The sequence below is a fragment of the Urocampus carinirostris genome, chromosome 5, assembly GCF_059441175.1.
Source record: "Urocampus carinirostris isolate Australia breed hairy pipefish chromosome 5, RoL_Ucar_1.0, whole genome shotgun sequence".
Lineage (NCBI taxonomy): Eukaryota > Metazoa > Chordata > Actinopteri > Syngnathiformes > Syngnathidae > Urocampus > Urocampus carinirostris.
In genome coordinates, this window is record NC_142353.1 from 8,071,637 (window position 1) to 8,215,815 (window position 144,179).

General features: G+C 39.7%; 2 protein-coding genes across 7 annotated transcripts; one reads left to right on the forward strand and one right to left on the reverse strand.

The window, feature by feature from the left end:
* Positions 1-497: 497 nt before the first annotated feature.
* piwil2 (piwi-like RNA-mediated gene silencing 2) lies at positions 498-30,744 on the reverse strand. Of its 6 annotated transcripts, none has more exons than XM_088335565.1 (24): positions 30,621-30,744; positions 22,262-22,577; positions 22,087-22,192; positions 20,611-20,728; positions 18,773-18,951; positions 18,393-18,468; positions 17,445-17,555; positions 16,284-16,401; positions 15,279-15,403; positions 14,404-14,484; positions 13,331-13,444; positions 12,988-13,176; positions 7,803-7,887; positions 6,604-6,693; positions 6,216-6,356; positions 5,967-6,080; positions 5,069-5,257; positions 4,617-4,718; positions 3,633-3,749; positions 3,350-3,438; positions 2,871-2,976; positions 1,358-1,611; positions 1,149-1,256; positions 498-980 (listed from the first exon to the last, which is right to left on the reverse strand). In XM_088335565.1, the coding sequence occupies exons 2-24, from the start codon at positions 22,568-22,570 to the stop codon at positions 824-826; spliced, it is 3,078 nt and encodes a 1,025-aa protein (XP_088191691.1). In that variant the 5' UTR covers positions 22,571-22,577; positions 30,621-30,744; the 3' UTR covers positions 498-823. The 6 variants fall into 6 exon arrangements, with proteins under 6 accessions (XP_088191691.1, XP_088191693.1, XP_088191688.1 ...); XM_088335567.1 differs by having other exon boundaries at positions 1,358-1,414; positions 6,604-6,696; XM_088335562.1 differs by having other exon boundaries at positions 6,604-6,696.
* Positions 30,745-42,227: 11,483 nt separating this feature from the next.
* Positions 42,228-117,177, forward strand: htr7c (5-hydroxytryptamine (serotonin) receptor 7c). The gene is made up of 2 exons (XM_088335568.1): positions 42,228-42,914; positions 112,547-117,177. Exons 1-2 carry the CDS (start codon positions 42,448-42,450, stop codon positions 113,283-113,285), a joined length of 1,206 nt encoding a protein of 401 aa, XP_088191694.1. The 5' UTR covers positions 42,228-42,447; the 3' UTR covers positions 113,286-117,177.
* Positions 117,178-144,179: the final 27,002 nt, after the last annotated feature.

Genomic DNA, 144,179 nt, shown 5'->3' on the forward strand with positions numbered 1-144,179 from the left:
CCCTCCATGAAAAATATGAAGCCTACAGTTTGGAAACATTTCTGTGTTTAAAATGCGACAAGGCTGAGTTTGTGTTCTAGTTTCACTGCACAAATATGTTAACAAATTTAAGGATCCCAAAGAACCTTTTTACCCAATGTTACCATCGTTTTTAATGTTCACAAAGCAAATATGTGCATGAGACTGGGCAAGAACACAGAATCCAAATTTATTCATTTGATTTTCACACACTTAACTGTTAATGTTGATTTTTAGTTGCACTTCTTCCATTAATATCAAAACCTAAATTTTATTTTTTGAACTTACTATTGAAAGTTATCAGACCCGAGTTTTGACCCCCACTCCACAAGGTGACGCAAGGCTGGTTTGTCTATGTATGTATATATCCCCGCTAATGTTATTCACTACATAACAAAAGTTTAATAGACCGTAGTTACTTCACCCCAAATCACACTTCAAACACATGATTTGCAATGACTGTACTGTTGCAACTAAACTCCGAGGTGACCAGTGAGTCTTTATTTGAGGTTTCCCCGTCACCAACATTTTAGTTTAAAACGCGAACAAAATTTAAAAGATCATAAGTTGAACAACAACAGAAAAACCTCACACACATAACGGCTCAAAAACTAGCAACATTTATGGCTCAGAATTAAATGAATGGCTGAAAAGCAAGTAGGCCAATTTTTGTGCATATTTGAAAGGTGCAGGTATATTAACATTGACTGTTAAATTCAAACTTCAAACTAGCTGCTTAAAAAACTAAAAACATTACGTTTTAACTTATATGGTCACTGTTTTTAGAAGACAACCTGAAGGAGAATCAAAGGAAAAAAAGCTTGTCAGCCAGCTGAATGGATGGCTCAGTATGAAGGTACTGGCCTGCAAGGTAAGCCAGTTTGTGTGCATATTTGCATGGTGCTGGTACGCGAATTGTGCCAGGCCAGTTCCAGTACAAATGGCACATCTTGAAGGTCAACCTGTTAGGAATTTAATAGTAAATGTAAAATAAAAATTTTTTTTGGACTGATATAGTGTGTCTGGCAATTGATCCCAGTACAAAATATTCACGTTTTGATCTTAAGATCTTTAACATATCAGGAAACAGAAATTGTATCCAAATAGGCTGAGACTAAACCCATACAAACCTTTGAAGATGGTCCGGAGTGAGGTTGGAGGTATTGTACAAGACAATGTAGTGTGTAGGAAGTCCACATCCTTGGCGAATATGATGTGCCATTAGAAAGAAGTCCACCCTATGGAAGACATATGTAAACTTTTGATCTTTTAGGTGGCAAAAATCACAAAAGCAGCCTATGATTTGTTATTTTAGGAAAGAGAAAAAAAATGCACTGACCATTGTCTGTGGGTAACTGTGTGATCCAACACAGTTCCAGGTGAAGGTGCGACAAAGCTGCTTTCAGAAAATGAATATAGTGTCGTGTTGATTCTCTTTACGACCACAATGAAGACAAGCTTTGGCTCGTAGTTAGGAAACGCCTCGAAACATTTGATCAGCTGTGGGATCTCGTACTGCTCAACTACCTTGAGCTGACCATCTGACACACCATCTCGATATACCACAATCTTATCTGGAAAGTCATGGTTGACCTGGGTACAACATTTGTACACAGGTTGGTTAAGGATATTTAGCTGTACACTATTGTCATAAGAATGAAAATATCGCATGGATATTTCAAAAAAAAATCTATGTTTTTCTACCCCCCCGAAGCAAAAATATTTTACATCCTTGGGTAGTAGTGCCAACTAATTTTTGCAGTAACATATACCAATTTGTTTTTATCATGATAGACCAGGAAAATAAATCCCTCAAAATGAACAGGGTCATGGCTTGTGCAATTGAATAAAAATGCATTATTTTTATTCACTGCTAGTATCTCTTACATCAGCCCATCAGAAGGCACTTTTACAATTTGATGTTCTAATGTCATAGTTGTATAGTAGCATTACATATCGTCCATTGAGGTTCCTAAATTTCATATTAATGTATCCTGAGGTGCATGGATCCATTTGAACGAGCTACACCAACGTATGGACCTATGGCTCTATTAAGTCAGTTGGTTTAAGCAAGTAATTTTGTGCTCACATGAGCCTCGAACAGATTCAAAGATCAGTAATAACGGATTACATTTATCCCACTGAAGTTCTAATGAAACTTAAAAAATGTGGGAATGCTTTGGTGTCCTCAGTGTTGACTTAGTTATGTTCAAAATGAGAATGTGGGTGTGCAACTTGCATTTTTTACAAGTAAAATCTTTCAGAGTAATATACAACTCTAAATTGAACAAAAATAAAAAGCCTAATGAATCCACCCAAAAAATGGATGACTGTAAGAAACTAAACTCAATAAAGTACAAATTTAGCAAGCTTTCGTTTATTTTTAGATAATGATCTAATTGAAAGTCCTTAATAACAATCCAATATAGTCTTTCATTCATTCATTATTTGCACCGCATATCCTTAGTAGGGTCGTGGGGGTGCTGGACCCCATCCCAGCTATCTTTGGGCTGTGGGCAGAGGACACCCTGAACAGGTTGCCAGCCAGTCGCAGGGCACACAGAGACAGACAATTCACTCACTCATTCACACCAAGGGACAATTTGGACCGGCGAATTAACCTGGCATATATGTTTTTGGAATGTGGGAGGAAACCGGAGAACCCGGAGGAAACCCACGCAAGCACGGGGAGAACATGCAAACTCCACACAGGAAGGTTCGATCTCAAGACCTCAGAACTGTGCCGCACATGCGCTGCCGTGCTGCCCCCAATATAGTCATATCGCCCCTAATATGTATGTAATTACTCAACATAAAATTAATTTACGGCACAGATGTGTCAAAGCATATACCTCATGATACTTGTGAAGTGCGTCCAAAAAGCAAACTGTGAAACCATTGATGATCTCCTCATTGGGTGCTTGAAAAATCACCCTGGAATACCAGCGAGTAATCGTGCTGTGAAAAAAGTAAACTACTTTTCAAAGATGGCATGCATACATACTCAATCTAGGGCAAGAATCTCCAACCTTTTCTAGGCTGAGAGCTTCTTTTTGTCCCAGTTAGCGCAAAGGGCACACAGTTTGATATGTATTTGTAAAATAACAACATATCATGTCATTTTGATGTTGTTGCTAGGTTAATGATTGGAAGTAGGAATCAATAGACTCAACCACTAAAAATTGTTTGACTAGAAAATCAAAATGACCCAGCACTGGGGAGCTATTTTCAGAAAAGGTCCGCAAGTACCTCAGGTGTCGTCAGGGGGCACCCTTACCTAGGGAGTGTGGGCTGTTTTGTAAAGTTTAACATGCATTCCAAAAAAGGGTACCTGTTCATGCTCGCGACAAGGCCCATGACTGATTGGTGAAACTTGCTGGTGTCATGGTGGACATCGACTCCCACCACCATCAAACTTTTCTAATGTAAGAGGTATGCAAGTTCAAATTTAGTTTCCAAACACAACCAAGCAAGTTTGACTAGTTCAAACGACTGGTGAGAAAGAGTTTCAATGTAACATTTGTGTTTAAATTTTCATGCGACACAAGCATTCATGAGTGTTTTTGTGTGTGTATATTTTTTAACGGTTATATGTGTGTGGAACTGGTGCTCACCAGAGGCACCTTGACAGTCCAAAGTTCTCCTCCCAATTTGCTGTTCACCTGGACGAGTATCTTCTGGGCTATACTCATTAATTTTTGTGGCTGGGAAATTGTCCGGATATTGATAACCTAGAGGGCAAACCATTCTATTTAGTATTTCACAATGACAAAGGCTAAACTGCTTTGATACATTGAACAATGCAGAGTGCATCCAGGCAGTAGGACTTTATTTTCAGACATAAATCACATCTGGAATGACATGGAGATGGGAATTCAGGCTCTATTTAGGGTACTGGCTCTTTCAGGCTCAGCTTATGGCTGCCAACGGCTCTTTTGATGTATTAGTTTTTTAGTGGTATATTAGGTATATTACACCACTTACATTGAAACATTATGCACCAAATAAATCATTAATTATTAAAAAAAATATATTATGCCAAAGTAAAACGATTCACTTTTCAGTGCAACAACAAATCCAGTATGAAATTAATCTAAATCTGGCTACTTTTCTTGTGCTCACTCAATTTTTATAATGTACTTGTATTTTTCCCCCTATCCAGAGCACCACGTTGGAGAACCCTGGTGTAGTGCAACTGAAATTTGAATGCAAGAATACAAACTTTGCAGACAGTTACCAAAATGCACAATTTGACTTCCCATTTTCTCGCCCAGCCTTTTTGAGGTTTTTAGGTAAGTAGTAAGATGGCCAACAATTGGTTCATGAAAAATAAAGCAAATTTCTCAACCAAAGAGTACAAAAAATCACAGTCATATCATAATTTGTGTATTTTGGACTTTTTTTTTAATGAATAGTTTTTTAAACGTATTATTTTTTTCTACTGCTCTAAATCATCCCACTGTCCCTTTAAACTTTCATAATAAGGTGGGGCCTCAAACTATCATGCCACGGGCCGCAAGTGAGACCCCTGCCCGAGATTGTCGACCCACCGGGGTCTCACAAAATTGTGTGGGAAAACACTGAATTTTGGATGATACCTGGGATGGGATGGAACTTTTAACACAGCAGAGCTTCTTGATGGCACAGTAAAGATCTTCTTTGTTCCCAGTGATGATGCACACTACAAGCTGTAGACCAGGCTGGAAATAAGAATAAAACATGACCAACTGTTTGTTATTGCCACGATCCAAACACTTCAATAGTATGTTCAGAGTTATTGTACTCTGCTATAGCTCACGAGTGGATCTTTTTTTATCAAGAGTACCTGTGTGTTTATGTCAACTGAAATCAATTAGGAGGGAGGCAGTTGTACAGTAAATACATGTAAAATAACACACAGTGCATATGATTGTTTCATAATTAAAACTAAGTACTGGCAGACAGACCGGTAATTTGGTCCAGAAAAAAAGAATGTCCTGTATATATATATATATATATATATATATATATATATATATATATATATCTTCTAATAAAGTGTTTTTTTTACCTCACTAGTAAATTGAGAGTGAATGCTCCGCACATATGACTCTGTGCGATCATCCCTCAGCGCCACAAAAACAGGACGACTAAGGTTCATCCCAAGGGGTCCAGCCACCTTGTTAAAGGTTGAAATGAATTCCTCGGCCCTGTCTGCAAAGCGTAGAGGGTAGAAAATTGCCCATGTTTTCAGATGCACCTAAAAGATTGCAAACAATTTGTTCAGTTAAAACAAAAGCAAAAATGTACTAACATATAAATGGCTCAACTATGGTTTGGTGGAAGCAGCTGCCTTGAAATCTTGAATGTATAAAAAAACACTGAAATGTATGTATGGGTGGTGTAGGACAATCAATGTTGGGTGAGCATTGTTTTGCAATGTTAAAAAAAAATATGAAAAAATATCAAACATATACATTGAATCCCACAATATTCTCTAATTCAGTTATTTACCGTTATTTAATTATCTGGTAGCAACTGTGCTTGACATTTATCCCACATTTGTTTAACTAAGGAAATTCCAGGTTGTCTTGAAACAACTTTTGTTATGTGTTCTATTCAAGTATTCTCTCTAGATTATTAGTAAGGAAAACTCATTAAATCAGAAAGTATGTCTTGATTAAAGTATGCTGAAACTGTCAAAAACGGTGAAAAATGTTTTGTTTAAAATTTCTGTGTAGCCAATCATTTGTATCAACTAAAAAGGTTTTTTCATATTTTTTCCTGATATTATTATCCCAAAATATATGTGGTTTTCCAAAAAGGCAAGACAAGTTTAGAAAAAGAATTAAATTGCCTCTTCAGGTTAATCTGTCAATATGTTCAAATAATTTATTGACAGACCAAATTTGCAACAGTGAAATCCTAATTCTTCAAGATGCATTTAACAAGATTCAACAGTTACATACTGAACTAATTGAAGCCAGCCTGAAGACATCTCTGGACCAAGATCCATCAGCACCGGAGGTAAATGATGCTGTTTTGACACAGATTGTTTCAGGAGGCAGAGTTCTACCTTTCATCTGAAACAGTACAGGGTAGATTCAACAACATTTGGACTGATTGCCGAACAAGTTTTAATGTTAGAGTTGTGAGGTAAAATTAAAAAAATGTCAATTCACATTAGAGATGAATTGATTCCATGTCTGTCCACTTACTAGCATTATTTCTGATCCAATATCCAGGCCCCATTGTGTGACCTCTTTTTGGCTGTTGGGGTTAGTGCTTATGTTCTTCAGAAGTTGCTTAATTGCATGCGTGTGCTGCTCACCACTCATGTTAATGTGCATGGTCAGGTCCTAAAATATTCAATATGAAAGAAAAATGCAATAGTGACCATCAAATGACTATTTCAATTACCTTTCTGTTTTGTCCCTACCGACAGCCAGGGGCAGTGCTTCAATGCGTGAAGGTAACATTCAGTGCTTGATGCAACACCCTAGCAGTCATATATGACTCATAGAACCGTAGTTACATGCGTAACTTTCGTTTTAAATTAATGTAAAATTAGATACCCAACAATGGCTAAATGTCTATCAAATGTACCTTCATTGATCTGAAATCCTTCTTCATATTTTCTGGGATCCCAGTCATAAAAGAAAGCTCGGGGACTATCAGGATCTCACCAGTAATGATCTGCTGCAATTAAAAATATTATATTATTGTCTTTTCAACATCTTCAAGATTTCATTTCAACATGTGAAGCCAATTTTGTGACATTGAATGCACCCTGAAAAAATTAACATTTGCTACACGGGCAGACGGTACCCCATCACAGGAATACAGGCTTGAGCAGCAGCAGCAACAGCTTCTCTCTTGTTTTCTATGCTCTGCGGATATGCTATACTTGCCTGGATTGCTAAAAAGAACCCGCCTTCTTTAGCTAGGAATAACTAGCCAATAGTGACGATTGGAATGATGATTGACACATTGCTTAGGCAATGAAATTATGAATAATTAAAAATGAAGATGTCCCTATTGTTTACAAATTATACCCTGAAATAAGTGGTGCGTAAAAATGAATCACTAGTGGCATTACGCACATTTTTTAAGCGCAAGTGTGCACAATAGTGATAGAAACGCAGAAAGGGAATTTAAAGGTTAACAACTCTTTTACGATGTCTAAAAAAAAATGACCAAAGTAAAATTTAAAAAAAAAACTGTTTCTGCGTGTTAGTAGCACTTGTAGTGACAATTCAGTTTGGGACAAAACTTTTGAATCTTTCTTTCAAAAAAGACCAAATACCATTCATATTATCCAAATGGTTCAGCGTTCAATTTACTTTGGGTGTGTTTTGAATTGGAATTTTATGTGAATTTAACAAGAACATTAAGGGGTTAAATCAGATTCTCCCCAGCATTTTCATTCTACTTGTCCTTTTGTCTAAAATGCACCTACTCTAAATCCCCCATCCAACCCCCCTAGATTAACATAAGCCTGGATCCAGATTTTAAAACAATTGATCATGACTCCATTGGCTTTTATGATGGATTAATTTGTAGACAATAGTCAAATTGGCCTATACTGTTGAGAAGGCATGGATGACATGTTAAAATATAATAAAACGAGAGGAAAAAAAAAAATCACAAATTTGATTCGATAAAATGACACATTGTCATATAAATAACGAAAGGAGCAAATAATATATATATATAACTTTTATAAAATGTGCTTCAAGAACAAAAATAATGGCCAAATTTAATGTATTCAAGTGCACATTTTCTTATCATTGAACAAGTTTTACCTTTCTGCCCGGCCTGGATCGCTCCTTTGGTCTATGCATGAGAAGAGGTTGGTCCATTTGCTTGATAATGATTCCATAATTCTTGCTGTAATTTTTGAAAACAAAACAAAAGTATCGTATTTTCCGCACTATAAGGCGCACCCAAAAGTCTTAATGTTTTTCAAAAGCTGACCATGCGCCTTATAATACAGTGCGCCTTATATATGGCTCAATATTAAATCGCAAGGTCTCGCAACTTACGCAACAGCCGCCGACTCGATTTCCCCCCGAACGTGGAGTAGTCCGCGGTGTATGCTGGGATTTATATACCGGCGTTTCATTGGCTAACCAATGTTTCAATCATCATTTGAATCGATCGCTATTGGCTTAAGTTATTCGGAGCCTCGGATAGGCTAGAGGGCCGAAACAAACCCTGCAATTGGCCGAAAAAGATGAGTCAATCATCCGTTAAATCGATCGCTATTGGCTGAAGTTATTCAGAGCCTCGGATAGGCTAGAGGGCCAAAACAAACCGTGCAATTGGCCGAAAAAGATGAGTGAATAGCAAGCTTGCTAAACTACGCCATAAAAATACATGTTTCATTAGTCTTTATTTGTAAACAGTTTACTCTCCTGGATTTACTACACTCACGGTTGTAAGAAGACCATGATTGCGTATCATTATTGAACGTGAGAACTTAGGTGAGCTATGCGGCTTTATAGTTTCCCGGTATCTTGTTTTAGAACGATCTTGATGTTGCTGTGATGAGTTGAGTGAATTAAACTCAATTCCAAGTGTTTATTCTCATATGCACAGTAAAGTTGCGAGCGAAAAAGAAAATAGAAACTAAGGAATGGTTGGCATTTCTTGAATCCCAAGACTTTAACCTTCCGAATGATATTTGAAATGATGCATTTGAGTGACATCGTACGGACACCGCATTCGCACGTGTCTAAGACAAGTATTTGCTTCTTTGCAAGCTTTGGGAATGTTAAGGGGGTAATCAGTTTGACTGAATCATCTGACTGTTTTGTCAACGTTCCCATTGTAGCGCCTTATAATCCGGTGCACCTTATCTATGGAAGATATAGGACCAAAAACTATTTTTTGGGGGTGCGCCCTATAACCCGGTGCGCCCCATAGTGCGGAAAATACGGTATATGTTAGAGTCATTAATTCAATGTCTGGGTAACATTTTAAAAACAATTTAAATATTGTGAGATCAAAACCCTAATATATATTTTAATTCTTCAAGCCTACATGATTTTATTTTTGAGGCATCTAATAATGCCTAGGGCTGTCACCTGTTTAGATATATTGCCAGCAACACTTATTCGTGACCTTAAAAGACCAATACAAGCAAAAGAAAAATCATTACAGATAGAGCTTGTTTTCCATTTAAGTTCTGCGTTATGGCAAATCCCCCTCGGATGGGTCTGGCCTTGATGCGGCGAGGGGGCTTGCGTGTTCCAGTGACCCTGGAGAGCGATACCGTCGGGAGCTTGCTCCTGGTAGGGTCACCCATGGCGGGCCGGTCTCCGGGGTAGGTCCCAGACAAACAAAGACCCCAGCGTGTCGGTACGCTGTGAGGTGGCAGCCCCACCAACCGACTATCCTGCGGAGGGCTAACAACTCACCCAGGAGAAACACACTTTGTTACGAAACTGACCAGAGAAAGAAGCCGGACTGACCAACACGGTAACGGACCCCAGCCTGCCCCCGACCAACGAGTACGGATCGATCTTCGTCATAAGACCCGTGTCGCCACCTGGAATGTCCAGACACTCCTTCGCCCCGGAGCTGCCACCCTGCTGTCCCGAGAGCTCTGTCGCTATAACATCACCATGGCAGGGCTCTGTGAAGTACGATGGCAAGGCAATGGTGAAACAACAGCTGGCAACCATTGCTACATCTGGAGTGGCCCCGAGAGTCGGACCGGCCTTTACGGTGTGGCTCTTGCCATTCCAAAAGCCCTCCGGAGGTCCCTCATCAGCTGGACACCAATAAGTGACAGACTACTGTCTGCTCGATTCCTCCACCATCACGGCAAGATGACAGTGATCGTCGCCTACGCCCCCACCGATGTCGCTGATGAGGATGCGAAGGACGCGTTCTTTGACCAACTCCACCAGGCTGTCAACCAAGCCCCACCACACGACGTCACCATCATCCTCACTGATGCCAACGCCACTCTATCCAGCATTGATCGGTCCCCCGGCTCACCTGTCGGCACCACCTTCGTTGACAGCACAACAAACGACAATGGCAACCGCCTCCTCCTCCTCTGCCACCAAAACAACCTTTGTGTTGCTGACACCTGGTTTCCCCGGAAATGCATCCATCACTGGACGTGGTACAGCCCAGATGGCAGAACCAGGAAGGGATTGGACCACATCCTGATATCACGACGCTGGAAGTCGTTTGTAACCAACTGCCGGGTGTTCAGAGGAGCACAGCTTGGCAACACAGACCATCGTCTGCTGGTGGCCCAGCTCAAGCTAAAGCTCCGAGCCAACCAGCACAAGACTCTGCCTCGCCCCGACTCCTCCCGACTCAGCGACCCAAACATCGCCAGAGACTTCAGTTGCTCCATCCGCCGCTCTCTTGATACCCTGGCTCCTGACAAGCTGACAGACTGGGCGGCCTTCAAGGAAAGTGTCCTCCAGTCTGCTCACAATGTCCTCGGACGCCCGCGATCCTCCCCGAGAAAGCCCTGGATATCAGAGAGGACACTAAACATCATAGACCAGCGGCGTGAGGCCCGACTCCGAGGCGACCTCACAGAGTATCGGAGACTGAATCGCCTGCGCAATGTGGCCATTGCTGAAGATAGGGAGAGGTTTTGGCAGGCAGAAGCCCAACAGCTTGAGTCCGCGGCCAACAACAACAACATGAGCCGCGTATTCAGTCTACTACGCCAAGCCCGTAGCGGCCCACACATAAAGACAGCCCTGTTAAAGGACTCAGACGGCAACCTCATCATGACAGAAGCCAACTGCCTCGAGCGCTGGAAGGAGCACTTTAGCCTCCTCTTGCAGCACAGCACCATCCCGGCTGATCCCACCCTCCTACGGGCTGCGAGCACAGCACCTCCTAACGACACCTGCTGCACAGACCCCGTAACACCCGAGGAAGTGAGAGCTGCTCTGAAGAAGCTGAACACCAAGAAAGCCCCCGGCATCTGTGCCATTACCGGCGAGATGCTCAAGGCCGGCGGTGATGGCATGGTGGAGTGGCTAACCCGCCTATTCAACCAGGTGTGGGAATCGGAGCAGCTGCCCACCGACTGGACCAGAGGAGTCATCTTGCCCTTCTGGAAATGCAAGGGCGACAGGCTTGTCTGTGGAAACCACAGAGGCATAACCTTACTCTCCATCCCGGGCAAGGTCTTTACCAGGATCTTGCTCAGCCGTGCCCTTCCAGCAATCAGAAGCTGCCGCCGTCCCCAGCAGGCTGGCTTTATGCCCAACCGCTCCACAACGGACCACATCTCTGCCGTCCGTTTGCTGATAGAAAAGACCCGTGAATTCCGTAAAGATCGCCATCTATATATCGGATTCATTGATCTGAAGGCCGCCTTTGACACCGTCTGCCACTCTTCACTGTGGAACATCCTCCAAGCTCTCAGAGCACCACCCAAGATCATAGCCCTGTTCAAGCTGCTCTACAGCAACACAGAGAGCTGTGTCCGTATCAACGGCATTGACTCCGACTGGTTTGCTATCTCCAGCGGCGTTCGCCAAGGCTGTGTGGCTGCTCCCGACCTTTTTAATTGCATCATCGACCATCTGATGTTCAGGGTTAGTGAGCGCATCCCCGGAGTGTCTTTCGGCAACTACCACCTGACTGACCTGGAGTATGCTGACGACACCATCATTCTCAGCACTTCCTACAGCCAGCTGAGAGACGCTCTGGGCATTTACAGCGAAGAGGCAGCGCGGCTTGGCCTGCAAGTGAGTTGGACGAAAACCAAGTTCATGTATGTCGGTGATGGACCAGATCCACCTCCCATCCAAATTGGTAGCGACATCGTAGAGCCTGTCAAGAGCTTTGTATATCTGGGGTCCATGGTGACAGACAATGGGGACCTAAAACCAGAGATTCTCCGCAGAAGAGCCCTGGCAGCATCTGCTCTGCAGTCTCTCTGGAAACCACTCTGGCGGCACCAGACCATCGCACGCAAGACGAAGCTCCGCATTTACAACCTCGCCGTACTCCCTATCCTGCTTTATGGCTCAGAAACATGGCCCCTGAACGACACCCTGGCCACAAGAATCGATGGTTTTGATAGCAGGGCTCTCAGAACCATCGAGAACATCAGGTGGCCCCAGCGAGTCTCCAATAAAGAGCTCAGAGCCCGCACGTGCCAGCCCCAAGCATCTTCCTTGGTCGCACAACGCCGCACCCGCTGGTTTGGCCATGTCCTTCGTCTACCACCAGACCATCCGACACGAGCCATTCTCCAGTTTGACCCAAAGGCCGCAGGCTGGAGACGACCACGAGGGAAACCCCGCACTCGATGGCTCGACGTCGTTGCGGGCGACCTCCAACAACACGGAGTTGCCGTAGAGGATGCAGAACAGCTGGCACAAGACCGCCAGCATTGGAAAAACCTGGTTCATCTGGTCGGCTCAACGCACAGGGACGGGACCCCCCGACCTTCGCTGGAGCAATAAGTAAGTAAGTAAGTTATGGCAAATAAGGTAATTAGGTCAAACAAAATAACCCTAACTGAAGTAAGATAAAACATTGGAGTGTCACAAAAAAATGATCAGTAATGAATTTCAAATTTAAAAGGATTAAATGAATTAATGTGAAAGAATGTCAGTTATTTTATTGAGGCATACATCAATATTGAGACTGATGTTGAGTCAAGGGCCAAAATTTAGAAAAATTTTTTTCACTTATGTATTTAATTTTGAAGTTATAAAATATATCTCAATAGAAAACATTGGATAGTTGCAGGTATATCAGTAAGAGGAAATATAGCAGCTACTGTTATTGCGTGGCAGCAATATTTGAAAATACAAAAACTCGACTGTTCATGTATTTACATTTGACATTCATATTGAAAATTGTCTCAGTTACTCCCCCTGCCACACAAAAAAAGTGTAAACTGCAAATTATTTATCGGCACAACAACATGACATCACATCTCATCAGGGTATCTCTTCCTTAGTCTGCTAGGACTCCCAGCTGTCATACCTGTAATAGTCCACAAATGTGGTTTTTGTGCCATCCATCAAAGTAAAGGTGTCTCTGGGTGATTTGTCCCATTCTATTGCATCGATCCGGTAAGTCCTGTTATTGTAACGGGTGATGACAATGTTCCCAACAAGTTCTTTGGTACATTCATCTCTAAACTTCTCTTTGCCTTGTTGGTAAAGAATGTTCCTGGAAAGAAGAAAGTCAAATGTGTAGGGACTTATTTTTTAGGGTTTTGTTTGACTCCTATTTTGAAAAGCTCACTTTTAATTTTAATAAAGCTGATTTAACATGAGACCTCTAAAAATGACATTGTTTACCACCGTTGTTTTGCATTACTCACATGACATCCAGCACAGAGTCATTCCTCAAGACTTTGTGAGACACATCAACACAGAGGTACAGACCTCCATCTGTGTGTTTGATACATGCTGAGTAGCCTGGCCATACCTGAAGTCTACCAAATATTCCATTAGTTGACATCTTACAAAGTGCCTAATACATTAGGTTTGCACGATTAAATGAAATCTAATAGATATCGTGTTGTGACGTAGTGCAATCGTAAGACACTGCTTTTTATTTCAAGGATTTAGTTTGTTATTTGATTAAAAGGAGTGTTTGGACCAGCGCTATACAATAGAGCAAACGCGCTACCGTTCTGCTAGCGCTTTTTTCCGTCCTCTTACTACTCTTAATAATCGCGCCATTTGGGTTAATTGGTTTATTGGTCAATATACAGGGTTTTGGATTCCCCGTCCATGCTCCTGTGTTAAATGATGATATCTGCACGGCGTTATCTTTCAATCTACAGTAAACTTTTACCCATGGACGTAACCTGTTACCTGTTATTGGGGGTGCTCTAGCACCTCTAAATTCAATTCCAGCACCCCCAAAATTAAAACATTTTTAAAATTCTCTTTTCCTTAATAAAGTAGAGGACAGGCTTAAATATGATGAAAAACGCAGTGTCAGAAACACTCCACTGCCTTCAAATGGTTCAATCCTTGCATTGCATTGGGCCAAATAAAGTTTTCCACAAGAAAAGCTCCTATCAAAAATATTCCGCTGTTCACAAATATATATTTTTAATATGTTACACAAAATCAGATCCAAAGAAAAAAACATTAAGAAGGAATGTGAATGTATAAATGAATTAATGTGAAAAAGTCCCGCAATAAAGCCCCCGGACCGCGTGTTTAAGACCCCTGCGCAGGACAGTTCACCCACCGGGGTTTTACAGAATTCCATAGAAAGCACTGGTCACTCTAAGTACTCGCAAAAAAACAAAAAACCTTAGCACACAAAAAGCACCTTTCTCATGAAATAGAAATTCTGACCCGAAAAATTGCAATTCGGTTTTTATTTCGAAAATCGTGCACCCCTACTATATGTCAGTAATTCCAAGATCTTACTTACCGATGTTTGCCAAGAACTATCGCACTTTCTGGATCGTAATGATTTCTCCCTACCAGCTTTAACCCAATTATTTTCATGACCCTTGAAACAGGAAAAAATATTAATATTTGGAGAAACAAAAAATGTTTTACAGTGGAACCCCGGTCTCGACCATAATCCGTTCCTGAACCCTGTTCGAAAACCGATTTGGTCGATCACCGAAAATCGTTTTTGCCATTAAAAGAAATGTAAAATCGTTTTTATCCATTCCAACACCCTGAATGTTTAACATGAACGTAAACATGAAGCTAACCCAGGCTAATCGTACGTTCGCGTTAGCGTAATCTTCCGTACAAAAGTTTACGCTAACATGAACGTGTAAAAATAAAAAAAAGATTATGAATAGGATTTCTTACCTTTGTGGTGGATGGTGGGGAGAGAAAAATCCTCAAGTTTTTCAACCTCTTCCAAAACTTGCGGCAGTTGCTTGCTTATAGCGCTAACTTCCATAGCCGCATCACTCGATTTCACAGCCTCCTTATTCTTTACTATCATACTGATAGTAGATTTAGCCATGCTGTATTCACTAGCAAGACCGGACATTCGTACACCCCTTTCATATTTAGCCATTATGTCTTTCTTAAAGGCAATAGTTGGACGAACAACTTGTCTTTTTTCACCTGTCCTGCTTGCACCGACCTTCTACGGAGGCATAATTAGGGGCTAAAACACCCGTACGCCGCTCAGCATCGCACCCTAGCTTACCGGCGTTCAAACTCAGATTTTTTGACCTAACAGCGAAGCAAGAATTTCTCTAAATTTTTGGTTGAACACCGATTTGTCCTAACTGAGAGGCGTTCGAAAGCCGAGGTTCCACTGTATATTTAAAAACGCACCTCCTGAGAACAACGTTGTAGAGTGGTATGCATAGATCACTGCTGGGTGGCAACAGCTTTGTCATCTGTATGTGAATTTCGATTTCTTCATTGTCCGTTCGTCTCAAACTTTTGAGAACCACCTTCTGTGTATACACCAGGTGTTTTACTTTTAACACATCGAAACAAATTTATTGTGCATCATACTCCTGGATGGATCCAAAACTAGAGAGGACTTAAAAAAATCTTCAACTTTCACAGCCATGAAACAAATAAAAATCTGAACATTTCGAAATACTGTACACTTGAACTACCGATAAATAGGTTAAAAAAATTACACAAGCCAGTCAGGAAGTTAAATGTCATGATGTGAGGCATATATCTAAAAATAAAACCGTGCCTGTATTGTCTGGGCAAAATACAACAGTCATAACTACGATAAAACGATATGTCTAAAAATCAGTAAAATGTAAGAATGGCTACTATTTACATGTAGCACTTCACGAAGAATGCCATGTGAATTCAAATATTTAAGGAAACATGCTATCAATGATCAACTTTTTGAAACTTCAAATACCTCACATAAAGCACTGTCAAAGCGGTGTTTTGCTTCAATTACACATCTGTGACAATTCCAGCACGTTCTACCCCAACAAGCATCCCCTACAAACCTGTAAAAATGGGGCTGAATTCCCACTTATACATACTAGAGTGTACTTCAATATGCTCCCCCCAGATTAAATGTGTTCATGCTATTTTCTGAGCTCTTTGATGTTAGTTTAGCTTTTACAGCTATGGTTCCTGTATAGCAATACAAATCATTTATTGTGAGAAAATGTTTATATTTTATTCTGAAGTCAAACATCTGAAATGAAAGCGAATTAAAAAAACAAAACAAAAAAAAAACTTTTGTCAAGTGACTGAATTACCCCTGGCCATTTTTGTTTTGGGAATTTTTATCAACACCACCTTATACTAAAGTCTGAAATTTTGTGTTCATGTCATCTTAAATCGTTTGTTACCTACATCCTTCAGTTGGAGAGGAAGGTAGAGTATCGAGCCATCAAAAGCCATAACTTCTCCTGTGGTCGAGCTGTGAGCTTTAATCATCGCAAAACGCATTGACATGGATTCAATATTTGGTCTGTAAAAAATACGGACAATGAAATAATTTAAGGAAATGTGTTAATTCACAAAAATATTATAGATCAAGAAAAAAATGGCCCAAAATTTGAAGTAATTTACAAAGGTATCATCATAATAGATTTTCAAAACAGAATAAGGCTAGATTTACACATCAACTCAATTCAGATTTTTTTCCCGCATAACTTTTTATGCAATGTAAATGTACAATTTTTTTTTCTCAAATACAACCCGTTTCTCAACCGTATGAGCATATAAATCGAAAATTATAAAATTACACACATCCAAACTGATGCGTTATGCACCTGGTGAGAAGGCGCTGAGACAGGAGAAAGCTCGCTCGCTTTAGCTCACATAGAAGTGACCGAGATTAGACCTGACATTCGTCTGTGAATCTGCAAAGTTGTTGTAGGTAACATTTACGACTTCATAGTTTAGTTATCTTGAAACATAAGGATTAGTCATTCAGCCATCCAGATGGTTCAAGTGTCTATATGACAACATAATTAGTAGATTAAGTAGGAAGTGAGATTAAAACTCTAAATTAATTCGCAACAATATTAATTCTGCCCTTTCCTACATCGTTTCTCTGTAGAAATTGACAGAAGACTTATACAATGTTTTTACAGTAGCAGGGATATAGATAGATAGATAGATAGATAGATAGATAGATAGATAGATAGATAGATAGATAGATAGATAGATACTTTATTCATCCCCGGAGGGAAATTCACATTTCCAGCAGCATCCCTGAGCTGAGAACAATACAATAATAAAGCAAAAAGAATACAATATACAAATACCCAGTGTGACATGCAAATGCCCACTGTAGAGTATGCACAGCCATACAAACTTTCAGACAGACAGAGGTCCCATTTTGTCTGGAACGACCAGCATGAAGCCCCCCCACCCCCATCCCCCCCCGCCCCCAAAAGGGATTTCCTCACAAATCAAAATTGGGTATTACACTTCCAGTGTGAAAGTAGCCTTATTCGAGTCCACCCCAAAAAAAATAAAAATAAAAAAAAGATTCGGGTTACTTACGTAAATGTCACATTGTATTGATAAATGGCTTTGTTCTTGCAATCAATTGGAATGTGATTGGAGCCAACAGATACAGGAGTTCCTGTTGATCCTGCCTTATTGAGTGGTGCCCTGTTCTCCCCCCAAAAATACATACAAAGTTAGAATTTGATTCAACTGGGCATTTTTTATTGTACAATACACTTTTTATTCCATTCTTAAACATAAAAAACAAAAAAACAAAACTGCAGTTGAAAATACACATGAAGGCTAGAAGCAACTTTTTTTTTTATGCTAATGACGGTACAGACGCTCCCCTGCATACGACCATTCGACTTACGTAAAACGGCAGATACAAACTTTTTTTGGGGGATGTCAAAAAACGTCCGGACATTGCTGTAAGTTAGATTTCTTATAAAAAAAACGCTTCCTCTTTCTAGTCCGTATGTAAAGATAAAGTGCTACTAAATCTCCAGCGCGCTCAGAACTTTGACGTTTTTATTGTTTAATATCTCGAACTCCATTCAATATGGTTGGAGTAAAGTGTTAAGGAGAGGCGAGCCGTTTCCTTTACACTGAAAGTCGGATAAGACAGCTTGATGCTGCTGAAAAAAATGGTACGCTTTTTTTCAGGCACATTTCACCACGGAGAAGGACCTCTTAAGCACATCTTCCAAAAGTTACACTTAACTTTATTTATGTTTATAGAGCATATTATTTTATGAAATGTTTATTTTTAGTACAAAAAAATACAGGTTACATATAAAAGCCTTAAACATACTTATATAAACCTTAAACATACAAAATATAGCACTTAAGCAACTTACGAACAAATTCAACTTACGAACGATCGTCTCGCTCCTAAGTAGGGCAGCGTCTGTATCACAAGTCAGGTCTCCATGTTCTGTTAACTGTCTAAATCCTGATTATATATACTATATATAAAATCAGGATTTAATGTACATTTACCTGATTTCCTCCATTGTTGGTTCTTTTTTTCCTGTAGTTGAGGAGTCTCGTGCTTCTTGACTGACGGACACGGTTCCTAAAGAGAATTAGTGAATTAACTTAATATCGCAAGGTCAAAAGAACCTCTAATTCTTTTTAAGGACGCCTTATGATCAAAAATTAATCGGATGAGAAGAAATGACCTAGTCAAGGATAGCACTGCAACACGGGTCACCTGCTCAGACAACTAGCCTCGATACATGGTACAGATGTTGAGCTAATCATTGCCCCCAGGTTTACAAAAGTTTCTATGAGTGAACCAAAACCCTTCTTGCTTTTTACATATGCTGTGTATTGTGGTGACCACCGTCTAACAAAATTTACGTTTCAAACATTATTACCTGTGTCAGAGATCTTGGAGTGTTCATCAGCCATTGGCTCAGAAGAAAAAGGACCAGCGCGACCACTTTTGATGGGGGAGAAGGAACGAGATAAAGGGAATCCGCTTCCCAGACCGTGAACAGGCATTATTGATCGTCCAACTGCCACCTTGGTGGGGGAAATGTCTTGGCCAAGAAAACTGTAACAGTTCACGTTTCATCAGTCATTGCAACACTAAAGTATGATACACATAAACAAATATCAACTCTTTTCGCTAGTCATGTGAACCAAAAATCAGATTTGACTTAACTATTCTGTGCATGCAAACATACCCAGTATCTGACTGATAAGGAGTGATTTAAGTTGAAAAGATTGGAAATAGCAGATTACAAACCTTCAAAAATGTAAGGAATTTTGGAGGAGTTCAGATTTTGGCATGTGTTACACCTTATTGTCTTAAAAATATTGAATTTTTCACATGTTGGAAAAATGTGTTGCTTTACGTTATCTTACCTGTGTGTGTTTTCAGTGTATGCATGTTTCCGAAACCATTGTTGAAGGAATATCACAATCCTTAAATTAATGTTAATCCACATTTGCGTTGTCAATGGGGTGTCCATGTTCCCAAAACATAACTAGTAACTATTTTAATAAAAAAAAAAACAACAACAACGAGATTTGGATTTAAAAGTAAAATGTGTGTAACTCTTGTTGTGTAGTAAGCTCAAACTTGAGGTTTTAAGACACATATTGACAACAAAAAACTTGCCATTTGCAAATGTTAAAAAAATATGTTTATATTTGGAAAAAAAAAATAAAATAAAAATCAATCAATTATCAATGCATTCCAGTCCTATTAAAACAGTGCCGCAACTTAACAAATGTGAATAAATATATAGATTACTGTCTTATTCAGTGTACTGCATTTTCACAACCATAAAGCACACAGCAAAGTCTCATATTTTCTTCAAATTGCGTGGTGCGCCTTTTTGTGCAATGCATATGTTTCATAGAAAGTGGCGGCCATATACCAGCTCGGTGGCCTAATCAAAACTAACAAAAATTTTGGGGTGAAATCCAAAGTTTTTGGGAGATCGTTCACATTTACAATAAATTAGACTTCTATGCAATCGCCTGTGACTTTCGAGCCATCTCTCATGTGAGCACCACCATATACTGCTGATATATACTTACATATACTGTAACGTCACATGCAATGTATCGTTTGAGAAGGTACTCTAACCCATAGCGTATATAGCAATTTGAAAATTATTGATATTGTCTTCGAGCTTTTGTTTAATGAAATGTTGTCATTTTTCCACCCGACCCATTACTACAGTGGCACAGAAAAAGAATGGATTGTTGATGCTTGGGCTAACGTGTCTTTCGGGACTGTTGATCAAGCTTTTGGAAAGTGACAATGAAAGTGAAAAAAGATAATCTTCTAATGGAGATTTAGCAAAGCTGTTCTGGTCAGAAACAGAGGACGAGGATTTTTAAGGTTTTGTCCAATATGGATTCCAGGTAAAAAGAAATGTGAGCACACAGACTCTGTTTTGAACCAGCTCCTTTAAAAAAAAAACAACAACCCTTTTATCCGTGTGTCTTACTTCAGTAAATAAACCACAACGAAACTTAAACTTAGTTTTGCTTCTGTTGTATTTTAAATACGCACACTTGAATGCTTGTCTGTGTTGTTGTAACGTGGCCACAACAGAGGGAACCTGCGCCCTATATTTCCTTGCATTGCACCAGGTGTAGTGTTAAATACAGAAAAAAAAGAAAGGAAAAAAAAAAACGGCTACAGATACAATCTTGAAAAAACATTACATTAGCAAGGGAGCACACATCTTCCTACCTTCTTCCTCTGCTGATCGCCGCTTCTTGATGAACACTTGTCTGTGGTAAACTGGCAACCACTTCTAAGCCTGGAGTTGGAGGCTTTATGTCTTCAACTTTGCTAGCAACTTCTCTTGCTAAAAATAAAAAAAACAAATGAATTGCATTTTGCTGAAAAAATGTGAACAGAGAAATGGTTATTGAGTAAACCCCCATTTACAACAAGTTGTGTCCTTTTGTGGCGTACTACAGACCCATTCTAAATGTAAGGGATAAGGACCCTGATAGTGAAAATGCAAATATGAATTAATTAAATGTGTCAACCTGTATTAGGTTGACATCTATTCTTTTTTTAGCAAACAATTGATTTTAAACATTGGCCTGCCCTTTTCCTTAACCTCTTAACGATTTGACCCGCCGGGGTGGACCGTCTAACTGTTGAGAAGCAAATACGTGTTGGTTAGCCAATAAAATTCCAAACCTAAATTTAAGCAGATTTACAGTGTGTATTCAAATCAGAGCAGAAAATAAACATACACCATGCATAGGATGCATATTTGCACGCTATAAACACGGGCAAGTGTGCACCATCATTAATTAACTTCTGCAAAGAGAAGTCAACCATTTACAACTCTTTCACAATGTATAAAAATTGGCCAAAGTAAAAAACATTGTTGAAGCGGTTTTAGAGGTGTGTACTTGTCATCCCTAAATTACCACTTTTGAAAACACCTTAACATATCCTTGGAAAAATGTGTAGAATACAATGTTGGGTTTTTCTGATTGTGATCAAATTTGAATAGGGATCAGGTAAGGCTTTTTGTAATGTCCAAGCTGTTTTCCAGCTAAAATGCCCATGCTACACTCATATGCAGGCATTTGATTGCAAGAAGAAAAAAAAATCATCCGAAAATCAAAACCTTCTATTTCTGTGTGTTCCAATTTAGATTAACCAATGTTGGTACCACTTGTAGTTGGGGAGAGACTTCCGAGTGTTCCATTTCAGGAGAGAGACCAAAACAATCTATATTCTCCAAACGGTTCAAGACCAGCATTCAATTTACTCTGGGTACGTCTTGGATTGGAATTTTAGGCGAATTTTACATCGTTAAGGGGTTAAAGCGGCTGAGGGTTTAATCTCAACAGCTTTCATGGCTGTTTGACGTGCAGGTGAACATAAACGCGATCAATGCAGCCCAACAAGAGCCGGAAGTCCAGAAACGGGCATGGGTTATTTGAATTCACTTACTTGGCTCTACGTGAGTCCAGGCACTTAAATAAGGAAAAGTTTTATTTTTTTATTCTATCAGAAGAGCTTTTACATTTTTAATGGAAGACATTGTTAATAGAAATGAAATGGTTAAAATGGGCAATTTAGACCAAAAGGCACGATTAAAAAATAATTGTAATAAAATCTAAAGTAATCTGTGATTTGCAAAAGGAATGTATTTGTGATACATTTTTGCCTACTGGAAAGGCAATTATAAACACACACCAAATAGTAATGTTCCTCTTCCTTTTGGGGATGCAGTGTGTTGAACGCCCATTCCTCTGAACATCGAGAGCAGTGTATGTCCATGACCATGTGTAGGCAATTCATCCTACACACAGAAAAAATTGTACTTAGAATTTTTTTCAAAACAACAACAAAACACATCAGATCCAGCTACCTTTTTGCTTGTGAGGGATTCTTCATCTTTTAGTACCCTCTGAGTATCAGCGCACGCAAGGCCTGCTCCTCTTGACATGCCTAACTCAGGTTGTTCTGTTGATGGGAGAAGAAACCCTCTTGCTCGTCCAAGTCCTCCATTATCAAACTCAAACCCCCTAGCTCGTCCAGCTATTGGATCATGAGAAGGTAACCCTTGCTCTGCAGGATTAAAAAGACTTCTGCTTTGTCCTACATCAAGCCCTCTGCTGCGTCCCCGCCAAGGAATTCCGGAAAAATTGCTGAAGGCGGGTGGCCTTCTGGGATCCATTTATCTACTAGAAAGAAAATATAGGAGGGTACAAAGAAGGTTTAGCACGAAGAACATGTCTCTGATTGTTCACAAAACTGATGTGCATAATGAATAATTACACAATCAATGGTGCTTGACATCCAACTGCTCAAAATGTTCAGTGGTATCTGACTAATGATCGACCGATATTTTTTTTCAGGGCCAATACTGATACCGATTATTAGTATTAAGAGGAGGCTAATAACAGATATTTTAAAACGATATTTATTTACTGTAAAAGCTTAAAAATTGGCGTGAACAATTTTTAATAATGCAAAAAGACAAAGAATATTTGCTATAAATTCAAACAAATCTTTTATAGCACTCTGAAATATTTTACAGTTAATAAATTTACATTTCCACACAACCAGGGTAGATAAATAGATTCCTTTATTGTCTCCCCAAACCACAATTACTTTGTGAACAGTCGTCAGATTTTAAACTAAATTAAAACATTTGTTTACACAGGGAAATCCAACAAAACCAGGGTCTCATTTACAATGGCTCTCTGGTTCAGTAAACTACGTACAATAGATATGCTTTTCAATAAGGCTACTAGAGCACACTTTAAACATGCATTGTAGTAATGCTACTATAGAACTCCATATAAAGCCTACTCATGTACAACTTATTGTGGTCGTAAATATAATAGCGTTTAGCTACATTGGGTCGCCTCCAGTGTTGGTTGACGTTTGCAGGAATATATCTTAACAAACACATTATATAGACAAACATCTATTTTTTTGTTTTCTATCTATCTACCTTAGTCATATCCCTTGAGAGGGGTGACCGACAGCAAGACAAACATATACAAAAACAAAGAAAATTTAAAAGAAAATGGGAAAAAGTCGCAGGAAAAAAAAAAACACACACACAAAATTCTTTGGACCATGGCCAACCCAAATGCCCAAACAAGCTAAGCACCTCGGCGCCAAAGTTGGTCATGCTATTGTCCCTCCAGATGAAACGGGACACAAGAAAGCGGCCTTGTCCCTCGGGTCAGGGTTACACAGCACACTCTTCTGTTCAACAGCAGGGCCCAACAGCTTTCACTGGTTTACCCCTCCCGCATCAGACAGGTGCCCTGCCCATCCCTTAGAAAGTGTATAAACATCCCACTATCCTTTTACAACACGTCTCCACTCATTTCTATCACCAACAAGAGCTCTAGGTTTCACTATATTTAGACCTCTTTCCTGCAGTGCACTCATAACATCATCGATCCACGTCAATCGCTGCCTTCCTCTTGGTCTCCTTCCATTTAATTCTGCTTTGTAAATCCTCTTAAACATTCGCTCCTGATCCATACTCTCCATGTGTCCAAACCAACAAAGTACTTTCTCATCCACACGCTTGCTCAGTTCCGATACTACTCCAGTTCTGTCTCTCACAATTTCAATTACGTTAATCAATATTTCTTAATAAACATATTGTAGGGACTACGATCACGACACTTGTTTCATCAAGACAGCACAGCGGACAAGGATAGGGAAATCTGAGTTCGCGTTCACGTGAACGGTAGTGAGACAACAGTTTTGTCTGCTTCCATGTGTGCGTCGCTGGACGTTAAGCTTAGTCAATAAGGGGGATGGAGAGGAAAAAAACATAGTAAAGGCGAATGTGAAAAATAATTACGGATATAAAAAATATTTGCAACAGCCCTTACTCTTGCTCCAGTCTGCGACAGCTGACAGTGCCGAGTGGGTTTCCTGCTTTAATGGATACGTCCCTGATCGCTTATCCAATCAGAAAGGGTTCTCGGGTTTCATCCGTGACATAATGCAGAAGAGGAAGAGAAAAGTTCGGCCTGGCTGTTGCTCGGTGTTGCGCTTAATAATTGGCTTTATCGGCTAAATATATGCCAATACCAAAATCCTTCAATATCCTAAATATCAATGGCAATAATCAGCCCGCACGATACTTTGGTCACGATTCGATTGCATCACGATACTCAATAATTGCGATTCTACAACTATTGCGATACGATATAATTGATGATTGCAATTCAATTTTCTTTGCTAAAAAAAAAAAAATCATGCACTTCTGGAAAATAAATCATGAATGATGTATAAGCAATGCACATCAGTCTGTCAGAAAATTTTGTTCCTTTTATCAAAACAAATGCCACAGTGCACAATTACAGCCTGTTAAGTCAGAACATTTTAAGGAACCATGCACAGTTTGAGGTAACAGGTCATAGGGTCTTTGACTCAACTTTTCAGTATTTAAATGCAAAAAAGAGGTGGACAGTAGGGCTGCAAGATTAACCAAATCGAATCGATATCGCAATGTGACGGCGTGCGATAGTGTAAGCGCAAAACACTGCGTTTTTTTCAAAGATTCATAGTTCCAGTTTGTTATTTGATGGAGGGTTTGGCCAACAAGAATTGTCAAATTTCGCAGTTTAACAGCGCCCGCCAATCAGAAGCAGGTTTGAATGGCACCAACCAATAATAGCTAGGCAAAGTTTGCAAGACGTGCACGCAAGACTGATAGGCTGGTGTAAACGGCCAGTCAGTCAAAGAGCTCTTCATGTGAGTTCCTCTACACCAGTGGTCGGGAACCTTTTTGACTCAAAGAGCAATAAAAGCAAAATATATTAATTGTCACGGTCGCCATGACGACCAGTATGCCACGCCCCAAACTCAAGCTGAAGCAGATCAGCTGATTGCTGTTCTGCTATTTAAGGCTGGATTTTGGGTTTGGCGGGTGCTGGTTCATTACTCTTATACACAATCCCGGTCTGTTATGCTTGTCCTGTTTTAGTCTGTTATGCCTTGTCCTGTTGAGTTCGTGCCGGAGGAACTCTGTATTGTTCTGTTTTGCCTCGGAGTATTGGGCGACTTTTATTTTATTAAATAAAACCTATGGATCGTCAACGCATTTGAGTTCTCCCTTCATGCCTCCTGCCTCCGTTCTGGTCCGGTCACCTTCCACGCCACCACGTCTCGTGACAGAATGAACCAGCCAACAAATAGAACTCAGCGAACGATCCCAGCGCGACTTGGGGAGAGCTGGAGAGCGCAGTTCGGCAGGCGCCTACTGAGTTGGCCTTCCCTGCCCGTTCGAACCACGGCCCCGCCCGTCGTGGCCCTTGCTGTGCCTCGAATGGGGTCCCGGGAAGAATTGACGCCTGCCTGTTCAACTCTCATGCCTGCCTGCCCGACTCCCGTGCCGATTGCCTGCTATTCCGTCTCCCCTGCGTGCCAGCCCGACTCCGACTCTGCTGCCCGTCGGGCCGACTCCGACTCCGCTGCCCGTCGGGCCGACTCCGACTCCGCTGCCCGTCGGGCCGACTCCGACTCCGCTGCCTGCCAGTCCGACTCCGCTCCTCCTGTTTTGTCTGTTCTGATTTTGACTCTCTCATGTCTTGTCTGTTCTGATTTTGACTCTCTTATGTCTTGTCTGTTCTGATTTTGACTCTCTTATGTCTTGTCTGTTCTGATTTTGACTCTCTCATGTCTTGTCTGTTTTGATTTTGACTCTCTCATGTCTTGTCTGTTTTGATTTTGACCCTCTCATGTCTTGCCTGTTCTGATTCCGCCTGTCCTGTCTGAATCGCCACTCTGAACCCGAACCCCCAGAGTCTGACTCTTCTGAACCCGAACCCCCAGAGTCTGACTCTTCTGAACCCGAACCCCCAGAGTCTGACTCTTCTGAACCCGAACCCCCAGAGTCTGACTCTTCTGAACCCGAACCCCCAGAGTCTGACTCTTCTGAACCCGAACCCCCAGAGTCTGACTCTTCTGAACCCGAACCCCCAGAGTCTGACTCTTCTGAACCCGAACCCCCAGAGTCTGACTCTTCTGAACCCGAACCCCCAGAGTCTGACTCTTCTGAACCCGAACCCCCAGAGTGCGACTCTTCTGAACCCGAACCCCCAGAGTGCGACTCTTCTGCATCGGCCTGACCTGAGTGCGACTCTTCTGCATCGGCCTGACCTGAGTGCGACTCTTCTGCATCGGCCTGACCTGAGTGCGACTCTTCTGCATCGGCCTGACCTGAGTGCGACTCTTCTGCATCGGCCTGACCTGAGTACGACTCTTCTGCATCGGCCTGACCTGAGTACGACTCCTCTGCATCGGCCTGACCTGGGTGCGACTCTTCTGTAGAGGCCTGTCCTGAGTGCGACTCTTCTGTAGAGGCCTGTCCTGAGTGCGACTCTTCTGTAGAGGCCTGTCCTGTTTACCTGTTCTGATTTTGCCTGTCCTGTTTACCTGTTCTGATTTTGCCTGTCCTGTTTATCTGTCCTGTTCTCGTCGGTTCTGCCTTTGCCTGTCCTGTTCTCGTCGGTTCTGCCTGTCTGTCATCCCCTGTCCAGTTGGCCACCAGACCCCCCCTGCCGAGCGCCGATTCCGATCCGCCCGACGCAGATGGCGCCTGCCTCTCCCCGTTCCTGCGTGTTCGGAGGAGGGAGCAGGGTTGCCCCAATCGCGATCGTCAACATTCCGGGGCGCGAGGTAGTAATTTTTTCTTTTTTGGGACCTCGGGAGCTGTCCCTTAAGAGGGGGGCTCTGTCACGGTCGCCATGACGACCAGTATGCCACGCCCCAAACTCAAGCTGAAGCAGATCAGCTGATTGCTGTTCTGCTATTTAAGGCTGGATTTTGGGTTTGGCGGGTGCTGGTTCATTACTCTTATACACAATCCCGGTCTGTTATGCTTGTCCTGTTTTAGTCTGTTATGCCTTGTCCTGTTGAGTTCGTGCCGGAGGAACTCTGTATTGTTCTGTTTTGCCTCGGAGTATTGGGCGACTTTTATTTTATTAAATAAAACCTATGGATCGTCAACGCATTTGAGTTCTCCCTTCATGCCTCCTGCCTCCGTTCTGGTCCGGTCACCTTCCACGCCACCACGTCTCGTGACATTAATTTTGTTTTGGGAAAGAGCCACACCATATATTATGAGACAAATTTACTAAATTGCTAAACCCGCGCCCCAGAAGGTTAGTCTTCAGCACATTTATTTTTGATGATTTGATAAAAAAATATGAAAAGAGAATGTCAGAGCCCATGTCCCAAAATCAACAAACATACCACTTTAAACTTGTCTCTTTCTTGCAATTACTCAAGATCGGTTAAACTCATTTTGACCCTTTTTTTCATGCATATTGGTTTCAAAACCAGATGCAAGCAGTTATTTTGTAAAAATCTCACAACATTCAGCAAACAGGGAGCCTGATGTGCTTGCCTTTGGCGCAGCGTAGGGCGAGAGATGGGAGGGAGTGCTTGCACGTTTTGCATAGCTCCACCCATCCTTCCCACTCACCCAATCAAATAACATTAAGTTTGTTTCCGTTGTTTTGGCGTTTTTACATTTTTTTCCGTGGATTCATCATAAGGTATCTAAACACTGAACACAGATTATATAGTGAGCTTTTACTGTATATAAAGGATTCTTTAGTGTTGTACAGCCAAAACGAGGTTTTGTTTTGTTTTTGTGACACCTTGACTGTAAATTGTAGTGAAAAACGTGCCCTATATATTTTGCGAAGTACTGCATAGCAATTCAGCTTTGGTTGGCTTTGCGTGTATCTGAACAGGATTAATGGCTCAAGCATTCAACGAGATGGAGAAAATTTGCATGCAATAAAATTTGTCTCTGAGCCACAGGTACTCATAGAAAGAGCCATATATGTCTCGCGAGCCATAGGTTCCCGACCTCTGCTCTACACGTTGACGTCATTTCCGACATTTCAGTCATGGGTGACAGTCACAAAGGGGGAGGAGGTTTGAAAGAAAAAAGTCTGCAAATACTTTTCACATTTGCGATTAGATAAATATGTCATTCGCGCCAGCCCTATTGCCTTCATAAAAATCGATTCTGTGGAGAAACTTCAAATTTTAAAATCGCCAAAAAGAAATGACTACATACATGATTCAACTTTTTCGTCCCACCCTTTTTGCAGGTGAAAAGTCAGGTCATTTGTCAGTCTATACCATATATACCAGTTTTTATTTAATTCATATATAACCCCTTAGGACAGTAAAAGCCTAAAAGTGACTGTAAAGAAAAAACAAAGAACTGTTTACACATAAAATTTCTAGGTGAATGAGTAGTGACAAATGTATTTTAATCACATGCCGTTTTTTTTTGACAATACAGTAACAGTTTATCCAAAAACCTTATTTGCTCGCAAATCACTATTTTAGGTCTTTGGCGGCCACAGCGTCAACACTCAATTATTTTTTCAAATTTGCATACAATTGACTCCAGAAGCACTGAGGAGAAAAATACCAAAATGACGAAAAACGCATTAGAATAAACTAGGTTTATGATATTGAAAAGATTATGCATTATAACGGGGGTAAATACGCCAAAATAATGTACTTAGTATGTTGTTGGCTCCCAAATACAATAACATATAAATCACAGCACACTGTCATTGTGAACATCTACGTGTTTTCACAACACGGGTGAAGTTTGAGCTCCAAAGCAGTTTAATTTTATATGCTCTCTCTGTGATTGGAAATACAAAAAAAACATGAAAATGTACATCATATGCATACCTGTCAACCTGTATGTTTTTGCTGTACAAAGTACGTTTATTATGCATTTTAAGACATGTACGACGTACAAGAAAATCCGTACGGAAAAACACAAATTTGTCAATTATGAGTACCATCCGGTATACACCGACTATCACGAAACGGCAAATCAATCAAGTCAAACGAGTTCGCCGCGGCAGCCTCTATCTCTGTATTGTACTGTTGCAAACGAAGCGAGCGGTTTGATGCTACTGTGCGCATGCGTCTGCCGCCTGGGGATTTCCAATCATGCATCATTCCGTGGTAGTTGTGTAGTGAAAGGAAGTCCGTCTCTTTTTAGAGAATCTGCTTTTTCAACTCATAACAGAGAGCCGGCTCTCAAACGGCTCACTTGCTTTGATGCATTATATTACAAATTATGATGTTGTATAAACAAGTTAAGAAAAAAAGGAGAAAATGAAAAAAAGACAGGTTTGTGGTTATCACTTTAGTCAATATATTACCAACGATAATTTAGTGCAGAAAATAAATTCATAATTTGAATAAGAAAATTCTACTTAATTATATTTGCATGTATTGTTTCCTTCTGCAATGAATGTCCAAGCTACTTAATTTTTGAACTTTTTTTTATAATAAACCTCATTAATGTCGCTCAACTCAGTATCTCACAACAAAATGTTAATTAACAATATATATGATATAACGAAACACATGTACAACATAACATGTTAAACTACATAAATAAAAACGTTTGAAAAAAAATATGGTGTAAGATTATTTTGTATTTTGTAAGGGAAAATACGAATGTTTGTAAGGGCATGGAACCGTGGAGGTTGACAGGTATGCATATGTATGTATCTGCATGTCACGACGGTCAAATGCATTTATTACCGGTAAATGAACATAAAATGATGTACTAGAAAGAAAAGGCCATAGGCATAAATTCCCTTTCCCACCTGCCCTTGATGGAACGCTGAAGTCTGAAATAAAAACAAGCACAATGAAGACACTACGGACTAAAAAGGTACATGGACAACTTATCTGTTCACCTGCAATTACGCGAGCCTTTGGCAGCAATTGTGAAGCGGAACATGGATAGGGGTTGCCTCAACGCCAGTATGATGAAAAGGGAAGTCTAATGAAGATTTAGACTACACTTTAAATTGGGTAACTACACTGGTGTGAAAAACAAAGCAATTCATTAAATTTTGTATAATCCGACTGTTTATCTGTAGGCCAACTTCAAGCCGCGCCAAGTATTTCTGCGTGATAAAAAAAAACAAACATGCAATTTCTGCTTTATAATGTTAATTATAACGAGCTCATACATACAATCCTAACTTGTTTCAAATATTATATCATATATTCATTGGCCCGTAGCTAAGTAAGCTAATTTAGCATTTGTAAGACACGAGGCCCTGGCGCGTTTGCTGAATTTTGCACCTGCGACTTGCATTTGCTTTAGAATCTGAACAATTTCTGCTTGTCAGTGAAGTAATGTTATTGTCAATAAAATGGAACAAAACATTTTAAAAACTCACAATTTCTCAGCCGACGAATGTTAAAGTTTTTGAACCAAACTTGACCTTGGCACAACATTGACGAAATTGATTGTACCCGCCCCTCTCGTTACTATTGGAAAATCTGATTGGTAGAGGTTCATGCAATTGGTTTTCAAAACGTCCTAATCATTACAATAGAGCCCCAAACTCAATAGTCATCACCATATTTATTATAGGTTCAAAACTTACCCCAAAACAACCCTATGGGGGGTAAATTTCTTTATTGCTACACAATAAAGGTCACTCCCAAATAATTGACAGGGGTTTTGCAACTCTATTGCCGAGTGATGTTAGCTGGGTGACAGTAAATAAATTGTGTCAACTGTCAACATTTGCTTTTTTTTTTTTTTTTACTTCTGTGTTTTAAAAACATGTTTTAATGCTTCAAAACGTCTTCAATATTGTTAAGTCAACCAGTATTTTGAATCCTACTTTAGTTTAATCTTTGAGCTGACCAAAAGGGATACGCTCAGTATTCAGTATAAAATGGTGATAAAACGTGGGAAAAAGAACGTGAAAAAGAAAAAAAATACATTCCATTCCATTCCACATTAAAAGAAAAAAAATAAGAAAAAAAAAAGCTTTACAAATGCTGACATTTATATACTTATGTCTGATTCCTCTCAAATTGTATTATTCTATTATCAATGTGTATTCACTTCCATATAATTCATATATGTACTGACTGATAACTGTTGCAAAACACCAATATCCTGTCTATTCGTATGAATGATGCTGATCATAAGTTTTGTCACACATACTTGAAAGCATCACTGCATAGTGACCTAATAAAATCCCTTTTCACATAAATGCTTAGCGAGGATGCGTTGCCATCTGCTGTTACAAAGAAGTAATTGCAACGTGTGTTTATTACAAATGTGGGCTATTGATTATCAACTAAATGATTAATGATCGTGCAATCAATGCCCATTCGAAAAGAAAGTCACTCACATATGCAATATTATTATTCCATCAGAACTAAGGCCAGTGTTGTATTATTCTCACAAAGACATTTTTAGAACATGCATCATCATAACATTTGATAATGATTATTATGATGATGATTATAAATATGAAAATGATTATTTAGATCAAAACAATTAAGCCTTTGACCAATTCTGATTTAATGGCCTGTGGAAGATCTGAACAAATTGTGGAGTTTCAACACAGTTCAATACCCTTATTGAATGTTTTATTTAGTGCAGCAATCTCATATTACATTAGCTTACTATTTTGTCTTAATCTTCTATGTGTTTCTTCCTTATCATTAGAAGACACTCTGAAGATTTGAGCATTATGCTAACCTGCAGAATAGTTTCTATATTCAAGCCATTAAAATTGGCCACAAAGTCTTTTTACACTGTCCAATCTCCCCTCACATCCACAGATTAGTAATAGCCTTAGTGTAAATGGACCAAATCTTCTTGACAGCAGGAGGCCTAAGAGAAAGTGCCATTTATCTGATGTGACAGTTATTACCGACCTGCCTGTCAGACTGCACAGCAGATAATTAGGAGTCAGCAGCAGAGTCTGTCTTGGCCTGCATCTTTACTTGAGAGATAGGGATTGCAGGCCGGATGATGGGTCACACCATCACTGTTTCTGCTTGAATGGTAGAAAAAACACCAGATGAACTGCCCTACAAACTTTCCCATCCATCTATCCATCTATCCATCCATCTATCCATCCATCCATCCATCCATCCATCCATCCATCCATCCATCTATCCATCTATCCATCTATCTATCTATCTATCTATCTATCTATCTATCTATCTATCTATCTATCTATCTATCTATCTATCTATCTATCTATCTATCTATCTATCTATCTATCTATCTATCTATCTATCTATCTATCTATCTATCTATCTATCTATCTATCTATCTATCTATCTATCTATCTATCTATCTATCTATCTATCTATCTATCTATCTATCTATCTATCTATCTATCTATCTATCTATCTATCTATCTATCTATCTATCTATCTATCTATCTATCTATCCATCCATCCTTTGCCTTTTAGGTCAGCTCCTTCTTCACCACGACAGACTAGTACAGAGTCCGCCCTTCGGTCGCTAGAGGGAAGTAAATGTGTAAAAAAGCTGACATCCAGCATGCTGACTAAATGAGTTAGTACCAGGAAATAGACATTTGCAACATGCTGTGTCCATCGAGAAACAATAAAGCCTCGCCCTGTGCTAAAGTATCAGAGAAGATGTTGCGTACTCAGCGACTGGGTTTAGGTTCCAAGAGTGGCGAGACTCCGATGGCACCGAAGGGGGACAGGACATCGGGGACTTTTTCACAGCTCCCACTTGAGTTTTTATAGCGTGGTAAGCAGGTTCAGGTGTAAAAGAATTAAAGTAAACCAGTTAGCGCATTCAATGCTAAACATGAAAACATTTTTTCCTATTGTTAGTGAAGAAATGCGCTATGTTTATAAAAGTTCCCTTGTCATCCGTGATCATAATATGTAGGGTGGGCTACCAAGGTAAGATGAATGATGAAGTATAATACTAAAAAACAAGCTAACATTTTTTAGTATAAATTCTTTTGAATTATTTTATTCTGATCTGGCTTGCACGACAACAGAAAGACTTGATCTGACCTCAGAGTAAAACTGAATTTGACATCCCTGATTTAAACCCATTAATGACACTAAAGACCAGTCCAAAACAAAAGCTGAATAAGGTGTTCTGCTGTACTGTACACTTAAAATGTTTGATCCTGCCAGAAAGTGAGGGCCACTGTTCATCAGAAATAGGTCAGATGCAGAAAACAATTTTCAATTCATTGTTCTTCCGAAGTGGGTCAGATGTAGGGAACATTTTTTGATTTACAGTGTCAAAAAAGTAATAATATAACTTGCAAGCAATTTGCCACTGCTCCTTGAACCGCAAACACCTTTTCGCCAAGTCAGCTCATGATAAATTCTTCCTTAGTTCTACTTTTGGATATTGTATAACAAAGATAAGAGTGTGTACAGTTGAGTTTACAAGAGTGAAAATGTAAAAGTATAGATGGGGACATGAAATGTTATTCTTTGAAAAATGTCTACACTATACTGTGCACATTTGACATTGTATACAATTCATATCACAACTACACTAACATTTTCTGAAAGGGAAAATCCCATTTAAGATTGATAATAATGATACAAATTTCCTCTCAGTTTAGTTATAAATGTAATCATGATCATCATCCCAAGATCTAAAACCCAAACGTCATTGTTTTGATTATAGATCTCTTAGATATGTAATTATGTCAGAAATATGGGTAAATTATGTGTAAATTCAACATAATGACAATAGTTGGATTACATTTCAGAAAGTCTTGTAAATTATATGAATAGATTTTACATAACAACACTGAGCACGTTCAAAACAAGTGTAAAATCTATTTGTTAATTAACATAGTTTTCTAAAGCATTATTACAAATAAGTAAATCTGAGTTTTAGTTTTTATCAGTGTATGTCAATACTCTTTTCAACAATTACTTCCTGCTATTTTAATACAATTATTATTATAATCATTATGGATGTTTAATACCACCAAGTCAACATTCATTCATAAGGATAATATAGTACATATAATTACCTGATTTCTGAAAAAAATACTGATATCGTTGAAGACAAACATTTGAATCCCAACAAATATTTTTTCGTAATATTACATTTTTGATGGCAATTTATTGTTCCTTTTCTTTTAGGTTCCGGATGGTTAAAGGGACACTGTATAATATTTGACCACAAGATGTTGTAGTATCGTATGGTACAATCAGATTAAGTGCGACAAAGCACAAGGAAGAATACATGCTTCGGAGACTCAAATGACCCCAAAAAAAAATCTAGTTCTTTTGTCCCAGCCTTTCACACAGTTTTTGTTTTTATGGGTACCCGTAGCAGCCAGACACTGGCCTATCATGTCACTTCCCACTAGATGACGCTCATGTTAAGTAAAATTAATGACAAATTTTCTACCTATTAGTATTTATCAAAATGAATGTTTACATGAAAGTTCATGTATTTTTTGCTTATTATTTAAATCAATATCGTTTTTTTGATGAATAAAGTTGTTGTATGTACCACTAGGAGTCATTACAAATAAACAATGACCCTTTCTGTTCCACCAAGGCTTCGGTCGCTTTCGTTGATCGGTTCCAGTTCTTCTGGGCACTCCGGTTTTCTCCCACATTCCAAAAACATGTTAAGTTAATTGGCCTGTCCAAATTTTCTGTTGCAAATTTGTTGGAAATTTTAAAAGAATGTTTAGATCTTAATGTGCTCTTGATGTACATTAAACCAGAGTATATCTTATCTGCCATGTGAAAGAAAACGTTTTATTTTTTTCTTGATAAACGATACCACGGGCAACACTGCAGCGCATTGGTGAGCGCGTGTGCGGCACAGTTCTGAGGTCATGAGATCGAACTTCCTGTGTGGAGTTTGCATGCTGTCCCCATGCTTGCGTGGGTTTCCTCCGGGCACTCCGGTTTCCTCCCACATTCCAAAAACATGCATGTCAGGTTAATTGGCCGGACCAAATTGTCCCTAGGTGTGAATGAGCCAGTGACTTGTCTGTCTCTGTATGCCCTGCGACTTGCTGGCAACCAGTCGAGGGTGTCCCCTGCCCACTGCCCGAAGACGGCTGAGATGGGCTCCAGCACCCCCGCGACCCTACTGAGGATAAGTCAAGTCAAGTCAAGTCATTTTTATTTGTATAGCCCTTAATCACAAGGAGTCTCAAAGGGCCTCACAGGTTATTACACATGAGCAGTTTAGGTTATTCATATGCTATAGAGTAGAAGTGAGTTTTAAGCTTAGACTTAAACATTTCCACTGAGGTTGCAGATCGGATCTCAGGGGTAAGAGCATTCCACAGCACCGGTGCCCGGATGGAAAACGCTCTCGAACCAGCGGAACACTTCTTGGCTCTTGGGATCACCAGAAGACCGGCGCTCTCAGAACGAAGGCTTCGGGCCGGAACATAGGGGGAAATCAGATCTGAAAGATATGAGGGGGAAAGTCCATGTATGATTTTGTATAATAATAAGAGAACCTTGAAATCACATCGTCGGCTAACAGGGAGCCAATGCAGGTTAGCCAAAATTGGGGTGATGTGATCGGACTTTTTTGTCCTAGTCAAAAGCCTCGCTGCGGCATTTTGTACCAGCTGAAGACTCTTGAGTCTGGTCATCAGAAGACCAGAGAGTAGTGCATTACAGTAATCGAGACGGGAGGTAACAAACGCGTGAATTATAATCTCCGCATCCGACTGAGACAGTATAGGACGAATTTTAGCAATGTTACGAAGATGGAAGAAAGCGGTTCTAGTAATTTTCTTCACATGTGTTTGAAAGGACAGATCGGGGTCAAATGTGACACCTACATTTTTAAGTGAGTCACTCTGTGTGATGTGACATTTGTCAATGTTCACAGCAGTTTTAGAGAATAAGTCACGGCATTTAGATGGACCAATAACTAACATTTCGGTCTTTTCAGAGTTAAGATGCAAGAAATTGAATGACATCCACTCTTTTATATCAGTGAGGCAGGCCTCCAAATTTGCAGTTTAGTGTGGCAGATTCCTCCATCGGGAGATATAGTTGAGTGTCATCTGCGTAGCAATGAAACTGATATTATACTTGCGAATAATATCACCTAATGGAGGCATGTAAATGCTGAAGAGAAGGGGGCCAAGCACTGAACCCTGCGGAACACCACAGGTAACACTAAAGGGCTCAGATGTCATTTCCCCATATTTAACACAGTGCGTCCTATCTGAGAGGTAGGATCTGAACCATAAGAGGACGTTTTCTGAAAGACCAATCCATTTTTCCCACCGTTCTAGTAAGATATTATGGTCCACTGTGTCAAAAGCAGCACCAATGTCCAGCAGCAGCAAAAGTGATGAAGCGCCAAAGTCCATTGCCCGTAGGACATCTTTGGTTACCTTAATCAGAGCTGTCTCAGTACAGTGGTTCGCCTTGAATCCTGATTGCATTGATTCAAAAAGCTTGTTCTCAGATATGAAATCATTCAGCTGTTGTGCCACTACTTTTTCAAGTACTTTAGAAAGAAACGGTAGGTTTGACACAGGTCTATAATTACATAAGGTTTCTGGATCAAGGTTGGGTCATTTCAGTGTGGGTTTAATATCGACGGACTTAAAAGCCGCTGGAACTACACCTGAGGAGATGTGATATGTTTATAATATTTAGAACTGAAGGTGCAAGGACGCCAAAAAGACCTTTAATAAGTGAACCTGGAAGCGGGTCGAACTGACAAGTCGTCGGTTTGGCCGTATTCACCATCTGTTTAAGATTATCGAGTGACAGTTCACTAAAACGGGACAAATTCCCTGGACAGCCACCATGTCGTGCATCTATAGATTTCAGCGCTTTAGTATGTGTTGTATTAATACTGTCTTTAGCAATTTCTTCCTGTATGCCTTGAATCTTCTTAGTAAAGAAGACCATTAAGTCATGGGCTGAATGGGTGGAACTATCTGGGATTGTCTGTTGCCTTGTAAGCGATGCTACAGTGTCGAAAAGGACTTTGGGATTGTTCTTTTGTGACGCAATCATCTTCGAAAGGTAGGCTGATTTTGCAGAGGTAAGGGCCGCTTTATACTTCAACAGACTGTCACACCAGGTTTGGTGGAAAACCTCAAGCTTGGTAGCGCGCCATTTTCTTTCAGATTTCCTGCATTCTTGTTTAAGGGATCTAGTTTCATCATTAAACCAAGGCGTGCGTCTTTTAGGTCGTGGTTGAAGCCGTATGGGCGCTACTGAATCCAGGACACTAGCCAGGGTAGCATCAAACTCATTCATGAGTGAGTCGATAGAGCCTTTGTATGGCGGAAAGGACACAACTGCTCCTTGAAGAAGATCGGAGACCTCAGAAAATGTGCCAGTGCTTATATTGCGTCCACTAAACCCTTCAGCTTTTTTAGTACTACATTTAGCTGGCACCTCGAATGTAACAAAATAATGATCCGAGATAACTATAACACCGTCATGTTTGAGGTTGAAACTCCTCGAGTCAGAACCAAATCTAGCGTGTTTCCATCTTTATGAGTTGGCAAATCAACGAGTTGGTTAAAACCAAATGTATCAATTAGAGACCGAAACGCAACAGTGAGTGAATTGAGTGGGGAGTTCATATGAATTTTAAACTCCCCCATAATTATAATTTTGTCTGCATAGGTTACTAGTTCAGACAAAAGTTCAGCAAATTCGTCCAAGAAAGCTGTGTATGGCCCTGGTGCGCGATAAATAGTTACTACATAAATTGACAATAGAGAGGACTGCATAACAAGGGCCTCGAACGCCTTGTAATTATCAGAGGTACGAGGAGTAAATTTGAGCGTTTTTTCAGAAATAAGCGGGACACCGCCACCAATCTTCAAAGGGCGTGCTACATGGCTGCTCACAAAGTCTTGAGGAGAAGCAGCATTTAGCGGTAAAAACTCACCCGGGCGTAACCAAGTTTCACAGAGACCGATACAGTTACGTTTATAATCGCGAATAATATTATCAACAAGTAAAGCTTTAGGAGCAAGCGATCTAACATTTAAAAGACCAAATTTTAGCTTTGCTGAATCATTTAACTTAGCTGTAGTCTTTGTCGAGATCGTCACAAGATGTCGCCGTTCGGGTGTGTTGGGCTTCAGGCGTCGGTTGACCGGCAAGATCGATGAAGAAATAATGGTTGGATTAGACACATCTTCTTGTCCTTCTTGCTCCTTCGACTTCACACGCTTCCCTGCACGACAGCCCCGCTTCTGCTTTCTGTCTTTGCGCCGTCTTCGTCTTTTCTAAGGTGGAGTGGCTAGCCACGGAGAACCCGAGTCCCTTTGAAGCTCGTTCGGGATATCATGGGTGGTATAAAAGGTGCCCGAAGAGTCGAAATTTAGACGCCCACCCAATAGAATAAGTTCCTCCCGACTATAAGTCTTATTGGCCACGCATGTGTCCAAAAAAGAAAGCAAAAAAGATAGGAGAACGATAGTAAATAGCAGGTTAGCCGGATAGCAACTAGCCGCCGCAACGTAAACACGCGCCGCCATGTTGGAACCGGAACATTTTATACCACCCACGATAAGAAGTGCAGATAATGGATGGATAGTCATTGTTGTTCTCTCTTTTTGTCCTTTCTTGTTTTATGTTTTGCCTTCTTTTTACTTTCAATTGTTGTCTTTCTCTTTTTGTTGCTTTATTTTCCCTCTTTTCAGGTAATTTTGCCTATAATGTTGCATAATAATTGCTAATATTAGAATTAGAATTAGAATTAGAATTAGAATTGGAATTAGAATTTACTTTTATTGTCATTCTTTGTAACCATGCACACAGAACGAAATGTCGATACACCTGACCCGTACAGTTAACCTGTAGCGAGCCGATGCAGCCACAGCCAAACAGTGTCACGATTGCCGAAGTGAATACACCTGCAGCAGTCGTGTGGCGCGCTTGAGCGCGCTCCCTGATTGGCTGACGTTTTGTTCTTAAGCGATCAGCGCCCAGACCAGTTTGTCCGAGCGTACTTCTGTGTTCCGGTGTGTTTATGCCAGATTATCAAGTACTAAAGACTACTCTCTGTTTTGATTCCTGCCTTCGGTTCCGACCTGTTTTCTGCTCCACGTTACGACCTTCTCTCCTGCCCTGGCCATCGACCTGTCCGCTAAGATTGATTCTGCTTACCTGTCACGGAACTGCCGTTCCGCCCAACGCTGCTAGCGACCGACGCCCGCCGGCTTCCTAAGCCAGCTCTGTCAACTAATCAATAAAGATTCCTTTCAAACGTACGCATTTGAGTCCGAGATTCCATTCTGGGTTCTGACAAACAGGGCGCCGCCATTTCAGACCCAACTGCTGTTTTGGGAGTCATTAGGTGATCAAACCCCCCAATTCCAACCCTTAATGCCGAGCGCCAAACAGGGAGGCAATGAGTACCAATGTTGTAAGTCTTAGCAACAAAAACAATCTCCAGGGCCATTTGGGAGCTGAAAGAGCAGGCTCTTTTTAGTGGGCCAAGCCAAAAGAGCCAGTTCTCTAAAAATAAAAACGGATTTCTCATTACTACAGCGGAGGGATGTCAACATCTTCTGCTGGGACGATCTGTTCCCTCCGTGGGGACTGGCGCACACACTGTGTGCTATAGGACGCGGGAGAGTCCACACTAGTGTACGCGGCATCCACAATATTATATAAATGGTCAAGCATATGCTCTGCCCAGACTGCCGTCACTACATCACACAGTTGTCATGAATTCCCTCATTCATAGAAGATAAAATACCAACATTGTCTTATTCAAGTGATAACATCCAGTAGGGCAGTGTTTCTTAAATAGTGGGGTGCGTTTGTGCGTGTGTGTTTCTGGAGGGGGATCGTTGGGCTGGTGAGGGGTGGTCTGGTTGAGTGTTGGCACTTTTGACCTCTGGGATTCTTTTGGGACTTTCCAAGAATAAATTATAGTTGTGCCAACACCACCTAAGGGGGCAGTAGCTTTTTCTTTGGCCGATAGTGTGCTCATGGTGAAGAAGTTTTGTTTACACAGAGTGGGAAGTGTTGACACAAAGTGTAACAGACTTTCAAGTTACACAATGAAAATATTATTGAACGGGAAGATAGCGAGAGAAAGCTACATATACGGAGTGAAGGATAGAAAGAGGGAGAAAAAGAGAGGGGAGAGAGAAAGAAAGCAAGATAGAAAAAGAGAGAGCCAGAGAGAGAAGGACAGAGAAAGAGTGAGAGAAAGAAAAAGAGATAGAGAAGAATGAGAGAGGGGGAGAGGGAGGGCGAGAAAGAAAGATGTAAAGAAAGATAGAGAGAGGGGAAGAGAGTGAGAGAGAGAAAGAGAGCAAGAGAAAGACAGAGAGAGAGAGTATTAGAAATAGTGCGAGATAGAAAGAGAAAGATGGAGAAAGGGAGAGTGAGGGAGAACTATAGAGAAAGGGAGGGGGAGTGAGAGTGATAAAGAGACAGAGAAAGAGGAAGAGTGAGAGAAAGACAGAGAAAGACAGAGAGAGAGTGAAAGAAAGAGCGCAAGATAGGAGAAAGATAGAAAAAGGGAGATGGAGAGAGATCGAGAAAGAGACAGAGAGAGAGAGAGAAAGAGAGAGAGAGAAAGAGAGAGAGAGAGAGAGAGACCGAGACACAGAGAGACAGAGACAGAGACAGAGAGAGAAGGAGAGCCAGAGGGAGAGCCAGAGGCTTGTTTTTTTTTCTGGTATCCACATTCTTATTATGAGATTTTCATGGGTCCATTTGACCCCAACTGCTGTGTTGGGAGTCATTAGGTGACCAAACCCTCCAATTCCAACCCCTAATGCCGAGTGCGAAGCAGGGAGGCAATGGGTACCAATGTTATAAGTCTCAGCGCCCTACCTGCAAGGCCACCTAGCTGTCAGTGAGATAGATAAATATAGCGAGGGAGAGACAATGAGGGAGCTGGGGAGAGAGAAAGAGCATGAGATAGAGAAAGATAGAGAGAGGGAGAGTGAGGGGGAAAGAAAGAGAAAGGGAGAGAGAGAGTAAGAGAGAGAGAGAGAAACATAAGAGTGGGAGGGAGAGTGGTAGAGAAAGAGAGCTAAAGAGAGATGGACAGAGAGAGGGAGAGAGAGAGAGTTAGAGAGAGAGAGAGAGAGAGAGAGAGAGAGAGAGAGTGGAAAAAAGAGCATGTAACAGGGAGAGAAAGATGGAGAGAGGGAGAGCAAGGGACAAAGAAATATGAAGGTAGAGTGAGAAAAAGATAGTTTGAGAGAAAAAGAGAGAGAGATGGACAGAGGGAGGGAGACAAAGCAAGATAGTGAGAAAAAATAGGGAGTTGGAGAGAGAGGTAGAGAGAGAGCAAGAACAAACAAGAGAGAAACAGAGAAAAAACTGAGAGGATGAGCATGAGATAGAGAAAGATGGAGAGTGGGATAGCAAGAGAGAAATAAAGAGAAAGAGAAAGACAGAAAAAGAGAACAAAGGAGAGAGAGGGGGTAGAGAGACACACAGAGAGAGAGAGAGAAAGAGAGAGAGAGAGGGAGAGAGTTATAGCGATAGATTTATAAAGAGAAAGGGAGAGTTATAGAGAGAGAAAGAAAGAATCTAAACGGCTGCTAATCTGACTTTTTGCACTATAGCTTGCCACTCCTTGCACATTGCTCTCTGCACTATTGTAATTACAGCGTTATTGTTACAGTGTTAATGACTTGTTAACCTGACTGCCCATTTTGCACATCTGGTTAGCTACTCTTCTTGCACTATCGGCACTATGGTAAAATACTATACGTAGCCAAAATACAATACAACATTATTTATATCTGTACATTCAAGGAAACGGTGGGGGTCAGATGCATCGACATTTCGTTCTGTATACACGTGTACTAGAATGACAATAAAGTAGATCTGAATCTGAATCTGAATCTGAAAAAAGAAAGAAAAAAGAGAGGAAGAGAGAGAAAAAAAAAAAAGAGAGAGAGAGAGAGAGAGAGAGAGAGAGAGAGAGAGAGAGAGAGAGAGAGAGAGAGACTTCGAGTGTCCCAAGTGTGACGTGTAACGAGACACGCTGAATTGCATCGCTCTGGTGTGGAGCCGCAACACAGTCTCGCGCGCGCCGGTGGATGAACCATCTCGGACCAAAAGTGACTGGCCCAAACTGTTCTGTTTTCAAAGCACCCTCATTTTGAAGCTGCAGCTGGCTGGAAGTAAAAGCAGTGACTCGGACAGGAAAGCAGGTCACTCGCATCCAAATATGCGCTTTGGAGTGCGCTGGCGGATCGCCTCTTTATTCCATTCATTCGCGTTGTCGTGATGTTCAACACTTCAGGTATTGAGCTTCCTTTGAACAAGAAGGAGGATATTTCTGAAGTTACCAATGGCACCTGGCAGCTTTTTTACAACGTCCTGCAGAACATTGGCCCAACAACCATGCGGAATGAGTCGTGCGGGGAGCAGCTGCTGATTTTCAGGCGCCCGGAGAAGATCATCATCGGGGTGTTGCTCGCCATCATTACGGCGGTCACCGTGATGGGAAACACTCTTGTTGTTATTGCAGTGTGCGTGGTGAAGAAACTAAGGCAGCCTTCAAACTACCTTCTGGTATCTTTGGCAGTGGCTGACCTTTCCGTGGCCATCGTTGTGATGCCGTTTGTTATCGTGACGGACCTCACAGGAGGCAAGTGGCTTTTTGGGGAGGTGTTTTGCAACATATTCATCGGCATGGATGTTATGTGCTGTACTGCCTCCATCATGACCCTCTGCGTGATCAGCGTGGACAGGTAAGTCATTGAACATTAAATGGTATGCGTAAATGCGCACGCAGCGCAGCGCTATTTTGGCTCGGACGAGGACTGACACTTGTATTATTGACCTCGCTGTGAAGTTCTAACAAAGTTTATACCAATAAAGATTGTTTAATTGCTCCGTTATCAGTGTTGAGAGCATAACTAACTAAATTAATTACAGTTACGAGTCACTTCATTTAAAAAGTAATTGCGCCCCACCCAGGGTTGGTGAGTAACAGCGCTAAGTAATAGAGTGCTTCGAGGTCCTAAGATTACCCACAGGCATTTTGGAAGTCAACAAAGCTTTTCACTTCATTCTTATTGATTAGCGAACCAGTTAGATTCTACATTGTAATGCCGAATACGTGCGTTATTGTTGGCTGTTGTAGCCGAGGGGAAAAGGGTGGGAAGGGCTTCTTTAGACTTCCGAAGTGTGTTTACGATCAGGGGATTGAAGCTCAGGAGAAAAGTGAACGGCGAAGACGAATGTGGCTGGCAGCTATCAACCGGTCGAATTTGCCAAAGCTTGACTGTGTTCGTGTTTGTTCTGACCACTTTCTGACAGGTAAATTGAATTATTTATGATGTAGAAATAAATTTTAAAAAGGTTATGGGACATGTGTACTTCATGTACATCTGTCGACACCATTCAAGTATGGCTAGGTTAAATACTGTGTGCACAGACACATCCCGAACCCAACCAGACACAAATCTGTCGTAGGCTTCCATACTTTTGTAATTTTGAAAATCCTTCAGTTCACAAAAGGGACTTGGGTGGAAAATAAGATAGTTGACAAGTTCGATGTAAGTCACACACGGCAACAAATCGGGATCAGACTTCCAGTCCTTGTTTTTAATTTTGTAGGGATCCAATTTTCCAATAAAATGCAACTTCGCAGCGTACCGCACACGTGCTTCCTTGTCTAAACTCTCCACCTAGTTTTCCATAGTGTTGACAAAATCCGTACACAAAGCTAGTTGAGTAAATAAATAGACAAACTGAGTAAATATTTGCTCCTCTCGCTATCGCCGCTTGTAATCGACAGACTTCCAAGATGGCGGCGCAAAGCCGTGCTACTATTTTTAGCACAGAGCTCGGAGCCCTCTATAAGGATACAAAAAGCGAAAAGTGTAATTGTATTCCGCTACACTTACACACACAAAAAAAGACATAATGATATTAAAGGTACATTCGGTTGAAACAGTATTGCGATTAGATTTAAAACTATATTCACTTTGTACAAAATGCACCGATAGACGAATTGTGTCTATCATTTCAATCACTGACACGAGAGACACATAGAGTTTGGGGGTATACCAAGGGAAGAACCAGAGCGTTTTCGGGGGTGCTCAAGCACCCCAAATACATCCCAAGCACACCCAAAATTACAGCTTTTTAAAACTTTCTGTCATTAATAAATGACATAATGGGCTTGAATGTAATGAAATACACTACATAAATATATAAGAAGTAAAAGCAAACAAAAATGTGAACAACACAGCGACGGAAATCCCATACTGCCGGACCATTTGATTCCTAGCACCGTTCTCGCCCCCTCCCTGCTTCCCCTTTTTTCCATATTTTTTTTCCCCGAATGTGTTTATTTATGTAGTTTAACATGTTATATTGTACATGTGCTTCGTTATATCATATATATTGTTAACGAACATTTTGTTGTGAGATACTGAGTTGCTCGACATGAATGAGGTTTATTGTAAAAAAGTCAAAAAATTAAGTAGCTTGGACGTTCACTGTAGAAGGAAAAAATACATGCAAATATAATTAAGTAGGATAAAACATTTTCTGATTCAAATTATTAATTTATTTTCTGCATTGAAATATTGTTGGTAATATACTGATTAAAGTGATAACCACAAACCTTTCTTTTTTGATTTTCTCCTTTTATACTTTCTTTTTTTTCATTACTTCTGTATACAACATAATAATTCTTAATAGAATGCATCAAAGCAAGTGAGCCGTTTGAGAACCAACTCTCTTTAATGAGTTGAGCCGAAAAAGCCGGTTCTCTAAAAAGAGACGGACTTCCTTTCACTACACAACTACCACATGAAATCCGAGGCGGCAGACGCATGCGCACAGTAGCATCAAACCGCTCGCTTCGTTAGCAACGAAAAAAAACGATACCGAGATAGATGCTACCGCGGCGAATGCGTTTGGCTTGATTGATTTGCCGTTTCGTGATAGTTGTGTATACCGGATGGTACCTATAATTGACAAATATGCAATTTTCCGTACAGATTTTCTTGTACGTCGTGCACGTCTTAATATGCATACTAAACGTACTTTGTACGGCAACAATGTACAGGTTGACAGGTATGGTATGTTAAAATGGAAGCCCAGGAGTGCCATAATTCAATTAAAAAAAAACATTCAATTAATAAAAACAGCCTTTTAAATATATCTTTTTATCAAAAAGTTTCATAACTGAATTATGTATGTTGTATCACATTGAGTGAAATTATTTTTTAAAATGTATTTTAAACAGCCAGACACTTTAGGTGCCCAGCACTCCAAAAGCTCTGGACCTAAAATAACCCCCAGTTGAGTGCTTTACTGAAAAAAAAAAATAGTGGCCTTATTAGTTACAATTACTAGTTACTTCATTCAAAGAGTAATTGTGTCACATCCAGGGTTGGGGAGTAACAGGGTACATTTAAGGATGTTACGTAATTAGGATACAAAAATTGATTGGAATTTTGTTACAGTTACATAAAAGAGACATAATCAAACTACAGGTCATTTAGTTAAAATAAGGATGACTTTGCGGGATCACAATTTGGTTCAAAACTATATTTACCCATACATAATGCGCCGATAGACCAATTGTAATTGTAATCATTTCAATCAAGGACATTCGAGAGACAGAGAAATGGGACGCGAGCGGCGCAGTAATGTCTGTGTCTTATACAAAAGGCCAACTCATATACTGTGTTGCAGGTAAAAAAAGCATCTCTATTTGTCTGTATTTTATTTCGATTTGAATTTAACACTTCTTTTGTTGAATAGCCAAGAGTGCAGTTTCTTGAGGAGAGCGCCGTTGCCAGCTAGTGATGATTGATTGTCTTGTTTTTGTATTTTACATTAATTGGTGTTCAAAATCACTATAACATCACTGTATTGTTATATTGTGATAATTGTCAATTATCCTAGTAAATCTGATAATTTTCAATTTTCATTCCAAAGACATGCATGTCAGGTTAATTGGCCGGTCCAAATTCTCCCTAGGTGTGAATGAGCGAGTGTGTTGTCTGTCTCTATGTGCCTTGCGACAGGCTGGCAACCAGTTCAGGGTGTCCCCACTGCCCAAAGATAGCTGGGATGGACTCCAGCACCCCTGCGACCCTACTGAAGATAAGCGGTGCAGATAATGGATGGATGAATGGAAACTAGACCACGTGGATACATTTTAACAACTTTTTTAGTAAGACTAAAAGCAACTACCTGACTTTGGTTTTCTCCAATTCTGTTACGATGACTGATTCATTTCACCTTTGCCCGTCCTACTTAAGCTCCGTCCTTTCACTCGCCTGTTGTCAGTCCGTCAGCGAACCTCTGTTTTCACAAGGCAAGCGTTTTTAACTCTGACTCCCGTCGGCCCCGACCACGTTTTGATCTCCCGTCCTGGCTAACGAGTCGTTTTTTGACCCCGACCAAGTTCTGCTCTCCCGTCCCGGCTAACGACCTGTTTTTCCGTATACTACACTACGATCTCCCGCTCCGAAAGATCCACTTTCGCATTCGGAACACGATGAAGTTGCTTCCGACGTCCAGCGAGCACCGGATCGTGGGCGCTGCATTTCCTCTATATCTCAATAAGCTTGTGATCAATGTTACGCATCTGGGTCCTACTTCTGTTCTGATCGTGACAAATTCTTTTTTAAGGTCACATTGCTCATGTGTCTTAAAAAATGTACTTTCATTTACATCATGTATATGTTGTCTTTTATTACCATATTTAGTATTGGCGTAATACAATGTTTCTCAATGATTTCCTGTTGTGCACCCCTAGTAAGAAGAAAATAACTTGCTAAACGTTGTACCCAAACCTGTTGTGTGCAAACCCTAACCCTAACCCCCACAGGAGGACATACGCCAATTTACTCCAGAGAATCACTGGAGTAATCCAATAGTAATCAAAAATAATCAAGTTACATCACTGCAATAATATGTTATTCGGATTCCGTTACTGATTACATTTTTTCAGGTTATATTTTTAAAGTTACCATCCCAACCCTGTTTATGACAATAGTGCAATGATTTTGTTTTTAAAAGTGCCTTGTAATAGCATTAAAAAGCATAAACCTGCTCTTCAGACAAAATACATTTTTTCAGTGAATTTTATTTTACTGTGTGACGTTAGATGACTTGATAAAACTAACGAAATAAGAATAATGCCAGAGGCTGTGTCCCATATATCAACAAGTATACAACATTAAACTTATCTCCCTCCCACAATTACTCAACATCGTTGAGGCTCATTTTGATCTTAATTTCTTTCGTAAATAAGATGCAAACAAAGTTCTTTTGTAAAAATGTCACACAATATTACAAATGAGGATACTGGGCAGAGTGTGCGTGCACAGCTTCAGCCGCCCCTACCGCTCACCCAACCAAATTGCCCTGTGTGCATGGCTGGCGTTTCTGGCTGTTTAACATTTTTTCTGTGGGTTTTTCATCATAAAGTGTCCAATCAGTGAACCTAAATTGTTTATTGAGCTTTCATATAAAGGATTTCTTTGCCACGTGCAGCCAAAACGGGGTATGTTGGTGTGACACTTGACTATAAACTGTAGAAGGGATTATGCTCTTCATATACTGGACTGAACCATTCATTCTATTAGCCCTCAGTTATGTGTTATGTATTTCTTTTACACAGTGGAATCCCCACCTAAGTCAGCGCCATGTTTGTCCGGCATCCTGCCGCTGCGCTGTGCAGTGTATCACTGGCCTTCGCTCGTACCAGACAACACAGTGCCATCAAGTGGTCAAATATCACACATTGGGGTTTTAAGTCAGCGAGTCAAAACAGAGTGGCCGTGTCGTTTGTGATCCCGAGGAGTTAGTGGCATAGAACTTTTGCATTTGTTCTGTTGCAAAATTGACTGGCGGTGTTGATTTCTTCTAGCAAAGGAGCTAGAATATCCTTATGCTGGTTTTTAAGTTTAGCCCAGAGGTGTTTGAGCAGGATGTAGCATTTAACGATGCACTTCTCACACCCACCATTGAAACTGGCAAAGTATTGGTGAAAGTAAAAGCAGCCATCCTTGCAAACTTTTTGCTGTCAGCGCACAAGTGACACTCTTGATTTGTCGTTGTGTTAAACTGAGGAAAGGGCAGCGCTAGCTACTGGCAAGAGGACTCACTCAACATCTTTTGATTCTTCTGGCATTAGTTGCAAGTACTTTTTGGCATCGAGAGCACTTCAGGACAGGGAAAAAAAAGCCTAGTATGATATCAATACTCACCCATCCATTGTTCACCCATTATAATTATTATTATAATTATTATTATTATTATTATTATTATCTTTATTATTACTATTATTGTCATTATTATTATTATTATTATATATCATCCCTTATTTTCACAAAGATAAAGATGCGCTTCAAAACATGGACACGATTGTAATTGTTTTAAGCATTTTTTTCTGTTCATGCTGAATTGGCGGGAGGAATTCAAAACCATAAAGCAGCGGCCCGCGAACTGGATCGGGCCTACCAACAGATTGAATCCGGTACGTGAGACGCCGCCGCAAGAAGTTTATAAGATGAAGTGCAGTTTTCTCTGTTCTTTCTCTCTCTCTCTCTCTCTCTCTCTCTCTCTCTCTCTCTCTCTCTCTCTCTCTCTCTCTCTCTCTCTCTCTCTCTCTCTCTCTCTCTCTCTCTCTCTCTCTCTCTCTCTCTCTCTCTCTCTCTCTCTCTCTCTCTCTCTCACTTTCTTTCTCTGTATTTGTTTGTCCTTCTATTATCTAGTCCCTCCTCCTTTTCATGTTTCTTTTTCTCTGTTTTTGTCTCTCTCTTATATTTTCCCCATTTTTCTCTTTGATTTAAATTCTCTTTCTGTCTCTATCTTTTTCTCTTCTATCTTTTTCTTTCTCTCACTTTCTTTTTTTTTCCTTTCTTTTTCTTTGTTTTTATCTCTTTTTCTCTCTTTTGTTCTTCCTCTCTTTGTCTTGCAAGTTATTTCTCTTTCTTTCTTTCTTTCTTTCTTTCTTTCTTTCTTTCTTTCTTTCTTTCTTTCTTTCTTTCTTTCTTTCTGTCTTTCTTTCTTTCTTTCTTTCTTTCTTTCTTTCTTTCTTTCTTTCTTTCTTTCTTCCTTTCTTGAGCAACTACTAAGACATTTTCACAACAGGGACTACTGTAATAATAATAATAATAATAATAATTTCCTTGTATTGTCATTCTGTGTAACAATGTACACAGAACGAAATGTCGATTGCACCTGACCCGTTGTAGCGAGCCGATGCAGCCGCAGCCAACAGAGGGCGCCGCCGACCACTTTTTAAGTCTTAGGAATGACTCGGCCGGGGCGCGAACCAATGGTAGTGATCAGGTAATTGAACAAATCAAAAACACACCTGTTCAAAGAAAATTATGTTAATAATTAAGTTGAGTGTTTTAGGGGCACCATTTCCTTTGGTGTGTCTTGGGCAAGTACAGCCTGATGGCGCTCATCAATCCCCAGGCCACCAAATTACTTTGTCTTTTTCAACTTAATACATGTAAAATTCAGGCGTGTTGCTGGACACTTGTGTCTGTACCGGAGCCCAAGCTTTACTTTACATAATAATGAATACTTCAAGATACACAGTGTAATATTTGGTCACGAGACGTCGCTGTATTCTGTATTATGTAACCGAAAAATAGTGATAAAGAGCTCAAGGAAGATTATAAACTATGGAGTTTTAAAGTAATCAAACTGCACCATTTTTGTTTTCCCTTTTTGTCTAGCCTTTGACAAGGTTTTGTGCTTTTTTGGGGGGGGGGGTACGCAGATCAGTGACATGGTGGACAATCATGTAAGCTCCCTCTGGGTGAGCCTCATGTTTTCTATAATAAATTTCTCGACCTTCACATATTTTTCAAAATGCATTTCTGTATGATAGTTCATGTATTTTGCAAATCCTTCAAATCAGTACTGTTTTTAAAAATGATTGGAGTGTTTTTTTTTGTTTGCATTTTTTATCATTAGTAGGCATTAAATATGACACAATGTCACTTCAATGTATCCCAAACACTAAAATGAATTTGCAAAGGATACAAACATTTTCTCTAGTAGAAATGGTTATAATAAACTCATAACAACTGTCGCAATGAACTAGGCAAATTGAAAAAAATGAATGGACATAAACAAATAATCATAAAATCAGAATTAAAACAAGGTTCAACCAAAGCAATGCTGTTTTTTATCCAATATCCCACAAGCAGAGTGCTAAGTAATTATAAAAAAATATAAAAGTGGAATTATCTTAACAGTCAAAGCAGGGTTCAGAGGAAATGATGAAGCATGATTATTGTTAATGAAATAATAGAATAGAATAGAATAGAATATACCTTTATTGTCATTGTTACAAATGGGCTAACATATTGTGACAACGAAATTGGGCATGACACTCCAGTTTTACACATAGTGAGGGTATGAGCAAGAAGATAAAGGAACAGAGAAGATAATGTTATAAAACAAGGGGAATAAGGCTATAGTTATAATTTACATGGTATTTACACAACAATGTCAGCATGTGGGATGTTACATACAGGGTTGTCGTGATAACGTTGTATCGTAACGGTTGTGCAATATTGCATTTGGTGCAAAGTCATCATGGTGCAAAAATAGTCCGCATATACATTGGTGCAAGCATAGACATCATAGTGCAAAAAAAGGAAATGGTCAGACATTGTGCAATTTGAGCATTAAACGTAGTGCAGTCGACATGTGCAAGAACAAGACTTGAGTAACATTATATTCGTATGAGGTAGTGTTGGCACGAGTTTTCAGTTTTTGTGCGGTGTCTGTTGAGCAGTGAACAAACATAGTGCAGACAGCATGTACGTGAGTACCATTTTACATACGTGTGAGGTATTTTTTTTTTTTTTTTTTTTTTTTTTTTTTTAATAACAGTTGTGAGTGTGATTAAAGGTTTGTATTGACTTGTTAAAAACATGAAACTGCAGGATCAGGCTTTGGTTGATGGTTAGGCGTGTTCTAGAAATATACAAAGTATGCTGATGGTCATGATGATGGATTCAGAAGCATGCCCCCATGTGTATATACCCAATAAATATTTAATCCCACAGGATTATATGGATGTTCTTCGAAACACCACTATGTTGAAGTTCTGTATCTGACCTTTCGCTCACAATGCAATTACAAGCATTTACTACCACTAAACAGATTGAATTCCATCTACCGGCCTCCCTAGGTGAATTTTGAATGTCCTCCACATGCCTTAAAGAGTTTTGTTCGGGGTCTCCGGTCACCTTCAACATTCCAGAAACATGCAGTTTTTTGACCAGTCCAGATTTTCCCTGCATTTTATATTATTCAAATTATTTTTGCAGAATCTGGAGATGTCAAAATTAGCGTGTGTCACAGCTGTTGATAATGAAAAAACAAATATAGTATGTGGTCAACACATCATTTATTCATAAAGTCACATAGCCTTTAAACAGACTATAACCATAGATTAATGTTGAATTAGTGTGGGATATTTTCAATTACTTCAGTGTGTTTTCCCTCTCTCTGTCACACGATAGGAAACCCCATTTTGCGCTTTAGTGTGGAAGAAACCAACAACAAGGGTAAGGGTAGTGACATAATATTTATATTTTTTCTTGTTTAAAATTCCTCATGTTTTTTGTAAAACCTTCATATTTGAAATTTAAAACAAAATTTTATTTTACTTACTTTGCTTTTATAGTGCCCTCTGTATTCAAGACACATTTGTTCCCAGATTGAGCTCGCATTTAGAATTTTTCATATCCCAAACTAATTTTCCCACAAGAAATAACTGAAAACCAATTAATCCATTCCCGGCCCCCCAAAATCATCTGCGTTAACCCTGAGCAGCGAGAAAACACATCTTCCTCATCATTAAAAACAAATTCAAATTGTAATTGAAGATAAAAATACAGTGATACGATAAAAAAACATATGAACAAAATAAAATGTGAGTTTAATATGAGCACTTACCACAGAGGAAGTCAGCAGTTGCGAAGGATCAGGTCTGTATAGTGGAAAAGCATGCGCTAACTGGGACCAACTGATTCTGGTTGTGAGCTGTCTCGAGCCTTGGCCATCTCGTTGTAGAGTTTGGAAGTTCTCATGATTTTGATTTTCTCTTATATGTCAGGCAAGATTTTTGCTCAAAGCCATCTTGTACCTTGATTTTTTTGTAACTAGAGTAACTCATATATATAGCATGGCCACTGTACACAAATGTTCATTTATTGAGTTTCTTTGGGTGTCCTTCACATTTTAGAACATAGCATACCAGCACTACTGGGGTGGCAGTAGCTCAGGAGGTAGAGTGCTTGTCTTGGGATCAAGAGGTCGCAGGTTGAATTTCCGGCTTCTCCGTGTTAGATGTCGAAGTGTCCTTGGGCAGGAAACTGAATCCCTAATGCCCCCGATAAGCAGTTAGTTGCCTTGCATGGCTGACGCTGCTATTGGTGTGTGAGTGTGTATGAATGGGTAATTGCTATAGCAATATAGACCATTTAAATCATTTAGATTTACACCACTACATTATTGAGTGTTGATAACGCTAACAAATACGAAAAGTGACATTTTGCAGTCTGCTTTTATTTTTTCCCAGTTGACTATCTCCTCTCTAAACATACCATCAAACCATCTGCCTTGTCTGTCATTTTGTGTGTGTATCTGCTTGTTATTGGTCTTTGACAGCCTGACAGGGGGATGAAAACAAGCAGCACTATGTAGTATTGCACAGGGGTCATTTGTGATTTCAGGTTTAGCGCAATCTGAAAATAGCATTGCATAGCAATGTGTTAAGCTCTTTTTGATTGCGGTGAATAAGAATCAAAATTATAGTTTGCCTGTGCTGTATTTGATTGACTTAACCTTGAATTTATGCATGCAAAATTCTCGAATATGTGTCACAAACCCAATGAATCATTTCTTCCCAGAGTACGGTGATTTGCTATGAGCTGCACCATTGGTTGCACAGACCAATCACAAAGAATCAGTCTTTTTATGTGACTATGATAAAAAGAAGAAGGGTCGAGGCTGTGGGCGAAATAAACTAGCCAAACATGATGATGTTGGTCAACGTCATATTTTATAAGACAAAACTTCAGCTCTTAAAAATAAATTAAAAAAACCTTACAAGTTGTTCCATTGCCCAATCAGCTCAAAGTATTTTATAGAATTTCCTGTTTCTCCCTTGAGCACTTCAATAACCTTGGGGCACCCCTATGTTAATTTTTTAGATAACACTTTGAGTGATTACATTATCAATATGGCTGCTGTCACGTTATGAGTGAATGGCTCGTTGCCTAAAAAGCTTAAAAGTCAGTCGAGATGGGCTCCAGGTTAAATATTTGGTTTTTAAAAAGGGTGCAGATATGACATGTGTTTGTATTTTTAACAGTATGTGAGAAATGCTAAAACATTAATAAATCTAATTTATTAATAAATCTAAAAAAACAGGTAATTGTAAAGTATTAGCAACACATATTAAAAACAAAAAAAAATATTTGCAGGTTTGTGCTCGACAATATGATGAACTCTCGAGGTATTTATTTTCAATATAAATTATGTTTGATAGCGGTGAAGACCACACATATAGAGGCGTAATCAACATTTGTGTATTCTTTAATTCTTCCTAGTGGTAAAAAAAAAATCTTCATTCATTTAAAAAAAAAAACATTTATCTGAATAATAATCAAGAGTACATGAAGTACCATATGAACCTGCATTTTAAAAACAGTCATGGGTTAAGAAATGTGTATTTATTTTATCTGACTTGAGCCTAACTTAGAGAAAGCTGGCATGATTGTCCGCCATTTTGCTTCTTCAGGTACATAAAAATAAACTGGTGAGAGGATGGGCAAAAATGTGAGATGAAAAATGTGCGGTTAAAATAAAATTTGATTTGGCTTCACTTTAAAAAAATGCCTTGAGAGTAGTATGTTACATTTTCAATAATTCAAAAGTCAAACATGAATGATTTATTCAAAAAAAGACGGATGAGTGGGTGTTTTTCTGTAGTTCCTTGAATGTCTAAGAAACGTCTTGCTAAAGATATAAAAGATTTCAAAATGCAGGTTGGATGATATAGAAATCACACAAGCCGACTGAAAGTTAGACTACATGTGAAAAATAAATCCAAGTGAGGACTTTATTGCTAGTTTACTAAGAAACTGCGCCTGTTACTTTAAAAAGTAATAAGCCATAGTTACTCACTACTTCTTCCAAAAAAGTAACTGAGGTACTAACTGAATTACTCTTTTGTAAAAGTAACTAGTTACCAGGGAAAGTTATTAGTTTCCTTACTCTGAAAAAAGTTGTTGTATGTTAAAGAATTTGAAGTGTTCTTCGCACTATTCAAGTCAGTTGAATTGAGAAGAACAGACAGGTAACTGTGTTATTGTCACGATTCTGTCACTTGCCCGCTAATTGCCCTCACCTGCGCTCACTCTTTCAGCCCCAACTGCCACTCGTTCCCTAATTATCCCTCTCCCTATTTAAGCACTTGATTCTCGTTCGCTCTTTGTCAGTCCGTCAGTGAACCTCAGCACATGCAAGGCAAGCACTTTTTAACTCTGGCTCCCGTTTTCATTCCGACCCGCTCCTGTATCCTGCCTGATTCCGTGCCCTGTCCCTGGCTTCCCGATCATCTCAGGTAATCTGACTTGTTTCTGATACACCACCACGCTTTGTTCTCCTGTCCCGGCTACCCAACTTGCTCCCGATCCCCGACCATGCTTTGTTCTCCTGTCCCGGCTACCCGACCTGCTTCCGATCCACGACCACGGCTTGTTCTCCCGTACCGGCTGCCCAACTTGTTCCAATCACCGACCACGCTTTGTTCGCGAGGGCTTCCCGCTCCTCCTGCCCAGCGAGCACCAGATCGCTGTCTTTTTCTTCTCTCCCTGACTTTCCTGTTCACTTAATAAGGTATTGTGTAAAATGTTACGCATTTGGGTCCACTGCTTGTTCCGGTCGTGAGAGTTAGAGAACCTCATATAAACACACACCAAAATGCACGTAAACACATGAAACGTATGTGAATACACAGAGGACAAAAACTTACATGAAAATATCCGTTAAAAACGCACAAAAATGTACGTAAACATGCACAAAAGAGTATGGAACACACTGCTTTTGACTGTCAGTAACGCTGGAAAAAAGAATTAGTTCGATTGCCCCAATACTGAAAAAAAATAATAATACCACGTTATTTAAAACGGCTTTATTCCCAACATTGCTTCGAAATTAATTGTTGTGTTGTTAATGCCCATATCGTGTCCATAAAATGCGCCGATTGTACTAAAAAACAAACAAGAAAAACATGTGACAAGTGTGTTGGTCATGGAGTGAATACTACTAGGGAATATTCACCCGCACAGAAATGCACACACAGATACACAAACGCACACATGACCCTGATACAGTTGACACATCCTCAGGTAATCTGATGTGACTCTCGAGCTTCTCTCTCACAGGCACTTTTTCAAGTCAAGTCAAGTCAAGTCAAGTCAAGTCAAGTCAAATTTATTTATATAGCCCTTAATCACAAAAATGTCTCAAAGGACTGCACAGGATTACAGTTACAAAATTACACAATTACCTGATCTTAAACTAGCAAACCAGCATGCGGGCAAGGAAAAACTCAAAAACCTCAGTGTGAGGAGAAAAGAGAAACCTTGAGAAAGGACCTCACATGTGGTAATCCCCCTTCCAGGATTGAACAGGGTGAATTACAATTAGCATTACTGTACACAGAATAGTAAACACTAGGTAAGATGTTGAAAATGTCCGGAAAGAGCATGACATCAACGACGACGCCAGCTGGTAAATGCAGGGGTTGACATGCTGCAGGTCAGACCCCGGTCCGCTGACCCATCCCAAATCATCCTTCTCCTTCGTATCAGCCAGGCAGGCCTCAGAAAAAGACAGGACAAAACAGAATACGAGGTGGGCATCAATCATATGCTTTGGAATAGAAGTGTGTCTTAAGCCTCAATTTAAAAACTTCCGTTGAGGTTGCAGATCTAATCTCCAGAGGCAGGGAATTCCACAACACCGGGGCCCGGATGGAGAACGCTCTCGAGCCCGCAGACTTCTTGGCTCTCGGAATCACAAGTAGACCGGCATTTTCCGAGCGCAGACTCCGTGCAGGAACATAGGGGGAAATCAAATCAGAGAGATAAGAGGGTGCAAGCCCATGCAAACATTTATATGTTAATAAGAGAACCTTAAAGTCACATCTTAAGTGGACTGGGAGCCAGTGCAAGTTGGCCAATACAGGTGTAATATGCTCAAACTTTTTAGTCTTAGTCAAAAGTCTAGCTGCCGCATTCTGAACCAGCTGCAAACTTTTAATGCTACTTCCACCTCGTAAAGCAGGGAGGGCAACCTGCGGCTCGTGAGCTGGATAAGGATTTAATTCTGCTTGTGAGATGATGCTGAGAGACGCATGAGAAAAAAACAGTGGTTCTCAAATAGTGGGGTGCGAGGCTGTGTCAAGGGGGGCGCGTGTGACCTGTTTTTTTTTTACTGTGCTAGAACAAAGTGAAATTGCATCTCCATTGCTCTAGGGGGCCGTAGCACTCTCTTTGGCGGAGTGTGTGCTCATGGTGAAGTTTTGTTTACATCAAGCTTTGTCACAGAGTGTTAAGTGTTGACACAAAGTGCAGCAGATCCTCAAGTTAAACTTTGAAAAAAATATTGAGCAGGAATGAGAAGACAGGTGGAGATAAACGAAGATGTCCTTCGACAAAGCCACATTGAGGTATGCTGGGAGCACGACAGCAGATAGGAAAAACATACAAAGAGTAATCATCAAAAAAAAAAAAGGCTGCTCTTTGCCCAGTCTAAAAGACATTGCCAGCTTGCAATACTATGACGAAACCCTTGCATGATAAAATGCATTTCCCACCTCTTTGAATTTTTCCCTTCTGGTAGACACACCCCTCAAAACTAGAACAAACAGCCCCCGAGACAGCTTCTTCCCCATGGACATCACAATCCTAAACGAACGCACAAAATTGTTGCGACAAACTGTGAAAAAACTATAAAATTACATACTATTGCAAGAAACTGCAATATATATGTGTATATATATATATATATATATATATATATATATATATATATATATATATATATATATATATATATATATATATATATATATATATATATATATATACACACATTTATATGTATATATAAATATATATATATATATATATATATATATATATATATATATATATATGTATAGTTACTGTATGGTTAAACAATGACCTGCATTTTCAAATTTGTAAACCAGAGGTTGCCCAAGCCACATGCCACTCCAAACCACCCATTGTAGCTGTATATGCTGACTACCATTTATCAACCAGAGAACATTTGAGGAAACACCCATTATGATGTTGTTTTGTTTGAAATCGAAGTTGCTTTTAACCCTCACATTGTCCTCATCTTAAACACAATTTTTGTATTTCCTTTATTCAACATACATGGAATTATGGATTAAAAAAAAACATTTCATTTTTTTCTACTATTTAGACAAATCTCGAAAAAGTTAGAATACTTGAAGTTAAATGAAATGTATTTCTTGGTTTTCAATGACCTTGTGGAGGGTCATTTTGACCCGAGGTCAACAGGAGTTTTAAGGCAATATGGTTTCTTTCATCTGGATTTCTTAGCCTATGTTCCTTTATGTACACCCATAAAACTATATTTTTGATGTGCTCATGGCCAACATTCAAATAGCTGGCTATGTTTTTCTTTACTTGCATTACAAAAAAAAAAATCTTACCCTGTGTCCTTTGTGTCCACCCGTAAAACTATATTTTTATTTGCACTCATGGTTAACATTTAATTCACTGGCAACATTTTTCTGTACTTGCTTCTTTGTGAGCCGTCAGAATGTTGAGGGATTAATACGTTTGACTGAACTATCTGTCTGCTTTGTTGATGTTCCCACTGTAACGCCTTATAGTCCACCGCGCCTTATGTATGGAAGATAAATGACCCAAAAACATTTTTGGGGGGTCTTATAACATTTATAAGCCTTTGAGTGCAGAAAATACGGTTATTGACATGAAAAGCGCTATATAAATGCAGACCATTTACCATTTACCATTTAATCTATTGGCCATTTTTTTCTCCAGCCCCTATGCAATTTTTTTCAACCCAATGCGGACTGCTACTCAAATAGTTTGGCCACCCCTGTCATAAGGATTGGATTTTTCCACAAAAGCTTAGACAGCATAATCAGATCAATGGGACCTCCTGTTGTGTTCTAATCAGGAAATATAATATCCATGATCACAAGCATATTTGTTGCGACAAACTCTAAGAACTATTTCACGCTGACTAAAAGCAGTTTGTCTTCAAAGAAGAAGCCAAGTCCTATTTCGTCTTTGCCTCTAAACTTTTGGACATCACTTACATCGCCTGACAATGAAAACATTTCAGAAGACGTGAAATGAAAAATGGCGAGAGAATACATTTGAATGGTTAATCATTGCTAAGTGCTGCTTGTACTGTCAACTGCTGATCCTGTTTGAATACCTGTTCGACTTTATGACAAAATCGTTTTAAATCAATACACCATTGAACATGTTTTCAGAGAGGGTGTGCTTGCAAATTGCATTTTGAAATGGAAAAATATGAAGATAAAAACTTTATGTTCGATCAAAAAGTTTAAGGCCCAATCCCATTCCTCTCACTTGGCCCTGAGAACCCTGCAGTGAGGTCCCTCCATAGGGAAGTCCCCTCGGTGAGTGGAGTGCAAAGTGAAGATTGTCCCCTAAGAAATTGGACGGGACTTGCAAGGTTCCACCCCAGTCCAGTAGATGGCCGTAATACGAATTGGCTGTAGACCTCAGTGACGTATTGGCCTAGGTCACATGTAAACAACTCGAGTCGCACTGATTCATCTTCACAAGGTACGTACACTCATTAAAAAAAATGACCCGTTCGGTCAAATACAGTAAGGGTTAACGTACAACGCACGTTCACATAATACCCTATGTTTGTGTAGACATAAATGACAACCTACTTATTAGTATCTTAATGCCTTCTTATGACATATAGTAGGGGTCTTTAATGTGTGACATGATGAAAAGTAAACAAACACAAGAACAGTCCACCTGACCCTTAAGCTGACATGATCGTCACAAAACGTCCCTGTAGGACCCAAACATTTTAGTTTATAAGGAATTTAATTCAAAAGAGTTGTCATTGGATATAAAAAAAGATCATTTCTACATTTTTTCATGATGCATACATCACAGTAAAAGCTTTCTTTTTCTTTTCTATGCCCACATTTATGTCTAAATTGTTTATCTTATCTGTTGTGTTCCAGAGTGGCCATCCCATAAGCATGGACAGGTTGGACAGGAATGTTCCCATCCTGTGCTTATGGTTCGATGTGGAGTCAGAACTCATTCAGGACTTAGGGTTGAGCAAGAAGGTCACGTGGGCCCTGCAGAAGCTGCTGAAGAGGGAACAGGACCATGGCTGGAGATCCTGATCTACTTGTTCTGGCTGGCCCACGATCTGTCCTACCGTGTGGGGTCACGGGTCTTCAGTGTTCCCAGGTCCACCGTACACAGAATTGTCCACAGTTAATATGGAATAAATTGCCCAAAAGCCATGTTTCAGGCTCTGGAAGTCAGACCCTCATTTGCATCCTGTGCTTTTCTGCATTACTATTCAATAAACGTCTTTATTTTGAGTAACACCTTGGTGGTTTATTTCATAATGATGTGAAATACTGTGTGTGAACTGTGTGATTATTGGGCAAAATACAAATACAAATCACTCTGGGTTAAATAATAGTTTACTTTCAGAAAGACAAACTCACATTGGGCCGAAATACATAATAGTAAATAAATAATGTGTCACAAAATGTAACAAAAATATACCAATACTTACATAAAACTGGAAAACACAAACTGCAACTTCATTGAGTTCTTAATATAATAAAATATTTTTCTTTTATAAAACAAAGGGAAAACATTGTTTCAAGTCTGGACCACTCCAGGACATTCACGGAGTGGTTCTGAAGCCAATCTTTTGAGATCTTGGCTGTGTGCTTTGGGTCGTTGTCCTGCTGAAAAATGAACCTTCGCCCCAGCCTGAGGTCAAGAGCGCTCTGGAGCAGGTTTTCATCTAGGATATCTCTATATATTGCTGCATTCATTTTTCCTTCTATCCTGACTAGTCTGCCAGTTCCTGCTGCGAGCTTCCCAAAAAGGATCAGGAACCACTCAGTTTTGGCCTCAGTTTCCTCGTGCCTTTTCTTCACTCTGGCAGACTCCTCTTTCAAAAAGTCAAGGAGTGTATCGTGCTTCCTTTTTTTTCTGGGTGATTTGGGGTTTGTCGCCGGATTGGAAGATGCTGACGACGTGCCCGGTGGTGTGGATGGTGTGGTAGCTGTGATGGTGGCCAGCTCTTCTACGGGACTTTCTACAGTGGCCTTTAGGTTGGGTGGAAAAAACAAGAATTACTTAATGCTGGTGTATTGTACAAAAACAACTGTGTATAGGATGCTGAACAAGTTGATGCGAGACAGGAAATTATAGGATGTGTTCTGGATAATTATTTGATAGTGAATAGATACACAAAACTGACATGTTATTCTTATGGCTGTAAGAGCCTTCTATTGGCCAGCATCACATATGCTTTAGAATCGTCTCCACATTTGGACAACACTTTGAGAAGGTAATTCGTTTATTTAATATGTGTTTACAGAGAAGGCAGTGGACTATGTGATAGTTATTTGTTTCAACTGTATTTCCACGTGAAATTCGGAGACATTACTCATGATGCATGATGAAAACTAATGCATTCTGATCTCACATGAAAGAATCATATTGTAAATAAAACACGACACCCGAAATTGTGTGCATATATCCAGAACGTGGCCATGTAGATGTAAAAGCGCGACTCGTTTAAGATAAAAACAGGGATAGGCTGAACCGTGATTTTCTGCACAGTTATGCTACTCTACGGTTTTGAGTGTGAAGATTTTTTTTTGCGGCTCCCTTGGTAGATTCGTGCACTTCGTAAAGTAGCGATTTTGCAATGTTCATGTTTTAACGCGAAAATACGATTTTCTATTGCATTTATGTCTAACTAAGATATCTCAATATATTTCGTTGCAAATACAGTGCATCCGGAAAGTATTCACAGCGCTTCACTTTTTCCACATTTTGTTATGTTACAGCCTCATTCCCAATAGTATTAATTTAATCTCTTAACTCAAAAGCCTACATAAAATACTCCATTATGACAATGTGAAAAAGTTTTTTTTTTTTTTTTTTTTACTTTTTTTGAATTTATTAAAAACAGAAAACTAAGAAATCACATTTACATAAGTATTCACAGCCTTTTCTTAATACTTTGTTGATCCACCTTTGGCAGCAAATACAGCCTCAAGTCTTTTTGAATATGATCACACAAGTTTAGCACACCGATCTTTAGGCAGTTTTGCCCATTCTTCTTTGCAATAAGTCTCAAGCTCAATTAGGTTGGATGGTAGACGTTTGTGCACAGCTATATTCAGATCTCTCCAGAGAAGTTCGATCGGATTCAAGTCTGGACCACTCCAGGACATTCACGGAGTGGTTCTGAAGCCAATCTTTTGAGATCTTGGCTGTGTGCTTTGGGTAGTTGTCCTGCTGAAAAATGAACCTTCGCCCCAGCCTGAGGTCAAGAGCGCTCTGGAGCAGGTTTTCATCAAGGATATCTCTATATATTGCTGCATTCATTTTTCCTTCTATCCTGACTAGTCTGCCAGTTCCTGCTGCTGAAAAACATCCCCACAGCATGATGCTGCCACCACCATGCTTCACTGTAGGGATGGTATTGGCCTGGTGATGAGCGGTGCCTGGTTTCTTCCAAACATGGCGCCTGGCATTCACACCAAAGAGTTCAATCTTTGTCTCATCAGACCAGAGAATTTTGTTTCTCATGGTCTGAGAGTCATTCAAGTGCTTTTTGGCAAATTCCAGACGGGCTTCCATGTTCCTTTTACTAAGGAGTGGCTTTCGTCTGGCCACCATACAGGCCTGATTGATGAATTGCTGCAGAGATGGTTGTCCTTCTGGAAGGCTCTCCTCTCTCCACAGAGGAACGCTGGAGCTCTGACAGAGTGACCATCGGGTTCTTGGTCACCTCCCTGACTAAGGCCCTTCTTCCCCGATCGCTCAGTTTAGTAGGCCGGCCAGCTCTAGGAAGAGTCCTGGTGGTTCCAAATGTCTTCCATTTACAAATAATGGAGGCCACTGTGCTCATTGGGACCTTCAAAGCAGCAGACATTTTTCTGTATCCTTCCCCAGATTTGTGCCTCAAGACAATCCTGTCTCGCAGGTCTACAGACAGTTCTTTTGACTTCATGCTTGGTGTTTGTGCTCTGATATGCACATTCAACTGTGGGACCTTATATAGACAGGTGTGTGCCTTTCCAAATCATGTCCAATCAACTGAATTTACTGCAGGTGGACTCCAATTAAGCTGTAGAAAGATCTCAAGGATGATCAGTGGAAAAAAGATGCACCTGAGCTCAATTTTGAGCTTCATGGCTCAAGGCTGTGAATACTTATGTAAATGTGATTTCTTAGTTTTCTATTAAATTCAAAAAAAGTAAAAAAAAAACGTTTTCACATTGTCATAATGGAGTATTTTGTGTAGAATTTTGAGATAAGAGATTAAATTAATACAATTTGGAATGAGGCTATAACATAACAAAATGTGGAAAAAGTGAAGCGCTGTGAATACTTTCCGGATGCACTGTACATGCGTAGTTGTGGAAAACTACTTACATTTGTGCGGTTTCTTTCTAGCCATGTTTGTTGATATTGAGAATTTGCAAAGCTTTCTGGGTAGTCACTTCGCTCCAAGTGAGGTACCGACCTCCCTCGATCTGAAGTGGTTATGTCATGGTTTGAGGGCACTTCTCCCTCTGTCTTGAGAGTATTGGAACACATCCTATTTTCACGTGAACGCGCAAAACCGAGTGACTAGGGCAAATAGCGAGTGAAAGTGACAAGAATGGGACGCAGCCTAACATTACAGTGCAGGCCAAACATTGGAACATACCGTAATTGATGTGGTTGCTTTAATTTCCATTTACACTTTAGATTTATGCTTATTCTTGTTTTCTGCACACTCTGGGCATTCTCTCAACGGGCTTACAGGGGTAGTCGCCTGTAATGGATTCGAAGATTTAAAAAAAAAAATGTTTTCCAGAAGTGACAATGCCCAATGGTACACAAACCACTAAACAAACTTTGAACAAGCAGGTTAATCCCAATATATTCGGGGCAATAAGTACTCATTTAGAATATTATGTTTGAAGTTCCTTAACCTTTTTTTGTTCCTATATTTGATGCAATAAGTCAAAATATACAAATTTATTCCATGCAAATATGAATAAAAGAAGGGCCAACCTCAAAAAATCTTAGCTTTTATAAAATAACCAATGTGAAAATGACACATGCAAATTCTTTCTTTGTTGAGTCCCCCCCCCCTTTTTTTTTTACCTTGTACACTAAAACAGAACTTGGATAAGTAATTATACGCGGATATTTATTATTTTTATTTCAGTTGACTAAAGTATTGGTTTGGAACCTAACAATCCCTTGAAAAAATAGAAAATGATCGCAGAGTGAGGCATGTATTTATCTTGCCTCATGGCTGAGAGCGATAGTGAGACCAATGATTCCGTTTTGGCACACACCTCAGCCCCAAACAATACAATTTGTAATACAGTAGTATAGCAAGCAAACAGCAAGTCGAGCCATTTAGTAATATATTTCTCGTTGCTTTTTTTTTTACATGACCTATTTCTGTATGCTATTGTTCAAAAGAAGCAGTATATATACTTTATTAAAACACAATCAAGTGTTGTTTTCTATGATAGACTTATTGCATGCTTGCTCTGCCAATCAAACAACGAACAAGATGCACTGTACGTTCGTTTCTTTGTAAATCTGCCTCACCAGACCCGAGCTTCAACCTACGTCACTAGAAATATGTTGTATCTTTATTCTATTGCTGAGCTGTATTGCTGTCTGTGTGGTCTACCACCTCATTGTTTTTCTTTAGCAAGTCTCTGTGACCTCTTGAACATAACTAATCACGCAACTAAATCTGAGGACAGGAAGGAATTATTCAAGTGTTTGTTATATGTGTGTGGTGAGAATCACATACAGGTCTTTTTCCTCACCAGTGATAGAATGGGTGATCTATTTTTAATCAGAAAGAAAAACAACCTAAGCAAGTCAAGTCTTTTTCAGAATTTGACATAAATGATGATGGATTATAATAACCACTCGGATGATAGTGATCTGAGTTTTACTTTGCTATTGTCTATGTGGCACTCTATTTATTCAACAATCCCTGGAGACAGGAAGAATAAAAAGGGTGCAGTGCTGAGTCAATTTAGTGTTGCATAAATCAAGCTTACCATCACAATGATGGAATCCATTATTTTCCTACCAAACAAGAGGCCTACTAAGAGTTACAAATCAGACGGTTAATAGGCTTTGTTGTTGACTTCTTGTTCTCGTGGGACTCCGAAAAAAAACAAAAACAATTTTGCTTTCAATATGTCACCTTTATATATTGCAATTTGATGTGTGTTTATTTAATGTGGTTTTGTATGGTATATACTGGCCCTTTAAAATAATTGACCTGGCATGGAATGTTTTTGTCACGTGGATGACCAGAACAGAGCAGGGGACCCCAGAGCGTTCGTTACAAGTCTTTTATTTGGGGAAAGAGTAAGGGTTAGCGGGAAACACGATGACCGTCGAACTCAGCAGCAACGTCGTGAAGACAACTTCGGACGACGTAGCCAATCGTAGCGTGGACGGAAGCAGGTCGGATCGGAGGCAGGCAGGCAGAATCAGGTAAACAAGGCACAGGTAATCGGGAGCGTCATACGGGGTACAGATGTGAATCCTCCGACAAGGAGTTCTCCGCGTAACGCGTTTAAAAGGGGAGCATTGACCAATCAGGAAGCACATTCCAGCGCGCCACATGATTACCCCAGGTGACTCCACTTGGGTAATCATGACAGAACCCCCCCCTCAAGGAACGGCTCCAGAAGTTCCCCAGGAAAAAAAATAAAAATAAATTTAACCCAAGACATGTCACAGGGAAACACAGGCAGATCAGGACAGGCAGAATCAGAAGAGTCCAGACTCAGGGGGGGTCAGATTCAGAAGAGTCGGACTCCGGGGAGCGGAAAGGGAACAGACAAGACAGGAGAGGAAAGACGGGACAAAATCAGTACAGGCAGACTCAGGGCAGGCATGGGAGTCGAACAGGCAGGCATGGGAGTCGAACAGGCAGGCTTGGGAGTCGAACAGGCAGGCTTGGGAGTCGAACAGGCAGGCATGGGAGTCGAACAGGCAGGCATGGGAGTCGAACAGGCAGGCATGGGAGTCGAACAGGCAGGCATGGGAGTCGAACAGGCAGGCATGGGAGTCGAACAGGCAGGCATGGGAGTCATTGCGCAGTCATACGGCCGGAGGTGCCTCAGCCAATTTCGCCATGTCGGAAAGGACTTGCCGAACTGCGCATTCTGAAGGTGAATTGCGCTGCTGATTCAGGCTTGGATAGTGGTCAGGGGGCAAATGTACGAACGCGGGGTCCATTCTGGTCGGAGGATTCTGTCACGTGGATTACCAGAACAGAGCAGGGGACCCCAGAGCGTTCGTTACAAGTCTATTATTTGGGGAAAGAGTAAGGGTTAGCGGGAAACACGATGACCGTCGAACTCAGCAGCAACGTCGTGAAGACAACTTCGGACGACGTAGCCAATCGTAGCGTGGACGGAAGCAGGTTGAGTTTACCGGGACTGAAGAGAAGATCGTAGCTTGGGACGGAAGCAGGTCGGATCGGAGGCAGGCAGGCAGAATCAGGTAAACAAGGCACAGGTAATCGGGAGCGTCATACGGGGTACAGATGTGAATCCTCCGACAAGGAGTTCTCCGCGTAACGCGTTTAAAAGGGGAGCATTGACCAATCAGGAAGCACATTCCAGCGCGCCACATGATTACCCCAGGTGACTCCACTTGGGTAATCATGACAGTTTTTGTTGTACGTCCCATATATGACATTTAGGTTTTTAGATCAGGGGCCTCATTTATACAGGCTTTGTACGCATTAAACAAGGCGTACGCTGTAAGCAACGTTTGATATTTGTAAAGAACTGTCACGACCGGAAAAAGCAGGGGACCCAAATGTGCAACTTTTCACACAATGCTTTATTAGGGGTTGGGGAAGTCAAGGTGAGAGGAAAAAGACAGAAATTTTGTGCTCGCTGGGCAGGAGGAGCGGGAAGCCCCTGCGAATGAAGCCTGGTTGGAGATCGGAACAAGTCGGGCAGCCGGGACGGGAGACAGAGCGTGGTCGGAGATCGTAACAAGTCGGGTAGCCGGGACGAGAGGGAGGCCAGGGAAATGGGGATGGATACAGGAAACAGAATCAGGATACGGGTAGCCGGGACAGGAGAATGGAGCTTGGATCGGGGATGGATACAAGAAACAGAATCAGGATACGGGTAGCCGGGACAGGAGAACAGAGTCAAAAATGTTTGCCTTGCATCTACTGAGGTTCGCAGATTTCTTCCATATGCAACAAAGGCAAAACAATGTATCTTTCTGTTGGCATACTTTTAAAGGGCACCTTTTTCAAAGACATTATGAATGCAAACAAAGTTTTAAAAAAAGACAGTGACTGCAAAAAGTGGGATGTTTTCTCTGGCTGGAACTTGAAAGGTTATTGATTTAATCTCACGATTTAAATGCAGTTTGTATTCCGGTGGGGAATGCGACATTTTGTTATGATTGTGGAAGACATTGTGCCTCAGAAGTGACCTCTGTGCGAACGCACTTCATGCAGCCCAAGCCTATGAGATGTACAATTCAAAACCACTTTCAATTTATAAATGTAAAATCCCAAATTATTCCATAATGTAGCCTGAAAGCTATAATGACGATTCTTGAAACAAAAACGCTGGCTGAGGAACAGCTTCTCAACAAAGCCTGTGAATCATTCTTGCATCACTAATAATATTTGCACATTATCAATAGTGGTGTGAGGTTAATATTATCGGAAGTGTGAGCGAAGGCCTAACTTTTAACAAAGATGAGAAGAATGTAAAAAGACAAAGCAGGTTCACAATACTTGTTCTTTTTTTTGTGTGGAATATATTTACTCGTTACAGCAGTTGTCAGGAACGTATTTGACCCAAAGAGCCATAAAAGCAAAAAATGTTTTAAAAAGAAATTGAGAGAGCCACATCATATATTTTCAGACAAAATTGAAAAAACTGCCAAACACGCTTTCTAGACAAAAGCTAATTCTTAAGCCCATTTTATTTCACTGTGTGTAATTTGATGATTTAATCAAATGTATGAAATTATGATAATGCCAAACCCTGTGTCCCAAATCAATGTAAATATGCCATTTACAATTTGTCTTCCACCTTAAGTTAAGACTGTTGAGGCATTTTTTTTCCATGAAATTTGTCCTTAATAACGGTTTCAAAACAAAACTGCATGCAAAGTTCTTTTGAAAAAATGTCACAAACTACTGCAAACGATAAGCATATCGTCATATTCACTTTCGGTGTAGACTGCACTGAGCGAGAGAGAGAGAAAGAAGTGCCTTGCGCTGTTTGTAGGGATCCGCCCACCTGTACTGCTCACCCAATCATAGTCTTTTGCCAGCGTTTTTATTTATCAGTTTAAATGGTTTCTTATCGAAATTCTGCATTAAGTTGCTTCGGCTTTATATGGACCAAAATCGGGATGAAATCACTTGACCTTGGAACGCCACAGAGAGATGTGCAATAGTTACATTTTATTTCGGAGCAATATGTACTCATGAAAAGAGCCATATATGGCTCCCGAGCCATAGGTTCCCTACCCCTGCGTTATTGTGTAGTCAAGCGTTTCTCAACCTTTTTTGGGAACCTGCTCACTTTTTTATTCAAGGAATTCTTGTGACATACAACCCATTAAAACCACAATTACCCTAGCCTATATTAAAAATATAACATTTATCTTATCAAAGTGCCTTGAACAGAAATCTAGATTATAAGGCTTGCTTGTTTACCCTGCTGGTGTTTCTCATTTAAGTTGCTTGTCTGTCCGTTGTTCACATAAGCGGATGTAATAGCGCACTTAATTGTTTTGCAGTGAAGGATGCTTAGTTTTAATATGATATTTTACACACTTTCTCCTTTTTACACACTAACTAACTGATAGCAGCGTCAGCCATGCAAGGCAACTACCTGCTATCGGAGTCATTAGGGATTCAGTATCTTGCCCAAGGACACTTCGAGATATAACACGGAGAAGCCCGGAATCGAACCTGCGACCTTTTGATCCCATAATGAGTGCTTTACCACCTGAGCCAATGCCGCCCTTTGATAATTGGTTTCGTCAAAATGATATAAAGCTTCTGCTAGATTGTCTTGTGCTACTGTCTCTCCCCACTATGGTCCTTTCCTTTTTCTTGCCTTCATCGGGTCCAAATTTTGCATTCGATACAGTTTGAAGTTGTTATTTTCTTTCTCTAAAAATTTTGTTTTGCTTGGGTTCTTGCTTGAAACCAAAACGCTCTGTAGCTTCTTTAGACCTCCATAGAGATCTACTGCCTCCAAAGGATAAAAAAGTATTCTAGGGCTACTATGGTTGTTATCAAAAGCAGTGTGTACTCAAAATACTTTGTAATTGAAAAAAAAAACTAAATTCAACCCCAAAATTTGAGGAATTTTTACTTGCAAAAAATGAATTGCCATCTTGGTTGGAAGGCATCATTTTAAGTTTGTCAGTCCTACAACACATGTTTAAAATGTATTGTGATTTCGTATATTTTGGTATTTCCTGTGAGAACATGGATCAAGTTCAAGAAGGAAATGATCGCGAAATACGAGACAGTTGCACGAATGTCCCCCATTGAACTGTTGCTCAAAGGTATAGTAAATGGTTTAAAATGGTTTTTTATTTTCATCTTCATTATATTTAATTTTCATTATTTATGCTAATAGATAATTGCTGTTCTTGAGGTACACATTTTAACAATATTTAGGGTATTTTGGAATGCGTAAGAAAAATAAACACCACCAATTAGTAAAACGTGATTGGAGGGCTTCTCCTTTCAGTGCAGAATAAGATGAGGGTTGAAAGATAAAAATGAACAAAACAACAAAAACTGTAAAAACACTATAATAATGATATCCCAAAAATATAATATTTAGAGTATGTGGATACATGTATATATGCAATTTGTGACATGGCAGCTGAGTAGTTCGCCACAGTTCATTGGTCCCGGTTCAAACCCAGCTACTTTCCTCCCTGTACGTCGTGAGCATGTTCTCCCTGTGCCTGTGTTGGTTTCCTCCGGGCACTCCGGTTCCCTCCCACATTCCAAAAACATGCATGTCAGGTTAATCGACCGGTCGAAACTGTCCCTAGGTGTGATTGAGCATGTAACTGGTTGTATGTTTTTGTGTGCCCTGTGACTGGCTGGCAACCAGTTCAGGGTGTCCCCTGCAAATGCATTGTCTATTACCTGTATTCATCCAGATGCCCAGATTTTAGACAGTGCAGCCCAGTAGCCATGCCTGTGTTGGTTTACGTATAATTTTAAATACAATGGCCCCAACATTAAACTTTTGGGATCATTAACAAATTTGAGTTTACAGAAATTACATTTACCCAAAGGAGTTCTGAAATTAAATCACTTTAAGGAATCTTCTTTCTATGGAGCATAAATAGACACTCAAGAATATCCAGGTAAATGTAGTCTAGTGTGATTTGGGGACATTGCCTGGAAAGAGCAGCCATCAAGTTATGATAATGATAATGATTAAATTACGTGAATATTGTTGACCATACCTAAAAAAATTGTTATTTATCGAATCTTCACAGGTGCATCTACTGTAAAAATTAGTTGTTGGCTAACACGCACAATGCCTAACAACATGAATCTGTTTACACTACAGTAGATAAATAACACTAAGCACATAATTACCTAGAAAAGCAGAATGAGTTTTTGTTATCATAATTGAATCATAGTCTGTTCATGTGTTCAAAGATGTTAATTAATGTTGCAGATGATGCATGATTATCCAAAAGTTTTCTTTTAAAATTTCTCCTTCCAGCTAAAGTGGCTTTAGAATACTTTAGCTATTTTATCTCTAGTGGGTAGCTTGAGTGTAGTGAAGGTTAATCTAATATAGAATAAATTGTTCCTGTAGGGAGCTGTTTGAAAGTTTGCAGGACTGTTTTCCCTAACCAAGGTCAGACACAATAAAATAAGAAGTGGTAATTACATGATTCCGGTGAGAGGATACACAACGGGTTCAAAGTTTTCTGCCACCGAGTCTCTTTTTGCCCTCTCAATTTGGAGTTGTGCAATGTTATTTCAATTCATACGTGAACCTTGAATAAGTAATTTCAGAAAACTTTAAAAACAAATGCTGTTTGAATGTGAGGGCTGTTATAACATTTTATCGATTCCAGGAAAATTCAACAGCTTTAAAAAGCTTTAAAAATAAGTAGTGTATTTTCCAGACTATAAGGCACACCCAATAACTCCAAATTGGTCAGAGATTTAAGCATGCGCCTTTATTGACCGGAAAAAATGGTGGATATATTTGGAAATGCATACTGTATTTATTTGTGTGCACATTGTATTTGTTTGTACGCTAAGGGGCCGGTCACACAGACATTTGCGGCTGAATCACGGCTAAAATTTTGCGTTTTTTTTTTTGCCCGTGGTTGCCCGCGATGGAAAATGCGCAAAATTGGCCAACCCGCTGTTCATCGGTGGTATGCCCACAAAACACGCCGGCGACTGTTCCGCTTCCTCATCGCGTCATTTCTGCGTCATTTTCTCGTGTGGACCACGGTATAAAAGCTCCCGAGCCGGTGTTGTGCCCAAATCCGACTCCTACGCAACACATCCACCACCCCACCCCCTCGCGTGAACGCGCATTCTGCTGCGATCGCTTTTGTGGGAAGCGTGCATTGACGTTGGTGACATTTTCATCCGCGTTAACAAACGCATTTTGTAGAATACGATCGCACTTTATTGTTTAAATAAACGCGTTATATAGACTAGGATCTCCCAATTGTTATAATTAGCTCACTTTATTGTTTTAATAAGCGTTTTATATAGAATACGATCGCTTTTGTTGGAAGCGCAGCAGAATGCGCGTTCACGTGAGGGGGGGATTTACCGTTCGATTACGTTCACAACAAAAACAAAGACGGAATGGTTTAAGTTGTATACATTCCCAACAAATGCAAGACGAAGTGGTTTTGGTTATATGTTCGCCATTACATTCCCTAAAAGTGAGATAAAACGAGGTAAAAGTGGGGATGCAAATCTCGGCAGGGATGCATTTCTCGGATAACATCGGGCTGTAGAAATCATAACCGCTCAAGACACAGTCCAGTGAAGATCAAGATTTCAAGCTATGGCATCATTTTTATTTTATTATCTTGAAAAGAAATGTCAAGAAATAAAAATGGATTAAGACGAGGTCACTACGCTGACGGGGATCCATGTTCACCCCCTTGACGTCTCGAGCACAGTGCTCGGCAAATCATGCTGTATATACGCGGAGAAATGCGTTTGACTGTCACACGCGTAACACGCTAATTTCACCTAATAACACCGCGATACAGGCGCAGAACATGCTATTACCATGCTCCACCCACGATTACCCGCTGAAATTTCCCGTCCTACCCATGTGTAACCACGCCCTGGCCGCGGCCAGAGCACGTCGTTCCGCGTCATTTCCGCGTCATTACCTCGTGTTGACCACGTGTGCGGCACGCGGTTTAACACGTGCTCAAACTTTTGAGCAGCTCAAAAGTTTTGCGCGCGGCCAACCACGTGTGAATTTCCGACCGCGAGTAAAGCACTGCTGTATCTCGTCTATATGGCGGTCTCAAAACGTCCAACGGCGCCCAACAGCAGAAATTTCTGGCCGTGGTTCAACCTTGTTACGCTCGTGAAAGGCTGTGTACCCGCGCTCTGAAGAATTGAGCTGCGTAAAACTTTTTCGCGCTGCCACCCGCGCGCGAATTTCCGACCTCGTGTTAAGCACCGCTGTATCTCGTCTGAATGGCGATCTCAATGCGTCCAATAGCGTCCGCCTCAAAGGCAGAAATTTCTGGCCGTGATTCAGCCGCAAATGTCTGTGTGACCGGCCCCTAAGTATGACTTATCATCAGATATGCCAAAGTGTTGCTTCCATTGTTTGGCTTTTTTTGCTTTCTGGGACAACTTTCTGTTTTTTCCATTCTCTAACCTTCGTTTATGGCTATGTGAGTAAAAATAATGTGATGATGAAATAAAATCAAACGCCTTTTAGTACATCACCTGCATCACGAGTGGTTAGGTTTTGTCGTTCTCACCGCCGCGACCTGGGTTGGATTTCCGTTGCATACAACATTTTCTGATTTTGGTCAGCAACATGTTTGGATTGATTAATCATTGTAATGATATATAACATAACAGTTACACCAATAAATGGTCAAACGATCGGGGCCCCATTTTTATGAAAAATATATGAAAAAGGACTATTTTTGAGGGGTGTGCCTTATAATCTGGTCAATAGTTAGTCTATATAGTCTATATTTCACACAGGTTAAAAACGTATTTGTTTGACCTAATGACTCTTCACAAATCTTTCGGAGGAAGCAATCGAGACTATTATTTGTAATAAATTTAAAACAAAAAGACTAGCCTTACTGTTGCGACTCAGAAACGGGCATATGTATGGATGCAACAGATTATTTTTTTTGAGGCTGGGATGGAAACCGAAACTCACAGAAAACAGCGCTTCTGAGCTCTCGGTTGAAAGAGTGGATGGAATTGTTCCACTTTTAGACATTCGTTCAGAACAGGTTCATTTATCAGCCACAGAGCATGCATCACTTGAGAAGGGTGTGTAAATGAGGAGTCATGTGCTTCAGCTTCAGACATCTAGGGGTAAAGAAGTTGAGTGCTTGAGCAACTGGTAATTGTACGGTGGCTACTAAGACTGGGGGAAATTTATCTTTTTTAGATGCATCACTATTCTGATGTGAACGAATCTGAACCGATTCCCAAACAATTTTAATTATTAAAATACTGTTTGTCAGAATCGAAAACGGACAGTAATATGCAGGAGGAACTAAGAATAGAAATTCTGTTTCCGCACTGACACATACATGCTTGCGCAGGCCTTTGCTTCTCAATCAAATGCAAATGTGTCAAAGCAGTTTGCTTTTTGCAATGTCGATTGCGGAACTCAACTGGACAAAAGCGACATTACATTACACGCTACTCATGTTGCACTAAAATCTCAACCCTACGGAGGCGTTAAAGCAGCCAGACAAAAACGATAAAATGAATATTATGAAAATATATGGATAATATATATAATGCGAGAGATTTGCTTCATGGGGACAGTGTTTTATTCGACCACTAAATGTTACTGCGTAGTACACTCGGAAAAAAAGTGCTAAAAAGCACATGGATGAATACAAACTCCGGAGACTCAACACACACAACCAGCACCGATTGTCTTCTCATTTTGTTGTTGTGAGGTTTTTGGGTACTCATAGCAGATATATGGTGGTCAATGATATTAGCTGCCTCTGGGTGAGGCTCATGTAATAAAAAACAAATGAAAATCTCTTGACCTACGAATATTTTATACAATGGTTCATGTATTTTTTCTAATTATTTGACTCAGTATTGTTTTTATGAATGATGCTTTTTTTTACTCCAAAGCTGCTCTAAGTGTTACAAACTATCCCTTTGAACGTAGGGAGGATAGATTACGGCCCGACAAACAAATAAGTTAAAAATGGCAAAAAAAAAAGTACTAATGAAAAAGAAATGTGGATATGGTGCCACTCTTGTCCATAGTTTTATATGTTATTGATTTATCAAGATATTTGGCAAATTGGATGCAACAAAAAATAAAAAATTCTGAGCTATCCTTATTGCATTTTAAGTGCATATTATCAATTTAAAATGCTTGAAAGGAGACATCATAGATAACTTTGCTTTAATTCTGAGTGTTTGTATTTGTATTTCTCATTTATGTATTGTCAATCATATTGCAACAAATATTAGATAATCGCATGGACACATTTCCTGAAAAGAAAAAAAAGGATGATAGGTTGAAGCTAAAGGCTTACAAGAGAGCCGTCTCCAAAATAACTTGACATTGACAGGGTTAAGAGCAATGTCCATAACTAGTTCAAACAAATTATCATATCTTACACCATCAACCCTTTGTCAGTCCACTTAGAAGCAATTTGATGAATATGTGTATTTCTAGAAAATTAAAAAATGAAATTAACATGTACATGTAGGGGTCTGCCTTTTAATTTATTCATGAATGCAGATCATTGCACTACAGTTATTCTAAAAATGTGAGCTTAAATGGAATGTTCAGAGTTAAAAAAACTGCAAAAATGCACACACACACACACACACACACACACACACACACACACACACACACACACACACACACACACACACACACACACACACACACACACACACACACACACAAAATGGATTCACACTAACAGTATGAAAAAGATTGGATAGGGCTGCATTTTATTTTTACTTTATGTATTTCTAAACATGTAAGTCTAAACATGTTTTTTTCCTCCTGGCCTGGCCTTTCTGCCAAATGTTTGAGCCCAATGCAACTCTCCACACAAAAAGTTAGCCCATCGTTGCTTTAAACGTGCAGTGATTCAATGTCACGTTAATTTGTTAAGTTTTAAATTATTTTTATCGTTATGGGGCGGCAAAGTGGGTGAGTGGTTAGTGCGCTAGGCCTACGGTGCGAAGATCCAGGGTCCAATTACCTTGCATGTTTTCCCCGTGCCTACGTGGGTTTCCTCTGGGCACTCCAGTTTCCTCCCATATTTAAAAAACATGGATGGCAAGTGGATTAGTACGAATTGTCCCTAGGTGTAAACGAGCGAACGAATTGTCTGTTTCTGTGAAGTCTGTGACCGTCTGGAAATCAGTGCATGTGTTCCCTGCCCTCTGCCTGAAGATAGCTGGAATGGGCTCCAGCACAACCTCAACCCAAGTAAAGATAAACGGTGCACAAAATGGATGGATGGATGGATGGATAATTCTCAATATTTTTTTAAATGTACTAGTCGTGGAAATTTTCAAGCTGTTAGGGGGACAGGACTAGTGGTAAGATCTTGAGCCCGAGCCCGGCCCGTAATTGGGTTTGGACCTAAAATGTCAATCATTACGTCTGGGTCTGGGCCCAACCAGGGTTTCATTTAGACTATTTATTTTTAAATTATACACTCGTCATTTCAATTGTTTCTTTTTCTTTGTGAAAAATTCTTGCGATGGATTCCGGTTAATTGGTCAGGCTCTGGCTGGTTCGGGCTTTCAAGTCTGCGGGCTCAGGTCAGGTTGAGCTGGATTTATTTAGGGCTGATCTTACCTTTAAACCCGTTTTCAGAAATGAAAGGAGAAAAAGAAAACATTATTAGCCAATAGACAAACCTGAAATTAAGTGATTGCGAAAGAGTCATCGCTGACCTATGTGTTTACTCAAAGTGGCATCAGTTATACCGGGTGTGTGACATCAACATACAAATTGCAATGGTCTCTAAAAGCACCTGCAGATGACGCAGCCATCAAATGCCAGTCAAGCTCCCCTTTTCCTCATACCTTTCTTGAGAATATCCATCAAAGGCACTTGAATTCTTCGTCATGGGGCAGGATCTTTTCAATCTGGAGAAGACAAGCTTCCCGCTTCTGGAGCATGCTTTCAGCTCTGCAGGTGCCGATTCCCCCCAGAGCCACTTCACACACTTCTACAAAACTGCTCCAGTGAGAGAAGAAAATCACATCATGCTAAAGCCATCAGGACCTCATCATCTGCAATGAGCAAGAAGGCCGTGCAATGGAGGTCACTAAATTGGGCCCCCTTCAACACCGGCAGGAATTACTTTAAACACAGAATTGGTGACAAATGGCCACGATTTTGATAATATGGGGTTTTGGGGAGAAATTTGAAATAAAATGGCCTGCATTTCAAAATATGGTAAATTCAAATTGTGTGCTGGTCCTACACTGCCGCCTCAATTTACAGTTGATTGCATCTTTCCCTAAAATGTGCTCAAGGCCACATTTGATAAAACCAATACAAAACAGTGAGTGGTCCAGATCATTCTAATAAAATTGTGAAAGAGTTTTTAATGGATACGATTTTCTGTAATTAATGAAGATAAAAATAAAAGATTATTCAGAAAAGACTATATGAAAAACATAATATTCTCTCATGTCTTCTGTATTTAATAAGTTGTAAAATTTGGGGTTAGGGTTAGGGTTAGTGTTAGGGTCATAGGGTTAGGGTCATAGGGTTAGGGTTAGGGTTAGGGTTAGGGTTAGGGTTAGGGTTTGGTTAGGAAGTCAATATTGCAAATACTTACCCGGGCTGTTGTGGTTAGGGTTAGGGTTAGGGTTAGGGTTAGGGTTAGGTTACTTTCTCAAGGTCCCCCCAAAAATTTTTTGGAGGTCCTTGGGAAACCAAGTTTCTGCACTGGCCATCCAGGAAACTGGAGCGTTTCTCACCTGCGTTCGTTTAGTCCATCTGGGAAAAGAGTGTTAAGTTTTTCTATCCAGTGTCTTTCTGCCTTACGTCTTTCCCTTTGTGTCCAATTGCTGTTTGTTTGCAGGCCCCATATTTCTAATGCCTGTAGTCCATGTTGAATGAAGTGGGCGACAAGATGTGTATTATTTTGTCTAATGTTCCTAATGTTGTAAATGTGTTGTGCTAATCTACATCTGATAGAATTTCCTGTCTCTCCTATATATTTAATGTCACAGTGTTTACACTTTATGACATATATACAGTTTTCCGTATTAGGTGTGAGTGTTTGTTTAATTAGGTAGTTTGTGTTGGTGACGGTGTTCCTAACTGTGGTGGCTTGTTTGTAGAATGTGGGGCCCCGTGTTCGTGTTATGTTGATTTCCGGTAATTTACTTTTTACTAAGTAATCTTTGAGCTTTTTGTTTCTTTTAAAGGCTGAGATGATTTTGTAATCTTGGATTATGTCTGTGTTCTGTAGTGTCTGGTTTATATTTTGTTTAATTTTTCTATTAGCAGTTTGGCTAAATGCTGAGTAGGTGCTTATTAGGGGGATGATTTTCTGTGTGTCCCGTTGCCCTGTGGTTAAAAATGTTTTACGGACTTGCCTGAGGAAAGATCTAGAGTATCCTTGGTCTCAGTGCCTTGAAATCAAATTATTGATTAAAATAACTAATTAAAAATGTCCATACTGTCACGGTTGCCAATGCGCCCAATTGGCCCCGCCCGTGTGGCGCCAGCTGCGGCTCGTTAACAAATTGGCTTTCCTTCATTTTAAGCTCAGTGCTCTCACCTACCCTTTGTCAGTCCATCAATGAACCTCTGCCTCGCAAGATGTGGGTTCTGACTCTGGCCGGTTTCCAGCCTGCATTTCCAGTCCTGTATCGTTCCTGTCTGTTATGTTCTGTTTATTATTATCTCCAGTTTTCGTTCCCATCTAGTTTGTCCTGTTTAATTTCGATATCCTGTTTTGATATCAATCCTGTCTGTCCCGTCCTGTCTGGTATTGACCCCATATGTCTGATATCTGCTCGGGCAAGTGGTATCAATCTCGTCGGCCTCTGGCTTCCTGCCTTTCCACGTCAGAGTGCTGCCTAACATGCATGACTCCCCATTTCCCGTAAAATATAAGAGAAACGTCACGCATTTGGGTCCTGATCCTGTTCCGGTTCTTGACAAATACACTGAAATGAGCCGTTTTCTGAATAAACGGCTGAACTAGCAAAGAGCTCTAGGACATACAGGTTCAGTGTGTTTGATTAAGGAAAAATTGCCCTTTTTCTCTGTAATTTGTCGACAGCCATCCTGAAATAACCCAACTTGATATACGACACCTTGGAGTGAGCAGTATGAACACATTATTACAACATTAGCTTCTTATCTATCATCATGTTTACTGCCTGTGCTTGGATGACCTTTACTCATCTGCACCAGTATCCTAAATGTTATTTGACTGTTGTCACAGCTGTGTTTACTTTTGTGTAACACTCTGCTATTTACCAGTCCATCTTATAAATGGCTCTATGTTAAGATGAATTTGTGCAATTCACATGTGTTAAAATGTGCTCTGCAAGATAAGTAGCCAGAATTATTATCTTATCCTTGGTACCCTGAAAAGGGAAAAACACGGGACTAAGCTCTAAAGAAAATCACTGAATCAGTCATTGCTTGGTGAGAGCAACAGTGATCAGACAGGAATATAGATGCTATAGAAGTCCATATGTCATGTGCTGATTTACACCGTCTTGTTAAAAATATAGACAGGTACTATATAAAATGTAATTTCTCTGTTTTATAATTTTCCTTTTGGGGGGTGGAGATCTATCTTCTTGTGCTGATTTTGAATATGTCTACACTCCAAGGAAAAAATGGAATAAAGGAAGGCACTTAAAACCTTACGCTTTAATCTACTTCCTTTGGTCAACCGTTTATGTGTTATATCATTGTATTGGCCCTGCGATTTGCTGGCAACCAGTTCAGGGTGTCCCCTGCCCAATGCCCAATGATAGCTGGGATGGGCACCAGCACCCCCGCAACCCTACTGAGGATAAGCGGTGCAGCTAATGAGATGAGATCATTGTATTGTATAGCTGTTTTTTGCAAAAGCTGTGTTTTCTTCTTTTTTTTGTTAGTTTTGATGTTGTTATTTGCACTGTGGCTAAATAAAAAGCCGCAAACAGGCAAAAAGACAGACAAACATTCACTCTGTTACTGTGAAATGTAAACCCTCGCCTTCATCTTTGTCACTTACATATTTTTCATATAAAGGCAGTATGACTTAGAAAAATTCATAAACAAACACAGCATATTTATGTAAAGTTACAACTTAGACAGTCTCCAAAGCACTACCTCGTAAATATGTTTGGCTGTCTATTTTTAAAAAAACATTTTCTTAAAAAAAATCTTATTTTTCTCTTTTAGGTGTATGTTATTTGTTTATTCTGGAGTGTTATGTCTGACTGTTGTAGACAATAATCTCTGTTTTTATTAATGGCAATAAAGACAATTCTAAATACAGTATATACAAACCAACATCCTCACAACTATATAGCTGAAGGCACAGTTACATTTCCGCAACTAAATACAGTGTATCCGGAAAGTATTCACAGCGCTTCACTTTTTCCACATTTTGTTATGTTACAGCCTCATTCCAAATTGTAATAATTTAATCTCTTATCTCAAAATTCTACACAAAATACTCCATTATGACAATGTGAAAAAGTTTTTTTTTTACTTTTTTTGAATTTATTCAAAATAGAAAACTTAGAAATCACAATTACATAAGTATTCACAGCCTTTGCCATGAAGCTCAAAATTGAGCTCAGGTGCATCTTTTTTCCACTGATCATCCTTGAGATCTTTCTACAGCTTAATTGGAGTCCACCTGCAGTAAATTCAGTTGATTGGACATGATTTGGTAAGGCACACACCTGTCTATATAAGGTCCCACAGTTGAGTGTGCATGTCAGAGCACAAACACCAAGCATGAAGTCAAAAGAACTGTCTGTAGACCTGCGAGACAGGATTGTCTTGAGGCACACATCTGGGGAAGGATAGAGAAAAGTGTCTGCTGCTTTGAAGGTCCCAATGAGCACAGTGGTCTCCATTATTCGTAAATGGAAGACATTTGGAACCACCAGGACTCTTCCTAGAGCTGGCCGGCCTTCTAAACTGAGCGATCGGGGAAGAAGGGCCTTAGTCAGGGAGGTGACCAAGAACCCGATGGTCACTCTGTCAGAGCTCCAGTGTTCCTCTGTGGAGAGAGGAGAGCCTTCCAGAAGGACAACCATCTCTGCAGCAATTCATCAATCAGGCCTGTATGGTGGCCAGACGAAAGCCACTCCTTAGTAAAAGGAACATGGAAGCCCGTCTGGAATTTGCCAAAAAGCACTTGAATGACTCTCAGACCATGAGAAACAAAATTCTCTGGTCTGATGAGACAAAGATTGAACTCTTTGGTGTGAATGCCAGGCGCCATGTTTGGTGGAAACCAGGCACCGCTCATCACCAGGCCAATACCATCCCTACAGTGAAGCATGGTGGTGGCAGCATCATGCTGTGGGAATGTTTTTCAGCAGCAGGAACTGGCAGACTAGTCAGGATAGAAGGAAAAATGAATGCAGCAATATATAGAGATATCCTTGATGAAAACCTGCTCCAGAGCGCTCTTGACCTCAGGCTGGGGAGAAGGTTCATTTTTCAGCAGGACAACGACCCAAAGCACACAGCCAAGATCTCAAAAGATTGGCTTCAGTGGCCCAGCCAGAGTCCAGACTTGAATCCGATCGAACATCTCTGGAGAGATCTGAAAATGGCTGTGCACAAACATCTCCCATCCAACCTGATTGAGCTTGAGACTTATTGCAAAGAAGAATGGGCAAAACTGCCTAAAGATAGGTGTGCTAAACTTGTGGGATCATATTCAAAAAGAAGGCTGTATTTGCTGCCAAAGGTGGATCAACAAAGTATTAAGCAAAGGCTTTGAATATACTTATGTAATTGTGATTTTTTAGTTTTCTATTTTTAATAAATTCAAAAAAAGGAAAAAAACAATTTTTCAAATTGTCATAATGGAGTATTTTGTGTAGAATTTTGAGAAAAGAGATTAAATTAATACAATTTGGAATGAGGCTGTAACATAACTAAATGTGGAAAAAGTGAAGCGCTGTGAATACTTTCCGGATGCACTGTACATTTAATTCCATTGACCTATTCCGACGCCAGAGTCACATGGGCCTCCCGCTGTCTTATTTTCATACTCCATTAACCAAAGAATAGGCTGACATGAAAAAAATCTCAAATGAACGAACCTAAAAGAGAACAAAACCTTTAAAGGTGAACGGAAGTTGAACTTCCTCAATCGTTTGAATGCATATGTCTGACTGATCAATGCTTTGGTGCTTTTTGCCCAAGTTGTTGTTCCCTAACAAGGGGATGCACAGCTGAATTCACAGCAGGTGTTTGATCCACCGATATGTTTTCTGATTCTCTTAGATCTGGTGTTCTAACTGTCTTCTTGGTCATGCTGTTTGCATTGTGAAACAGTCATTGAACATCAGCACCGTGGCCTTCAAATATAATTTCTCAGAGTGTCAGCAGCATCATTTGTTATGTTCTGTGTTTCTTTGTTCTGTTTTTCTACCCTGGGTTTGGTGGGGTTTTAAATTAATCTGTGTTTGTCCACCCTTGTTTTTGTTCCAACCCTCTCAGGCGTTGGCCTATTAGTCTTTGGACTCGGTGTGGATTGTCCAGTCGTCGCTTACCAAATTCAACAAAGTACCATTCTGTTTCCTCCATGCTCCAAAAGTGAGCTCTATTTTTGCGTCTCGTGTGTTTACGTGATGTGCTCATACGTCGGTAGCAAAAAGCAGACTTTCACTCTACATAGATGGATACAACTGTGACATCCACATATATAAATGAATACATTTACACTTGGGGCATAGAAATATCCCAGATGAGGGAAAATTCCGTGAGCGCAAATGCAAACTGGTTAGTCAAATGCGTAAGCTCCAACAATCAGAAAACTCTCTGCGGGACTAATATCTTAATTGGATTATTGTGCGCATTAACATGGCATAGAAAAAGTGGTGATGTACTGTTTCCAATCGGGTTTTTGCCTGCTTGTACACATACCCATTGTCATCGAGTGATTTTAAGAAGCGTCATGAAACATTCACGGTTTCAGCTAACTAGTTCAGCACACGTGCCAATGCATCATATTGATTCATTTAGTCAAGGACGCCATCTACAGATCAACAAAAATACTATCATCTTGACAAATATAATTTGATAGAGTTACTGTGTAACATCAAACCGGATCATATCATAGCTTTATTTGAAACTTCCTCAATCACAATGAAAGTACTTTAGGCCGCACAAGACACCATCACCCTCATCACGCTACTAGTACGGTGCTTGATCCTAATAGAATGTAAATCATCGGTCCTTCCATCTCACGCTATGTGGATCCAGTCTACCTTACAGTACTCCCATTTAGAAAAAAATAGATATACACTGTAATATGTCTCTGTCATAAACCAGGAACGGAGACGTTTTTTCTCAGTTTTCATTGACAAAAGAGGGAGAGCAGGGCTTGCTTCCACGATCCGGTGGCTGACAGACCAAAGGAGCGAGCGGTGCGGAAGTGGCACTTCTGTGTCTGGCGAGGAGGATCGAAGACAGGCGGGAAAAGCAAGTCGTTGGCCTGGACCGGAGATCAAAGGCGGTGTCGAGTTCGCAAGCGGGGTCGGTAGCAGGAGGCAGGCAGGTAACAGGGCAAAACAAGACAGGTAACAGGCAGGCAGAACGGGGCGTAGTCAGGTCCGGAAACAGGTTGGCATCAAAGATCAGGCCGAAAAAAGCAGGGCAAAAACTGAGTTGGACGAAAAGGCTTACTGAGCTGAAGGCAACAGTTCGCATAACGATCTGAAGGCCTCCTCTTGGAAGCCGGGGGTTTAGAAAGAGAATGACAGCCAATCAGCTGTCCGGGCTGTTGGCGCCAATTAAGCTGCCACAGCTGCTCTCAATTGGCAATCATGACAGTCTCACGTGTGGGGAACCTCCCACTGAAGCGGGCCGATTTACTTTACTTGCTCTACTCGAGTATAAGGAGTATGTGTTTTTGTTTTTTCAGTTCTTTTTCAGTTACTTGCTGTTGTGTAAATAATGGGTTGATTTGTTTTATGTTATACTGTCACGTTGGAATGCCATAAAATTATTGTATGAAAAGAAATAGTATTATGTAGTATTGAATCCCTGGTGACCAAAAATCCAATAGATAAATAAATAAATACATAAAATCGTGTTGTTTTCTTTACTTGAACAAATGCAAACATAGCCTCATTGTTTTACTATATATATGCTTGTCTGCATCCTATATGCAAAATACGGCAGCACATCCAAAGGTACAATAGAGAAAAACAAGTTGATTTACTCTTTGTTTGCACCACATTTTACTGTATATTACAAACCTTATTGGGAGTGATGAGGTCGAAAAACACCTCCCAGGGGAAATCTCATCTTATTCCTTGTTCTGCATCTTTTAATTTGCAATTTCAAAACAGAGTCACAGAGCACAAATGCCAAACTGGGCTGTGTGCAGAACAACTTTGCGTATTACAGCGCCTGATATTGTAAATTCAAATGATCCGACGTCTGTCCCAAAACGAGTGAATCTTCATCTGTACCAGTCATGTGAACCGCGCTCCCAACTGCGATAAGCTTTGTCACCACAAGGTTTATCACTCTTTTCATGTCATGTCCAGTCCGTTCAGTTTTTCGGCAATTGATTTTGTCATGCCCATCTATGTTTCTGATTGCACAAAATTGTTTTGTCAATGAGCTACTTTGGTCCTTGAAATTGGATTACGTGTTCTCCTTGTTAGAATAGAATAGAATAGAATAGAATAGAATAGAATATACCTTTATTGTCATTGTTATGAAATGAGTTAACATATTGTGACAATGAAATTGGGCATGACACTCCAGTTTCACACATTCACAGTGAGGTAAAAAAGCCAAGAAGACAAAGGACCAGAGAAGATAAGGTTATATAACAAGGAGGATAAGGTTATAGTTATGATTTACACAATATTTACACAAGAAATGTCGGCATGTAGGATGTTACATACAGTTTGGTATCGTAAGGGTTTGTGCAATATGCATTTGGTGCAAAAATAGTCATGATAGTGCAAAAAATAGTCAACATATGCATTTGGTCCAAAAAAAAATAGTCACCATTGTGCAAGGTGAGCAGTAAACAGTGCAGTCAACATGTGCAAGAAACATAGACATGTGTACCATTTTACGTTCGTTGTTTTGATGACCCTCTGGAGCGTTTTCCTGTCTGCTGCTGTGCACCCAGCATACCACACCATAATGCAGTGCGTTAGAATGCTCTCCACTGTGGCTTTGTAAAAGGACACCTGCAGCTGCTGTTTTAGAAGATTTTTCCTGAGCACTCTCAGGAAATGCAGTCGCCGCTGGGCCTTCCCTACCACCGCTCTGGTGTTTGCAGACCAGGAGAGGTCGTCGGAGATGTGCACACCCAGAAATTTGAAGGAGTGGATTCTCTCTACACAGTCTCCTTTTATGATGAGTGATGCTGGGTTCCTGCCATTCCTTCTGAAGTCCAGTATCAGTTCTTTTGTTTTTGTGGTGTTCAGTATGAGGTGGTTTTTCGAACACCACGTTGACAGTGACTCCACCTCATCCCTGTACGCCGCCTCGTCCTCTTCGGAGGTGTAGAGGGTAAAAAGCAGGGTGCTCAGTGCACATCCTTGGTTGAGTTTCACGGACTGTGGGCGGTTTGAGAGGAAGTCCACTATCTAGTGGCAGATGGAGGGAGAGAGTCCTAGGTGTGTGAGTTTCTCCACCAGGATCTCCGGGATAATCGTGTTGAAGGCTGAGCTTGTTAAAGTCAATCATTATTAAGACTATTTCGTGGCCATATTTACCCAAATAAAATACATATATATAGTTAAAATCGAATCATACCAAGAGCAGATTTCCTCACGTCCTTCATGTGATGTTGTTACAAGGGAAAGAGACCCCACCCACAACGTGGGCGTAATTTATTATACTTCAGGGAGAAAGTTCACATGAGCATTTCACAATAAAAGAATATAAGATTGATGAACATACAAGAGATGCAATTAGACTGATTATTGAAACATTACTTCATGTGTGTGTGTGTATGAGAAACATTGTTTTTATATTTAGTAATATAAAAACAAGCTAATTACCTTGAGACAGAAATTCAAGAGACTTACATTGAAAACCTGACAGAGCTGAAGTCCAGAAAGAGCATTCTGACGTAGCTGCCCCGGTGGTCCAGGTTATTTGTGACATTTGTCTGTTATCTAGTACACTGCTTTTTTTTAGTCACTCTTGGGTGATACATCATTATTTGTAATATACAGTAAGACCTCGGTTATAGCGGTTAATGGGGACCAAAACCACCCACGATAAGTGAAAATCCGCGAAGTAGCGGCGCACCTTCAAAAAAAATAAAATATTATATATATTATATATATAAAAAAATAAATATATATATATATATATATATATATATATATATATATATATATATATATATATATTTTTTTTTTTAATTATTATTTTTTAGACCCGGTTAATGGGGACCAAAACCACCCGCAAAACCTGAAAATCTGCGAAGTAGCGACGCCCCTCACAAAAAAATAAAAAATTATTGTTATTATTATTTTATTTTTTTATTATTATTTTTTTAGATCCGTTTAATGGGGAGCAAAGCCACCCGCAAAAAGTGAAAATCTGCAAAGCCCCACCCAAAAAAAAAAAAAAAAAAAAAAAAAAATCTCATCTCATTATCTGCACCGCTTATCCTTATTATTCGCGAGCGAGCCCCTAACCCCCGGCGCGGGTACTTTCGGGCGCGATGTGCACGACACCGCGACGGCCTGTCGGAAGCGCAGCAGAATGCGCGTTCACGCGAGGGGGGAGGATTCTGTACTGGAGTCGGATTTGGGCACAACACCGGGAAACGAGAACGGCGCGCCGTGCTAGGGTCGTCGGCCGAGGGGATTCCCGCAAAAAGTAGCGACGCCCCTTCAAAAAAAAAAAAAAAAAAAATTACCATTACAGACCGCGAAGCTCTGAACCTGCGGACGTCGAACCGCGAAGTAGCGAGGTCCCACTGTACACGTTCCGTGCGAGGGCTTACTTTCTTTCTGATTGTAGGTTGTGTGTTTCTTAAGTGGCCCTGATCACTTTTAGTTTGAAGTCAGTAGTACAGGAAAGACTTTTGTTTCTTTCTTTTAATGGTGTATTTCAAAAACAAGTTTACAAATAATATTATTAAAATGGCGCATACTTTTAGTGTAAATACAAGGCGGCATGCTGACGTTGGCCCTAATGGTTTCCTGTTGTTTTTTTTGTTCCTTTAAAATCCATAAGCTAATGGAGCAAACATACATACTGTAAGACTCATGTAAAATACACAAAAGGAACAGCCAATCATGTTGGTCGTACGCATCCAGTCTTCAACAGAAATTGTGATTTAACCGTTGAAGCACATAATGGGAGAAAAGAGTGGGGAGAAAACAATGATTGCTTGACTTTTGGTGGGAACACGTTTACTTCGTCCATGCCAAAAGTACGCCCTTGGTTGCATGAAAATTCGGGTTATAATAATTATCCCCCCATAATTAGGTTTTAATTAAATGTTAATACAAAAACTATTCTCCAAACCCCAGTGTCTATTTCTATGCCAAATAGTGATAAACCTTTCTTTAAACCATACAAAGTCTTGGGAAGATGCCCCTCTGTTTTGTGCCTCTATATCTTTTAAGTCTTTCCTTAGAAACCAAACGGGATGTGACAGAGATGAAGGGTACTTCACCCTGCCGCTCTTATAATATCCTGACAGGGAAACAGAGGAAGACGTCCTCGCTAGCTCCTGCTTATTTGCCCCTGGCACGAACACTTTATTCAAAGACAAGTCATTATTCAGTGATGTGGCGCTCTTTAAAGTATTTGCTGATCAAGCGCAGGGTTGCAAAGTCAAAGCTATAGGAGGTTTTAGTTCCTTGTAGGATTATTCACTAATGATACAAAATAAATGGATAAATCAACATTTACATTTGGTGTATGCATTTCCTAGTTAGGCAGTGGCGTGCCTTTGCATACTTAAGGGAACTTCTCTTCTGGATAGAGCGAGGCTTGGAAGAAAGCCCACCTGCAAAAACTAAACTTTTGCAAGAAACTGGCACTCCTCATAAAGGATTAATATAATTGCTTGCATGGTGTTGGCGCTGATCCAACAAAGTTATTTAGTCAAAAAGCAATTAGTGAACCCAAATGAGCCAGTATGATTCTCCTGACTTTTTGTACGGAAAATGAATATTGGTTTGAAGAATAAGAGAGCAGTTTTGAGAGCAATGCAAGCTTCTGATTCTGGGCTGTTTATTGGTAAAGTGAGGAGTGAGCCACTGCTCCTCTGCATAGAGAGGAGCCAGTTGAGGTGGTTCGGACATCTTATTAGGATGCTTTCTGGACGCCTCCCTTGGCAGGTGTTCCAGGCATGTCCCACCGGCTGGTGGCCCTGGGGCAGACCCAGGACACGCTGAACAGACTATGTGTCTAGGCTGGCCTGGGAAGCCCTCGGCATCCCGTCGGATTAGCTAGAAGAAGTGGCTGAGGATAGGGAGGTCTGGGCTTCCCTGATAAGGCTGCTACCCCCGCGACTTAACCCCGGATGAGCGGAAGATAATGGATGGATGGATGGATGGATGATGGATGGATGGATGGATGGCTGGGTGGATGGATAATGGATGGGTGGATGGATGGACAGATGGATGGTGGTATAAGTGGTAAAAGACAAACAAAAAATAAAATAAAATGAATATTAAATACAAATACAATGACTATTAAAGTAATTGTTTGTTTTGGAAACCTTACGGGATATGTAACCTTAAAATAAAAATATTTGTGCTACTTGAAGAAAATGAAGCTTTAGCTACCTGTAATTAATATTCCTAATATCTCACTACAGACAGAATTGCATAAAATAAAGCAATGGCATGGAACTGTAAATATGAAAAGGTAAACGGAGTTCTTTACCCGTTTAGACTTGAGTGATGCAGAAAACTTGTGCTCTTGCCCAAAAATATCCTGACCCAGACTCATAGACAGTGTTCTGAACCTGAACACCCAAATCAGCTTAAAAAAGGAAAATAAAATAAAAAGGGTCATATGAGATTTGGCTTTCAACAAAAGCCGATTGTTGAAGCCTATACAAAAATTGCAGTCCATAAGATTGACTTTTATACTAAAATCTTCTTGAAATAGGATAAGTAACTGAAAGGAGTCGTTCATATATCATATGATTTATACGTACATTACTGATAATAAACTAACTATTCAGAGTATTGTGCTGCTTACAATACAGCCCAAAAATCAGTACATGTACTATAAAAATAAAAGGGTCAAAACCTCAATTAAATGTTTGGGCAAGATGTCATTGTCTACTAGGGCAGACATTTGAAAAAAAAAAAAAAAAAACAACAAACACGAAGGAATGATAGGTCTAACACCTTACGTCTCTAAACAAAACACCTAAGATGGATAAGAGACATTATTTTCAGCTCATGAAGAGATGTAATGGTTCAAGGCCTCATCTGACCAAGACTTCAACAACTCCCCTTTTTTATGACAGTTCAGTCACAGAATTGTTGGGGGAAGAAAGTTGTGGGAAGGAACAAGGGGGAATCTCCACTGTATACAGGGGAACATCAAACAGAAGAATGCAGCTTTACTCTTCAGGCAAATGGTTGATTGGGTTGAGTAGATCACAAGCAGATATGACTCTTTGAAGTAAGGAAATACATAACTCAACTGTAAGGACTCTGTAATGCTCAATACTTGTAGTAAATGCATTAAATTGATTTTTGGGGGGCTAGACACCCATTAATTAAAAATATTGTTTGTGTATTTGACGTGAATTAGTGACCAAAATATGTACAAACAACGTTCAACACAATCTCTGATTTACCGTATTTTCCGCACTATAAGGCGCACCGGGTTATAGGGCGCACCCCGAAAAAATAGTTTTTGGTCCTATTTTTGACATACATAAGACGCACCGGATTATAAGGCGCTTCAATGGGAACGTGGACAAAACAGTCAGATAGTTCAGTCCAACTTATTACCCCCTTAACATTCCGAAAGCTTGCAAAGACGCAAATACGTGTCGAGAACACGTGCGGATGCGGTGTCCGTAAGATGTCACTCAAATGCATCGTTCCATCATTAGGAAGGTTAAAGTCCTGGGATTCAAGAAATGATAACCATTACTAAGTATCTATTTTCTTTTTCGCTCGCAACTTTACTGTGCATATGACAATAAACACTTGGAATTGAGTTTAATTTAAAAATAGACACTCCATTCCATCCATTATCTGCACCGCTTATCACAGAAACATCGAGTTCAGTCTGAAACAAGATACAGGGACAATATAAAACCCGGAATAGCTCACCGAAGTCGTTGTGTTCATAATAATGTGCAGGCAATGTCCTCTTATATCCGTGAGGGTAGTAAATCCAGGAGAATACAATATTTACAAATACAGAATAGAAAAAAATGCTTTCTCTATGCCGTCAGCCACATGCTATACGCATTCATCTTTTTCGGCCAATTGCAGGCTTTGTTTCGCCGTTTAAGCCAATGGAGGCCTGTAAATGATAAAAAGGATCCGCCCCTTGACCTCCGAATAACTTTAGCCAATAGTGATCGATTCAATTGATGATTGACACATCTTTTTCGGCCAATTGCAGGCTTTGTTTGTCGTCTAAGCCAATGGCAGCCTGTAAATGATAAAAAGGATCCGCCCCTTGAACTCCGAATAACTTTAGCCAATAGTGATCGATTCAAATGATGATTGACACATTGGTTAGCCAATGAAACGCCGGTAAATAAATCCCAGCATACACCGCGTACTACTTGGCGTTCGGGGAAAAATCTAGTCGGCGGCTGCAAGTTAGTTGGAAAACTTTGCAACTTTAAAATCGATCCATAAATAAGGCGCACTGTATTATAAGGCGCATGGTCAGCTTTTGAAAAAAATAAAGGCTTTTAGGTGCGCCTTATAGTGCGGAAAATACGGTACTCAATTAATGGATTAAAATGATTCAAACCAGAATTTACAACATTGGACTTTCAAACACCTTTTGACCTAGATCAAACCTTTGAATGGGGATTAACACGTATAGACTATTTGATAGTAAATCAAATTACTTGGGCAAGCGTTCGCTTCCATCAATTGGAAATCGGATTAGTCTTCCACATGTCCCAGTTTCTGTGGCAGGACATTACATTATGAAGACAACAAATGGAAAATCTAGAAATCAATCCTGTAGTAGCTGTATCAACCTATCATTGACCTGCAAGGCAAATCAAAGTATATATAGAGTGGTAAAACATTGAGAAACTATTGCTTAGTAGCGTAAAACAAATAGAAAAAAGAAAACAAAAGATCATAACTGTCTTTGTGTTTATCTACTGCTGATCTTCAATACACTGACAACATTTTTGCAGTTATTACTGATTAGTGTATTAAACAAATGCCATTTTTGTATCACGAACTGGAAGGGGTCAACATTGTAGTGTAGTCCCTGACAAACCCATGTTAGTAAACTTTGATTTCTTCCCAAGAATTTAATTTGTAGTGATCACAATGCACTGAAAGAAAAAAATAAGAAAAAAATATAGCCTAAAGACAAAACATAAAAAGGATCAAGTGTGTTGCTTGATGGCGTGTTTGCAACTGATGTAAAGTCAACTGGAGGAAAAGAGCAAAGCAAAACAAGCAGCCAATGAGGACTAGCTGTTGTTGTTAGCATTAGCAAAGGTCACAGTGTCCATTGAGGTCATGTTGTAACACGCCAGGATGCTAACTAACTAGCTATGTTTCACATTGGGGACACTCGTGAGTTTGTCTAGAAGCTGCATCGTGAACACAAATCTGGAATGATGATGGCGTAAACAACACAGCACACAATTCTTACTGTATTTTCAACACTATAAGGAAGTTATTTTCAACCACTATGCCACGACACACTAGTGTGCCGTGAGAGATCGTCTGGTGTGCCGTGAGAAATTATCCAATGTCACTTTTTAAAATTTAAAATTTTATAAAACATTTAAGAATCATTTTCTGCAAATGTCATTGTCAAGTGTCTGTGCTGTAAAAACAGGGGGTATTATGAATTATATTGTAATTATACATACTGTTCAGTGTCATTTCATAACATTTTTGGTTAGTGGTGTGCCGCAAAATTTTTCCAATGTAAAAAACATGCCCTGGCTCAAAAAAGGTTGAAAAACACTGCTATAAGGGAGCAAAAAAGATAGTCCTTTGTCATACATTTCTCAAACATGATGCGGTGCAGACTATACGGCGCATGAAATTGAGACTACCATTGGGCTCTTTATACACTCACGGTATATATTAGTGTAACAACTGGTCAGTCAATAAGTGCCACTGACCATTATCGCACAAGATTGTATGCAACAGAAATCAGTGAGAGCGCCTACACTTTACCACAAGACCACTAGTGGTCAAGATAACATAAGAATTGGCAGTAGACGTTATGTCATTACCACACTATTACACCACAATTTAAATCAAATATAGTGCTGAAAAACAGGGACCTCATATATTATTTTGCTTTCATTGTGAAAATAAAAAAATAGTATAGAATTACAACAAAAATACTACTACAGTAATAATATATTACAAAATACTACTACAGAATTATTTACTTCAAAAACACTACAGAAAGACAACTACAGTGATATTACAAAAATACTAAAGAAATATGACAAAATTACGACAATGGAAATACTATCAAAATTCTGCAAAAATACTACTAAAATACTGCTTTAGAAATACATCAATTATAATTCTACTAAAATACTGACAAATATAAATACATATTACTGTAATGCAAAAAACTACTAGAGAAATATTACAACAAAAACACTACTACAAGAGATTTACAACAGAAATATTGCAAATGACACCTAAAGCGATACTACAAAAATTCTCCTTTGGAAATATCACAAAAATACTACAAAAATCAAACTACAGTAAAACTCTACCACAAAAACACTACAGAAATACTACAGATATACAACAAATGTTCTAATATGGAAATACTACAAAATACAACAGAGATAGTACAAAAATTAAAAAAATCAATAATACAGTAATACTAAAAAATATTATGATCGAAAACTACTGTAATCATACAAAAATATTACAAAAATACTACAGATATACAACAAAAAAATCTAGTTTCGAAATACATCAAAAGTACTACAAAAAGTACTAGAAAAATACTACTATGGAAATACTACATAAAAATTACTTCAGAAATACTCCAAAAATAGCACAAAAATAAAAATACAGTAACACTACAAGAAACTACAGAACTTGAATAAAAATCAGACTTATAATACTAAAAACAAATCCACAGTAATACTTCAAAAATAAATAACAAATGAAGTGCCAAAACAGGGACCCAATATATTATTTAGCTCTAATTGTGGTAGTTTCAAAATCAATTTGATGAACTTAATCTATTTAAAAAGAAGTACAACATGTCAAATGCGGCCCCTGACTCCGAATAGTTGCCCACTCCTGGAATAGAACATGGCATGAGTTCTAGTATGGATGCAAATTATCAAGTAATAGGGGGCCCCAAATCTAATTTTGCTTTGAGTCCCATGAAGGCTTGGGCCGGTCCTGCACCTATACCACTGGTGGTCTAGTGCTAAAGTGTCAATACCCTTGTCATCATGACTCGGGTTTAATTCCCATTTCATCAAATCTCTTGCGATTTAGGTCACCGTTGTTTATCGATTTGATCAAACATTGCGTAATCATTGTTTAAATACGGTAGTACCGTAAAACTTTGTATGTTAACGCATATCTATAACTACTGTATGCATTTCCAATCTTATCTATTCTGCAGTATATAGGGCGCACCGGACTATTAGGCTCACTTTCAAATTTCTGTCCAAAATTGGGATTTTAGGTGCGCCTTATAACTTGAAAAATACGGTAATTTAAAGATAGTTATACAAAAAACTTGATTGTTAATGATGATGACTAAAACAACTAATGAGACTTTCTGAAAAATCCAATGGAACGAAAAACAGATTCAACATTTTCTGTGGCACAAGTACAACAGACACAGATTTAATATTATCTTATTGATAAATCAATGACAGACACCAGGTTTAAAATGGGATTTCTGGCTGACAACTGATCGATCGTCTGTATTTGTTTGCGTACCTCAAGATAAATGGCAATTCTAACATTTGACAGGGACTCTAGTGGTCCTACTTACAAATCTGTCCAAGATTCGGCCCCCACAATACATAATTACCCTCAATTGCTCCATCACAGAAGCTGTGGCCATCTGACGCTGGCCTGCCTTTCTTGCTAAACAGCATTCTGAAGACGTTCTGTGACAGCGCTTTAGACGCCAAAGCATCAAGATGTGTGAATGAGGTGACAACAAAAAAAGCACTTGGAGTACCTTGACGATAGAATCTCCAAAATCATTCATCCGTTTTGTACCACATTGAAATAGAAAAACAAATTGGAAATTTACTTTCAGCCATATTAGTCATTATGAATTTATCATTGAAATTTTAATACAGCAAAAATAAATGTTGTGATAGCCTTTTTAGATTATGTCATTCAAACACAATATCTCATACAGTGATCCCTCGGTTATCGTGGTTAATGAACGGGACAGGCAGGGTTGATACCGGATACAGGGTATGCGAGCAAGATACAGTTGAGGACGTGACAGACGGGATCGATACCGGATACACAAGCAGGATACTGGTGAGGACGGGACAGGCGGGATCGATACCGGATGCAGGATACACGAGCACGATACCGGACAGGACGGGACAGGCAGGATTGATACCGGATACAGGATATGCGAGCAAGATACAGTTGAGGACGTGACAGACGGGATTGATACCGGATACAGGATACACGAGCAAGATACAGGTGAGGATGGGATAGATGGGATTGATACCGGATACAGGATACACGAGCAAGATATCGGACACGACGGGATGGCACAGACGGGATTGATTCCAGATACTGGATACATGAGCAGGATACCGGACAGGACGGGGTAAAATGCTTGTCTTGCAAGTGCAGAGGTTCGTTGATGGACTGACCAGGAGTGAATGAGAGCACTTAGTTTAAATAGGAGGGGAGCCAATCAGGCAACGAGCAGTAGCTGGCGCCAAACGAGCGGGCACAGGTGAGGGTAATGGGTAATCGCGACAATTTCTCAACCTATGAGAAATTAAACAAATGCACATTCATATAATACTTAATGTATTTTGCTTATTATTCAAATGTATATATTTTTGGAAAGGAATAAACTTTTTTTTCTACCACTAAAAAGCACTAAATAACATTCAATGTTCCTTTAGAGGTGTTGTCTGGAATTTTCTACTTCATAATTGCATACTCTGTCAAGCTGCTTATGTGACACGTTCAAGTACTTGCCTTTTCACCTTTTTAAGGGTTTGGGTTGGCGTTTCAACTGTTTATGAAACATTCCTTTTCCCACTTTCACAATTTTCATAATACACGAACAGAAAACTGCAGACATGAGCATGAAATCACTCTTTACCTCTTCTTTTCCTCCTTCCTCATGTGTTGCGAGTCCCGTACAGCTCTGATAAAAGTAAGATAAAAGCAGATAGGTGACGTGCAAAAGGCTCTTAAATTTCTGGTGGGCATTGTCAACACATACTTAATAGAGAAAATTCTCTACTTTCAACTTTTTATGGACACCACAAACGGCACGTCCCACCTCTGAGGCACAGCCAACAATTCGAAGTGTGTTTTCCAGCCTTCCAGACTGTGCTTTTCATGTCGTCTTGGCTAGATTCTTATACTTATTCTAGAACTATCTTTTGTGACATCGTTGGCACTTTTTACTCTTTGATCTCTTTTTGTTGTGCCTTATTGCTGGAATTGTGTTTTGTCTTTCACCTTGCCTTCTGCAAGCTTCTTTGGAAATATTTCAAGTTTTTACCTTTTTTTTTTGTAAATACATCAAATATATCCGCCTTATTTGCTTCTGCTCTTCCATTAATTGTATTCATTTTGACTGAGTTCACTCTGTTCTAAAAGACTTATTTGTTCATCTTGTTTTCAGAGCTTTACAGCTAATAATACAAGCAGTTGGATTAATCACGTTATTAGACAAAGAAGCGAATATGAAGTGAAAATGGTCCTGAAACTTAATATCAGCACATGCAGGAATCACTGCTTAAACATTATACTTCATTTAATATTGACAGAGGGTTTGTTTTTATATTACAAGACATCAAATAGCCAAGGTTTTTCTTTAACATCATCAACTTGTTTTTACATTATCATTCACATTCAATGTTTTACCATTCAGAGATTAGATGTTTTTTTAAAAAAAAAAATTTGTCAGAATTTCCAGTCTTGAATTTCATCTTGTTGACACCAGTTTTATTGTCAAGATCTTCTCTATCCACACTGCAAGTGGTTTTCAATGTCAATTCCATTAGAGCAGATATCCTTTTTGATTCCTAGTGCGTTCTTCATCCCAATCCACTATGTCTGGTAAAATGGGTGCTTAGCCAGCCTTGTACGGTGTATGTTTTTTTGTCCTTATATTTGCCTCAGTGAAACCACTCAAACATCACATCAACTTAGGGATTTTTCTAACATTACAGGCTCACATTTCAGGATGAAAGTGCAAGTACTCTTGTTTCTTGCCAGGGCCATTCTCCTTGGTTAACTGAAAAAAGAACTTGGCTGTGTATTATATAATGGACAACCGAGTGGTTAGAACAGCGCTGGTCCACTACTGTCAGGAGACAAATCCTGTCGATGGGAATGCCTGCCTTTGAGTCAATATCAAATAAAAAATACATGAATTGAGCACAGAAAAAAAATGCCCATTTTCCGAAATGGTCTTGTTCGTGCTTTTTCTTTTCCTACTTGCTCATCAAGTATGATTTTTATAATTACTCTTATTTTACTGTGTTTTATTTTATCCTGAAAATAAAAAAAGATTCTCCCTAAAAGGACCTTGTGTATTGTTTAACAATTCTTAGTGGTAGAAAATACTTCATTCTTTAAAAACACTATAATAATAATGAGCAAATATACCTGAACTATTTTATGAACATGCATTTTAAAAAGATACCTGATGTTCAATAAAGTTGTATTAATTTTACATGACATAAGGATTACCTAGAGGCAGCTGGCATGTTTGTCTGCCATCAAAAAATGCAGCAATGTTCAGCAAAAGAAACGTCATTTGCGTAATATCCGTAAAAGATGTTATTGATAAAACATTCAACTAAACTCGTTATGCCCCTTCTTGTAAATAAACCCCTGCGCAAAAGTGGATAGTGTGGAGGCTTGTTTCTTGCCCTTCATTTACTAAATTGTTTTGGACTTATTTGTTGCCTTTTAGTTTCCCTTGCTCATTCAATCCTATTGCACTCTATTCCTTTAAGGCTGCGGTTTCTGAACATTATTTGCCTTCCATACCATGGAGACCATGCTGACAATAATGGGAATAATGACTTTTTAGAATGCAATTTTCACTGTGGCGTTAATCATTGTCACTCATTTCAATTGCCATTAAGGTTAAATCAAGGTTGATAAGAGAGTTTACTGCATGAATGGTGAAGCCCAAAACACATCTGCACTTCCTTGTTTCAGAAAAGAGTAGGAATCACCAGAATACAATCTTGTAATCACCCACACACTTTTTGATAAGTAGGTTTCCTTGATTGGTTGCCTGATTAATGAAAACGAAAGTAACTCTACTTCTCTTTTTGAGGTTTAACAGAAAGACTGTACTGTGATCACTCAGTACTTTAAAGCTTTAGGTTGAAAAATATTCATTTGTAAATTAAGAATAGAAAGATGGCCATTGCTTTAGCTGAAGGCAGGAGGCAGGCACTCATCCCAGAATTCATAGGGGACACAGATCCCATAATCCACTGAATCCAATCTGTTTGGCTGCCCAACATTTGCCATGACAAGCCCAACAAGCACATTCAACAAATAAAAATTAATGAAACAGAATATTCTGGGTTTGTCAGTACAAGGCTATAATGGTTTCTCAAGTGTGCATTCAAAATGGCTGACATCACAATCTGAACAAAAAGGGTGGGCCCTGACAAAACATAACATTGGGGAAAAAAGCTTACCGAACACCAGCCCTTTGTTTGGAAATGAAATGAAATGAAATCTGCATTTATATAGCGCTTTTCAAGTCAATGACTTCCCAAAGCGCTATACATTGTGCTTCACATTTCCCAATAGCGGTTGTGATCTCTGCAGCCATGTAAGGCGGTAACCTGCTTATTGGGGGTATTGGGGGTTCAGTGTCTTACCCAAGGACACTTCGGCACGTAACACGGACAAGCCGGGATTCGAACTGGGATCCCTTAATCCTAAAACGATCGCTCTACCTCCTGAGCTACTGCCGCCCCAAGTCATTCAGATGTTGATAAGATAAAAGGCCCTTTCCCCACAGCAAACCAAAACGTAGTTTAGAACAATAAAGAAATGGTTACAACTGAATGAATGGATATGTTGAGAAGTCCAGTAATCACATCAAGTATATTATTATAACCACACTCAAGTCAAGTCAAATCAAGTCATTTTTATTTGTACAGCCCTTAATCAAAAAGAGTCTCAAAGGGCTGCAGAGACCACAGAGTATTGCAAACCACAGACTATTATTACACCATCCCCTGATCTAAAACCTACATGAGGGCAAGGAAAAACTCAAAAACCTCAACATGAGGAAAATGAAGAAACCTTGAGAAGGGAATGCACATGAGGTAAAAACAAATAATACACAGATATTGTCAACATAAAACATAGGTTATTCATATGCTATAGAATAGAGGTGTGTTTCAAGCTTAGATTTAAACATTTCCACTGAACTTGTAGATCGAATCTCAGGGGGAAGAGCATTCCAGAGCACCGGGGCCCGAAGGGGAACACTCTCGAACCTGCAGATCTCTTCTTGGCTCTTGGGATCACTAGTAGACCAGCATTTTTAGAGCGAAGGCTCCGGACCGGAACTTAGGGGGAAATTCAAAAGACATGACAATCATAAGGTGCATTAATTGCAACTAAATATGTGAAAGGGATATAAATGACTGAAATAATAAAAAAAAAGTTTTAGCTGTAAACTCTTTATGTATTTGCAGTGACACATTTCAATATTACAACATTACCTTTACTATATCATAGTATTAATAGTGTACACTACAGTGTTTTACAAGTTTACAAGTATGTATGTTTACATCTGCGTTTTTGCTTTTAGTCTGTAGCAATTTTTTACCATTGCGAACACATCCATATACCTACGCAATTTTTTATTTTCTATTTTTTTAACGAATGGGGGGGTCCGGGCTACTTCGTAGATTTTGCATGTTGTGGGTGAGTCTGGTCCCCATTTACTGCAAAAAAAACCAAGTGATTACAGTATGTTTCCAGTATGCATGGTCCTTTGCCAAGGGTAGTGTTTAGTAAATACACAAAATAAAAATTCTTATGAAATGTTCTCAGAACACAAGAGCGAGTGACTACAACCGTGGTGTGTTGACACAATATTACATTTTCATCTGCCTCAAGACGTTACTAGTTACACAAACCAAGCGTGAAATCCCCCCCCCGAAAAATAGGTAGCTTCTCTTTTGCAAGAACACATTTTGGTCTCTAGCCATTGCAAGTCAAAAGATAAGAAGATGAGTGGAAAGTTTCTGTGGGAGTCAGTAAATGGACCTCCCTACTGCCGTGTTCCTCTTTTTTTTTTTGCTGTTCTAAATTTACCACACTGCCACCCAAACCAACCGCAGCTTGGTAAATATTTCACCGCATATTCCCTCTCAGACATAAAAGGTTTGAGAGATACCCCTTGAGACAGGAGGGTTGCCGATTACACTGTTATGACACAGAAAATAATTTACTTCACTGTGCCCTAGCTGGTAGTCCACTGGAAGTAATGAAATTCTCCATTAGTTTGGCGATACAGTTGGGTTTTGTGACAGAAGAATCCCTGAAGGCTTCTCCATAAATATGTCCCGAGATACCTCGTACAAAAAAACTTTTCTGTTGTTCCATGTGTCTCTCTCTAGCGGGTGCTTGCTTCGAGTTGTTGAATGTGTTTCTCTCAATCTCTTCCATCCTTTCTTTAAATGTGTCTTACAGTCATTTTATCCACCGTTAGTAATGAAGTCATTGAGCAAAAAATCCAAGTGCATTCAGATGAGGCATGTAAGGCTATTCCTCAATTTACATCTACAATATATATAAATCTTTAAATGTCACAAAATATAACATTTAAATTATAATAAATGGGTATATTAAATGGGTGTTAGAGGAGCTGTACAGAATGTGTTACTTTCTGCTGCCATCCCCTAGATTAAAGTCATGATCACTGCCTCAGTCAGCTCATTTATGATGCACATGCAAGTACGTGCATTTCTTACATGCGCTCGAAAAAACCTTTTTTTCATCTTTGTTGGGTTTGAGTTGGCGTCTAAAAGCAGGCCTTTCCTTACATACACCCTTTTCTTGGTACACTAAAAAATATAAAGGAAAGAGTAAGACAAAAAATACAAAAGCTGATAGGAATGGTTAAAAATAAAGTATATATATATATATATATATATATATATATATATATATATATATACATATATATATATATACATACAGTGCATCCGGAAAGTATTCACAGCGCTTCACTTTTTCCACATTTTGTTATGTTACAGCCTCATTCCAAATTGTATTAATTTAATCTCTTATCTCAAAAATCTACACAAAATACTCCATTACGGCAAAGTGAAAACGTTTTTTTTTTTACTTTTTTTGAATTTATTAAAAATAGAAAACTAAGAAATCACATTTACATAAGTATTCACAGCCTTTGCTTAATACTTTGTTGATCCACCTTTGGCAGCAAATACAGCCTCAAGTCTTTTTGAATATGATCCCACAAGTTTAGCACACCTATCTTTAGGCAGTTTTGCCCATTCTTCTTTGCGATAAGTCTCAAGCTCAATCAGGTTGGATGGGATATGTTTGTGCACAGCCATTTTTAGATCTCTCCAGAGATGTTCGATCGGATTCAAGTCTGGACTCTGGCTGGGCCACTCCAGGACATTCACAGAGTGGTTCTGAAGCCAATCTTTTGAGATCTTGGCTGTGTGCTTTGGGTCGTTGTCCCGCTGAAAAATGAACCTTCGCCCCAGCCCTAGGTCAAGAGCGCTCTGGAGCAGGTTTTCATCCAGGATATCTCTATATGTTGCTGCATTCATTTTTCCTTCTATACTGACTAGTCTGCCAGTTCCTGCTGCTGAAAAACATCCCCACAGCATGATGCTGCCACCACCATGCTTCACTGTAGGAATGGTATTGGCCTGGTGATGAGCGGTGCCTGGTTTCCTCCAAACATGGCGCCTGGCATTCACACCAAAGAGTTCAATCTTTGTCTCATCAGACCAGAGAATTTTGTTTCTCAGGGTCTGAGAGTCATTCAGGTGCTTTTTGGCAAATTCCAGACGGGCTTCCATGTTCCTTTTACCGAGGAGTGGCTTTCGTCTGGCCACTCTACCATACAGGCCTGATTGGTGGATTGCTGAAGAGATGGTTGTCCTTCTGGAAAGCTCTCCTCTCTCCACAGAGTAACGCTGGAGCTCTGACAGAGTGACCATCGGGTTCTTGGTCACCTCCCTGACTAAGGCCCTTCTTCCCCGATCGCTCAGTTTAGAAGGCCGGCCAGCTCTAGGAAGAGTCCTGGTGGTTCCAAATGTCTTCCATTTACGAATAATGGAGGCCACTGTGCTCATTGGGACCTTCAAAGCAGCAGACGTTTTTCTGTATCCTTCCCCAGATTTGTGCCTCAAGACAATCCTGTCCCGCAGGTCTACAGACAGTTCTTTTGACTTCATGCTTGGTGTTTGTGCTCTGACATGCACACTCAACTGTGGGACCTTGTATAGACAGGTGTGTGCCTTTCCAAATCATGTCCAATCAACTGAATTTACTGCAGGTGGACTCCAATTAAGCTGTAGTAAGATCTCAAGGATGATCAGTGGAAAAAAGATGCACCTGAGCTCAATTTTGAGCTTCATGGCAAAGGCTGTGAATACTTATGTAAATGTGATTTCTTAGTTTTGTATTTTTAATAGATTCAAAAAAAGTAAAAAAAAAAAACTTTTTCACATTGTCATAATGGAGTATTTTGTGTACAATTTTGAGATAAGAGATTAAATTAATACAATTTGGAATGAGGCTGTAACATAACAAAATGTGGAAAACGTGAAGCGCTGTGAATACTTTCCTGATGCACTGTATATATATATATATATATATATATATATATATATATATATATATATACAGTATATATATACCCCAGTTTACATTACGTTCACTGGGTCTTACCCCTAGGCTGAAAGTGGCGTACAGAAGTTTTTCCCCCTTGCGAAAGGATTGCTCGCTTCAGTTGTCCAACCTTTTCTTATTAAATCAACACAAAACAATACAAAATCCAATTAAACAGCGATTTCATTCATTCAGTGAGAAGCTAAGTTTTATTACCTACTTCCTTGTGCAGCTTCTCTCTTCGAGTTTAATGGCTGTTGACATGATCTCCTTTGTGGCTTACTGTCCCTTAGCCAATCACAGTTTGTGAAACCACTGACGTTTCCCAACGGCCGCTAACAGTCGCTCAGACGCCAACTTGGAATCTGATTGGTTAAAACAACAACGTTCCTGAACAATAAGGTCGTAAGACACCTTCAGAAGTCTTTTTTAAGGCCTCCAAGTACAATTTTGACCCTGGCAACAATTGATGGGAGGGACACGATTTTGGCCGCCTGGCCCTCGCGGTGCGCCCGGTACTTTGGGTGTTAACTCTGAAAGTGGTGGACAGTACCTTTTTTTCACTTGCGAAAGGCTTGATCGCTTCAGAGTTTTCAAACCTTATACTAGTAAATCAACACAAAACAGTATAATGTATTTCCTTGTGCAGCTTCTTTCTTCAAGTTTGGTGGATGTTTTGCGATTGCTTTGGTGGTTTAGCTAATCAAAGTTTGTGAAACCAACGCCCAACAGCATTCAGATGCCAACTCGGAATCTGATTAGTTAAAGCAATAGCTTTTCTGAACACTGATGTTTTATGTCTCATGGCCTCCAGGAGTCTATGTAAAGAAGACCTGTGGGTAGATTTCTGACTCTGGCAACAATTAATGGCTGAAATTAGATTGGTTAAATGCTTAAACATGAAAACTCACATCTGGAAGCAGAGCAACCAGGTAAACCTAATGAAAGGAAGATGGCAGACAATTTGGAATCATTTAGTTAGTATTCTTAAACAAAATATAATGAACGTCACAAAATTCAGATTTTTTAGGCCAGCAAAGAAGCCTTTGCAGGCCCTGTATTCCACCTCCAATATACAACTAACATACTATATATGCTTTTATTCCAAAGGAGTAGCACATAGACTTTGTTTATAAGTAGATGTAAGACTGTAAAACATTTTTTCTATGCCAATCAAATGATGAATACGATGTGGGTTCATTTATTTATAAATCTGATTCCTCACCAGACTCCAACCTCACAACATGTCACTGAAGCAAACTGATTATAAGGCAGGTCAATTCCACGTCTCACATGTTTTCATACTTTTGGTTACAATTTGTAGGTTCAAGCAGATGTCTTATTTCATCTTCATGGAAATAAAGATAGGAAATCTGTGTATTAGTCAGTCTTATACGGGTAAAACACTTTCTTTATTAAAAAAAGACCCCAAATTGGTTTAAACAATGAGCAAAATTACATGAACTATCATATACAGTAAACATGCATTTTTTAAGATGATCACAGGACGAGATTTTCATCTATATCTCTAGATATTCATTATATATTATACATTCATTATTTCAACCAGTTTAGGGTGTCCCTTCCCTGAAAAGGTATTTATCAGTCCTTTATCTTTTTTCTATTCTTAATTTAAATATGATTTCTTTCAATATTATTACTCTTTACTTATTGCTTTGATTTATTATCACTGCTGTTGAACTGCCCTCTGCACTTAAGCACCGTGGTACATTATTGTAAATTATCTTCCACTTCAGGGTGGCACTTTTTCATTTAAAGGTGTAATTGACATTTCAATGACAACACATTCTATTCTATCCGTGATTGTACATAAGGTACAATCGTGTTGTACTTGCTGTGCATGTGCATGTTCGCAATGAGGACAGATTAATTTCATGCACAAATCTGTATCCACATAAAAGAGCCAAATCAGATTTAGAAAAGAAGAAAATAATTAGTTATGTCACATCGTGTTATGTAGCTTACCAAATGGAATTGGCCTGCAGTGTGAACATCATCTGTTTTAATGAAGCTAATGCAAGTCATTGCAACATTTTATTCATTCAACAGCTCTGTCATCTAAAATACCAAAGTGTAGACATAGAAATAAAAACAAACAAATAAACACACACGCACACAGCAAATGATCACAAGGCTCATTACCAGAAAATGCATTAAAAGAGAAATAAAGTATTACTGAGAATCCATTATAGTAAATCTTGGGACTTGTTAACCTGTTTCTATTTGATTCTTTGTCCTGTTGAATATTTTAAAAAGGCCACGTGTAATTTATTCATTTATTTGTTTGCCAAATACTTGACAGGAAACAGTGGAAAAAAAAGATTTTGTTTAAACTATTTAGTTAACACTGAACATTAAAGCGGCTGAATGGTTAGCATGTCCGCGGCACAGTTCTAAGATCATGGGATCAAATCCAGCCACCAGCCTTCCTGTTTGGAGTTTGTATGTTCTCCTTGTGCTTGTGTGGGTGTCCTCCGGGCACTCCGGTTTCCTCACACGTTCCAAAAGCATGCCTTTCAGGTTAATTGGCATTCCAAATTGTCCTTAGGTGTGAATTGGCGAGTGAGTTTTCTGTCTCTGTGTGACCTGTGACTTGGCTGGCAACCAGATGAGGTTGTCCCCTGCCCACCGCCCAAAGATAGCTGGATTGGGGACCAGCACACCCGCGACCCTACTGAGGGTAAGCGGTGCAGATAATGGATGGATGGATGAACATGGGGTTCAACAATCAGAGTTGGATCTGCACTTGTCAGAATAGGAACGCCATAGATCAGATTTGCGTTCGTGTATTTTATCTCCGGCGATATGTACTCATGTAAAGAGTCAAACATTGATCACGACTCATAGGTTCCCGGCCTCTGTTCTAGATCTATCTTTACATAGCTCTAGAGATTGATCCAGCTCTTTTCAGGCAATGGGCGGTGCATACCCTGAATGGTTTGCATTCTGAAATATATTTCTCTCACAACATTCCCCCAAAACTGTGACAGGTCTGAATTGTGTTATATAACTTTGCTGTTTTTCAACTAAACTCAAGAGATAATTAGAAAAGAGAACATGTTTAAACACCAAAAGACTGCAGTATGTTTTTCAAATGATATTTTATGTCACATTATTGCTGTGGAATGCATTTTTAAATAGCATGAATGATTTCCCACAGTACAAGTAGCCTATATGTTTGGGTAAATTATGAAATTATTTTCAAATAGCTTATCAATAATGGACAAGGATGCTTATCAGCATACTGCTCTGGTTCATGATGCATTTGAAGATAAATAAAAGATGTTGAAGGCATGCTGCCAAACACACTGAGCTTTAAATCTAATCTGTTTGATCAAATATTGATTGGATTAATTTGTTTAAAATGAACGGCTTGCCATTTTGAAAATTATCATTTGGAAAGTTAATCACTGTTGTTATCGTATCAAATAATAGTTACTAAATTCCGGGCAACAGAGCTCGCCTGATTAAAATCAGAATGCTCACTTTTAAGAATGAAACAAAATTTTGTATGCGCCTCACAGGATTTTAGGATGCTGGCGTAAACAGACATAAGAATGAACTAATTCACATGCATTTCTTACATTTTAAGATTGACGCATGACTGGCGCCAATCATTAGGGAAATTGGGCGTTGAAACACCTGACACAGTTTTTAGCTGCGTCGTTAAAAAAAAAACAAAAAAAACGGAATCTGGGCTGTGACGCGTAAAACGTGAGCCCTATTTTTTCGGGACGACAGCACCATGGCAACCATACTAAGGAGAATACTGCCAGATTGCAAAACAGACATGTTTTTTGTGTCTGTTTTGGTGGTTGCCGCAATACTGGACCAAATTGCATTCGCTTGTTAAATCAAGGATTAAAGGAAACTTCAGCGACCTAATTTAAAGGCCGATAATACGAAAAGAGAACAGAAGGGGCGGCAGTAGCTCAGGAGGTAGAGCGCTCGTCTTGGGATCAAGGGATCCCAGTTCGAATCCCGGCTTGCCCGTGTTACATGTCGAAGTGTCCTTGGGTAAGACACTGAAGCCCTAATACCCCCGATAAGCAGGTTAGCGCCTTAGATGGCTGCAAGGCCGCTATTGGGAAATGTGGAGCACATTGTAAAGCGCTTTGGGAAGTCATTGACTTGAAAAGCGCTATATAAATGCAGATCATTTAATTTAATTTCATTTCATAACTTCCAATGCTATTCAATTTGTATATAAAAAAATTGAGGACTTGTTTTGTTGATCAAAAAGTTGAAATATTACGAGTAAGTTGTAAATATTCAATTAAGTACTGTTAAACCTCATCTTTTGGCCCTGTTATGTTTTATATAAAAAGTTTTGGCAAAAACATGGATGAATTTATCTTCAAGGGCATCATAAATATTTCCAGATGTTATTGGGGTATCGTGCATTTAGAGCGTTGTGGAAAAGAGCAGCTGTTTTCAACTGTGGTGCCACAAAAAAGGAATAACCCACACTGTATTTAAAGCCTCAATGTTTAAAATGTCGCAAATCATTTGTGGCCTTGTAGTCAGGAATTCACGGTAGGTAACATGCTAATGAAGCATGTTAATCACAGGCTACTGGTAGCTGTTGTATTCTGTTAGCCAGACTATGAAATGTCCGTTTAGTCAAGTAATGTCTATTTGAATAGCCCTTAATCAAAATGAGTCTCAAATGGCTGGAAAGACCATATATTCTTGCAAACCACAGACTATTATTACACCATCCCCTGATCTAAAACCTACATGAGGGCAAGGAATAACTCAAAAACCTCAACATAAGGAAAATGAAGAAACCTTGAGAAGGGACTGCACATGAGATAATCCCCCTTCCAGGATGACCAGGCTGCAACGGATGATGCAATAACAAACAATACACAGATATTGTCAACATGAAATATAGTTCATCCATAAGACATAGAATATAAGTGTGTTCTAAGCCTAGATTTAAACAGTTTTACTGAGGTTGTAGCTAGAATCTCAAGGGGGAATGGATTCCAAAGCACCGTGGCCCGAAGGAGAACGCTCTCTAACCTGCAGATCTCTTCTTGGCTCTTGTGATCACTAGTAGACCATCATTTTAATAAAACTGATTAAAAGTCAGTTATTCTTGTCAGATGTAATTTTTGAAACATTAAAATTTTCTTTACATAAATGTGTTCCAGATGGAGTTTATTGTTGAAAATCTATTATGTCCAGACTAACTAATAAAGATTTTTTTTCCCGGGCCAAATTATCCAACCGTTTTGTAAAAAAGGCAGACGAATTTTCATGTTTTTATAATCATATTCCCTTCTCACTGCTTCAGTTACTCCACATATGTGCTTACTTGATTGATAGTTCCCTTTTTAGCAGCTACATTTACAGTACTGGAAAAACAGATAATAGCCCTTCTGGCAAATACGATCTCTCGCTCAAGCTTTTATTGTACATATTCTAGTTTGCAAGGTGATAATGTTTGTTTGAAACTTAACCCAGAGTAATTCTTTAACTGTTTTCTCACATAAAGAATAAGTAAGAAAATTACTAAGAAATAAAGTGTATAAGATACATGGGATTTTCGAGCATTTTTTTGTTTAGTCATTTTTTGTAAAAGTCAAAACCAACTGTGTCAAACTCGGCAACATCATTTTACTCGCAAAGCACCCTAGTAGTTTGGTTTGCTGATTGTCATTAATCAATCATAGAGCATTGAGGAAAACCCATTCCAGTGTTATTTTACTTAAAGTAAAAGTCAATACGAGGAATCCAATTTAAAAAAAAAAATAGCTCCTTGATGTCTTTGCAGTTTAAAGAAGCTTGAGCTCCTTTTATGATGGAAAAGAAACCAAACAGCAGAAAGTTCCCATTTTCAGGTAAACATTTTCATGAAAAGGTAAAAATAGAAAGCCTTTTAAAACATTAAATTGATCATCAAATTCGTGTTTGTATGCTATTTGTTTCACTTTTCAGTCTGCGGGAGTTTCCTTGAGTAAAGCAAACTGTAATGGAAATTAAATTGTTCTGCTTTTTTTTGTTTGTTTTTTACATGAACACTAGAAGCGATAAATTTCTGAGTGAAGGAAAAAAAATATTAGGGGGAAAAAAATCCTCAATAATCATCCATCCATTATCTGCACTGCGGTTCGCGGGGGTGCTGGAGCCCATCCCAGCTATCTTTGGGCAGTGGGCACGGCACACCCTAAACTGATGGCCAGCCAGTCACAGAGCACACAGAAACAGACAATTCACTCACTCCTTCAACCCTACAGTCAATTTGGACCGGCCAGTCAACCTAATATGCATGTTTTTGGAATGTGGGAAGAAGCTGGAGTGCTCGGAGGAAATCCATGCAAGCACAGGGAGAGCATGCAAACTCCACACAGGAGGGCTGGTAGCTGGTTTTAAACCCATGACCTCAGAACTGTTCTGCGGATGCGCTAACCACAAATCAAATCTTACATTCCTTTATCATAATTCATTTGTAAGCCTCCAAGAGACCCGAGCCCTCCAATTAAGGCACACTTTTTATGCCAATAATTAATTAGTTCATCCCTGTTTTATGGGGACAAAATGAACTAAAGTCCCAATTGCGTGTATTTCTGCATTAAAGGCATACAAAAGACCCCAAGACATTTGCAGACACTTCTGTCAAAAATTGGCTTTCTGCCTAAGTTTACCCTTATTTTTTCATCAATCATTTTATAAACAAAGGAACGTTATTTTATTGTGAGGCATTATAAAAGTAGAGGCATAATGAACCTCATATATTTATTGAAGAAAAAATAATGAGTTCACAGTAGGATGCACTCCAATGTGGGTGTAAAATTCATTCCCTCTATTTGCAGCCGTGTCAAGCGGGGAGGCTAATGGGTCCCATTTTTTGTCCTTGCTATGACCAAGCCCGGGATTGAACCTACAAGCTCCCAAGTTTCAGCATAGATATTCTATCACTAGGACAGTGAGTTTGCAGAAATTGCCATCAAGTAACAATCTACCAAAAAACATTAAAAGTTTTAGAGTGACCTTGACACAAACTTAAGCATTAAAACAATTCTGTTATTTGTTTGCGTGCAGTCAAAAGCAACAAGTCTGAATGAGAAATGAATAGGGTGTTCTGTGTATCTCTATATCACCTACAGTATGTCAAAGTATATGCTTGTATTACCGTATTCTCCACACTATAAGATACACCTAAAAGCCTTTATTTTTTTTCAAAAGCTGACCATGCGCCTTATAATACAGTGTGCCTTTTATATGGATCTGTATTAAGTTGCAAAGTCTTGCAACTAAGGCAAGCAGCCACCGACTAGATTTTCCCCCGTAGGCGAAGTAGTCCACGGTGTATGCTGGGATATATATACCGGCGTTTCATTTTCTAACCAATGTGGCAATCATCAATTGAGTCGGTCACTATTGGCTAAAGTTATTCGGAAGTAAAGGAGGCGGGTCCTTTTTAGCATTTACAGGGTCATGCTAAAACGGCGTAAAACAAATCCTGCAATTGGTCAAAAAGATGTGAATGAAAATTTAGGTTGCACTACGGCCTGGAGAATTTTTTTTGACCAGTCTGTATTTGTAAACAGGAATTATGGGGCTAAACAGACATCTAGCAACAAGCAACATCCATGGATGCAGAGATGCTTCTCGGCTGATTTTTTTTTATTTGTAAATCTTGATGTTTCTGTGATGAGTGTATTTTTCAATTCAATTCAATTCTAAGAGTTTTTGTTGTCATATCTACTGTTAAGAACCACGTTTCGCTGCACAATGAAATTCTTACTTTGCTGTCCACACAGTTGTCAGCGTAAAAAGAAAATAGAATCAAAGAAATGGTGGGCATTTCTTGAAACCCAAGAGATTAACCTTCTAATGATATGTGGAATTTTGAGTGATTGGTGACATCATATAGACACCGTGTCCGTACGTGTCCGAGACACGTATTTTCTTCTTTGCGAGCCGTCGGAATGTTCGGGGGTTAATGAGTTTGACTGTTTTGTTGACGTTCCCACTGCAGCACCTTATAGTCCGGTGCGCCTTATGTATGGAAAATATATGACAAAAATCTATTTTTGGGGAGTGCGCCTTCTAACCTGGTGTGCCATATAGTGCAGAAAATACGGTAATTGATTTCCCTTTTTAAACTTATGGATATTGATAAGTTTATTCTTTGTATATATTTGGCACCTGCACAGGAGATTGCATAGGAAACAAGTTTGTTATCCTGACTAATATCTACTGTTTATAACATTGTCATTATCGGCCAATGATGTTGCTGATCTTTGATTTCCACTCCCTTTAGGGCATATCCGCTTTTGTAATCTGGCAGTTTTAATAAAAAGAAAGGGTTCAGGGGAGGGCTTTTAGAACAGATTTGGAATTTGGCATTGCTTTTTTCCAGGCCTCTTATGTTATTGCAAGTTCAATATTCATTGAGGTTTTCTCTCCTTATTTTAAGTGTTTACTAAACCATAATGTCATCATCAGTGATAAATACATGTTAAATTGCTTTTTTGGGTTGACAATGTTATGGTAAAGGTTGACCAATCACATTGTTTTAGGGTATTATGGAAAAAAAAAAACTCTGATATTAGAATGTCTCTTTATGCTTCCACTGATACGTGTATCAATACATTTGTGAGGTGCTAAACATTGCGCATTATCAACTTATAAATATGTATGGCAGGGTGTTGCGTAGAGCAGGAATGTCAAACTCAGTTTAGCTCTGGGGTCAGATCTAGATTATCTGTTCTTAAGCGGGCTGGATCAGTAAAAGAATGTGAACTTCAAATGTTTATCTTTCTTATTTTCACTATCATGCTGTTTCATTAAGCTGACACTAGTGACCTACCATACACGTTATAATCACGGATGATAAGGGATATTTTCTGAACACAATTAATTTATTCCAAACAGTTACGAAGAAAAAAAAACATCTTAAGCTTTGGCATTGAATGTGTTAACTGGTTAATTTAAACAGTTGAGTTCATGCAGTTTTACAACTGAACCAACTCACCACCACTATATAAAGGCAAGTGGGAGCTATGAAAAGTATTTTTTTGCCTTAATTGTCGAACTGGTTTGAAATAAATTAAAACCAAAAAGACAAAATAGTTTTAGCAGTACAATGAGATTTGACTACATTAGCTTGAACTACCAGCCTGGACCTACTGAAGATGAGCAGAGGCTTTTTAAGTCAGCGTTATATTAGATGAGCACATTTCGTTGCCAATGTCTATTTCCTGGTTCTAACTTGTTCAGTCCACATGATGGAAGTCAGTAGGGCCAGAGTGGGCCCATTTTTCAGCCTAGGAGTTTAATAGCCAAAGCTGGCCCACTTAGTCATTGAGGAGGAATCTGAATCAATGGAACAGCAGTGAGCTCTTATGCTGCATTTGTATTGGGAAGGAATTCAGGTGTATCTTGACAAGTTAACAGAAAACACTTTACCATTTTAAATCAAAGGAAAATTATATAAAGATTCCGACATAGATGAAAACATCTTTACCAATGTACAGTATCAGTAATTTAAAATCAAAATAGCATTTGAATTCCCATCAGAATTTTAGAATCTACCCTGAAATGTGATAACTCTTATGAATTATCTTCACTACGCAAATTTTAAGTAGGCTACTTAAAACATCAAAATCCTCCTGAGCATAGCACCGGTCCCTGCAACTTTGTTGATGATAATGTCGTTGTCTATAGACATGAGAATTTTCCTTTCAATGTACATCAGCATGAAGGCCTCCAAAGGTTCATGAACCAGTGAGCTTCTTAGCCTGTTTTCAAACATTTCAAAGCAGAAAAGCTCCGCTCACATGCAACCTGAGTACAGAAAAGGCTGAACAGGAACGTATATGCCAGCCCGATGACATGGTGGGCATTTGTGAGGAGCTTATATTGTGAATGGACCTTCCTTTTCTTCTTTTTTTCATTTATTTTTTCCTTCTATTGTTCTGTTTTTTCAACGCTTTTTTTTCTTTTTTTCCAGAATTTTCTTCTTTTTCAGATTGTTTTCGTGCCTTTCCCTTTTCCTTCTTTTTTTCTCATTTTCCTTTTGATTATTTGGCCTTTCACTTCTTATGTATTCCCTTATTATTGTTTCTTCTTTTCTCTCATTCTGCCTTTATTTCATTTTCATTCTGTTGTTTCTTTTTTTCATTCATGCCTTTTTTTTCTTTTTTAGCTTTATTTGTCTCCTACAAGTAATTTGTACATATATGGATAAAAGCAACAAATACAATCTGAAGAGGTTTTTGGGAGCCGTGAAAGCTGTCCCCTTTTAGTGAATCGAGCCAAAAGAGACGCTTTTTGAAAGAGACCTAATTCCCATCAAAAAGAGCTTATTTGAGTGAGAAGAAGCTCCCTGGTAAAGGTAAATTCTGCAAACACGTAGCACAACACACCTTTGGCGACACACAGATGACAGGCTAAAAGTGCAGTATGAATGAAATGAATGAGAACAGCCCTTCTTTCAACGATTTTCTTTTTCTTATCCTGGCTTTTTCGGATCTAACTAGCACCTGCCCTCTATCGTACCTGACTCATATCATTTGTGCTATCCTCTGTTCATTTTATGTAAAGAAGATAAGAATGGGGGTATGCCAAAACAACTTAAAATTTAACTGGGAGAAATCTGCTAGATGATAAAACTACCTGATCTGCAACGATGTTGGGGTTTTATACTAGGTGTGGCCAACTAGCTGACTGAACTAGAGAATAAATGCATCAGTAAGGTGAGATAGTGCAAGTGACAGAAACATGTTCAAATTATTTTTCTAATCCAGCCAGCCCAAACTTGACCTTAACATGAGCCGGCCCTTCAGAAAATCTCCCGTTCTTCCTGATCAGTCGCTCCAGCATTGGACGTCAGCGCTTTTACACATTTACTGCCCTCTAGCGCCCGGAGAGAGAATTTAGTCTGCATTTATTTAAAAAAATCATACATTGTGATAGAAATGACATGGAAACTCACTTCTTTTTTGACATACTAAGAAATGTATGGCGTGCTAGATTAAATAATCCAACGGATCAGATCTGGCTGATTGGCCATATTTTTGATATGGCTGGCGTCTTTTGTCACTTTTGTAACTTGTTGGGGCGATTATTTGTACGAAAAATAAGAAGTTTTAGCACGTAATGTAAATTTCAAAACATTTGAAGTTATCAAGCCCCTGTTTCAAATATTGTACTTTTTTTCCGCAATGCGGCCCATTTGTAACACTGTTGGTATGTTCCTCTATTTCAGGTACCTGGGAATAACACGCCCTCTAACCTACCCAGCACGACAAAACGGTCAGCTCATGGCAAAGATGATCTTGGGTGTGTGGTTGGTGTCCGCCTCCATTACCCTGCCTCCCTTCTGTGGCTGGGCAAAAAATGTCCACACAGCCGGCGTGTGCCTAATCAGCCAAGACTTTGGCTACACCATCTATTCCACAGCCGTAGCCTTCTACATCCCCATGCTGGTCATGCTTTTCATGTATTACAAAATCTTCCGGGCGGCCCGCAAGAGCGGCGCCAAACACCGCTTCACTGACTTCTCCCGCCGAGAGCGTCTGGAAACGGTGACTAACGAAGCGCTCAGAATGCAAGGCCTGAAGCCGCCCGGTGTGGCGGACGAGTGCGCTGCCCTGTCCCGCCTGCTGAACCGTGAACGAAGAAACATCTCCATTTTCAAACGGGAGCAGAAAGCGGCCACAACGCTGGGGGTCATCGTTGGGGTCTTCACTGTGTGCTGGCTGCCATTCTTCATTCTGTCCACCGCCAGGCCCTTCATCTGCGGGGTGGTGTGCAGCTGTGTCCCCATCTGGCTGGAGCGAACACTTCTCTGGTTGGGTTACGCCAACTCCCTCATGAACCCCTTCATCTACGCCTTCTTCAACCGAGACCTTCGCTCCACTTACCGCGACCTCCTCCGCTGCAGATATCGCAACATCAACCGGCGACTGTCGGCTGTGGGGGTGCACGAAGCCCTCAAGGTCTGAAGACGTTTGCCGGCTCGTCCCGGAACTCGTACGAGCGTACCTCGTGGATCGCAGCGTGTTTGCAGCCGGCCTGTAGATGAAACCAAATCTGACAGAATGTGAGTCGCTGTCGGGAGCTCTCTAGTCCCACTGCACAAGCAAATAGACAGCGGTATCATTTCTGTCCATGAGTACGTGTGTGCGGGACACAGACTCAGTTATGCTATTTTTAGAGAGAAAATCTGAGTGAACTCTGTGAAATATTCAAGTTGACACTGCTTTTGCGCTTTTGTTGGGTTGTGTTAGACAATCGTCTTGTGGCTTGCAAAGACAATATATTACAATCAATTGCTGTATACTACAAAATGACATTCGAAACTGAACTTTGGTTGAGCACAAAATCTATTAAGTTCTCCTGTGAAACTATTCTGTGTATTTCACTTCAGTATGACCTGCATTGCTTCTCTTAGTCTCAAACTGGTTGTATCACTAATATTACAGGGGAAAAACATGATAGATGTTTCAGACTATTTTAAACAGTGCTGATGGATAGATTATACCAGTGAATATGTCCCAGTTGTGTAGTGTTTGCTTGAAAAATCTATCTCTAAAACTCCAGTTACGTTTTAATCCATCGAATATCACCATAAGTGTTTCACTCTGTCTCATACTTGAATTCAATTTGTCTTGACTTTTCCCACGGTCGTTCTCTTTTACACCACAGAGGTCTTGTTGATCTTGATCAAAACGTAAGTTAACTTTTGATTTTGAGGCAATGTACTATGTGCCACCATAGGTACTATAATTCTGAAAAAGTCAATACAGCTTCAACTTGGCTATTTCCAAATGTGCTCCCTTTTCCTCTACGCCCTGTTCATAACATGGCTTGGCACTATGTCGTCGGCTCAAATGTCGTGCCCTCATTTTCTTGGCAATTCGGACAGGCAGCTCACTATGTGCCACGCATTGTATATTACGTTATCTCCGCATGTGGACGTAATGTTGCGTAAGGTCTTTGTTTGTTTATTATGAATGAAAATGTTTTAGAGGTGAATTTTATCCATATTGCTATATAATTTCAAGTAAAACCAATGAAGTGTTCCTGTATAATGATTTAAGCGCTCATGCCGTTCCGTTCTTTTTTCAATTCTTGCGATGGTCTACAACAACCAGTATACCAGAAATCGGTGTTCTCTACATTTCGCAATAACATTTATGCTCCAATGACTTTTTGACTCCCCTACATTATGGCGTGATCCTTAGGTAGTGGACTATAAAGGTAAAGGTAGCAGTGAGCACATTCGGACATAGCCATTGATTCCAGTTCCCGAAGTCAATGTTAATACAGAAAATAAAATATCCAAACTTCAATAGAATTAATTCCTGGCATTTTCTTAAATTTAACTTGCATGAAGAGACATCAATGGATCGTGCCATCTCTAGGGTAACTTGGAACAGACCTGAGCAAGGGACTGACCACTTCCGCCCTCGTGCAGACAAAACTTCTGTTTTTAATGTCTACTTTCAATGCTTGGTTGATCCAAGTCTTTTTGATGTTTTACCCTGTGACCATAATCCCATTTGAAGTCTTTTCTTTGTTGACTTGTACAAACTTGTGCCATTCATCTAACAGTCAGTGCGGATTCTACCTCGAATTTTGACAGTACCTCTAGACCGATGAGACTCAATATTCTTATCGTACACAACCATTCTTTTTTGATCATTAGATTTGGAACCTAAATGCTCCGTAATTGCCCCCTTGCAACGCTTTGGCATTGTCTTTAGTGCCGAAGCATCTTCAGTGTTATCTTTACAAATAAAGAAAACCCTGGTCATAATGTCGCAGTGGCCTGGCCAATGTTATTTTCATTGAGTCAGACAGGATTATCGAGCCTCCCCCACCGCCCACAGATTCTCTAACTGCTGAAATGCCACAAGGCTATATACTCAGTTGTTATTCCCACACCAGCTTGTCTTCATCTCAAGAAAGATTCCCTTCATGCAAAGTTAATCACTCTCCTATGAAGAGTCCATACAAAAAAAAACTGCTCGTTTTATGCTTTTGTTAAAGCATTTGACACTTTTTACCCAAAATACCTGCCCTAAATATGTTTGTCTTCAACTATATATATCATAGGTGTGTAAGTGACAGCTGTCTCCTCGCTTTTTGATCAAACTAGTATATAATATAGTAAGTAACATAGTAAGAGGAAGTTATTTGCTAACTGTTTGTGTTGCACTTTGAACAGTGCAAAGAAGTGCTTTTCAAATGATCCAGGGAGACGAAACTGTCGTACTAAACCGCAAATCTTGCATTTAGAGCATCGCTTGGCTGGGATTCTGCTGAGTTCGATGTTCAGTGTGAGAATTGTAAAACACAAAAATGTGACAAATTCATCTTTTTTTGAAGCCTCAAGCAATGTGAAAAAAACATTCACCCAGCTGTAATTATCTCTTACCTTGATGGACCCAAGGCTTGTGCCTTTAGTGGTAAGCTGTCAGGACCCTCCAGACCCTCTGATAGCCTAAAAAGGAGCTAACAATCCGATATTTCTTTCTTAACTGTATATATTTCTCCAAACTATAGTCCACATCTTCTCCCAACATTTTTTTGTCCTTATCTCACAGTGTGTGTGTTAGTTGCATCAGGGATTAGATTCTTACATCATTTTTGGACTATAAGATTTTAGCTTATGTCTGTTGCCATTTAAGTGTTGTACGTCCCTTGTGATTTATGAATCAAAGTTGCTATTCCTGTGCAAATAACCCGGAAAGGAAGAGTTTTGTTCTTAAATATGTATTCTTTTTTTTTTTTTTTTTTACCAATCTAAACCAATCAGATTCACAGAGCCCTGAGAAATGTTAGCATTTTTTACTGTATGAGCGGTTCATTTCTTGGAATCGGTCTGGGTAGAAACCACTTTTAATTCTGTCTCATCTTAGTGTGAAAATTGTTTGAGTTAAGTACCGTCTTTATGAGACGGAACAAACTTTTCAGATCCAAGACAAGCAAAATCTAAAGTACTGTGATAAGAAAAAAAAAACACTGAATGTTTTTTGGGTCATTATCGCTAGGATTGCCATGCTGAGTGGTTGACCTCGTCTGAAGGAACCTGGCTGACTAGCTATTTTTTATGCGAGCACTGATGATGTCAGAGTAAAGGAGTCCAGTTGAAAAAATGATAAAGTGCGCGTAAGTTTTACAAATATTATATCTTTTTGTTGCTGTTAAACAACTTTGATTTGTCATTGAGAAATACACACTAAATAGAGGCTGCAGGGTGCACCAAGACGTGATTATTTGTCTTGTGCTAAAAGTTCAATGATGAATGTTTGGGAAACAGGCCAACAACCATTTAGGCTGACGTTAGCCTTTGACTCTCAGTTGGAGCTTCAATTAGCTGAATTAGCAATGACTTTGTTCAATGTAAAACACTAACAAAATCACCTCTGTGAAGAAGATCAAATGTCACACTAACTTTGTGACTGAGTTCACTGATTGTACGAATCTGTCTATTGATAATTTGTCAGCATGATATCTGGAAGCACCAGCAGCTTGGACTTCTCAAGTGAAGCTGCACCAGTCAATTGGATTTTGGGAAAGATCGGTACCCTGCCAGCTTCATTTAACAATAAGATAATTGTCCTCGGCTTTCTCAACAGACTTTATTGATAGCCATGCCATTTTCCCTTTTGTCACTGAAGCAAGAGTCCCCGAGGGGCAAAAAAGGCTCCCCACCGTCTCTCTGCTCATCAGGATGTTTATTTTCGAATGTGTACAGAGAACAGCGGACAAATTCTATTGTTAGCTTTGAAAAAATTAAGACAAGGGTTGCAAGAGTCGCTTAACCTCTTAAGATCAATATATAGAACAACAAAAAAGATTCCAATATTTACCATTTAGGTGGTGTTGTAAGAGATGAAAATGAAGTGTTCCCAAAAGAAATATATTTTTTGTAAAGTTTTGTGAAAATGTTGTGATAATACAATGCCTGGTCCATGGGGTAGCAAAACATCCTTTCGGATTGTTGTATTCATCGTCAGAACAGATAGGTGCAAATGGTCATACCTCAGTACAAAACATCACAAGCACGATTGATTGCTCATAGCAAATGATATTCCAAAAGTGTTCTTGTTTAGCCAAAGTTTCACAGATTGTTGGCTGGGCTTATATACAAATGGTCCATCCAGAATCATTGTAAGTCCTAACAATAGCGCACTTTTCTTATGTTAATGTGAAGTCAGTCAACAAAAAAAAAATATCTATCACTTTTTGAAAAAATAAAACAACAGAAAATAAATAAACAATAAGAAATGTAGTAATTTTATAAAGCTGGTTCTTAGAGGCTTAAATAATCTCTTGTCTTGCCTTAAGTATTATTGTTGTTGTTGTTTTTGCTTTCTTTCTAAGATTCAAAATAGAAAGCCTCTTTAAACTCAGTTGGGAATTGTTGACACATCTTTATTATAGAAAATATTTAGATTTCAACTTTTTAAGGACACCTCAACCTTCGCACCCCACCTTTAAGTACCGTGTATACTAGCATATAAGCTGACATCGCATATAAGTCAACCACCTAACTACTTTAAAATAGCCACACACTAAAATAAATACTACCTAAAATATTAAAGGGTGGATGTGTCATTTGATGTGTCCTTTAAAAGTTTAAAGTGGAATATTTTCTCAATTAATTACTGTATGTGTTAACAGTGCCCAACTGAGTTTAAAGAGCCTTTCTATTTTTTTTAACTGCGTCTATCTGCTTTTATCTTACTTTTATCAGAGCCAAGAGGAGGTAAGATCGGGCCTAAAAAATCCAGCGCCCAGCCAAACATGCGGACAAAGCGCAGAGCCCGTGAATTTCCAGGTTGCACAGACGCGCGCCAACTTGAACTGTGCTTTGCAAAAAGGGAACATAGTCCATAGAGCAAATCCTCTACGAGGACAAATAAATGAGAACCATGACAAGTGGATGATTGGAAAAAAAAAAATCACTGCGAGAGAAGCCGTACTCACCCAAACCCGATTGATATTTTAGGCCCAATGTGAATTTCAGTTTGGGTTTAAGTCAGGTTTGGGCTTGTGCTTAAGATCTTACCTCTAATCAGAGCTCTTCTGGACTTGCAACACATTAGGAAGCAGGAGAAGTTGGGGACATGGTTGAGAGTAATTTCATTCCCGTGTTTTACTTGTTGAGGAGCATTAAAATGGTGAAAGTTGTATCAGGACTGTTTCAAATGCCAACCCAAACCCCCAAAAGATGAAAAAGAAGTGCTTATTTGAGCACGTCTAAAAAATGCACGTACCCGCACGCGCCACATAGGCAGCTTGTCAGAGGCTGCAATGATGACTTAAGCCATAAGATGTCGTCAGCAAGTATAAAACTAAAATTTCGGACTGCACATTTTATAAAACGTGCATCTAAACAACGATAATTTTTTTATTATGTAGATAATGAAGATAAATATATTGGTAAAAAAGATAAAAAACAAAAAGTAATTTAACATTTAACTGGTACCTTTAACCAAGGTTTAATGGCAGGTATTTTCGTATTTCGCAATTATTTACTCCTTGGACTTGAAAAATATAATGAAACTCACTAAATCACAATAAAATGAGACGTAGTCCTTCTCAAAGACAATCGAGATGGCGCCGATTGACTGAACAGGAAGAAGAGCTTGAGTAGGGCATTCTCATCTACTGTTAACGAGTGTTTTGACCCTCAGTTTTGTTTTTCTCTACTCTTAGCATGGGGCGGCAGTAGCTTAGGAGGTAGAGCAGTGCAAAGAGGTTGCAGGTTCGATTCCCGGCTCTTCTGTATTAAATGTCGAAGTGTCTTTGGGAAAGACACTGAACCCCAAATGCCCCTTGATAAGCAGACAAGCTCCTTGCATGGCTGAACATTGGCGTGTGAGTGAGTGTGTGAATGGGTAAAGTGTGAAATACATTGTAAACCATTTGAAGGTCTTTAGTGACTGGTTAAAAGCGCGATATGAATGCATTCCATTTACCATTATTTTGCCAAATCAAAGGCCAGCGGCCCACTGAAAAACAGTCCGCGACCCACTTTTAGGTCGTGACCCACCGGTTGAGAAACACTCTTTTAAACTTAGGAATGTTTTTGTCTTGGTTCATGTAGTCTTAACTGCAATGCTCAAGTAGGAAACAAGTGTAATAGTCCATCTCACAGTTCCGATCCAATCAATCTCAGTAAAAACTAACTACCTCAGAGTCTTTATGAGCTGTTCGTTGAAAGAGCTTCGTGGATGTTTGACTATCCTCAGAAGACTGACACAAAGGGAAGGAATTTGAAATTCCCTCAAGTGTAGAATGTAGTAGTGACTTGTCCTCTTGCCAGCATGTTGACATTTTGCTTGGGCACGTGAAATAGCGACTGCCTCAGTGCACCTTGTGCACTACCGCCACACTGTCCAACCTTTGAGCATCAATGTCAACTGCATTACATTTGGGAGAATGAGGCCCGCCGCATTTCACTTGCGGTGAGCCTGGTTTGGATTCTCCGAGTGTGTCACGATGGTGAGCGGGAAAATATGCATGTGTGATGTAAATTCAGTGTAGCGGAGACAAATAAAAGCAGATGAGTCTTGCACACATTGGTTGCTGCCCAGAGGCATTACTGGCAGTGCTGACAATGGAATGCACAACCTTAATTGGGCTACTTTTTAATGTGCTCCAGTAATAAAGCAAAGGTGCTGTGGTTCTTTTCTCAGTTTTGCCTTAAAAAAAAAAAACACGGAAAGAAGAAGCTGTAGCATTGAGACTATTCTAATCACAAATTGTCAAAGAAAATAAGTCAATTTAAAAAACCTTATGTCTATTTTACATTGTCTTGTGATACAAATACAGTGGTACTCCTACTTACAAATGTCTCTACATACAAAAGTTTCAGGTTACAAAGGACCTCAGCGGGGAAAATATTGCCTCTAGTTACAAAGGCGTTTCAGGATACAAAGTCGAAATTACATTACAGTGTGCGCCTCCATTTGCCGCTCCCAGAGTTCAACCTGGAATCTGGTGCGTATGTGTGAATCCCAGCATGCTGTTCATGTCCCCAGTGAAAGTCAAAGGTATATGAATATTTATATTATTTCCTTTTTCTTGTCTTTTTTTTAATTATGTGCCTCTCGTTTTATGCTTATTGTGTGGTAATCTAATTCTAACATGTATTTATTTCATGTTATAATGCTCTTTTATTCATCTCATCTCATCTCATTAGCTGCACCACTTATCCTCAGTAGGGTCGCGGGGGTGCTGGAGCCCATCCCAGCAATCATCGGGCAGTGGGCAGGGGACACGCTGAACTGGTTGCCAGCCAATTGCAGGGCACACAGGGACAGACAACTCGCTCGCTCATTCACACCTAGGGACAATTTGGACCGGCCAATCCACCTGAAATGCATGTCTTTGGAATGTGGGAGGAAATTTTTTAAAACATATTTTACTCGATTGCTATACCTCCTGATCTACGTTTGTTTATTTATTTAGTTTTTAACTCATTAAAGTTTAATGACCGGTAACCAACTTCGGTTGATAAACCCATTATTAGTCGCAAGCAAATGAATCACACAAGACATAATTACATGACATAAATGCAATGTATTTGTATATTCATGCAATTTGTTTTATATTTAGTAAACTTTTTAGTCATTTTGATATTTATTTGTTGTGTTCTTTGTCACAGCAAATTGTTATTCAAATGAGGAGGTGGCCAAGTTGTCTATTGGTTGCTCACTGATAAATTAATCCGCTTTTACACCGGTCATCCTATATGTGAAAAGCTCAGCCAGTTTGAAGCGGACCCTCATTTGAATAACATTTGTTGTGACAAAATACGTGATGAAATATACGCCAAACTACACAACAAAATAAATACCAAAATAAATAAATGAGAAAATAAATCGGAAAATCCATAAACACTGTACAGTTTACAAAAAGAAGAAATGCATTTATGTCATGTATGTAGGTACTATATGATTTATTTTTGTTTTCATTTATTTGAATGGCATGTAAGTATAGGTATTTATTTCTTTATAACTTCAATTTTCAGGCACTGTAAGTGTCAAAAACGGAGTTACGCAACACTGACCTACACTAGTAGCAAAACTGAAAACAGCTCTTTTTTTTTGGTACTAAAAGCCTCATTTAAGATGTTTTGATGTTCAAAATAGAATTCACTTCAGCGAGAAGTGCTCTCGAATTTCTGTGGCAGCATGCAGACCAGCTGCTAGCGCCTGCAAAAAGCACCTTGACCGAGTTTACAAAATTTAAACCTATAACAAATGCCACCAGTTTCAATCTTAAATCCTACTTTTCTGATTATTAGATCAAGATTTTCTGAACAGCTATTTCAAAACTTAGATGGGTTGAATGACAGTTAAAATTTCCATTCAGCTCCTCAGTATCACAAACTTTAGCCATAAAATGTGTTTGGAAAATTGCATGAAAAGAACATTAATTTTAGTTTAAAAAACAAAAGTTACGTACCATGTGACACATCACATAATTTTGCTAATTCTTTCTATAAATAAATTCCATTCATCCATCCATTATTAGCATCGTGTATCCTCAGTGGGGTCATAGGTGTGTTGGAGCCCATCCCAGCTATCTTCGGGTAGTTGCAGGGCACACAGAGACAGACAACTCACTCGCTCATTCACACCTCGGGATAGATTGAAGTCACCAATTCCCCTGTTATGCATGTTTTTTGAATGTGGGAGGATACGGGAGAGTTCGGAGAACACCCACGCAGGGACGGGGAGAAGATGCAAAATCTGCACAGGAAGATTTGAACCCATGAACTTGGAACCAATCTGCGGATGCACTATTCTGCTACTGTGGAGTAATATTTTATTTGTAGTGTAGACCTTAAGTCCTAAGAACACATGCAAAAATATAAAATAGTCAGTATAAAATTTTGCTGTCGCATGTTGATGATCACCTGAATTCAAACAAGATCATCATAAAGAGATGAAAGGGTGAGCAAGAAATTGAACTGCCAATTTTTACCATCTCAAATCACATTCTAATCGCTTGAAGAGGGTGGCACGGCAGGTGGGTGGTTTAAGTCCAGCCTCCCTATGTGGAGTTTGCATGTTCTCAGTGTGCCTGCGTTTTCTCCAGGCACTCCGTTTTCCTCTCACATTCCAAAAACATGTATGTCATGTTAATTGGCCGGTTCAAATTGTCCCTAGGTGTGAATGTGTTGGAACCAGACCTGAGGGTGGACCCAAATGCGTAACGTTTCACACCAAGCTTTATTGCGGAAGCAGAGAAGTCTGGCGCGGAAGAACAAATGCCAGTGATTCGGCGATTGCTGGGCAGGATTAGCAGAAAGCCCATGAGATCGGAGCGTGGTCGGAGGGCAGGAACGAGTCGAGTAGCCGGGAGGGGAGATCAGAGCGTGGTCAGAGATCAGAACAAGTCAGTTAATCGGAGACGATTGAGAAGCCAGGGACAGGGGATTGATACAAGGTACAGGATACAGGATACATGAGAGGTCCGGACAGACGGGTCAAAAAATGCTTGCCTTGTAAGTGCGGACTTTCGCTGACAAGGAGTGAATGAGAGTACTAAGTTTAAATGGGAGGGGAACCAATCATGAAACGAGCAAAGGCTGGAGCCAAACGAGCGGGCACAGGTGAGGGCAATGGGCAAATCATAACAGAATGAGCGAGTGAGTTGTGTGTCTCTGTGTGCCCTGTGACTGGCTGGCAATCAGTTCAGGGTGTCCCCGCCCCACTGCCCGAAGATAGCTGGGATGGGCTCAAGCAACCCCGCGCCCCTACTGAGGATAAGCGGTGCAGATAATGGATAGATAGATGGATGGATAGCTTGAAGAACAAATTATGTTATTTTAGTTGTCATTTCACTCATTAGCAGTTGTCAAAACAGCCCTGCCATAAAACATCGCACTAAACTCTTGTTCACACAAGAATGACATTTTTTGAAGAGTCAGGGAATATACAGTATAACAATTTTTTGAGGAAAAAAATCACATTTTGGGAGGTTGACCTTTTAAGTTATGTTGTTATAATTTAGCATTGAAGCTATTTCTTTGTTCACATGAAGAAGGACAGACTTTTCTTCCTCAGCCAGTTCAGATCCGCTTCCAGGTCACGAGACAAGACGGGTTCAAATCAAGCATTGAAGGAGCAGTTCTGTTTTTGTTTTATTAAAAAAACAGAATATTCTGGGCTTGTGAGTACAGAACAAGGTTGTAATGGTTTCACAAGTACACTTTCAAAATGGCTTTATACCAAAGGGGCAGAACACAGTGGGCTATGATAAAAACAAACAAATAAGTGGAAAATTCCCAATATCCCAGCTTTACACCAGTCCTTGTACTTTACCCTGACTGAATCCGGTAGTTTGTTTGATAAGACTTAGGGCTTCCTTCCCAACAATAAAGCAGACAACTTGGAACAATGTACGGACTGTATAACAACTAAATGGATGGATGCATTGAGATGTCAAGTGAATAAAACAAGTAGTTAATAACTACTTGAAATATATGGATAATCATAAGATGCATCCATCACATCTAAACGGTTAACTTGATTAGAATATTGATGCGATGTTTAAAAAAGAAAGAAAGATACAACTGGAAAACTCACTTTTTTATCATGTCCTCACACTAATAATTTCAGTGCCAGTGATACATATCTTATGATGAGTATGTGGGAATTAAGAGGCAGGATTGGAATTATTTTTAAAACAAGTTTGATTTGTCTAATTGACAAAATAAGGTGAGGTTCTGCCGTCTACATTCTTCTATCGTTTAATGTACAATATGTTGTCAACCTGGCAGTTTAATAGAAAAGTTTATGGACATTCTTTGAGTCTGTTTTGTATTACAAGTCTTTTTCCCTTTGGTTCCAGCCCACACAGAATATCAGGCAAAGCAATCCAAACTAACATTTTTTCCCCCGCTGAAAGACTTGACATTGATTTCCAGTACTGAGACACCCAACCTGTGAAAAAACGGCTACTGTTTATAAAGTGATTTATGTCTTAAATACCAAGCGAGCTTGTTTTACTGTCCAAAACATTCGCCAATCAAAATGCAGTCTTTCTAGCATTACAGTACCGTCTGGTTTATATGAACACAGCTCTGTACTCTGCAACCCAATGGAGTCAACATTTCCAACCTGAGTTTGTGGGCGGAACAGTTATAGCTTTATAAACTCTGGAAACAAGACGACATTAGCGCCCAAGGACAATAGTTGAACTTGCCAGCAAATTCAACAATGACGGCGATGGAAGGATAAAAATGTGCACTGCTGTGTGTGAACATTAGCTGTAAACAAAAACCGCAAGCATTGAAATGCTGCGCTTATCCACAGGGTAACCGAAGAAGAAAATATTTTCTTTCAATTTTAGATCATCCGAGGTGGGCGCACAAACCACAACAGCAGTCTTGTAGGAGATAACTGCTCTTTAACTTCTGAAGTAAATCAGACATGCGTGTTACACTTAGTCAAGTCAAATCATGTTGATTTGTAGTCAAGTCACATTTATTTATATAGCCCTTAATCACAAAAATGTCTCAAAGGACTGCACAGGATTACAATTACAAAATTACACAATTACCTGATCTTAAACCAGCATGCGGGCAAGGAACAACTCAAAAACCTCAGTGTGAGGAGAAAAGAAAAACCTTGAGAAAGGACCTCACATGTGGTAATCCCCCTTCCAGGATTGACCAGGGTGAGTACAATTAGCATTACTGTACAAATAATAGTAAACATTAGGTAAGATGTTGAAAATGTCCGGAAAGTGCATGACATCAACGACGCCCCCAGCCTGCAAACCAGTCCAGAAAGTTTATGGCGGCCACGACGCTGCTTCCCATCTCTGCCAGCTGGTAAATGCAGGGGTTGACATGCTGCAGGTCAGACGCTGGTGCGCTGACCCATCCCAAATCATCCTTCTCCTTCGTATCAGCCAGGCAGGTGTCGGAAAAAGACAGGACAAAACAGAATATGAGGTGGGCATCAATCATACGGTTTGGAATAGAAGTGTGTCTTAAGCCTTGATTTAAAAACTTCCGTTGAGGTTGCAGATCTTATCTCCAGGGGAAGGTTTGTATAGCCCTTAATGACAAAAAGTCTTAAAGTGCTGCATGGACGGACCACTTTTACAAAATACCCTGATCTGAAACCTACAAAAGGGCAATGAAAAACTCAAATGATGATGAAAATGAATAGACCTTGAGAGGGGGATGCACATGAGGTAATCCCCATTCCCGCGTGACCCGACTGCAATGGATGTTGCAAGGGCATCGATAGACAAAACACAGATATCAACAACATTAAATATAGGTAATAATAGAATGTCCCGTTATCAGCTTCCTTGCCCTAAAATCTTGACTGATGCAGCAGGTTCTAGATAATGAAGTACATCAGTTTCAAGTGCCAGTATGATGGCTAAAATGCATGTACCTTGCAACGACCAGGCTCATCATTCTCCCTCAAGGAGAAGAATATACAGTCCCGTGACAAGTATTTTGCGCCTTCCTAATCTATGTGTTTTTGCACATTTATCACTTACAAAGATTTCAGATCATCAAACCAATTTTACCTATCTGGCCCTATGTGAAAAAAACAATTGCCACCTAACTTAATAGCGAGTTGGGCCACCTCTGGCAGTGATAACAGAAATCAAACATTTTCGATAATTGATCATGAGTCTTTCACAACGCTGTGGAGGAATTTTGACTCACTCTTGAACAATATTGGAGGGTTACCCAGGATGAAGTGTCCTATTAAGGTCACTCCACCGCATCCCAATGGGATATAAATACGGACTTTGATTTGGCCAATCCAGAACTTTCATTTTGTTTGTTTTTTTTGAGCCAATCAGAGGTGTACTTTTTGGTGTATTTCGCTGTCCGACAGTATGATCCAAAATGCTTGAATTTGAGTGCACAAACTGATGGCTGGACGTTCTCCTTCAGGATATTCTGGAGAAGATCCATCCATCCATCCATCCATCCATTATCTGGACCGCTTATCCTCAGTATGGTCGCGGGGGTGCTGGAGCCCATCCCAGCTGTCTTCTGGCAGTGGGCAGGGGACACCCTGACTGGTTGCCAGTCATTCGCAGGGCACTGTGAGACAAACAGCCATTCACTTGCTCATCCACACCTACGCACGAGTTGAACTGGCCAATTAACCTGACATGCATTTTTTTGGAATGTGGGAGGAAACCAGCGCAACGGTAAGAAACCCACCCAAGCACGGGGAGAACATGCAACCTCCACACAGGGGTGGGGGTGGGGGGGGGGGGGTTGATCGTGGTAGCTGGACTTGAACTCTTAACCTCTGCACCGTAGGGCTGCACGCTGACCACCCAACCGCCGTGCCCTGGTGAAGACCAGAATTCAAAATTACGTCAACCACAGCAAATTGTCCTTGGCTTCAAAGCGAGCAAACAAAACAAAATAAACAAATTTATATATTTGAGAGTCCCCTGGTCATTCAATGCACCATGAGTTCTTCACAGAATGCTTTGCCTGGAAGAAGATTGTTTTATTCTTAATGAGATGACAAAGGTAAGGAATGGTCATTGAACACGTGTAGTTAATTGTGAAAGTGCTTAAAGAGACAGTGTCTATGATGTAAACCGACAGATACTGCTATACAGTGTAGTGTGATGGAAAACAAGTCCTAAAAACTCAAAGAACAATACAAACCTTAAAGTGACCAAAACGCACGGTATTGTATTTTGCAAACCCAGCCATTTGCAAAGAAATAATAAAGGGAGAAAAGGGAAAAAAGAAAAATAAGAAAAAGAGAAAAAAAGACATAATGAAAAGAAAAAATCAAATTAAAAAAGACAAGAAAAATATGAAAAAAAAGAGTGAACGAAAGAAGCAAAAAAGAATAAAACATAATAAATTAATAGAAATATAAGAAAAAGAGAGGAAAATAGAATGAGCAAGAAAAAAAGAGAAAAAGTGAATAAAAATAAATAAATAAACCAAATAAATTAATACATAAATAAAGGGTTTATGGTCTTTAGGGGTACCCTTAGCAGAAAATGACCAATAAGGATTTAAGTGATCCCCATCTCGTGTAAATTGAATAAAATTGTCTTGATTCACTACTATATAAAATGTACATATACATGATAGTTCATGTATTTTTGCTCATTATTCAAATCAAGACTTTTTTAAATAAATGTGTCAAGACCAGAACAGAAGAAGGACCCAGATGCGTAACTTTAGTCACAAGTTTATTGAAATATAGAGGAAAGTCAGCGCCAGCGATCCGGTGCTCGCTGGACGCGGGACGCCAGCTGCTCAGGGGATCGGACCGTGTTCTGAATGCGGAAGTGGATCTTCGGGAGCGGGAGATCTTAGCGTAGTTAGACGGAGAAACAGATATTTAGCTGGGACGGGAGATCAGAACGTGGTCAACAATCCCACCCTGATGGTTGGTTGCTTGATCTGTGTATGTATTAAAGGACCTGGTTCTTAATCCTCAATGCAAAAACTATCGCAAATAAGCAAATAAATAAAAAATAAAAAAATAAAAAAATCTAGAATCACCCTCACCATAACATATGCCTCCCCCAAGGACCTACTGTAGGGCCAACAGTTCATTTTAATTCAATCAAGAAAACGTTCTTGGCTAATAAATACAATGCATGATGCCATTTTAAAGGCATTTTTGATCTGTGGCAACATAAACGTGCAGACTATTTTCCATTTGTCAACTCACCACACAGCTCACATTAAAGCTTCATGAACGATAAGTTGTCAATGTGTCACCCAGTAGTTACTTAGGTCACTGGTCAAATCTAAATAAAAGAAACGAGGTCTGTGACAAAATACAGACGGATGCATACTTACGTTGAGAGGATTAAAGTAACGTCTTCAATACAGCCCAATGCAGAGGAGTAAAGTACACTTTATTTTTCACAAATCTACTCAAATAAAAGTAAAAAATATATAGTGATTTAGAAATAGTCCTAGAAGTACGAAATGTCCCAAAATTTACACAAGTGAATGTAACACAGTAAATGTAACTTATTATTTCCCACTGCTGGCGCTCGGTGAGGGAGAGAGAGAGGTCTGCGCTATCTACAGACAAAAGTGACAATTTGAGGAAATTGTGTGACGTATTGCTCCAAGTACCATAGTATTAGTCATATCCAAGTACTTGCTTAGTATCTATAATATCGATCTGCCCATCCCTAGTGCCAATTTGCCAGCATTTAGCAGCAGCTGAAATGGCACTAATGCTATTGCAACAGGCAAAGAAGATCCTCAATGCTAGTGCCTTGTATCAGTGTCTGCTAGGCCCGTAAATAACTGCAATTCAAGCTCTGTTGTTGCTGACGCAGCAGTTGGCATTGGATGCTAGCTCTGCTAATTAGGGAGCGGGTGGCCGTTAAATGGCTGTCTGGACTCACTGTCAGCAAAATTGCGATTGTGGTGCTGATAAATCATAATAGGTGTGGTTTGACAAAACACAGGTAAAATGTATACTTAAAAATAAATTATGTGCAATTAACGCTTAATGGGCTTTTTTTCGCTGGCAATTACAACCTGTTTTAATATTCGACGGGACATCAGAATAGCATAAACTTTAATGGTTGCAGCCCAGAGGAAACAAAATCAGCGGTAACGTTTATTGTATGACAGCAGCATTTGAAAATTGACCATAACTGTGACAAAATGCCTGTCAATTTTATGGATTGTTTACATTTTTTTTCCGAAAAAGGTCGTAAATTCTTTTGCAATCATCACCCCAAAAAAGATGAAAAACTAGAAACTGTATATTGATGACACAATCTTACGCAAGCATGCGGGACATCTCAACTTGATAAATTTATGTTTTGTCCGTGTCAGAAAACCAGAACAGACCAGTGGACCCTAGAGCATTCGTTTTAGTCTTTTAGTAAGGAAGCCTTCAGGGCTAGCTGGAGACGTGATGGCCGTCAGACGTCAGCAGCGGCGCCGGGGAGATAACTTCGGAATGAGTCGTCAATCATAGTGCGGAAATCAGGCAGGTCGTGTTTACCGGGGCTGGAGAAGAGATCAAAACGTGGGACGGAAACAGGTCGAATCGGAGGCCGGCAGAATCGGGTAAGCAGAGTTCTAAACGAACGGGATATCGGGAGAAACACACTGAGTTACAAGAATGTACGCTCTGACACTCCCCTCTGGGCGCAGCGCGCTTAAGAGAGGAGTGCCAGCCAATCAGAAGGCGCCCACCCAGGCGCCGCATGAATGCTCCAGGTGATCTGAGTTAGTAATCATGACAGTCCCATGCCAAGAAATATTTTCTTTGCCTGAAAGTATTTGGAAACTGAAAAGGTCAAGAGTTCTATTTAAATCATGGGTGGGGAAAGTTTTTGAGTCGTGGTCCGCATCAGGTTAAACCATTCGGCATTTTTATCCTCTGATAGTCTTAAATCCGATTCCATGAGATAAAAAGATGATTTAGGCCTATCCATTTTCACCAATATTGTCACCGCCATTCCAAAAAGATGTATCACTACTTTTTATATTTTTTTAATGCTTTAATATTTTGAAGATACTATTCAAGCAAAGAAAAATGTGTGAAGAAAATGGAGGTGGGACTTTCTTGATTAGCAGCAACAATATGTATTTACAAATAGACGCAATATATATTTTTGTCTGTAAATAAATCAGCGAAATGTGTTTTGAATTGCTAAGAATTATAAGAAAATATATGAGGTCCTTATTTTTAAGCATTAAATTTTTTGTTCATTAAAGTTGATAAATATCTTGATAACTAAAATAATTCATGTTAAAATCAGATTCATGCAGCCAACTATTTCAACGTTGGGGACACTAGGGGAAAAAGTGGGACCAAATTGACACATTTTCATTAGTAAAATTAAACTTTTTTTTTTTTCCCTTTGTGCACATTATCATGATTTTTTTGACATTTTCGTTTGGCGCGAAGGATGATAAAGCCTGTGGTCCTGTCACGATTACCCATTGCCCTCACCTGTACCCGCTCGTTTGGCGCCAGCTGCTGTTCGTTGCATGATTGGTTCCCCTCCTATTTAAACTCAGTACTTCAGTACGTTTACCCCTTTTCAGTCCGTCAGCAAACACCCGCACACGCAAGGCAAGCACGAATTGACTCTGGCTCCCGTCTGTCCCGTCCTTACCTGTGTCCTGCTCGTCTGCCCCTGGCTTCTCGATCGTCTCCGGCTCCCTGACTTTTTCCTCCCTTCGACCATGCTCCGATCTCCCGCCCCGGCTACTCGACCCGTGTTTGCCCACAGATCACGCCCCGATCGCCCGTCCCGGCTACTTAACTCGATCCCGCCTTACGACCACGCTCCGATCCTGTGAGCTCCCTGCTCCACGTGCCCAGGGATCGCCGGATTGCTGGCGCTCACTTTTCCATACCTGACTTCTCAGCTTCCGCAATAATGTTTGTTGTGAAACGCTTGAGTCTACCATCTGTTCTGATTCTGACAGGTCCGCAAGTTGTTTGATCTAAATTATACATGCCAAACATACGGTCCACTGACTGCTGTATGATCTAATCCAGTCCATGGAAATTTCTGAGTATTTCAAAAGAAGTAAGTCTCTAGGTCATTTCTATCAAAAGTTATGATTTTGAAATAAATGCCAACAAAATGTTCCCTCTGGCTACTAGAGGACAGTAAAGGATATACTCTCCTGCTTTAGAAGCGCCAGGCTAGTAGTTTGATCTGATGTAGCCTCAACTCATTGCCCGCTCACTGCTTAAACTTTGAATTTTTATTCATTTTGCACCAGTGCGCCAGTTCCGGCAAAAATTACACACTTTTTTGTGACTTACACTCGCATTGCATTCACTGTTAAAATAAACTGGTTAATGACAAACTTGAAAATCATTTTTTGCGCATTGTTTATGAATAAATGTGATATGCTTAGAAAAGATGCCTTGTCATCCATGATTAGAATACATATGGTAGGCTACTATAAGTTGACAGTCTCATACTGATCCGGCCCGCTAAGTACAGAAAGTCTGTAATGGTAAAACTGTAGACATTTTTGTTTCACAGTAAACTGAGAACCAAGTACAAATTAAACAATAGCATGTTTTATCACTGTATATGGTACTTTATTGACCAATTACATGGCGAGTAAGACCTACGAGTCTGTACGACTTCTAGCAGGGACCTCCAGCGAATTAATATGGAGTTACCTTATCTGTAAAGTGCCGACCAAATTATTTATTTCCCCCCTTTTTTCCCTCGTCAAGGCAGCGTTATGTAATACAATTTTTGCAGGAAGGCATAAGTAACTGCATGCTTTTTAAGCTTGCAAGCATCAAAGGAGCTGCATTTGAGGCCAAGCGGCCTGTACACTTCAAAGTGAATGTAATTACGTTCTTACTCGTGTTATGCACATTAGGGGCATCTATTGTGTATGGACCAGTACCTGCAAGGACCAGTTTTAAGGCAAGCTGGAGTGGTGGAGAGTCACTTTCCTATAACCTGCATGTGAATAGTGAAAAATAAGAACATGCAATGCCCTCCTTCACATGATACCGTATATAAATCCCCCATTGGTAAACAACTCTTGGTTGCATAGTTATGATTTAAAGGCTGCGAAGGTATTTAAAGTACTTATGTAAAACCCCAAAATTACTAAATTTTGTGCAGGCTTGGGGAGTAACGGAATACATGGAACGGCAAAAATGATGTTGGCAAGCTGTTTGGATTTATTTTCATTTTGTTAATGTCGTATTTTGTGTTAGTTTTGCCGGAGATCAAAGAGATCAAAGCCAGGAGAGAAAGCTTACCACGTGTTGTGAGTCATAATTTTATTCATATTTAGTTTCTTTTGTCTTTTATTAGCATATTTGGTATTGGAGTAATCCAAAAGTAATTGAAAGTAATCAAGTTAAAGTAACCCTACCCAACCCTGTTCATTTGTGTAAGATGTATTTACTTAAATAATATCTTATGTCCAATCTCGTCGCATACAATGTCTCACAATGCTGATATCAATGGCAGTAAAGACAATTCAGTTCCATATATTTGCTCTCCTTGTGTGTGTGGAACACAATCTAGCGGCAGCCTAACTCCTCATAGAAAACACTCAAGATTAATGTCCGAGCTCGACTTTACTCCAGAACAGAGTAAAACTGAAATGTGCGATGAAAATACAGTGAGACTGACACCAAACCACCAACACTTGACAAAATCCACAACATAATTTACGTAGCAATTTAATGAAATAAGTAAGATCTGTCAAAAAAGTGATGGCTTTGGAAACTTGCAAACGATGGGTTCAATGACACAACAACAGAATTAGATTGCTGTTGATAGTGTTGGTCTCACGTGTCAAATGAGAATGTTTAGATACCGAGCCAATGTAGCACCCAATGTGACCTCACTTCCAGTCTGAAAGTCTCCAAAATAAATGTGGAGACCAAATTAACTTTTTTCGGGGGAGAAATGATAAAATAATACATTCAATTGAAAACGATTTGAACAATCAAAACAAAAAGGAATATTTCAAAAGATGTTTACTTCCCAAATCATATTTGAAAGCATCAAATTTTGTTATGTTTTTGTTTATCAGTAAATGGTTAGTAGTCTTTGGATTCCCTCAACATTGAATTTTACTCGAGTTACAGAGTAATGTGCGAACATGCCAGTGGGATTTTACACAAATTCACAACCTCGCTTGCCAACAACCCTACCAGACCGCCTACGTAATGGCTAATGGTCGTCTGGTCCTTGCTTTGCAATGAATTTGTAAACCAGAAATATCCGTGGGGGTGCGTGTGTGTGTCTGAGTGTGTGCATGTGTGGGAGTGGTAAAAGAAAACTCCTCCCAAACTCATTGTGATTTATTTGGTCTTTGCTTAGGACATTTGTTTTTCAGTAAACGAATACATCATCCGGCCCTTTAGTACATTTTATTGTTTGTATTAGCAAAACTGCTATAATTTGTAATAAGTGGTATGTTTGGTAAAGATTTTAGCTTGTTGGAGTTTGAACTAAAACCATTTAAATCATGGTTTTGTCATGGATAGCAGGGATATGCAACGACCAGGCCACGCACTGGTAGCGGGTCGTTTGGTACGGGGCCGCACAGAATGCAAAATAGGTTCCATTGTTTTTGCTAATTATACTTTTACAGGCACCTCTACGGTCAGACCGAATGGGTGTTTGAGGCTGTGCCTGTGATTTAAATGTAAATGGTCTGCAGTTATGTAGCGCTTTTCAAGTCAATGAAGACCTCGCAAACTGCTTTACAATGTGCTTCAAACTTTACCCTTTTACACACTATCTAACCGATAGCAGAGTCAGCCATGCAAGGGATTCAGTGTCTTACCTCCTGAGCCAATGCTGCCAATGCTGCCAATACCGCCCCTGTTCCCTACATCAACAACACAGAGACCACATAATGACAACACGCCTGGGTTGGTCTACAGTATTTTGTGAGTTTGTAATTTTTATTATTCAGTGAGTTGGCGTCGAACTGTGATTTTGGTGCTCCGTTATGAGAACACACAAATGTTGCACGTAATTGTACAGTGGATTTACGTCCACTATGATTATAATCATTATTGTTAATGCTATAAATTTGAATGGCATAATTGTATTGTTATTATTATTAGTTTAATGCCCCCTTTGGGCCGGGGGCGTTAACATATCATCAGACATTGTACAGTCAGTGATGGACCTGACCAACTTGGCATTGACAATGTAGAGCCTGTCAAGACCTTTGTGTATCTGGGGTTTAGGACCTCAACTAAGATTCACAACAGAAGAGTCATGGAAGCATCATCACTCCGGTCTTTCAGGAAACCCAGTGAGGACACATAACCATCACATACAAGACGAAGTTTTGAATCTAGGCGGCGGCAGTAGCTCAAGCGGTAGAGCGGTCGCGGGTTCAATTCCGGACTCCTCTGAGTTAGATGTCGAAGGGTCCTTGGGCAAGCCACTGAACCTCTAATGCCCCCCGGTAAAGATTTTGAGTTCCAATTTCATCTGAATTTTGTGTGTTCTGTGTTCCCACATGCTTGGATATTTTTCTGTGGACACCCGTCCTGTTTTAAAGGGTAGGTCTTTAATGGATGGTAGTTTCAAAGGGAGAGTGTGTATTATTTGACCAGTAGGTGTTGCTCTGAGATGAAGCAGAGAGCAACATTTTGCGAACCTGCGGAAACACGTTATGTCTGAGCGAGACAACTATGCTCTTCATGTGGGTAAGTAGTTTTTATTACCACTGTATTACGGAATATTGCATTCATGCCTTATTGTTCATACAGTATGAATAATTTTACCTAAATGATTCTAAAGTATATTACAAGCGAGCTCTATGCACGAATGCTTTAATCAGTTTTAATTTTACTTGCAGTCATTGTTCATTTAGTTTCCATTGAGGTGACATACACGATTAGATATGATGAATTCATGTACAATAAGTTATCTTGGATAAAGTGCAGGAATTAAAGACACAAACCGGTGCCTTTAATGATGTCATCACGACGATGCTCATTTTTCAACGAAAACAAACAAAAGCCACAAATTATGTAATGTGTATTTTACAATGTGATTCTCAAAATTTAGAACAAATAAGTCTTTCCCCAGTAATTTAAGGTTTAGTGACAGTATTTTTACACAAACGCTGCTGCCCTTTATTGCTCATGTCCGGCTCATCTCTAAAGATCGGGTTGGCGCTTTACACCGAAAAACAATGGCAATTAGATGACGAATGTACTGTATCTGAGTCAGATCAGGAGGCTTTTGCTGCTTTTGCTAACCATGAAAACTAGAAGTATCTGTTTCTTTTGGGCTAGCAAACACATAACTGGAAAGGGAAAGTTTAGTTCAATTCAATCAGTCAGTTAATATCCAGTCATAGTTAAAATATTTCTGTTATAATGAAATGGTAATTTTATCCTATTCTATTCTATTCTATTTTATTCTATTTTTGAGCCAAAGCGCTTTAAAAAAACATCTTGGGTCACAACGTATGTTGAAAAAGTTTAACATTTAATTCCTGGCTATTACTATATTTTTAAGCCATTTTTATCAAGTTTTATTATATTTTTAGTTTGTTTTTCTTGTGTTTAATGTGTTCTGTTTTCGAAATAATACTGATACAAAACTCTTTCGGACTCATTGATAACATACTGAAATTGCTGGTCCAGATATTCCCCACTCTCTTTAAGAATTGTTTTACTTTGTTACTATTGCATCTAACCCCTGCGTCTTCCGAAAGAAAGCCGTCAGGCCGTCTGCGAACCTATGCTCTCAGCTAGGCAAGCTTTTGTCCTCTCCAACATTATCCTGCCCTGTTTTCCTGCCTCATACCTGTTGCTGACATCTTTTCTGGACCCATTTCTGTTTTTGCTGCTCCGTCCCGGCCATCGACCTGTTTTGCCCTGTTTCCTGCCTGATACCTGTTGCCGACATCTTTTCTGGACCAGTTTCTGTTTTGCTCCCTCGTCCTGGCCATCGACCTGTTTTCTTGCTTTCAACGACTACCCTCGCTCAACACGTGCCACTTCCGCGTTCCTGCCATCTGCTACCCTTGACCGCCGATCATCGGTTCGTGGATGCAAGCACTGCTCTCTTTCTTAATAAAAACTGAGTAAAACGAAAGGGCCCTGTCTCCGTTCCTCGTTTGTGACACATAAAGCTTTGCTTCCATTACACTTGCAACATGAAAAAAAGAACTATTAAGTGTACTTTAGGTTGGAAGTTTTGGCTAACCTGCATTGGCTCCCAGTTAGCCTTAGATGTGATTTCAAGGTTCTCTTAGTATTATACAAAATCATACATGGACTTGCTCCCTCTTATCTTTCAGATCTGATTCGCCCCTATGTCCCGGTCCGAAGCCTACGATCTGAGAGTGCCGGACTTCTGGTGATCCCAAGAGCAAAGAAGTGTTCTGCTGGTTCGAGAGCATTCTTCATCCGGGTACCGGTGCTGTGGAATGCTCTTCCCCCTGAGATCTGATCTGCAACCTCAGTGGAAATGTTTAAATCTAAGCTTAAAACTCACTTCTACTCCATAGCATATGAATAACCTACTCTTCTCGTCGGCTGAAAAATAGTCTGTGTAATATAGTGTAATAATCTGTGAAGCCCTTTGAGACTCTTCGTGATTTAGGGCTATACAAATAATAATAACTTGACTTGACTTGACTTTCTTGGCACTAGACATCTTAAAACAAACTGGAAACATAGCAGAATCAGCAGCTAAAAAAGGAAAGACAACTAGCAGATGAACATTTTGAAATACTAGAAAGTATCTTGAGAAGTGGAGCTACGAGTAATCGACTTGTTAAGATGTGTTCGAAGCCCCTTGTAATCTTTCTCAATTGGACCTTTTAAGGTCAGACATTTGTTTTTACACAAACTTATTAAAATCTCCTGAGAAAAAAAACTAATACAATAATTGTGGAGGAAAACAAAAAACATTATTTTTATGCTTGACATTAACACATTGTCGTCACTTGTGGTTAACAGTAAGGATGTGCAGTCAGGGGAGGCAGGTAAAGGCTATGCCTCAGCCATCATTATGGGATTATATAATTAAGAATACATTAAATAGTTATATTTATTTTTGTATTTTCTTTTTCAAAATCGCTGAATTTCCGCATTATATTTTGTATCCATCCATCCATCATCTGCCCCGCTTTTCCTCACTAGGGTCACGGAAGCGCTGGAGCCAATCTCAGCTGTCCTCGCGCAGTGGGCAGGGGACACCCTGAACTGGTTGTCAGCCAGTCACAGGTCACACAGAGACGGATAACTCACTTGCTTATTCACAGTTAGGGACAATTTGGACCAGCCAATTACCGGGCATGCATGTTTTTGGAATGTCGGAGGAAACCGCAGTGCACTGAGGAAACACACTCAAGCACAGGGAGAACATGCAAACTTCGCACAGGAAGGCTGGTAACTGGATTTAATCCCATGACCTCAGAACTGTGCCAAGGATGTGCTAACCACTCAGCCGCCCTTTATAGTTTTTATATTATTAATAAAATGATGCAGAGCAAGGCACACAATTCTATTGCCTAAAAGCCAAGATCGATAGTGTGATTAAGCATTCTGATTTTTTGCACATCTCTGCCCCAGACAATAGAATTATTCATAGTATTAGCAAGCTAGCAAGGCCATCCAGTCTTTTTTTTCTCCTTGCATTAACTTTTCAAAATTGAGCATTACCTATCTGCGTTCAAAAGGAGCAGCATATAGACTTAATTTATCAGTAAACGTATAAAAGTATAATATGTTTTTTTTAATTATTGATATATTGCTTTCTTTCACTACAAATTAAATGATGAATGTAGATGTAGGTGCATTCATTCATTAATCTGACTGTGCCTCGCCAGACACGGACCTCACTAAACGTTACTGGTTGATAAATTCGTAAATTTCCCGGTGCAAAAGTCGTCACATTTGGATTATATTTGAATTGCAAAAATCCCAAGACTAATTTACTATTGCTCACATTTTTCCCAAGTGTTATGGCTTATAAGTCTGGATGCTTTAAAAAAACCTACTCAAAGAACAAATGCATGGATAAAACTAAGGCAATACACTGTAAAAGTTATCGTGTTGGGGTGAAGGGGGGCGGGGGGGGGGGGGGGGGGTGGATGGGCGGAGGCAGAGGTGTGCTGAAATGAAATTTATTATGAAGAGTGATAAAGCCCAACAGAACAAACATCTACCACGAGCAATAAAACAAGACTCCGAATCAGAATGTACAAAAGTCACAAAACAAATGACGATAACAAAACGTGACAGAGAACAGAACAGGAAACAAGGAGGCAAGACTGTACATGGGGAACTGCAAACGTGACATAAATTGTCGTGGATGCAACAGCGACGATGACCTAAAAACGATAGATCTATAAAATCACATACGAATTAGAATTGTCTTTATATCATTTATATGCAACGTGGTGAATGTTGTTTACAACAAGATCTGGCCTGGCACTCCAGGATAAACATGTAATAAAGGCACGAAGAGAAAAATAAAATATATAAGAATGCTAAGACAAGAAGGCAAAAACAATTACATGGTAGTGCTTGAAGACTGGCAGAAGTTGTATGTGCATTAAAACAATAGTGCATGCAATAAAAAAGTAGTGCATTGACATTTAATAGTAACATTTTTCCAAAATAAGTCAAAAAATAAGATATGAATATCAATTTTTCTATACATGATTTTTTTTTTACAGTCTGGTGCCCTGTGAGTCTTCCAGACTGGGTAGATGGTACCCAATGATTTTCTGGGCTGTGTTGATGACTCTGTAGGATTTTTCCGTCTGCTGCCGTGCTCCCAGCATACCGTGATGCCGCATGCCATTTTGTCTCTGTATAGCACCAGTGGCTTCAGTTCCGGATTGTTTTTTCCCGAGCACTCTCGGGAAGTAAAGGCGCTGGCGGGCCATTCCTTCCACGTTTGTTCATCTATCCATCTATCCATCCACCCATTTTCTGCGCCACTTATCCCCACCATATTAGCGCGGGAACTGGAGCCCATCACTGACTGCTGACTTCAGGCGGTGGGCAGGACACCCTCAACTGTTTCCAGCCAGTCGCAGGGCACAGAGAGACATACAACCATTCCCCCATTAACAGCTAGCGACAATTTGGACCGGTCAATTAACCTGACATGCATGTTTTTAGAATGCAGGAGGAAACCGGAATGCCCAGATGAAATCCACGCAAGCACGGAACGAACCCGCATACTCTTCATGGGAAGGCTGCAGTAGCTGAAATTGAACCCTGGGCACTAACAACCTAGCCGCAGTGTCATTCATTCAGGTAATTTGTATCTAAATACAGCAATAACAAGTATCTCTGTATTTGTCATTTGATTTTTTTGGGCCCTGTGGGATGTTTACAAGCCAATTTTGAGGGCTTTGATTAGAATACAGCATTTTGTGGGGTTGTTTAAAAAGAATCCTTTTTGGGAGTCGTTCTATGCAAAATGACCCACGTTAAAGGGACAGTGAGTATCATTTGACCACTTGATGTAGCTGTATGGTGTAGTGCAACCGGATACAAGTGGTAAAAAGGCACAAGGAAGAATACCAAACTACTGAGACTCAAAGTTAACAAAAGACACCATTATACTCCTTGTTTTTGAGATTTTTAGGTACCCATAGCAGAAATTATGTCAGTACCTCTATGTGGGTCTAAAATGTTGTGTAAAATAAATGCTCATTAATCAACCTACTAGTATTTAAAAAAAAAACGCACGTCTTTATTATAGTTTGTGTATTTTTTCTTTTTATTTCATCAAAATTGCTTTTTTTTAATCAATTATGTTTGTTTCATGTTTATTATGTTTTTGATATTGGATGAATTCAACGTAGATTTCATCGAATGCCAAGTCCTTATTTTGGTTATTATAGTGCTCTGTTGTTTGTTGTTTTGGCATCATTGTCTCTATTAGTCAATCATGTTGCTGTATTTTGATTTCCACACCCCTTACGGCTTGTGTATTTTGTAACCTTAAAGATTTAATAAAAACAGCTTCGTGGAGGGTATTTTTGAACAGGTTTGAATTTCTCTTGGGCTTGGGTCCTCTCCTTTTCCCCTTGCAAAGTCAAAATCTATTGATGTCTTATCTCCCTTTTTTGATTGTCTACTGTAGTTTAAACTTAACAACTAGAAGGTATTAAATAACAGACACTATTCCTTTAAATTGCATAAAGGCTTAAAAGTAAAGAATTACAATTTTGATCTACGTTTTTCTTCACATTACAATTACAATATATATCTTGTTTAACTTCCCAGTTGTATTTTTAATTTTTTAATTTTTTAAGATTAGATGTCCCAATGCACCCAATAACCTCAGTCCACTGCTTCCAGAACATAAAGTCAAACATGAAAATGACATCATAAGTTATAAATGATTCCTTTTCTGTTGCTCTCTGCCAGATTGAATCACAATGCTACTGATGCTGAGTAAAGTGGGAACGCAGCAGGTTGTTTGCGTAGCTGATCACACATTAACTTGTTTATTGCATTGTTATAACCACTGACAAGTGTTGGACACGGTGGGAGTTGAAATTATTCATGACTTGGGACCAAAGAGCGTGGACATTCAGTTGGCATGCAGCAGAAGGAGCAACCGTATGATTCGCTCTCTCATCTCTACATTAATCAAGATGACATTTAAATGACTTCCTCTTGCTCCTCTCAATAGTACTTTATGGTATGAATGCAACTTTAACTTCATTTACATTTTGAATGTTTGTTAGGCAAACACTCGGCGAGTTTCACATCCTATTGAATAATTCGTTCCACGCAAATGCAAAGAATTTCCAGCTTACTTTCCTCAGGCCTTCTCAGCTCATTTATGTAAAGGGAGCAGCGAATAAATGCGCGTATTATGCAAACTATTTTATCGTACCGGGACACTCAGCATCGTTTTACATGGCCTATTAGAGCCACATCTGCGCTTTCAGACTCTTTCTTTTTTTGTTATTATCCATTCATTCTCAGAAAATTCTTCTATAACAGAGGCCGGGAACCTATGGCTCGCAAGCCAGCTATGGCTCTTTTCATGTGTACATATGGCTCAGAGATAGAATGCTACTTGTGCGAATTTCGTGTCTGTCTGTCTGTGTGTGTGTCTGTCTTACTCAAAACGTGTGTTTGTGTGTTGCTTTGAGTTTTGCTGGTTGAAAAGCACAAAGTGAAACAAGTTAATCTAAAAATGGACATGAAACTGCGCGTCTGATTGAAAATTATCCCTGGGATGAATTATCAACAAAAGCATTAATTATCTATCTGTTTGTCTATCTATCAATCTATCTATCTATCTATCTATCTATCTATCTATCTATCTATCTATCTATCTATCTATCTATCTATCTATCTATCTATCTATCTATCTATCTATCTATCTATCTATCTATCTATCTATCTATCTATCTATCTATCTATCTATCTATCTATCTATCTATCTATCTATCTATCTATCTATCTATCTATCTATCTATCTATCTATCTATCTATCTATCTATCTATCTATCTATCTATCTATCTATCTGTCTGTCTGTCTGTCTGTCTGTCTGTCTGTCTGTCTGTCTGTCTGTCTATTAAATAACATTACAAACCAAGCAAAAGTTAGCCTTAAACTTTAAACACATTCAGATTCCCCTTAACTCTCTTAGACGACATCTAATTTGATTGTATTGAATTCCATTAAGTGAACTCCCCAAAATTAATTACCAATGTGGACATGTTTCATTAGCAGAAAACAGCATGAGTTGTACTGACTCACAGCGTTATCTTCTGTGTTGAGCATGTGTTTCGGGGTTTTCTCCAAACTCGTCTTTAAAGTTCACGATTTTCACAGCAAGCGACAGATTAATCAAACAAGTCTTAATGGGTGAATCAAACACAACTTTTCGGCCATGCTGGTCTCAATCTACAGGTATTTGGAGTTCTACATTCCATACGTAAACAGAGATAATTTTTTCTACCGGAAAGAAGAGCTTTTGTAAGCTATTCAAAACTACCATTACAATGCAAACATCGTTGCCACCTTTTGCAACCTTGAACCAAGCTTGATGAGAATGCCCAGAATAAAGTGGGTGTGGGCTGTACTATGTCCCATTGTAAAATAATAATATCGAAAGGCCACAAAGTATGTGTCTGGTACCTCTAGACAGTACTCACCACGCCCTTATTAATATATTACAAGTTGGCCTGTGATGTAAGATGAAGACTGACAGCAGTCAGTCTGCGAGTGTAAACTCAAGTACGCTCAGGTGCTCGGTGCTGTCGGGAGCCGTTATACAGCAGTCAGTTTGCACCTGCCTCTTGTCACTGTGCATTATTCCTGATTTGTGATGCTGAGCTTGTGCAAAGATTTTCTGTCCCAGCAGGTTGTCTGAGCGCTTGCAACTTTCACCTCCATTTGTTCCTGTCATTCCCAACACACAAAGTCCTTCGGTTGCTCACTTCCGACGTTAACTTTATTCACTTTGTGGGACAAGGGGTTTGATAAAGATGACCTGCATTCAAAATCATTCTAATCCGTTTGATATTGTAAATGTGCTGTGTATTTAATTAGAATTTATGTGGATATTCCATTTACATATATTTCTGGGTAATTGGCCAACGACCAAATAAGTGTGTACTCTGCCCTTGGCTCAAAGTCATCTAAATCCGGCTCAAACTCAGCAGCAGCCCTAATTAAGACAAATGGTGGATAAAATGGTTGGATTAAACGAATTTGCATTTAGGACTGCACCCTCTGCGGAGCAGGTACAGAATTCGATAAGGAGGATATTAAATGTTTAACGTTTATACCATAGGTTTTGATCTAAAAGTTGCCCTTTTTGATTGGCTGTTCCTGCAAGGTATATTCAAAGCGCATGATATGCTAAAGAACAGATCTTTTTTCACAAACAAAACAATACACTGTCATGCTAGTAGGGCAGAGAACTCAAACATAGGAAAGCAAAGAAAAGAAGGCACATGGTATATGCTCTAAAAAAGGTTTCACGATCAAAAGAGCCAAAAACAACAATAAAATGAATAAAAAATGAGAATCCAAAAATAAAAACCAAAGCCGAACAGCAAAACCTAAAAAAAACAAAAACAAAAAAAGTTGACTCTACATTGCACTCACTGGGAGTGACATGACAGTGACAGTGACCTGACAAATGTAGAAAGCAAACTCAAGAACTAAACAGAACTGCAGTATGTATACTCTTTACTTGCAGGTGATCGTCAGATTGAGACAAGAATTCAGGTTCTTGGAACAATCCAAATCATTTACATTATAAGTGACAAGAGTTAACCCTGTATACATAACATTTGGGAATGATCAAATTAGTATGGACTGACAACAAATAACCAGTATGCCATTTCAGGTTTTTACTTTTCAACATTAATGCAATTTGATTTTATTTAAGTCAATAACCACAAACAAAACAAATTGTTGCTTTCCACTCATTCTGTCATGATTGCCGAAGTGAAGACACCTGTGGCAATCGTTTGGCGCGCCGGAGCGCGCTCTCTGATTTGCTGACGTTCACTTCTTAAGCGGTCAGCGTCCAGACAAGGACGTCCGATCGTACTCCTGTGTTTCTATGTGTTTCGCCAGATTAGCTAGTACCAAAGAATACTCTCCTGTTTTGATTCCTGCCTTCGGTTCCGACCTGTTTCTGCCCCGCGTTTACGATCTACTCTCCTGCCCTGGCCATCGACCTGCCCGCTAGGACGTATTGATTCTGTCTACCTGTTACGGGACTGCCGTCCCTCCGATCGCTGCGAACCTTCAGCTCCCGCTAAGAGAAGTGCCACTTCTGCGTCACGAGCGACCTGCTCCTCACAATCAAAGATCACTGGATTGTGGGTGCCAGTTTACATCTCTTTTCAAATAAAACTAAGAAACTAACGCAATTGGGTTCTCGTCTCCGTTCCTGGTTCCTGACACATTCCAAAAAAGTGCCTTATTGCCGCATCACGTGTGCTTACAAGTTGTGCTTGGATGTTCTTTATATGTGTTTACAACATTTAGGGGTTGGCCAACATTTTGAATTGTGGCCTGCATTGGGTTAAAAAAAATTGGAAGAGCGGTTGGGCCTGGAAGAATAAATGATATATTTTGATTAGATTTTTTCTCCATAGGGTACCTCTGCAATGCATAAGGAAAAACATATTAAGGTTTCATTAGATAGGTTAATGAAAGCAGCACAGCAGGGCAGTGGTTAGCACGTGTGTGGCACAGTTCTGAGGTCATGGGATCAAACCTTCTTGTGTGGAGTTTGCATGTTCTCCCGTTGCTTGCGTGGGTTTCCTCCGGGCACTCCCGTCAAAATTGTCCCTTGGTGTGAATGAGAGAGTGAGTTGTCTGTCTCTGTGTGCTCTGTGATTGTCTGGCAACCAGTTCAGGGTGTC

Bases quoted from the DNA above. Each gene is read 5' to 3' on its own strand.
- piwil2 (XM_088335562.1), bottom strand. From the start codon at position 22,570: ATGGATCCCAGAAGGCCACCCGCCTTCAGCAATTTTTCCGGAATTCCT. The intron at 22,193-22,261 runs GTAGCTGGATCT...TTCTGTGTGTAG, and splicing joins AATCCCTCACAAGCAAAAAG to GATGAATTGCCTACACATGG. The intron at 18,952-20,610 runs GTAGGAAGATGT...GAACTGTTACAG, and splicing joins GCGATCAGCAGAGGAAGAAG to TTTTCTTGGCCAAGACATTT.
- htr7c (XM_088335568.1), top strand. From the start codon at position 42,448: ATGTTCAACACTTCAGGTATTGAGCTTCCTTTGAACAAGAAGGAGGAT. The intron at 42,915-112,546 runs GTAAGTCATTGA...CCTCTATTTCAG, and splicing joins TGCGTGATCAGCGTGGACAG to GTACCTGGGAATAACACGCC.